This window comes from Hyperoodon ampullatus (genome assembly GCF_949752795.1).
Source record: "Hyperoodon ampullatus genome assembly, chromosome: 15".
NCBI lineage: Eukaryota > Metazoa > Chordata > Mammalia > Artiodactyla > Ziphiidae > Hyperoodon > Hyperoodon ampullatus.
Genome location: NC_136928.1, coordinates 1,626,613 through 1,746,471, shown reverse-complemented (window position 1 = coordinate 1,746,471; position 119,859 = coordinate 1,626,613). Strand labels below are relative to the sequence as shown.

At 48.1% G+C, this 119,859-nt stretch overlaps 1 protein-coding gene across 2 annotated transcripts; it reads left to right on the top strand.

Moving 5' to 3' along the window:
- Nucleotides 1-12,318: 12,318 nt before the first annotated feature.
- On the top strand, nucleotides 12,319-115,464 carry TET3 (tet methylcytosine dioxygenase 3; the record flags this gene model as incomplete). 2 transcript variants are annotated; one of them, XM_079721260.1, is made up of 11 exons in its annotated part: nucleotides 12,319-12,621; nucleotides 27,189-27,245; nucleotides 64,473-66,597; nucleotides 88,328-88,418; nucleotides 95,688-95,781; nucleotides 103,854-104,062; nucleotides 105,251-105,401; nucleotides 107,956-108,045; nucleotides 109,012-109,149; nucleotides 112,720-113,056; nucleotides 113,660-115,464. In XM_079721260.1, 11 exons carry the CDS (start codon nucleotides 12,319-12,321, stop codon nucleotides 115,462-115,464), a joined length of 5,400 nt encoding a protein of 1,799 aa, XP_079577386.1. The 2 variants fall into 2 exon arrangements, with proteins under 2 accessions (XP_079577386.1, XP_079577387.1); XM_079721261.1 differs by lacking the exon at nucleotides 12,319-12,621 and adding an exon at nucleotides 26,852-26,875.
- Nucleotides 115,465-119,859: the final 4,395 nt, after the last annotated feature.

The window sequence follows — 119,859 nt, the reverse complement described above, 5'->3', positions numbered from 1 at the left end:
CTCTTCAAAGGATGGAGAATGAATTCACTGATTGAAAATACTCAGAAAATAATGTAGCTTAGACAAAGGCAATCTCAAAAGAGGAATTACTAAGACATTTTAAGCAATGACCACATAATCTCCCAAGGAGATGATTTAGATAAGAACATCTATTTAGAGGTAGACACTCTGGGGACTTCCCTGGTGGTCCGGTGGTTAAGACTCCACACTCGCAATGCAGGGGGCCTGGGTTCGATCCCTGGTCAGGGAAATAGATCCTACGTGCCACAACTAAGACCCAGCGCAGCCAAATAAATAAATAATTTTTGTTGTTGTTGTTGTTTTCATTTTTTAAAAAAAAGAAAAAGTAGACATTCTGGGGTGTTTGTGTAGCATGCAAAGGCACATTTTCATGAGAACAGAGTTTTGGCTTCCAGAGGCCAGACACCTTTCAAAGCAAGATGACCTAGTGGTCTGAACCAACTCAGATCTATTGGCTGCTGTCCACTGCCCATGAGCCCTCAGGCTAGGACTGCCCCAGGCATCCACATTGGACAGCACCTGCCTACAGGATCTCCGAATCAAATCAAATTACAAGACTGACACAGCTTAGAAACAAACCTGTTTATTTGCATGGGTTCCCAAGTTGCCAAGGATATTTCATTGATCAAAGACAGTTGTTATCATCTAAGTTTCCAGGTTCTCAAAAACAGCACATTCTATATGCTTTCTATTTCACACAGCACTTTCTCATTCATCCTCTCCTTGAAGCCACGTCCCAAATCTTGCATTACATATTCCCATTTTGCAGATAGACTAAGGTGCAGTTAAATGACTCACCTAAAGCACACAGCTAGAGAGGCCACTTGGGGCTTGAAATCAGGTCCTGCAGTTCCTCCTCTGCCAGACCACAGTGGCCTAGACTCCTGGGGAAACTTGTGATGGCTCGTATAAACACATCCCAGCCTAGCTGCACATTATACCCCCACCCAAGAGTGACTAGATATTGCCAAGGGCATAACGCCCTGGCCCCTGTTCAGCACGAATCTCCGAGGGTGGGGCCCAGGCAATGGCTTCTTTAAGTTCTCTAGGGTGGCTCCAATGTGCAAAGTCAAAACCATTCTGTTAATCATTATTACTTGCTTCCTGCTCTCTCGAGAACCTGCTTTAAGGCATAAATGTTCCACTTGCATTTTCAATAATAATTTTCTATTTCTCAATTATAGGAATTATATCCATTTATTGTAGAAATTTTAGAAGAAAGGTATAAAGAACAAAAATCATCCAGAGACCCGTTATTAATATTTGTATGTATTCCCTTCCAATCTTTGTGCATATTGACTTACAAATTCTTGATAATACAATATATACTGATTATTTTCTTTTGACTTCATATGGTAAATATTTTCCAATATTACCAAATATTTTTCAAAAGCACTATTTTAATATTAAGACATAAAAGATTTTTAAAGGTTTGGTCCACAACATTAATAGTGATTAACACTGGACTGCAGATTCTTTTCAGATTTTTCTTTTTGCTCATCTGTATACTCATTTTTCTATAATTAACTTGTGTTTGTTTAATTTTTAAATTAATGAAATTATTATAATGGCTGCATCATGTTCTGCTGTGCTTACATCTTATGAATTAATCATTCTTTAATGTTGGACATTTAGGTTGTTTCTAATTTTGCTGTTATACATAAGCCTTCCACGAAGACCCTTGTACCTGGATTTTTGTGCACCGCTTTCCTAGAAGTGAGATTATTGAGAGGGTATAAACATTTTGAAGGTATTGACAAGCATGTGAAATTGCTTGCCAAAAGGGTATGTGGGTTTATGGTCTCATCAGTGGCATATCTTGGCAAAGAAAACCGTTAACAGTATTTGCAACACTGAGTACAGTTGATCTTTGAACAACACGGGGGTTAGGGCACTGACACTCTGGGAAGTCCAAAATCCCAGGATAATGTAGTCAGCCCTATGTATCCCTCGTTCTGCATCCTCAGATTCGACCAACTGCAGGTGGTGTAATACTGTAGTGTTTACTATTGAAAAAAATCCAGGTTCAGTGGACCTGTATTATTCAAGAGGCAACTGTATTTTCATTTTGTGATCTGTCAGCTCGCTATGATTATGAATGAGGTTGGACTTTTTATATGTTTTTTGGTCATTTGTATTTCTTCTTTGTGAGTGTTCACATTCTTTGCCTTTTTGTCCCCTTGTGGGTGATTTTTTCTTACATATCAACTACATAACACTTTTCCTTTTCATTTGTTTTGCAAATATTTTCCCTGAATTTATAATTTAATTTGGGCTGTTGACATGCAGAAGGATGTAGTGATTTTATGCTTAGAAATACTTTTTGATTGCTTGATTAGGTAAATAGTTACCATTTTTCTTCTACAGGTCTCAATGAATAAATGCCTGCTTAAGTGAGAAAAAATTTTCTGGTTAAGCAGGATTTTAATGGTCTGAACTAAGAAACAGTCCATCTCCTATAGGAACCAGACTTGGAATTATCAAAACTATGATACTTTTATTGTATACGTTCCTTGAACTACCCCACCCGATACATATAAAAAAACATGTTGGTAGTTCCCACCTTTGTAGGGAAAAACGTTTAAAAAGCAAACTAGATGACATAGTCTCTCACAAAAGACTGCCCACCCTCAAACTAACAAAAGCCCATTTCCACTCTGTATTCAAAAACAGGGTGGGTCTGGGCTTCCCTGGTGGTGCAGTGGTTGAGAGTCCGCCTGCTGATGCAGGGGACATGGGTTCGTGCCCCAGTCCAGGAAGATCCCACATGCCGCAGAGCGGCTGGGCCCGTGAGCCATGGCTGCTGAGCCTGTGCGTCTGGAGCCTGTTAAAAAACAGGGTGGGTCTTAGGATGGTACTACTGGGCCTCAGGTAGAAACTTCCTCTCAGGTCAACCCCCACACCCCCTCCGCCCACCGCCCTGGTCCCATGCCTTGGGTACAGACTCTAATCCTGAGTAGGGTTGCTCTGGCAGGTAATATATGGGACATATGGACACTAAAAAATTATTTGTTGTTTCTCTGACTTTTGAATTTAACTGGACGCTCTGTATTTTTATTTGCTAAATCTGGCAACCTTAATCCTGAGGTTTTCTTTCAGTGTTGATGTTGGAGCCCACGTCCCAGGAGTGCCCATAGACAACAGTAGGTAGACCTGGCACCTCTGGCATACCACATGAAGGCATTTACCTGCCTTCCTCCAAAGAAGGCTTCCACAGCCAAGAGGCCCCAGAGATATTTTCAAAAAACCCTACTCACTGACTTTTCTACAGAGATCAGCATGTGCTTGCAAACCTGAGCTCTTCTCCAGGTCTCTCGGTGTGTGTGGGGGGGGTGCTTCCAGACTTCCTGTACTTCATTGTTCTTCTTCCTTCTTTTTCCAGCAGCTGTGAGGCTCCTCTTGGGCCTGTGGACCTGGGCAGGCCCTGCTGAGTGCTCACCACTGCTTCACTCAGGTGCCCTTAGCCCACGCACATCCCTGTTTTTTGTTTTGTTTTGTTTTTTTATAAATTTATTTATTTATTTTTGGCTGCATTGGGTCTTTGTTGCTGTGCGCGGGCTTTCTCTAGCTGCGGCGAGCGGGGGCTACTCTTCGTTGTGGTGCGTGGGCTTCTCACTGCAGTGGCTTCTCTTGTTACAGAGCATGGGCTCCAGGAGCACGGGCTTCAGTAGCTGTGGCTCACAGGCCCTAGAGCGCAGGCTCAGTAGTTGTGGCACACAGGATTAGTTGCTCCGCGGCATGTGGGATCTTCCCGGACCAGGGCTCGAACCCGTGTCCCCTGCATTGGCAGGCGGATTCTTAACCACTGTGCCACCAGGGAAATCCCTATATCCCTGTTTGAATGGCCAGTCTTTTTGTTCACTGTGGCCTCTTTCTGCCTGAACGCCCATTTTCTATCTTACAGGCTTTTGATTCACTATAAATAATTAGATTGTTTCCCGAGGGCTCGATGTTCAAATTCAAGTTTTACTGTGGTTTGAGATGGCTGAATATCAGGTGGATGTGGGTGATGGCCTAGTCATGCCACCATTAGGACCATCCTAGAGATTGGTGGGTAGACTGAGACATAAGCTGATAATCCCCTCCCTGGTTTAGCAGATAAATAGTACAATGTTGGGAACACAGAATACCTCCCCAGGAACGAGGCTGGAGTGACCTTGAATGCCTGGATCCATCAGTGCAGGTATTTCCAAGAACCTCTCTCCCAGGTCCATGGGGGACACCTGTGTCCTTTTCATCTCTAGCCTTCTTATCCCTAGCCCCTGTAGACTTCTAAAGCAGAGCTTCTCAACCTTCAGGGCGCCTCTGTATCACAATGGCTGAGTGGGAAGAAAGGGGCCTCTGGTAGGGCTTCTGAAGATATGTCCCCCTGCACTGCACTGTTCCTGCGAATGGGACTTGACCCTCACCCATAAAAGGATATGGGGAAGGGGACCCTCAAGGACGAAAGGGGTTGATATCAAGTTCAGGTCCCAGGTGGGACAAGTAGGCCCCTGCTCAGCAGGGGATGGGATGGAAACAACATACGGAAATAAGTTATTGAGACAAACTGGTTGAAGTCGAACCGATCTTGTAGGGAGGCTCAGCTCTTTCCATGAAGCCTTTGCACTCCTCTAACTGGATTCTCAGGAATTTCACAATTTTTATTTTCACGTATTTTCTGTGGCTTCCTCCCACTAACTCCCCACTTTTTTTCTTGTTTTTTTTTTTTTAAAGTTCCTTTTAAAAATGATGACCTCGTGTGAGGATTTGATGTTGAAGTTTAACCAAGAGGTAGATCTAGGATCTGAGTGCAGCCACTTTCCCCTCCTGAACCCCAGGCCCTTCTACGCGCTGCTTCCTGGGTCTCTCTGTGGGCCGGTCCCACAGGAGCCTCAAATGGAACATGTCCTTGCTGACCTCATTTAGCAAGCTGCTCCTCCTCTAGGCCCCTTGGTGCTACCGTCCACCCTGCTGCTCTTCCAGAAATCTCCTCCCCACCCCTCATCCAATCAGCCCCTTCCTGTTATTTGATTCCCTAAATCTCTCCAATACATACTTCTCTTTATCCCCACCACCACTGCCCTAATGGAGGCCATCATTTTTTTGTCACCTGGGTTCCTGCAACAGCCTTCCAACTGGTTTCTCTGCCTCTGTTCCAAGACCCCAGACTGAAGCTGGCACTGGACGAGATATGGTCCCCATCCACTACACAGTGGATGGGACGGACTGACTCATTCTTATGATATGATTGGTGGGCCCAGTCACGAGAGATCATCAAAGGCTTCCCAGAGTGTCACCTGAGTTTAGCCAGGAAGGATGAGTGGGAGTGAGTGGCAAGAAGGCAGGAAATGCTTCTGCCACAGCTGTGCTCTTCTAGTAGTTTCTGTACTAGGAAGGCCCCTGGTGACATATACACTGAGTCCCTTCCTTTTCTGGATTCTTTTTTTATTTACACATTACTTTCTACTGAGTTTGCTCCACTGTCACTCTCCTCTCCCACCATGCTTCCCTCAACTCAGGTTTCTTTCTACTAATCTAAATCTCTGAACATGCATAGTGGGAGGAATGACACCCATTAGAGTGGAAGTCTCAAATATATGTCCCCAGGAGGGAGAAATGCTCTTGAAATGGGCAGAACTGATTGCATTAACACATGCCTCAAACACACACACACACACATCCACCTCACACATATGCACACATACTATTCCCTGTGTATTAATTATTAGTGCTGTTAACCAAATAATTTTGCTTCTCCTTCCAGGCACATGGGAGCATGGCACCTATGGCATTCCCCTGCTCCCTTATGACTTGCTCTGGCCAATGAAGTCAGAACAAAAGTGATGTGTGTTACTTCCAGGTAAATGCTTTAAGAGTTAGTGCTCTATTGGCCCCACCCTCATTTCCTGCCTTCAGGGTTGAGGAGGCAACATGTCTAGTTGCCGCAGCCTGAGTCCCTAAGTGGCTATGGAAAACAGAGCTCCTGTTGGTCCCCAGTGGACATATTTCATGATGGAAAATTAAGTTTTGTCAAACCACTGAGACCTGGGGATTGCTTCTTACTCTAGCACAACTTAACTGATCCTGACTGATACACCCAGTCAAATCAAGGTTTGGGGGCACCAAGGCCTTTATTCCTGTTGGGTATTCAGCATCTTGAGTCTCCGAGTCAATCAAAGTTCCCATCCTCCTGCCCAACCCCCTTAGGTTGGAAGATTTCCAGGTTATTTAATCTCTTTCCCGTTATGAAGGGGACACTTGCATGCTCCTTGTAAGTTATGTACCTATTTGATTGAACCTAAATTCAAAATGAAGTCACAGAAATAGCTATAAAACATGAAAGCATTTGCTGAGTTATCCAAAAACATAATCTAGATACCCTACACATGTCGCACTAACCAGGGCATGTCCAAAAGCAATGCACTAACGAATCTCCCTTTCACCAAGAGCAAAATGCCCATTTCTTCCCCCAGAACAGCCCTGGCACTGGTAGGCTAATTTCAGAGGTCCTGGATTGCAGGCCTGATTCTGACACTTAGTAGTGAATGACCTTGGAAAAATTACCCCTCTGAGTCCCAGTTCCCTTATCTGTAAAACGGTTATAATAACAATAATAACTATGTCATAGAAAGAAAAGGAAAGTAACATTTGCACATTTGGTGTACAAGCCACTCTGCAGACAAAACTGGACAGGGTGTGGCAGTGCTTTGCAGAGGGAAAGCTCTATGCAAATGTAAGGTGATAATATTTTTAACCAACACGTGACCTAAGAAGAACACAACAAAAATCAAATGAGCTTCCCAATGCCTCCAGTCTTTAAAACGAAGCTCAGGTGTGGACACTGGAGTATATTTACATTTCTGCAAAAGGTCCCGTAACACAAAGCTCATTCTTCAAATAGGACAAGTTGCTTATTAGCTAAAGGGAAGGAGTGGTGCCAAGGGCCTCAGAGGAGGTCAGTCACGTTCAGTCATTTGCAGGTTGGGCAAACACCCAGCAGTGGCGGCTCCACGCAGTGGCTTCCTGAAGAACCACACGCGCGCACATCCAGTTACACTTCTTGCGCCCTTTGCCCAGTGCGGAATGAACTTCAGTTCATCAATGGAAGCCCTGCTTATTCCCCAGCCCCACCTCCGTCCCCATCCAGCGAAACGCCCCCTGCCAATTCTGTAGCGCCTGCAGTCCCTCGGGCTCTTCCTTCTCGAGACGGGATTTCCCTTTCTAGTCCTTGGGGCAGCAGCGCAGCCAGGTCCTAACCTCACCGGAGCAATTGACTAAAAGGCTCTGCCCTCGGCCGCTGGGGGTGGGGCCCGCCAAGCCGATTTATAAAAGGAGCCTCCCTGGGTCCGCCTTCTCTAAGCGCCTCCGGCGTGATCTTGGCCGGCGCCTAGGTGCTGAACTTGCTTCTCGCCGGCTTCTCAAACTTGAGGGTGCAACGCCTGAAGGGCTTGTTAAAACAGAACGCTGGGCCCCACCCCCAGAGTTTCTGCTTGAGTAGGTTTAGGGTGGGGCCCGAGAGCTTGCATTTCTAACAAGTTCCCAGGTGTTGGTGACGCTGCGGACCTGGGACCACCACACTTAGTGAACCACTCACTGCCTCTGGTTTCCGGCTGCTTTCAGATAGAGAGGCTCGCTCGCCACCTCCACGCCGGTCCCAGCTGTTCTCCTGCCCTGAGCGCTGGTCCAGTAGGAATAACCCGGCAGCACAGGAGGCTGCAGACCTAGGAAGGCAGGGCCTGAGGAGTTTGGAGTTTATTTTGAGGGCCCCTGAAGGGTTCGGGCAGGTAGGAAAGCAAGCAGGAATAAACCTTGGAAGCCTGTGGGCGCTTGGTGTTACTGGGATATTTCATTTATCAGGCTCTACTGACCTCGTTTCTGCATTGATCACATATTGATTGGGTGCTTAGCTTTAGAGTTAGAAAGGTGAAAAGACAGGGTCCCGGCCTTCCAAGCGCTCATAGTAACTGGGAGGGAAATGTGCAAATGATTACGGTACTGATAAGATTTTCCTAGGGAGGCAACGTCAAGCTTCTGGGGAGGGAGAGTGTGTGGGACTCTGGAATCTGTCTGAAGAGCTGGAAGAGGTTTCATGGAAGAACTGGCATTTATGCCAAGCCTTGCGGGATGAACGGGAATTTGGCGGTGGAAGGAGGAACTGGGAAGGGGTTTCCCTGGGCAGAAGGAACAGTGACAAGACTGCTGGAATACAAGGCTCCCGAGGGAGACTGACAGCACATCTCAGGCCTGGGGCTGCTTTCCCCTCCTACCTCTCTGGCAGCTCCTTCTGTCTCCTTTGCTGGCCCCTTGTCAGCTGCTGTCCCTCATGAGCTGGTGTTGGCCAGGACTCTGGCCTGGCTTCCTTTTCTTCTCACTCTCCACGTCCGCTCCTAGTGAGGTCCTCCACACCTGAGCCCTCACAAGCTGCTCCCTGATGGGGCCCACAGCCCAAGCCTCACCTCCTCAGCTCCACACTCAGTTCCACGCAGATGTCCCCAGGCATCTTTCCTCCTGTACTCTGTCTTGGTCAATAGCACCAGCATCCATCTTGTTACCTAAGCCAGAGGATTTTGTGAAATGACCCTTTCATAGATAGCTGGTGAAGAGTAAACTGGCACAGTAAATTGCTGGTGCCATTCACCAAGACAGAAAACAGGAGGAAAGATGCTGGGCTCAAATTCTGAGTCTACAGTTCACTAGCTGAGTGACCTTGGGCAAATTACTTAATCTACTTCCTTATCTGTAAAGTGGGTTTAAAGATAGTATGTATCTCAAAGGGTTTTTATGTGGATTAAACAATAATTGTTACTTATTAAGCACTATGTTAAGGACTTTACTTGGATTCCTTCCGAGATGATGAGTACCTTGTCCAAGGTCACTCTGCTACCAAGCGGCAGAGCCAGGCCTGGAACCTACAGTTCCCTGACTCCTAAGCCACCCTCTTCCTTGTCACACTATCTGGAGATTGTCTATCAAATAGGGAAATACTTACAATATAATGTTAAGTAAAAAGTGGACAGCAAGCTGCATAACCAGTGTGAATACAGCCATGTTATTATTTTAAAAAAGGAAATAATCTACAATAGAAAAGGCTAGAAGGAAATACAGCCAAAGGTTAAATGTTGTATTGGGGTTATTTTTGTCTTCTAATTTTCTATTGCCTTTGTTTTCTTTAATATACATAATCTTTACTAAAAATAAAATACTTAAAAGGTTAAACATTCATTACATAAAAAACAAAGTCCACAAACTGTTCTCATGTTTGACTGAAAACTGCGCTCTATTGGTATCTCTTCTCAGTTCTAGTCTTACTTCCCTGAACAGAAATTCTTTCCTACTCTCAAAGGCCAGAGTAGGAAGTAGGTATTGCAGCCATGTTCACCGCCCTCCCACAGCTGACAACCTGGCCACTGGAGCAGGCTGTCAAAATCAGGCCTGTGGGGAGGGAAGTTCCAGACGGAACCCGGGCTTCTCCTACCGCCTAGGGCTTTCTGGACAGCGCTACTTGAGATCAATTACTTTTTTTTCTTCTTCTTTTAAATAACCGGCCGAATGCTCTTTTTCCAGTTTTGGCTGAGTTGTTAGCTTCATCCCGGTGGCGACGCCTGCCAGATACCTGGTTCCTTGAACACCGCCCAAACTGGTCAGGCCAGTCCGCCCGTGGTTGTTTCTGCCAGGACTTGCCCGTGTTTGTGTTTGTGTGTGTGTGTGTGTGTGTGTGTGTGTGTGTTAGAGACCCACCCTTCTCCCCAGCAACCCAGGTAGGTGGAAGGAAGCTTCGGGGACCAGCCTGGCAGTCAGGCCCGATGGGTGGAGCTGAATTAATCTAACCTGGAATTTCAACTTGGCCTGAACAACAGGTGAGGGGAAAAAAAGCAGCAGAGAGAACCGGCAGTTTGGCAACTGGGAAATATTCTTACGCCTTGCCCCTTGGCTGGAAAATAGCCCGGGGTGACTTTTCAAAGTGTCTGCGCTGGGTTACAGGGCTCGGTCGCGCCACGGCCCCCTCGGCGGCTGTCCGAGCCCCTCCTGAACGCTGTCCTCCTCGGTGACCCTCCGCGACGCGCCCGTTTCCCCTCCTCTGGGAGGCAGGGCGGGGGTATCGGATTAGTCTTTGTTTTCGAAGCGAAAGAGCCGAGAGCGGCGCGGGGGAGGCTCGCGATGGTACGGGCCCGGGGTCCGCCTGGGTAGGGCGCTCGGCCGTCACCCCTGCGAGGGTGCCTCCCGGCTGGCCCTCGGCCTCTGCTCGCGGGTATCCCCGCCTAGCCGGCCAGGCTGACTCGGTACGCAAACGCGCGATGTACCCCATTGTCCTGCCTCGGAATGAGCGAGCGAGCGGCTGCCAGGAGAGGGGGGTCAGTCGGGCCCGGAGCTCAGGACTCCCGGGGGCGCCGGGGCCGTCCCAGGCCGCTCGGCCCGCAGGGAGTGGCAGGAAGTGGGGACACCGAGGCCAGCTCCGCCGAGGGCCTAGACTGGGAGGTCCGCGTGCCCCACCCCGCGCCGCCCGCCGCGCCCGCCCGGGCTGCAGAAGCGCCGGAGGGCGGTGGCGGCCAACCGGAGGAGGGCGGCCGGGTCCCGGGAGGACCGACCGCTGGGGAGGGGAAGTACTGCAGGTGCAAAGGCGCGGCGTCCGGGCCGGGCCCTGCCCCCACCCGCTCGAGGACGGCCCGCGCCGTCCCCTCCCCCTCCGCGGAACTCCCCCCTCGCGTAGCCCCGAGCCCGGCGGAGAAGGCGGCGGCGGGGCCGGCGGGGCTCGGCGGGGCCGCACGTGCGCGCCCTCCCGGGCGGGGGAGTCCCCGGGCGAGCACGTGCCGCGGCGCGCGGGGGGCGGGGAGTCCCGCGGACGCCTTCATTGCTGCTGCTGCTGCCGCCGCGGCCGCCGCTGCCTCTTCCTTCCTCCTGCGCCGTCCCCTCCTCGGCCCGGGCGGGGGGCTCCGTGCGCCGATCTCGGCCGGGCCAGGCGCTCCAGGAGGCGGGCGCCCCAGGCGGCGGCGGCGGCCGCGACGGTGGTGGCGGCGGCGCGGGCCGGGAAACTTTGCCCCTTTGTGCGCTCCGCCCCGGAGGCGGCGGGCAGGTCGGTGCAGTCGGTGCCTTTCCGGCTCCGGGGTGGGGGAGGGGAGGCGTGGGGGGGGCCCGGCCCGCGGGGGAGGGGACGGCCCGGGGGCCGGCCGGGGGGCCGCTACTTTGTTGCGGGAGACGAGGCGGGGGTGCTGCGGATCACAGTGTAGCGGAGCCGGGCGGGGGCGGCGGGGCGGGGCGGGGCGGGGGCTGCGGAGCCGCCGGAGCCGAGCGGCCGAGGCCCCAGAACAAAGGAGCCCGAGAGGCTGCGCGCGCGCGCCGGGCCTGAGCCGGAGCGCGCCCCCCTCCTAGCGCCCCCTTGTCGGAGCGGGCCGCCCTCATGGGTCCGGCCGTCGGGCGGGGAGCGCGGCTGGGCGGCCGGCGCGGGCTACCCCGGGCGCGCCCCTCTCCAGGCCGCTTCCGTGCAGGGGGCGCCCGGGCAGCCCCGCCGAGTGAAGCTCTCTGCAAACTTTATTTTGAAAGCTGTGCTCCCTTGGGGAGGGCCTAGCGACCTCCAGTTAGGGGTGTGTGGGAATTTTGGCAAAACTCTCCCAAGCCCATGGGGGTGGGGCGAAGGACAACTTTCTAAGAAATCTCACCTTGCCCACCCCGTTAAATTCGCCGTCCAGGTTTCCTTACCACCCCGTCAGGCCCTAGGCCTCCTCCCTCAGGGAGCGGGTGCTAGTGTGCCCTGCCAGAGGTTCTGGGTGGAACTTCATGAGATCAAGCCCATTCTCTTCCCCCATCTTCCCTTTTCCCAGAAGCAGGAAGAGGTAACATGTGAAAGTTGTCCCCGAGCCCCGAGTGATGCGCTTCCCCTTTCTGTCTCTTTTTCAGGCAGCGCTGCCTTCTCCATCATCCTGACCCGGGAGAAGAAATAACGGAGGAGAAACTCCTCACCCTGCCCTGCCCCCGTCACACACCTACTGGCACACCTCATGCCTGGGTCCAGAGTGGGTGAGGGTGAAGAACCCACCCATCCAAGATGATCTCTTGTCTGGGGACTGCCGCTGGTGTCCTCCCCCAGATCCCGGGCCCCAGCAGGTGGGAGAGTGGCCCCCAGCTGAGTCCTATCAGACTGCTGCAGAGGAGGTGAAGAGGGGTTGAGAAGAGGCAGCCATCCCGGAGCCTGGAGCTACTTGCCTTCACCCTGTAGATTTTGACTGCTTTAGGAGAGGAGGACCTGCTGGTGGCCTCTGGAGGCAGGAAGCTGGACTGTGGCTCTGTTCCAGCACCTATGCCCCCACCTCTGGCAGCGTCATGAGTCAGTTTCAGGTGCCCCTGGCAGTCCAGCCAGACCTGCCAGGCCTTTATGACTTCCCTCAGGGCCAGGTGATGGTAGGGGGCTTCCAGGGGCCTGGGCTCCCAATGGCTGGGAGTGAGCCCCAACTCCGAGGGGGTGGAGATGGGCGGAAGAAACGGAAACGGTGTGGTACTTGCGAGCCCTGCCGGCGGCTAGAAAACTGCGGGGCTTGCACCAGCTGTACCAACCGCCGCACGCATCAGATCTGCAAACTGCGCAAGTGTGAGGTGCTGAAGAAAAAAGTGGGGCTTCTCAAGGAGGTAAGCTGGACCTCGCGTGGCTGCTCCGTCCTTTCCTTGAGGGTGCTGTGTTCACAGGGGTCTTGCTGAAGCCAGTTAAGCCCATTCTCCCGTTTTGATTCTCCTGGTCCAACTTTGAGTGGCTCCATAAATAGGAGTGTTGCTGTCTTTGGAAGCTGTTTTAGGCTCCTTTGCCGGGCCGACAACTGATAGGAGAGGAACCGGGCTGTAGAGGGCTCTGAGCTAGCAGTCTCGTCTCTGATGTTTGCATTTGATGCAGGACAGTGATATCCAGCTTTATCTCTAGAAGTTTCTTGTCCTGCTTGAAGCCTCAGATGTGCTTCAAGGCCACACCAATGCTTGGGTGATGTGGGGAGCGATGGTGTCAGGTAAGGGTTGGAGGCTGATGGGTTTGGAAATAAACATTTGGAGCGACAGGGTGTTTTTTATGCTGCCCTGATGGAGTGGGGTGATTCTTTCCCTAAATCTTTTTGGGTACCATCATTTTGGGGATGATACCTAAAAGTGTTTGGGAATTTAATGAGACACCCGTGATTTGGGTTCGCCTACTAGGCAGTACTTCTTGAGGTCAAGGGCCATTTATCTCTGTGTTCTCAGGGCCTGGCTCAGTTCCTTGGTGTGTAGTAAGCACTCAGATACTAATTGAATGAATGAATGATGTGGTTTTGAGACACTGTCAACCCCAGGAAGGAGTACTTCCTTAATTAGGAGTCGGGAGGCAGAGAGAGGGACGGAGCTGGGAGGACAGCAGGGGAGGAGGTGGAGGGGCAGGGACCCTGCCCTGGCCACCTTCCCTTGCAGTTCTGGCGGTGGGCTGCCAGCATGAGCTTGGTGGCAGCTGTAACGGCGGAGAGTTGGCAGAGGTAGGGACGGGTGAAGCCGAGCAGCTTTGAAGGGGCGGCGCAGCGGCCGAGGTCGCTCCAGGCAGCGGAACTGGCGCTGGACAGAGACGGAGGCCTGCACCGTCTGCGGGACTCGCTCGCTCGGGCCACTCAGGTCCCCTCTCTGGGTCTGTCTTCTGCCTGGGGAGACGCAGGGGTTGTGCCTGATGGCCTTTGAAGCCCTCTCTAGCTGGGCTGGGAACCGCTGTACTTCTGAGAGCCGGGGTACCTGTGGCTTCCACGGGCTGGCGGCTTGCACTCGGGATTTCCCTGACTGCTGAGTTCAGAGCTGCGCCGCCAGCTTGGTGGGGCTGTGGTCCCGTGGCTGGGAAGAAAGAGCCAAGTGTTTTGGTCAGGAAAGTGGGCGTCGCTGGGGTGTTTCTGGCCCGTCTCACCTTGTCTTGCCCACTCCCTGTGGAAGCTGCATATCACGGTCCAGGGACGGCGGACGGATGCTGTATTTCCCCGGTCTCAGGTTAAAGCAGACATCTGGATCACATCTGCAGCTCCCCACCCCAGCCTGGGCGACTGTGTCCAGCTCCTTTATGTTGCTGGTGTTTGGGGGAGTTGGCATCCTGCTGGCCCAGTGCTCTGTGAGTCATTTCTGAAAGAGGGGTGGGATGGGGTAGGCTTCACTCCTGGGCACGAGATCTCGTGTTTTGGTATAAGTAGGACCTGCCTCGTCTCCCTTGTAAAGCTGGATTCCTTTGCTTGCTTCCCGGTAGGGTTTACCTCCTTCTCTTCCACCTTTCTCTCCCTCCATTCCTCTCAAACCCTGGGGGACGAAGGGGGCTGAGCTTTCTGGGCCGGAACGCGTGGCTCTCGTGAACTGTGTTTAAGCTCTTCTTTCGGTAACAATGAGGCATACCTGAGTGAAAGGGGCTGGGAGTGAAGCCAGGGGCCTGTCATCCTTGTGTGTAGGCTGCTGGCCTGGGCCTCCGGTGGTCGTGGTTAAGAGACCGGGGATCTGGCTTGGCTGAGGCTTAGAGACAACCCCGCAGAGAGATGTCTGCATCCCTGTGGACCTTGCCATGGCTGGCTGCCCCTCTGGGCCCCCAGGGTCAGGAAAATGTGGCTGGTGTCCTGTGATCCCCCCTGGACAGAGGGTGCACGTGCTGATCTGTGCACCTGTGCTGTCCCGTGACAGAGTTCTCCCAGTTTCCGGAGAAACAATGGAAAGGGGACAACGGCGTGAGCTTTGTCTTAAAGTTACCTTTCTTTGACTTGAAGAGCAGTACGTTGTTTTAAGGATGGGTACTTTCTACTTCTGGATGTTTAAAAGTGTGCTTCTTTTTTAATGAAATGGAGGTGTTGATAAAAATTAGATCTATTTTTTTTAAAGTCTTTACTTGGCAAAATACAAAATGGTAACTAGTGTCTGTCTCCACAATTTTTTGAAATTGGTCCTTGAAGGCTGAAGGTGTCGGAACCACTGTCCAGGCTACACTGCATTTGACGAATGTATCTCTGGCAGAGTTGACAGGCCCAAGAGGCTGTGCCTGAGTGAGGGAGACCAGGGAACCAGCCCAGCGTTTACAGCCCCAAGGGGACTGCTGAGACCTTCACTAGGTCCGAGCAGCCATGTAGCAGAGGGGACCTGTCCCAGGATTTGGGAGGTCAGGAAAGCAGGAGACCCGTAGAACTTTATTTTTTTTCAAGCTGTACCTGCTGTTTATTTTTTTACTTTTTTTAATTTTTGAATTTTATTTATTTTTTTATACAGCTGGTTCTTATTAGTTATCCATTTTATACATGTTAGTGTATACATGTCAATCCCAATCTCCCAATTCATCCTCCCCCCTCCACCCCCGCCCCAGCAGCCACTTTCCCTCCTTGGTGTCTATGTGTCCATATGTTTGTTCTCTACATCTATGAGACCCATAGAACTTTAGAACTTGGCCCCTGCTCTTCAGGTGGGACAAGACACAGCATCCCAGGAGCCTCCTGGGAATCAGACCCTCTCTTTGCACCCGTGCTTCTCAGCATCTCCTCTTCTGGGCACCTTTCTTTACTTCCATCCTGTCTCTACCTCCTCCAGCTTCCTTTGGGGCTTCCTCTGAGCTATCTGCTGACAGCTGCTTTGTGTCACCCTGTAAGAGGGGGAACATTATCTTGACTTTCTTGTCTTCCTTCCCTGATCCTCACTTTCTTACCCAGTGCGGGTCGGTGGTGCTGCAGAGCCCATCTACTCAGAAAAGTTCAGCATTTTAGTACTAGAGGCAGCTCCCAGGGCTGGTCCTGTCCACCACAGAGGTAGGAGACTACTTACTCCTCTAGGCCCTAAAGAGAGGTAACACACCTGAAGGGGTTCATTCTTGTAACTGAGGTCTTCCTTCCTAGTTCCAGGGAGGATTTAGATCCTAGGCTGATGTCAGAGGCTGTTTGACTTCCACATTCCTTTTACCTGAGTGGTGGCTTGTAGCGCAACGAATACGGCTGATTAGAAAAGCAGGATTTGGTGAGTGTGAAGATACAGAACCCGAAGTAAGGGCTGTGCCGCTGACTCTCTTGAGCACTGGTTTTCTTCGTATGTCAGATGGGTTAACCCTTCTTTGTGAGGATTAATTGAGATAAAATATGCAGAATGTCTAGCACGTGGTAGGTAATCAGCGCACGGTGACAACACATTCCTAGAACATCTGGAAAAGAATTAATCTTTAGGCATAAAAATTGTGTTTGTTAGTCTCTGAGTTTTAATTGTTTGTTAAATGTTTGTTTCAAGACATCCCTGCTTGCTCATAGGACTGTGGGGCCAGGCAAAGGGAGGGAGACATTTGCCGGCCTCTTTGCTGGGGGAGGAGGCTGGACACCCAGGAGCAAGGAGCCGCTGGGGGCCAGGGCCTGACTGAAAAGTTGCTCATGGTGAGGGACGTATACGTCTGATAAACAGGGTAGGAGAAAACCCCTTAGTGAGAAAAACTTCCCCAGAAGTATGTATACATAAGGCTGGAAGCATGACCGAGAATGTTGCCTGCGAGAAATGAAGAGAAATAGAAATATATATGGTGTGTCTAGCCCTCAGCCAGTTGGATTTAGTGGCTGAAACAAAGCTCTGTGCCAGTTTTGAGACAGGATACCTTGGAATTGGGGATCTCTCCATATCAGAACCTGACCACTTCTTGCCTCATCTGCTAGTAGCTCTGTCTTCCTGAGATGGAGGCTCTGAGGAGGGGTGCTGTCAGGCTGGCACCCGTTCCCACCAGCAAAGGAAGAATTGATCGGTAAAGTAGAAGTGATGAGACTCTTTAGAGAGCGGGACCCCATCTCAGCATTTGTGAATGCAGTGAGCAGCCTGGGCGAGGAGGGGTGTTTACCACAGACTTTAGAAAATTGTTTTCCGTTGTAAACAGGTTTAACCCCATGGCTGCAGACTCTAAAAGGGAAGTTAGCCGGAGGGGTAAGATTGCTTTTGAAAAAGGAAATGCTGACTTAACCGTCCTAAATGGTGCCCTAAGGAGGAAGGTGGTGGGACTGGGGAAGATCTGAACCATCTCTGTGGCTGCTGGGGCTGCTGTCTATGAGTGCAGATAGTAAAAGCCCATGCCTTTTACATGGAAAGGGGTGCGGTTCAAGTGTAGTCTGACGCTTTAAGAGGAACCTAAGAGAGTCCAGTGGCCAGAGTGTGCTGAGGTGGTGGAAAATGCTCAAAACAATAAAAGTCTTTTATATATTCCCAGCAAGAACATAGAAGGAAGAGACAGTCTTACAACTTTGGAGCAGAACTAGTGACAGAGAGAGAGAAGCCACTAGATCCCTGTCATGTCAGGGAGTATAAACTGGGGAGAGACCACAGCATGTGTGGATAGGAAAGGGAGCCAGCTACCCTACCTGAGTCTGAGTTATTCACTCCCTACTGCACACTTTCAGATATACTCATGGAACGATATCGTTATGGAATTCTGATGATTGGAAGAGGGCCAAAAGACCAGAGACAGGCAGAAAGTTCCATTTTTCAAAGAGATTTTGGAAAATGTAAACCAGTGTCAGTTTTTGACAGTTCTAGAGCAGATTTTTTAAAAGGTGGTTCGTGAGATTTCGAAAGACAGTGGTGAGCTTTGAGGGTCCCTGTGGTTCTTTACAAAGAAACTCAGTCAAACCAATGGGCCTGGATTTCTGCAGATAAATGATGGTATTTCCTGCCAGCTTCGTGGACAGACCAGAGGACCAGTTTTAATTTAAAGTCCTCCTGAAGAGGGCACAGGTATAACTGCCTTGTTCAAACTTTTTATCAACCAGTGTGGATCAGGGATTCCATGTTGGGATCACCTGGATCCCACCCCCAGGGATTCTAGTTTCATGGGTCTTGGGTGGATCTCTACTGGGCTGGGGCTCCCCAGGTGTATCTAATGTGTAGTTAAAGTGGACCTCCTCTGACACAGGTGAGAGCTGAATGATGGGCACCCACCTGGACTCTTTACTGCAAACGGCTCAGCTGAGTCTTAGGGCACCTGAATGGTTTACAGCCATAGTTCCACCTTGCTGATCAGTGGACCAGCAGCATCGGCATCACCTGGGAGGTTGTTAGAAATGCAGAATCTCAGGCCTTACATCAGAATTACTGAATGAGAATCTGCACGTTAACCGCATTCCCAGGTGATTTGTATGTCCATGAGAGTTTGCGGAGCCGGGCTGCGGCACTTCTGTGAGTAGAGAAGGGGATGGGGCGTGGAGAAGGGAACAGAAGTAAGTCTTGATGAACAGAGGTAAAGAGCTCCAGTTGCAGGGACTTCCCTGGCGGTCCAGTGCTTACGACCTCACCTTCCAGTGCAGGGGGTGCGGGTTCGATCCCTGGTCGGGGAGCTAAGATCCCACATGCCTCGTGACCAAAAACTCAAAACATAAAACAGAAGCAATATTGTAACAAATTCAATAAAGACTTTAAAAATGGTCCATATCAAAAAAATCTTAAAAAAAAAAGACGTAATGGGAATAATAATTTGATATATTACACTTAAAAAGAAAAAAGAACTCCAGCTGCCAGCAAGGGTAAGGAGGGTGATCCAACCCATTTACCTGTACGCCAGGGAGGCAAGAACATCTTGAGATTTACTTCATGTTTATTCTTGTTTTTCTGGAGTCCATTTCTTTCTAGTCTAGTGAGTTATCAATAAAATAAGCCCTTTAAGAACTTGTGTGTGTGTTCTGAGAACAGTTGGGAAAGGGTTCTCAGAAGATGTTTGCTGCTCAGCAGTCTGACTTGGGACATGGGAGCCCCACGAGAGAGTAGTAGCTGGTGGTCGTTGTGAACAGGAGGAGCCACCCATAGACCCCAGGATCTCATGGAAGGGTCTGGAGGCTTAGGAGCTCAAGGGATGTGTGCCCTCTCTTCATAAGATGTAGGCAGGAGCAGGTGTGATCAGTGGGTAGGTGGGTCGTGGCGGCGGTAGTAGTGGTGATGCAGACATTTAAGTTGAATGATAGAACAAGGGGGTAAGAAGATTGGGGGCAGTCTGGAGCAATGGGCCTCAGCCAAACTCAGTGGAATTTAATCAGGGTAAATCCAAAATTCTGCACTTGTTTTTAAACAAAGAAAGAAATAGCAGGTAGGAATAGCTGAAACTCTAAAAGGTGTGTTGACAGCCTGTCTCTAGGAGCTCTGTCAGAGTAGTCACATGCAGGACAACTGAAAAAGATGAGTTGTTCAGCTTGGAACTGAGTAGAGGAACGCAGGCTAAGGCGAGTCCTGTGTGGAAGAGGGAGTCAGTTCCTTTGTGTAGGGGAATGTGTGGAACTTTTATTAGAGGCTAGAAGTTAGCAGGTAGACTGAATCCATGTTTGTCTGTTTGTTTGTTTAACACCTTTATTGGAGTATAATTGCTTTACAATGTTAGTTTCTGCTGTATAACAAAGTGAATCAGCTATATGTATACATATATCCCCATATCCCCTCCCTCTTGCATCTCCCTTCCACCCTCCCTATCCCACCCCTCTAGGTCGTCAGAAAGCACTGAGCTCATCTCCCTGAATCCATGTTTGAAAAAAGAATTTTCTAACGTTTATAGCTGTTCCAAGACTGAAGAGCCAGCCCTGTGCCTGCATGGGTCTGAGTAGAGGCTGGATGTTCTGGCTGGGATGTTACAAGGACGTCCTCTGTCAGGTGGGGTCTTCCACACGTGGTGGTCTCTTGCTCAAACTGTGTAAAGTGTAACATATTCCTTAGACAACTACATTGCAGAAGAAACATCGCTCTTAGGCCGTAACGTTTTTGGTCAATTTCTGGACCTGATCTCAGACCTGGGTTGGAATATGGTCTGTAAACTCTCTGAAAATTTCAGCCAGGTGTGTGAATGTGCAGGGGTATATTTTCTCAGGGGAGAGGGACTGTGGTTTTCAGCAAATTCTCAAGAGTATTCATGACCTCCCAAATTTAAGAAGCATGCTCTATCTGAGCTGTCCAATATGATAGCCATTAGCCATGTGTGGCTACAAAAATTAAAATTAATTAAAATTAAATTCAGAAACTCAGGCACACTAGCTGCTTTTCAAGTGGCTTGTCTGTTAGATCTTTTATCAATAGTAGTTCTACTGGACATGGAATTTCCCTGCGTGGTCTCTGAACCCTCACTGAAGACTGTTTCTGGGTTGGGGAAATAGCTGTCCCAGTTGGTTATTCCTGGAAGGATTCTTTGGGTTAGGATTCCTGTTCCCTCCCCAAGGTCAGTGGTGAGGGGTATGGAAGGGGCAGTGCTTTCCTGGGTTCTAACCCGCGGCAAAGCTTATCGCGTCGTCTTTTTCTTTCTTTCTTTCTTTCTTTCTTTTTTTTTTTACTGAGCATGCTCTCTTTATTTATTGCTTCCCTTGAAGGCATGGGCCATGTTTTAATTATCTGCTGTGGGGAAAAACAATAGGAATGCGGTGTGGCTCCCCATCTGAAGGCACTCTCTGAAGCTGCCTGGGGGAAAGTGGCTTCTCCCACCCTCACTGGTGCCCAGCAGCCCTGGTGATCCTTGCCTGAGGGTTCTTACTCGGGCACATGCCCCATCCCATGTCAGCAGTCGCCTCTGTGCCTTGGGCCTCTCATCCTGGAGAAGGCAGTGTGGTGACAGGGTGAGTTGAAAGACCACATCAGGGGTCTCAGGAGTTGTCACTAATTCCCCCTCCCTTTCCCATCACTTTATAGTTCCCTTGTGGATTGAGGGCAGGATGCTCAGGAAGAGAGAAGGTGTTGGAAAGGAATACGACCCCTTTATCTACCTTGAGCCCTGCTGCACTTTGGCTGGGAGAGTCCTTTAGGGTTGCTTTGGGCCTCTGCCTGAGTGTGTCTGTGCAGGGCCCAGGCTGCTGGCACACCTGGAGTGGACACACCCCTCTGTGGTCTTGTCTCCTGTCCTTTGCTTAAGAAATCTGATAACCTAAGTTTTTATTAGTCACTGAGGGAGGGAAAAAAAAAGCCGTCGCCCAGTGTGGGGTAACTGGCCAGCCTTCCGGTGACCACAGCGGGTTGCTTGCTTGCTTCAGGTCGCACAAGCTCTGTTCCTGCACTGCTGGCTCTGACCTGTACATGTTCTAATTCCCTTGTGCCCTGTTTCCCCACACCCAGCCAGGGAGTTTGTGGACAGAATGCTGCACCTCCCACTGCTAGTAGAGCAGCAATTCTAGATGCTGCAAATGGAAAGGGAGCTGCATTAGGTAGAGTCATTTGGGAGCATTTGCCGGAATGCCTGTGCCCCATAGTCCCCCACCCCATTTAATTACTGCCAGAGGAAGCCTCAGGAAGGGGTGTGGAGACGCTGGGTCAAAAACAAGTAGCAAGGTACCGGACCATAGAGTCTGTTCCCTTCTGAGCCTTGCTTGTGGGAAGGACACTGGGTGGCTTTCTCTGGTCTCATTTTGTTCTGTCTTTTTATTGATTTCTCTGCCCTTTAAGAGTAAGCTCTGGGTACCCCAGTTCCCTGGTTGATGCTGGGAATGATCCTGGAGCCCTAGAAGAGAGAGGGAATGGCATCCTCTCACCACGAGCCTGGGTCCTGACTGGATGGTTGATGCTGCAGGATGGGGTGGGGGCGTTGGGAGCCAGTGAGAGGAGAAGAGCTGGTGCTAGGAGGATACGGAGGAGAGGCACCTTCCTGGAATGCCTCCTCGGTCCTGGGACCTCCAGTGTCCCCCGTGCCGGGGGAGGGCAGCTTCTCTCTCTGGCGTCGCTTCAGTTTCCAGAGACAGGACGTCATCTGCTTTGACTGATAAACCTGCGAGTTGCCTTCCCAGCCTCCTTCAGCACATCTCGCCTGGGACTGGCTGTGTGCGGGGCGCTGCGCTGAGCCTGAGCCGTTGGTAAAGGGGGGGCAGCATTTGCTCTGTCCTTAATGAGCTCACGGGCTGGGGAGGGAGGCACGTGTGGCAACAAACTGTTACAGTCTGGTAGGGCTACAAGGGAGGGATGCCTTGAGAGCAGAGGCCAGCCTTAGTCACTGTTAGGTGAAGAGGGACCATCGTGGAAGGGAAGGGACCTGTTGTGAGAGTTTCAGCGTAGTGATACGTGAAAGATGAGGGGGGGTGCTTCTAGGAGGAGGGAGGCATCTCCCCTGAAACTGAGCTGTGCAGAGATGCTACTCGAGTGCTCACGGCTGGTGGCAGTGGTGTGGAAGGACGCAGACAGACCACAGGGCACCAGCTGAGGGTGTTCATGGATCCTCAAGGTGGAAGGTAAGATGCTTTGTGTTAATTATTCTTGGAAGTCTTCCCCTGGGGCTGCCCCCAGGTTTCTAAACCACTCAGTATTCCTGTCTCACCTTCTCAATGAAGGTTCTGTGTTATTTGCTTGGATCCTGGAACACTTGGTGGTCCAAGACCATTGAATTTGGGGTGGGGAGACCGTGATGAGGTTCATGGAATCTAAGACCTTCTTACAAGCATTTAGGATGTCTTGTGGGCTGTGGGCAGAGCCACCGCTGCTGCTTGTCAGCCTGGGGGGGCGTCCGGGTGCGTTCTGTTGGTGTGGAAGTAAGCAGGTGGAGTTGCTGGCCGGCTCCGTTTTCCCTCTGACATCCCTGGGTGCCTGAGTTCAGTCTGGCTCTGTTGCATCTCCGGGGAGGGGAGGGGAAGGGGGAGCACCTTTTCTTCCTTCGCTGCTCTTCTTTCACCTCCTTGTCTTTCTCCTCCCCGAGGTTGCCGTCGATACAGACTTCCGCTGCCAAAGCTAATTGTGAGGCCTGATCTGTGAATGAAGGCAAAGGCAGTTCCCATGACAACTGCAAAGAGTTTGAAATATAGGGGATGATGTGTGTGTGATGGGCTGCAATTACTTGGGTGGAAATTGATGTGTGGACACCGGTGACTTCAAACATAGGCTCTGAAGGTGGCGGGGATGTTGGGTTTCTTTGGCAGATCCTTTGTGTGACGGAGAGGGAAGGGAAGGTCACAGATTTCCCCCACAGTCGATTCCAAGTGCCTTCAGTGTGTGGAATGCTGGGCAAACAAAACAAAACAAAACAAAAAAACCCCCGGGGCTTTGAAGAGGCACGATTCTAGCCATTCTGGTCGGAGAGGCAGGACACACAGAGAGACGGATAGCAGTACCAAGTGTCAAATGAGAAACATTGGAAGTGCTGTCAGCTGGCAGAGGTCTAGGGTAACCTGAGAAGGCTTCCTGGAGGAAGTGGGGCTTGAACTGAGCTTTGGAGTCAAGCCCTGTGGGGAGTGACCTCCTTTAGGACACAGCCATGGCAAGAGAGGAGAAGTTGTCGTCTACCCCCTGCCAACTCTAGAAGAGGTAGGTCGATAAGAAAATCATAGAGCTACACAGAGCAGCACCAGCTGTATTGCTACGAGTGGGGGGGGGAGGCGAGAGCCCTGCTCAGTCTCCCAATTTTTCCATCTGTGGAATGGGCATTAATAATTCCTGTCTCATTGGTTTGGTTTGAGGGTTAAGTAAGATACAATACATCATGGTCCAATTATGGGGCTTGGCATGGGGTTGCTGCTTGGTTGATCCTCCTATAAACCCCCCCGAATCTATCTCTGGATGTATCCCCATTTCCTAGTCTTTATATATCTGTGTGGGTTCTGGCCTGTAGGTAACTGTGTTTCTTTCTTTTTTTTTTTTTTTGCGGTACACGGGCCTCTCACTGCCGTGGCCTCTCCCGCTGCGGAGCACAGGCTTCAGACGCGTAGGCTCAGCGGCCATGGCTCAAGGGCCCAGCCGCTCCGCGGCATGTGGGATCCTCCCGGACCGGGGCACGAACCCGCGTCCCCTGCATCGGCAGGCGGACTCCCAACCACTGCGCCACCAGGGAAGCCCGGTAACTGTGTTTCTGAGGTTCTCTGTGTTGGGGTATTTTGTGGGTTCTGAGAGTGAGTTAATCCATTCACCTCTCCCTAGTGTGGAGGGCCGTGGCCCCATTCCTCCTGCTGGGAGTGCAGTGGGGTCTAGGGGTCATGATGGAAGGTGGGGAGGGACCTCCAGCTCCTATGCAGAGGGGTCCCAGGCACCTCTGGGTTGGTCACTGTGAAGCCCCAAGTGTAGAAAGAGGAGCAGATAGGGGAGGGGGTCAGGTGTGAGGTGTGGAGAATGTCCCCGCTGGAGGCAGAGTGGCCCCGGCACGCGCCTCTGTGTCTCCTTGGAGCTGTAGCATTCCAGGTGCTTCAGAAAAGGGCAGGAGGCCAGGATGGGATAGAGGTGGTTGCAGGTGCCCTGCCTTGGGGACCACGGGCTCTGCTAGGGTGTCTGCAGGCTGCGGGGGGTGAGCCGGGACCTGTGGTTCAAGCAGAGTCAGGGTGGCTCTTGCAGCCTTGTGAGGAAGACGTGTGCTGGCCGAACAAGGCTCGGCCTCGGCTGTAGTTCAGATGGCAGGTCGTGTCCTCCCAGGAGAGCAGGTATCCCTCTGATCCCTGGGGACCTCGGAGAACAGGCCGACCAGGAGAGTGTCCTCTACATCTCAGTGCCCAGCCCCCTGCCTCTCCACCCTCCTTGTGTAGAAACTCAGCTCAGCACATTCCAGCTCTGTGCAGAGCCTAGTGAGTGGGGAAGACGGGGCCCCTGCCCACGTGGGGAAGACGGCCGTGTAAATAAATAACTGCACTTGGTAGTGACGGCTCTAGAAGAGGCCCCAGGAGGAGTGGGTGAAGCTCCTGAGGGCTAGATGAGCTGGGAAGGCAGCAGTGGCAGGTGACATTTGGATGAAGCCTTGTACCATATTAGCTTGCCAGGTGGGGGAGAGGGAAGGGAACCTAGGCAAGGAGCAGCGTCGCCAGGTCTCTGGGGCATGAAAATATTACTGTTCTCAGACCCATAGCGTAAAGGGAAGTGGTCTGGTTCAGGAGACCCTATCCCTCTTCAAGTTTCCCTGAGGTTGGCTGGGAGGGAGGGCTTAAAGAACGGGAATGAGAAACACCTGGGCTGGAATCCTAGCTCACCACTCACCAGCTGCATGTTGATGGGCAAGTAACGCAACATCTCTAAGCCCATTTCCCCATAAGGTTGTGTGTGGACTAAGTCAAATGAGATGCTCCCACAGCATGGTTGGCACCGGGCCTGGTACCTAGCAGGGGCTTGATAAACTGTGGCAGCCACAGCAGCAACAGTATTGATTGTTACTATCCAAGCAGTGTTAGTTGCTCTTATCCAGCAGCAGACTGTATGAGGGAGGGTGGGGCGGGGGTTTTGGGGACTAGGATAAAGGAGGGACTTCACTTGGCCTGGCCAGGGTAAGAGCCAAGGGGTGCAGAAGCCCGTGGCTCGGGACAATGCTCCTTGCCCTGCCTTGTCGCCTGCCTTTCTCCCTGCCCTAGGGAGGAGCCCAGTAGGGCTGCTCTGTGCCCCCAGAGGTGAGGCAGGTGTGTGTCCTGGTGCCCTCGGGAGTCTCCTCACCGGAGCCCAGCTTTGCTGTCTCTCATGAGGCAGCTCGTCCCATTCCGAGTACCCCCTTGGAGCTTCAGGGAGGGGGCGGTCGTTGGGCAGGTGTGGTGGAGTTGGTCGCAGAGCACATCACTGACATGAGCTCTCCCACATCCTAACGGGTCCGGCAGGTCACATCTGGGAGTTGAGAAGTAGCACACAGGGAGCTCCCTCAGAAACTGAGTGGTAGCTAGCAGCACCTGCAGTGTGGCAGGCACTGTGTTGCATGTTTCACAGAATCCTCACGCCTTTGTCTGAGGTAGCTGCTTCTGTAAAATAGAACTGCAAAGTAGGCTGAGGGAGGTAAGGTACCACCACCAAGGTCCTGCAGCTAGATAGTGGAGCCAGGAAGTGAACCAGATACATGAGTACCAGAGACCATATAAGGGTCCCCCTCCTGGAAGACAGAAGCTCTGGGGTGTTCAGCTACAGGGAGGGGATGGGGTGAAGCAGGATGTCTCCTGGGTTGCCTAGGAACTGCAGGGCTTTCCTCTCCCTGTTCTGTTCTTTCTCCTTCGGTCTCCTGGGTGTTGCAGCCTTCAAAGGCTCAGAGGCTGGGCTGCCTTCCCTCCTCAGCCTTTCCAGGGGATGGGAAGCCCTGAAGTCTGGAGGCGCCACCTCCTGTGGCCTTTCTAAAAGAGGAGGAAACGCTGAGGGTGGGGGTGGTGGTGAGGCTGTCTGGAGGGGGTGGCCTCTGTTCAGACACTAGGGATGAGTGATCCTAGGTGAGGTGTTGGCGTTCGTGTGCAAGGGAGGGCGAGTCTGACTCGGCGAGGCTTTGAGCCACAGGCAGTGTCGGCTTCAAGAGGAAACCTGCTGGAGGGAGGGAGGAGCAGGACTGCGTGATGGTGGGGAGTCTGGTCTGTAGAGCCGGATAGACCTGCCTGGGAGTCCCCGTGCTGCTGTTATCTAGCCGTGTCACCTTGGGTAAGTTACTTCCCTTGTCTTGCCTTGTTTCCTCATCTGCAAAATGGGGTAATGGTTCATACTGCCACGGCTTTATTTTTGTCTTCTGAGATTGCAGGGGCTATTGCTTTTATAGCGCCTAGCACTGTCCTAGCTGCTGCTAGGAGGAGGCAGTTTGCTGGTGTCCTAGGGCTAGACAGTGGCCGGAGGGGGAAGCCTGCCAGCATCTGCTCGACCCCGACGCAGTCTGTCTTTGACCCTGGAGATGCAGAGGATGCCTTGGGTATTACCTTCTGGTCCCCGACTCGGGAGTTGTTGAGGGTGTCCCGGGATCCCCAGCCTGTCGGGGAGCGGCGGCGGGCCTGGGCCACAGCCAGCTAGGCTCCGGCACCCTCGGCTGTGCCCCCGCCTCCCGGCTGGGCAGGTCCAACCCCCGGCGGCCCTGCCCCCGCTCGGCCGGCGGCGGGGATTGGCTGGCGAGCGCGCCGCCCCCTCCACACCAGCCTCGCCGGCGGCGGGGAGGGGAGCCAAGCCGGCAGCTGGCCGCCGCCGCCTCTGCAGTGCCTCCCTCCGTGCGCTCCGGCGGGGATAATGGGAGGCCCGCCGGCCGATGCACCAGAGGAGGCCGGCCGAGGTAGAGCGGGCAGGGCGGGGAGGGACGAGGCTAGACCGGACGCAGGAGGAGGGGCAGAGCCCTCCTGGATCCTGGGAGGGTGGAAAACGGAGACAGGAAAACAAAAACACTCTGGACGGCGAATGAGCCCCTCCACCGCGCGTCTGGGCGGCAGCTGGAGGCAGGAAGATGGTCCCTGCCGTCCTTTCTCTCCGAGGCCCCCTGCCTCCCCGGCTCCCTCTCTCCCTGCAGCGGAGCTGGGGCTGCAGCGGAAGGACTTTGCCGCTTTCCTGGTGTCAGCCTGGCTCATCAGTCTCTCCGGCTTCTTTTGCAGGTGGAAATAAAGGCTGGTGAAGGAGCCGGGCCGTGGAGGCAAGGGGCTGCTGTCAAGGTACCGTGTGTGTGTGTGTGTGTGTGTGTGTGTGTGTGCGTGTGCGTGTGTGTGCGTGTGTGTGTGTGTGTGTGTGTGGTAGAGGTGAAGTGTTTGATGGGATTGGATACACATAAAGGGTCTCCTCTGGTGATCCCTTAATCTCCCACTGTGTGTGTAGCAGCCGCTGAGGGGGAGGGGCGGCGGGGGTGTGGGCGGCCAATGAATTCTCGGGCCTGTGTGGGTTTTGTTTGGATTCTTTTTGCTTTCTCAGCTGGATGGTTTGGGTGCCGTTGGGATTGGGTTTGTTGAACTGGTTTTTTTTTTTTTTTTTTTTTTTTAAGACATGCAACCCACTCCCACCCTTGCCTCTGGAAATCTCTCGAGACTGTCCCTGCCACTGTTGGTTTGCATCCAATCTGCAGAAATCCCGGGCGGGGGCTGGTGGGGGGAGAGGTTAAGGGGGAGGGGGAATTGTGCTCCTGAGTCTGAAGCTGATAGGGTGTCATTAGTCATGCTGCTGTCACCATGGAGATGGCTGGAGGAGAGGAGGTGGTGGGGGTGAGGATATTTTGGGTAGGGTGGGGGCTGATGCAACATCATGACTGGGAATCCTGCAGGCGGTCCGCTGCTGTTACTCTGTGCAGCTTGGTGTCCGGGGGGCTGGAAGGGAATGTTACCAGGTGCGTGGGAAGTGCAGAAGGGGGCACTGAGCTTCTCCGTGTGGTTGTCTCAGGGCCAGGGCTGGGGTATTTGGGGCAGGGCAGAGTCTGTGGAATATAAGCCATTACGAGGAAACACAGATGTTCCTCCCTGGTTGGCAGGGACCAGGATCAGTAGGTTTCCTTGGGCTTTGCCCTGTTTTCAGGGCTGGGGATCCGCCGTGAGTTTGGGATTACTCAGCAGTATCCTCTGCTGGCCCAGGGTGGAGAAAACAGAGCAAGAGGCAGCTCAGCGTGGCTGCCTCTCACGTCAAGAGAAGAGAGGCTGGGGAAGGAGTGTAGGGACAGGTAGGCGGGGCAGGACTGCATGAGACTTCTCGGAGGAGGGAGCCCGTTCCTGCCCTTGCCTCAGCTCATCCTCTCCGTCAGCCCCTGGAGCCTGTGAGGAGCTGGGGAATCTGGTTGCTTGGGTAGCAGGTGGGTGAGCTGCTCATGTCCCCAGATGCTCTGAGATCTTTCTCCCTGGAAGTCCTCCTCTAGCTTCCTGGGAAAACTGCGGGAAGCTCCCTGGAGGCGCTGGAAGTGCCACCCTCACTGCCTGGGTGGGGACGCTGTCAGGGAGGGGCTCTGCTTTCCCAGAGGGGATGGGGGCTACTGGGTGAGGCTGCGGGGTGCATCAGGAGCTGGGGTGGTTCCCTGGCTTCCTCCCAAAGGAACTTACAGCAAGGAAGTACTTGGGGGAGGGCAAGAATTTTGCTTCTGGGAGAAGGACAAGAGCCGGGTGGCAGTGGCTCCCCTGGGGAGCTGGGCAAGCCGTGCTGAGGATGCTAGTGGTGGGTGACCACCTGGGACAAGTCCGCGGTAGGCCCCTGAGGCAAGTAGAGGGGGTTGATCCTGGCGATGCTGTGCGTGGGAAGGAGAGAGCTGTGAGCTCACTCCACACGCCGTCTCCGGTGAAACCCCCAGGTGTCACCTCCACTTCCGCCTCTGGCGGCCCACTGCTGTAATCACCTGTGTGCTGTTGAGGGCTGTGGACACGGAGATCATGGAGTACACCTGTTCTGCCCCCCACCCTGGGGAAAGCAGGACGAGGGGACGAGGACGGATAGGCTCAGGGAAGCGGCAGCTCCCTCCCTCCCTCTGTGTCTTTGGCCTGTGTCTGTGTCTGTCAGCCAGAGCTTCTCTCTCTGCTGGGAGGAAGCACTGCTGGCAGGTTTGTTTGCTCCGGAAAGCACCCCCTCCTGCCTAACGGTGGCTTCTCCTCAGGTCTTTCCACGTGTGTTCTCCATTCCTCCCTGCCTGCGTTCCGCTGTCCCTGCCGTCCTGCTGGAAGCTCCCAGCTTAACACCACCACCCTCAGTGTTGTGGGCACAGAGCAGGGCTGCCTGGAAAAACAGAGGACACCCTTCACACATATCTTCCTCCTTCCCCCTTCTCAGAGTGGGGCCTGAGCTGGCAGCTTTTTAAAATTATTTATTTATTTATTTTAAAAAATGTATTTATTTTGGCTGTGTCAGGTCTTAGTTGCGGCACGCGGGATCTTCGTTGTGGCATGTGGGATCTTTCGTCGCCGTGCGCGGGCTCTCTAGTTGTGACATGCAGGCCCTAGAGCTCACGGGCCCTAGAGCGCGGGCTTAGTTGCCCTGCAGCATGTGGGTTCACAGTTCCTGTGTCCCCTGCATTGGAAGGTGGATTGTTGACCGCTGGACCACCAGGGAAGTCCCTGGCGGCGTTTTTAAAGCTCTGAGGTGTTTGTGCTCGTTGTCACTGTTAAGTTGTCTGTTGGAAAAGCCTCTCTTCCTCTCGGTCCGGCTTGCCACTGCCAGCAGGCACTTGGATCTGAGCCCCTGTTTCTGGTGCCACCTTCCCCCCAGATAGTTTTCTTAGGCGGCCAGTTGAGTGTGGTGTCCCACATACCCTGGTGGAGCAGTTTTGCTAGATCCTCTTCCGTCAGGAGGTGGTGGTGTAGGAAGATGTGTGTGGCGTGTGAGCTCCTTCAGATCAGGCAAAGACTCTGGGACACAGGACAAAGGGGTCTCCCAGTCTGTGTTCCCACAGGATGGGCACAGGGTCACAGGATGGGTAAGGCCCCTGGGTGAAGGGTATCCAGCAACCAGTGGCACCGTGCTCATCTACTGTGTGCTGCGTCCTGCCAGGGTTTCAAGAATATTCATGATGTCGGGTGTGCGTCGTGCCTAGCACAGGCATAGAGTTGAGCTTGATGAACGCACGTGGTCACTTACTGTCTAGTGTGTTACGTGTCTACCCACGATACCCCAAGGAACATGCCATAGCGTACGCTGTTGCCACTGCCTCCCTCTTCGCAGCCTGGACAGGAGTGCGTGCCCAGTGCCGGCAGCCCCAGGCTGCCCCGCTCTCGGGCTCCACACTGCTGCCATGCTCTGCCCCGTGGGAACCCTCCACTGGCTGAGGGTGTGTGGAAGCGATTCGGGAGCTGTGCCCAGGATCTCTGCCTCCTGTCTCTCCTGTGGACCCCCGCGCCTTTTGTCACGGATCTGTGCCCCTCGACGTTCCGCACACCGTGGGTCGCTCCTACGAGTTCTTTCTCGCCTGCTCTTCCCACTCTCCAGCCCTCTGTGTGGGCCCAGCGGGAAGTCTTTGCTCTCTGAGGTACGTTTACGAGCAGTAGTGAACTTGGGGAGATACGGAAGCAGGTGGGCGTATTAAACGACGGTAGGAAAGGAACCAACCAAGAGGATTTCAGAGTTGAGTTTGAGGATGGAAAGAGAGGGCTTCACCACGCACAGTAAGCGGTAGAGTTAGAGTCCCGGAGCTCAGCTCCACCTCCTTGGTGACCCCAGCCATTTTTTACTGTTGTGGGACAGCGGGAAGAGTTTGTAGTACAGATAGGTGAGTGAGCCCAAGGGACAGCCTTCCTGCCCACCACGGTGCAGGCCCCGGAGCTACCTGCAGGGGTCACTGTGATGGCTCCTTAGCCCCCTTGCTGGGCTGGCTGAGGAGGGACCTAGGTGCTGGGCTCCCTCCAGCTGTAGATGGACATTTCTGCTAGAAACCATCATTGTGGTCTTGCCAAGTCCCTTCCCATGCCCCCGAGGCTGTAGCACATAGTTTGGCTGGCTGGGGATGGGGCCAGGGAGTATAGGGAGGCCTTGGTCAGGCTCAGCTTTTGGGTATCTTGTCTTTCCCACCCTGACCTCCTGGGCTTTTGGCCTCGTTTTCTCTCCTACTCTGGCATCTGGCAGTCAGCTGAGGACTCCCCCTTGTTACCAGCCTGTCTGGAGCTTCTGAGGAGGAGATAGCTTCCTTATGGATTAGTTTAGGAAGCCGCTGGGCAAATAGAGATGGGGTGGCTGAGACAATTAAAATCCACAGATTATCATGCTATCCAGAACTGTGATCCTATTCCCATTCACTTTATCTCCCTTTCTTCCTCCCTTTGTCTTTCTGCATTTACTGAGTGCTTACCATGTTCCAGGTATAGTACTAGGTCCTGAAAAATAAGAGAAATCATTATGATTTGATATTCACAATATCACTAGAAGTAAGAGACATTGACCAAATTGCCTAAAACTGTAACACTGAGTGCGAAAGCCATCACTGGCAACTGTTGTTGTTGTTGTTTTTAAATACAGTAAATGCTTCTGATCTTTGTGTTGGGGTTGTGAACTAGCACGTGGCAGACCAAGCCTCTCACCCCCGGCCAGCCCTGCTCTTTACATCTGCTTTCATCATTGACTTAGTGGACCTCAAAGGACTTTGAAGGAAGATCAACATGCCAACCGTGTATTCAATAAGTTAGTGTTTCCAGGATCTGGCGATTACAGATTAGGGTAGTGGGGTCAGAAATGGACCAGCGGAGACGATAGCTTAATATTTTTTTTTTTTTTTTTTTTTTTTGCGGTACGCGGGCCTCTCACTGTTACGGCCTCTCCCGTTGCGGAGCACAGGCTCCAGACGCGCAGGCTCAGTGGCCATGGCTCACGGGCTCCGCGGCATGTGGGATCTTCCCGGACCGGGGCACGAACCTGCGTCCCCTGCATCGGCAGGCGGACTCTCAACCACTGTGCCACCAGGGAAGCCCCTGTTTGTTTTTTATTTTTAAAATTTACTTTTATTTTTTTGGCTGCATTGGGTCTTCATTGCTGCACGCGGGCTTCCTCTAGTTGAGGCGAGCGGGGGCCACTCTTCGTTGCGGTGCGCGGGCTTCTCATTGCGGGGGCTTCTCTTTGTTGCAGAGCACAGGCTCTAGGCGGGTGGGCTTCAGTAGTAGTGGCTCATGGGCTCCAGAGCGCAGGCTCGGTAGTTGTGGCGCACGGGTTTAGTTGCTCTGCGGCATGTGGGATCCTCCAGGACCAGGGATCGAACCCGTGTCCCCTGCATTGGCAGGCGGATTCTTAACCATTGCACCACCAGGGAAGTCCTGATAGCTTAATTTTGAAAAGAAGGTGTTGGCTTTAGATGTGTTGGGTTTGAGATTCAGGAAAGGCTGGAAGAAAATACTGTGCCTGGGCAGTTTACCTTGAACCTGAAATTGTCTTCTACTCATTTGAAGTGTGTGGGTCCTGGAGCCCTTACTGCTTTAGGAGTGCCCACGAGGCCACTGGCTGGGAAGAGGAGGATGAGAAGTGCGTTGTCCAGTTTCTTTTCCTGTCTGATCCCAACTCTCCTACTCTTGGGTTCGTTCATTAGCCATGCGGCAGTCCCTGGACTTTAGTCTCCTCTGTAAAGTGAAGCGGTTGTCTCCACAGTTAGTTTTTCTCAAACTAAAAGGGGGGAAGGACCTTTTTCCTAATTTCCAAAATATTGCAGACCAAAACAGGTCCTACTTTGTACAATGAGTTGGCAGCTCTGGCCATGTGTGGCTCCCCTCAGGAGTTCAGCACCATCTAGACCAATCTGTTAGCCATCGGACGAGGTGGTCCAGCGAACATACACTTGGACGGAGCAGCAGGTTCAACTTGCAGTGCTGGTTTCTAAAGGCTTATTCTTGGTTCCTGTGTTTATATTGTGGTGAACTGGTGATAAACAGTTCATGGGCCGTTCCCTGAACAGCACTACTTTAGAACTTTGCTTCTGGGGCAGCAGAGGGTCTCTGCTTTGACCCCCGTCCTCCATAGTCTCAGTCTTGGGGACAGAGCCGCCACTTGGAAGAGTAGAGATCTTGCTGCCCGCGAATTCTCTTGGAATACCCCCAAAGATTGTACTTGCATCTCAGCCTCTGTAGATCAGGATGCCTCCTGTCTGCCCTTTTATATCTGCAAGTCTCAGGTTCTCATGGTGGATCGTCAGAACCCGTGGGGCAGGACTCTGTGTGTGTGTGTGTGTGTGTGTGTGTTTGTGTGCTGCATGACTTAGAGGAAGAGAACAGTTAAGGCTGAGGCCAGGCCCCTGTAGTTGCCAGAGTGAACTTGGGCCCTGCCAGACACTAAAGCTCCATTGCCTTGGGCAGGGTACCTTGACTTCTGAGCTTTCTCCATTTGGTGTCTTGAACAAGTTCAGGCTGGGTGAAGAGGGTGTTGCCTGACGGTACCAGGCTCTGCTGGACCCAGAGCCAGGAGACGGTGCCTTCCCAGTTGGGATCGTTGTTGCCCTGCACCAGAACTCTGGTGGGGAAATACAGAAATGGGTTTTCAGTGGAGTGCTGGAGGCTGTGCTCAAGAGATGCCTACCCTCTTTTTCCTGGCACTGCAGATTCCTTTCTCTTCTCCACCTGTGCTCTCCATCCTAACATGCTCTTCACGGCCTCAGCCCGTCCCCATTCTCACCCCTCGTGCTTTGAACTCAGCCCTAAGTAGACTGAGCAGAGTGAGGGCCTCCAAGCGCACTGCTTTGCAGGGCATGGGTCAGAGTTATCTAGGAGCTTGTAAAAATGCTGCAGGGCTGCCAGGCCGAGATAGCCATCTGTTGGGGTCACACCTGTGGGTTCCTGTCACATAACTAGGTAGAATGGATGCAGGATGACTGGGTGTGGGAGCCCCAGCGGTGAGTGTTGGAACCTCTCAGCAGGTGGGTTGCGTGGCGTCCCCTTTTCACTGCCCCTACCGCGTGTCCCTGAGCCAGGTCCTACCTGATGACTGAGCTATACACTGACCTCTGCCCTTTTTTCCACTGTTACTTCTCCTCGGTTCCTGTTTTCCAGCTGTGAGTTCCCAGTGGTGTCATTTGGACCCTGGGTAGTAGTTAGGGCTTAGTTCTGGGGTTGTGTGGTTGGAGTGGTATATGCCTTGGGGCTGTATTGACAAGTGATCTGGAGCAGTCTGAACACCCCGCTGGGTGCCAGAGCCCAGGGTTCAGTGTCCAAGCCCTGGGAAGCCCCTCCCCCTTACTTTCCAGAGGCTGCCTCGTCCATGTGCGGGGCATTGCTCCTCACTGGGTCTCTGCTGAGGTCTGGGGAAGCGGCGTGTGGAGGAAGACCCGGGCGGGTGGCAGCGCACTTCAGCCCTAAATACTTGGTCTCCTCCACAGCCTCCACCAGGACGTGCAGGGGCCACGCTTCAGCTTGCCTCCAGAGTTTCCAGCAGCCAGGCCCTCTGGTTCAACTAGTTCAGTGCGTATTAGAATCGTCTGTGGAGCTTTTGAAAAAGAAAATATCAATGTCTAGGCCTCAGACCCAGAGAATCTGATGTAATTGGTCTGGGGTGGAGCCCAGGCCCCAGCATTTTTCAAAGCTCCGCAGGTGATTTAAATGTGCACTCAGGGTTGAGAGCCACTGCTCTCATTCATTTTGGCTTTCCCCGTGTCTCCTATATCCCTGGCTTGTCCTGGAATTTTTTTTCTCATCTATTGATAATTATAGTGAAGATCTTCCCAGATGCTGTATTTATTAAGACGACGAGACATGTCAGGCAGAACACTGGATTGAATGTTCTGTTCCATGAAACTGATCCATAAGTTCATATTAAAACCAGAATTTAAGAGGGCAGTTCTGTAGCTGATGACGGAAACTCAGTGTCCTCCTCTCAGCTTTTAATTTTAAAAAACTTTTATTGAAGGATAGCACACCCACAATAAAAGCACATACCGTGTACAGCTTGGTGAGTTTTCACAAAGCAACTACACCTGTGTCACCAGCATCTGGATCCAGAAATGAGTACCCTCACCCCATGCCATTGTTCAGAATTTCTGAGGCATTTGGGCAAAGTAGGTGAAGCTATGCTTAGTATAGCAGTGTTTGCTTGCTTTGGGCCTGGAGGGCTTCAGCTGGGCCTCTCTCAGGAGCACCTTTGCATGCCCGTGTGGGTGTTCCTGACACGGAGTGGATTTCGAGGTGACAGGGCGCGAGGCAGAGGACTCCTGCAGGCCCCTCCCCGGTGCCACCCTCTCTTCTCTCTGCCCTTTGCTTCCTTTTCCACCTTGGCCTTTAGGCCTGCCAGTCCTCAATCTTGGCTAAATCCAGAAGTCTGTAACATTTTTTGGCTTTTTAATCTCTTTTTTGATTATATAGATACTGTTCCTTGGAAAAATTATAAAATAGAAATAAATAGAAGGGAAGAAATTTGTCCACAACCCACAACCGGTTTAACCATTTTTAACTGGAATATCCCTCTGCACTCGGTTCTGTGCACACTGGATGCTGTTCCGTGTTCTTTATAAAAATGGAGTCATGCTGCATTATAGCCCACTTTTCCCTACGTAATAACTTACTGCAGCGCTATCTGTTGAGCACCTACCATGTGTGTGTCTCATGGGGCAAAGTTTTCATAGTTCTCTCTCTCATAGTTCTCATGACAGCTCCAAGTCAGATGGTGGTAGCCCCACCTTTCAGATAAGAAAACTGGGATTCAGGACAGTAGTATGACCAAGGGCCCACGTTTCATAAGGGGGTGGAGCTGGAATCGAGGCCAGGGATGTCTTTTTAACAGGGTTTGAAGATAAAAGATATTTCTCCTTCACCTACTGATAAGGTGAACTGTGTTAATACGATTCTTAATACTGAACTATCTTTGAATTCCTTGAATGTACCATGGTGGGTAATGGGGAATTTTTTTAAACATGCTGTTTTGATTTGATTTATTAATGTGGGAGTTTAGCATCTATATTTGTGAGTGAGGTTGATCTATAATTTTCATTTTGTGTTTTTATTGTCAGATGTTGGTATTAGAGTAATGGTAACTCCATATAATGCATTGTGAAACTTTTATTCTTTCTTTATGCTCTGGAACAGTTTAAATAGTCATTTTATTCCTTAAGGATTTGGAAAAAAAAATCTGCTGATGAAACTTTCTGAGCCTGGTACCTTTTTTGATGGATGGGTCTTTGCAGCTTTCAGATGTTTTTCCCCCTGTGGCTGTTGGTACAAAACATTTACTTTGCCTTTTCCATGAGCTCTGTTTTCAGATTTATTATTGATAGCATAATGCATATATGGTTATTGGTTTTCAATTTCCTCAGTATCTGTGACTTTTTCACTTTCTTAATTTCTGATGTATATTAATTTTGTCTCTTTTCCTTCCTTAGCTTTGCCAGTTTTATGTGATATAAAAGCAGATTTGTCAGTTGTGCTTTCTGTTTTCTAAAGCATTAATTTCTGCTTTAGTCTTTATTAGTTGTCTTTTTCTTAGGTTTATTTGGTATGTACTTTTTCTTTTTCTTTCTTTAAAATATTTATTTATTTATTTGGTTGCACCGGGTCTTAGTTGCAGCTCGCCAGCTCCTTAGTTGCGGCACTTGGGCTCCTTAGTTGTGGCGTGCGATCTCTTAGTTGCAGCATGCATGTAGTATCTAGTTCCCTGACAAGGGATCAAACCCGGGCCCCCTGCATTGGGAGCACAGAGTCTTATCCACTGTGCCACCAGGGGAGTCCCCAGTATGTGCTTTTTCTAGATTCTCAGTTGGATCCTTAGGACACTCTATTTTTTCTATCTTTGTCTGCTTTTTTCTTCTTTGATCACAAACACATTTAAAAATATGACTTTTTCTCTAAGTTATACTGTGGCCTCCTTCTCCAGGTTTTGATATTTTATGTCTGTTGGAGTTCTTGGGGAGATGCCGATGACTTATCCAACCTGAAAATACCACGTCCTGATGTAGCCTGACTCCCTTCCTCCTAACACAGGCCTAGTAGAGAATCCCTGTATGTGGAAAAATGCCAAGGCCAGACAATGCAGTGCCTGCTTACTTTTGGGGGCTTTGTCTCCAAACCCCTAGGAAGGGACCTAGTAATAGCTTACCAGCTTAGCAGACGGGACCTGTGGAAAACTTTTTTTTAAAACCTAATAAGCAAAATCAATTTGAATTGCTAGGACCAGAGCATATCCTAAGCCCAAATTGAAGTTTTAATAGTATTTAGAAAAGCCTCACACATTAGCACGAGAGAAAATGAAGCTAGAAGCTAAGGATAGAGAGAAAGAAACGTTTGACCTAGAGCTCATGGCCTAGCTGAGCTGGCCTAGGCTGCAGGTTCAAGTCTTGCTCCCTGTTCTTTTATGCACCTCTAGGAGCTGTGGCCCAGTTGGTGTCCTTGAGGCTGTGAATAATGTCCTAAGATGGAGAGGACAGTAGAAGACAAGTGAGGGATCCATAGTGCTAGGAGAAACAGGGTGGGCATCTCTCTCCTCCTGTGCTCCGCTGAAAATCCATTTCTGTGTTCCCTCCTAGAACTCGGGGTGCTGGCAACAGTGGTTCCAATTAGGAAGACAGAGTCTCCCCTCTCTGGGTGCAGCAGGGCCTGGTGTGGTGGGGGGAGGCCTCTGTAGCCAGCCTGAACTTGTTCAAGCCAGCAGAGAAGGACTTGGCCCAGGGGTCACACTAAGGGGAGACAGTGCAGCACTTTGGTGGGTAGAGTTTCTCACCCTTTATCTTGACTCCCTAGAGGACACTAAAGGCCAGGGGGAGGGTATGGGCAGGGGACAGAGAAGGGATGAACTTCGAGTTCAACCTAGAGACCGATGACAAAATTATTATTATTCTTTCTTTTTCTTTTTTTCTCCAAAATGGAAAAGAAATTTTTGGACTTTAAATAAAAGTAGTACAAGCCCATTTAAAGAAATAAAATAATATCAAAGTATGTAAACTGAAAACTGAAAATCCCTGCATCTTCTCCATCCCAGTATAATCTCTATTAACAATCCAAAATGAGTACATGACCCCAAAATGAGCACATGAACGTAATGCCTTTCCTGCAGTAATGTGTTCGTACTATACCTTTTTGGGGGTACTCTTTTTTTTTTTTTTTTAAATACAGTATATTTTATTTGTTTTTAAAATTTTTATTGGAGGATAGTTGATTTAAAATGTTAGTTTCTGCTGTACAGCAAAGTGAATCAGTTATACTTATCGGGCAATCTTTTATTTGCTCATAATATGTTGAGGCTGTCTTTCAGTGTTGGTACACTTATCTTAGCCTTCTAAATGGCTGTGGAGTCTTTCATTTTATGGGTTAATTGTAATTAATTGTTTCCTATTGATGGACACTTACAGTTACAATTTCTTGCAATTATAAATGATGTAGTAGTTTACATATTTGTACAGATATTTGGGGGTTATTTGTTCAGGTGTTTGTATAGGACAAAATCATATGAATGGAGTTTTAATTGACACCACCAAATTACCCTCCAAAATGTAATTTGATAATATCTATCAAATTTGCTCTGCTACTAACACTGAACGAGGAATTACCAGTTTTTAGTTTTTGCCAATTTGGTAGGTGAAAAAAGATATATCATATTAGTTTATTTAATTAGTGAACTTGAGAATGTTTTATGTATTTATTTATTCTGGCTGCACTATGCGGCTTGCGGGATCTTACTTCCCTGACCAGGGATTGAACCCAGGCCACCACAGTGAAAGTGCCGAGCCTTAACCACTGGACCGCCAGGGAATTCCTGAGAGTGTTTTAAATGTTAACCATTTTGCACTTATTCTGTGTATTACCTGTTATATGCATTACCTACTTTAAATTAGATTGTCTTTTTATTGATCCATTAAAGTTCTTAATATATTATCAGCATTAACCTCTATTATATTTTGAAAAAAAATTTGGCTTCTCATTTGTCTTTCACTGTGTCTGTCAAATGGAATTTGATTTTTGTACAATTGGAATTCATCAGTATTTTGGCATCCAAGTTTTTACTTTTTTTTAGAAGAGAACCATGCAACTCTTTGTTTTTTAAGTTAATTAATTAATTAATTAATTTTTGTCCGCGGCGGGTCCTCATTGCTGTCCGTGGGCTTTCTCTAGTTGCGGCCAGCGGGGGCTACTCTTCGTTGCGGTGTGCGGGCTTCTCATTGCGGTGGCTTCTCTTGTTGTGGAGCACGGGCTTTAGGCGCGCGGGCTTAAGTAGTTGTGGTGCATGGGCTCAGTAGTTGTGGCGCACGGGCTCTAGAGCGCAGACTCAGTAGTTGTGGTGCACAGGCTTAGTTCTTCCACGGCATGTGGGATCTTCCTGGACCAGGGATCGAACCCATGTCCCTGCATTGGCAGGTGGATTCTTAACCACTGCACCACCAGGGAAGTCCCAAGTTTTTACTTTATAGTGTAGTCTTATTTTACATATTTAGATCTCTTTAAGCTGAGATTTATTTTTGTATATGGTATAAGATAAAGATTGATTTTTCCCAAATAGAAAGACTGTTATCTCCAGTCTGTTTATTAAATATTTATAGTTTCCCAAATGGTTTATAATTCTACCTTATTTATTTATTTTATAAATACCCATATATTCATGAGCCAATGTTTTAGGGCCTCTCTTCAGTTCCATTGAATTATTTGTCTGATTCTGTGTCCGTATTTCATTGTTTTAATTACTGCAATTTTTACGTAACAATTCGGTTTAAACAAAAACAAACTCATTTTTTTCCACAACATTTCTTTGGCTTTTCTTTTGCCAAATAATTTACTTTTCCAAATAGGCTTACAAACAATTTGTCAAGTTCTGTAAAAAATGTTGGGATTTTTCAGTTGGGATCACATGGAATTTATGGATTACTTGGGGGAGAATGGACAGCTTTGTAATGAGTCTTCCTCTCCAGGGAATAGGAAGTGTATCTGTTTATTCTAGTCTTTTTGTGCATCACAGTTTTTCAAAGTTTCCTTCATATGGTCTTACACATTTCTCACTAAGCTTATTCCTTGGATACTGTAGATTCTGTTGTTGTCTTTGCCTGTATACTTTCTAGCCAGCTATTGCAGGTGTATTAGAAATGCTCTGGTTTTTGTCGCCTCCTCTGGGATGGCCGAGCAGCCCCTTGTTCCCTCACTCCCCGAATGCACTGTCTGTACCAATGCAGTGATACTTCAGTGCCTGGTATGAATTCCTCGTGGTGAGGTGCTCATCTTGCTCAATTTCGTTCCCCAGTACCTGGCACAAAGCCTGGCATGCAGTAAATCCTTTTAATAAATGCTGTGGAATCAAATTGATGACAGAGACAATGAGCTTCACCACCTCAAAGTGTGACAGCCTAGGCCAACGTGAGGAGCAGAATCTAAAGCAGCCCTGGCAGCCAAGCCTGGGAGCTGTGAGGCGGGTAACAGAGATGGGGCACCTGCCCTGTCCCCACAGTGAAAAGAAGGTCCTGGGCCATTTTCCCACAGGCCGATACCAGGGAGGAGCCCTCTGAACCCATACCTCATAATTACCCGGGGGCTGACGCCCACTGGTCATTAACCCTCATTAGCACTAAGTAGTAGGGAGAGCTGCCCTCGTGGTTTCCGGACGCCTGAAGACAGCATAAAACAAACGTATCTGCAACTGCTCTTTGGGGGATGAGGATTCATCAAGGCTGGAAGCAGAGCTTGTAAGACCGCTGGTGAACTTGGCTCCGCGTCTGTGTGGCTGGTCTCCTTTCTCAAATGTAGTGTCTTCTCTCTACTGTTCTCCTCCAGAGTCTATGACCGCACCCCCCGCCCACCCCCAGGATTTCTAGGTGAAGTTTATTCCTATCAATGTGCTAATCCTTCTCATTGTGTTTTCATTTTAAGTCTTTACTTGTAATTGGGGAGCGGAAGGCACATTTTCTTGGTGGAGCTGTCCAGTGCAAGCCACTCTGCCTTGCTGCCCTGCTGGTCTTACCGTAGCCACAGGTCCCTGATTGCTGCTGCCTAGGAAGGCTGGACCCACCAGGACCCATGAATGAGGGACCCCTCATCCCTGGGGCATGGGGTCTACAGACCTGGAGACACGAGAATCCCCGCTGCCGTTAAGCAGAGGTTGGGATTTCTGCCTCTTGGCCTGTGTAAAAAGAAGGTGAGGCCAAGCCACGTGAGAGCCTTCCCGGCACCACCCTCTAACCTGTGCCTTGCACCAGGTAGAAAATAAACTCCAAGCAGCCAGCAAAAAAAAAAAAAAAAAAAAGGTGTGGGGGAGGGAATCACCTTGGCTCGTGCATGTAAAAGAAATAACGATTTCAGGTGGGCTGTGAGCCACTTCCCAGCCACTCTGTACCCTTGTGCATCTGGTTCAGTGTGTCACCGCCTTGCATTTGACTGCAGCAGTGAATGGTTCTCATTTAGCCTGTGGTCCGTTCTCGCTCTCTCCTTCAGTGCTCAGGGCGGCAGAGGAGAGATAGAAATTCTTTCTCTGGCTCTTCTGCTAGTTCATTTAAACCCCTGGAAACGGTGGAACCCAGGGCACACCCATGAGGCCAAGGAGGAGGCGGGGACACTGCTCTGGGCCGCCGCCCCCTCCGAGTTTTCCTCCTTATTCCAGTGCCCAGCTGGGGTGGAGGAGGTCGCCATGGGCCCTGCTGGGGCCATGGCGAGTCCTCCAGCTCCTTGTGGCAGCCCCAGCTGCATCTCTGCCAGCTCCGGAGGAGCTGCCTTCTCAGGGTGCTGAGCAGAAACTCTTGACAGATGGGCCTCCGTGAACCCATGGAGTTGGTCCAGGCGCTTCTCCCAGAGCAGAGTGCATTCTGGCAGTTACGCTGCAACGTGGGGCTGCTCAGGGCTTTGGCTCACCTGTTGGAGAAAGCCTTTTCCTAGCCCCGACCCATACCTGCTTGTCGCCCTCTTCCACGAGCAGAGGCACTGACCCCTGACAGGTGGAGCCTGCGTGTGCACGTGGTGGGTGGAAAGAGACTGATGTTCCCTGCCAACCAGTAAGACCCTCAGTTCACCCAGTTCCTGAACTAGCTGGGACTTCCTGCTTTTCTGCACTCAGCCTCACTCCCATAGGGTTATTGGAGGGGGATTCTCAAAGGGTAGTTTGAGGACCACTGTGTCTGAATCCCCTCCATAGACACACAGGGTTGCTATCTGGGGGTGGGACCTGGGAATCTGCATCTGCGGCCAGCTTCCTACAGGTGATTCCTCTGTCCACAGGAGTTTGAAAACCTGCCAGCCTGTGGAGGAATGTAAAAGGGGCTCTGCTTATTTGGGGCTGCCAGTGCTTGGTGAGGACAGAAAAGACGTGCCTTTAAGTGCTCTGATGGCTTGTGGAAAGGCATTATGAAAACACTTGTGAAAAACCAAGAGACACAAAGTGTAAAAGTTATTACATTTCAGATAAGATCAAACTCTAGGAAATAGTTAACTTTTTTGTTGCTTATTACAAAGAATGCAAGTTCATTGTAGAAAAATCAGGAAGTTCAAGTATGCAAATAGAGAAAATAAAACATCTGTGACTTTACCACTCAGAACTCCTGTTAATATTTTTATAGCTTTTAAAATTTTATAATCTTTTTATAACAGTCATATTTTTTAAAATTTAAAAGTCTTTATTGATTTTTACCCCCGATTATAAAAATAATGCATGTTTATTATAAGCTGTTTTTAAAAATAAATTTATTTATTTTTGGCTGCGTTGGGTCTTTGTTGCTGTGCACGGGCTTTCTCTAGTTGCGTCGAGCGGGGGCTACTCTTCGTTGCAGTGCGTGGGCTTCTCATTGCGGTGGCTTCTCTTGTTGCGGGGCAGGGGCTCTAGGTGCTCAGGTTTCAGTAGTTGTGGCATGTGGGCTCAGTAGTTGTGGCTCGTGGGCTCTAAAGTGCAAGCTCAGTAGTTGTGGCGCTCGGGCTTAGTTGCTCCTCGGCATGTGGTATCTTCCTAGACCACGGGTCGAACTCGGGTCCCCTGCCTTGGCAGGTAGATTCTTAAACACTGCACCACCAGAGGAGCCCTAAGCTATTTTTAATTGGTATAAAAATTGGTGTAAAATGTTTTGATTTGCAAAATTTTTGTTGCTATATTTAGTTGTGATCTGCACTTCTTTGCGATTATATTCTGTTTTGCTTTGCCTGTTTTTCTTTTGTGTGATTTTTCTTATGAATTCACAAGAGAGCTTTATATGTGTGTTAGTGGTATAAATGCTTTGTTGTACCTTGGCAAATATTACAAATGTCTTTTAATTTTTTAATGTTTTTGTTTTACTTTGCCAAACTTTTTTTTTTACATGTTTGTATGATTAAATCTAGTTCTAGTAGTTTATCAGGTTTTTTTGTTTTTTGTTTTTGGTTTTTCCAAAAAGAACAGGCACTGCTTTTGCATATTTTAAGAGGAATTGGACAAGATCAGACAGATATAGGCCAGACCTGTGCTTCTCACATTTTAATGTTCATCCAAATCACCTGGAAATTTCTGTACAATACATTTTCTGCTTCAGCAGGTCTGGAGTGGGGCCTGAGATTCTGCATTTCTAACAGGCTCTCAGTGATGTTGCTGCTGATGTTCATTGAACCACACTTTATTAATTATTTATTTGGCCCTGCTGCGAGGTTTGTAGGATCTTAGTTCCCCGACCAGGGACTGAACCCAGGCCTCGGCAGTGAAAGCGCAGAGTCCTAACCCCTGGACCGCCAGGGAATTCCCTGGACCACACTTTAAGTAGTAAGGGCCAGAAGCTTCCAAAGCTGGCTGATCACAGAGGTACTTAAGGAGCATTTTAAAACACTGCGTCTTCTGGGCCTTCTCCTGGAGATGTCGGGCTGTGGCCACATCTGGCTGGGTGATTTAGAGACAGTGCCTTGACCCTTCTGAGCCCTTGGAGTTCTTGTCTATAAAATAGATAGCGCTTACCTCACAGGGATGTGGGATAATTAAAGAATAAGAAAGATCAAAGAGGGAGGAGGTAGGGGGTATATGTATATGTACAGCTGATTCACTTTGTTATAAAGCAGAAACTAACACATCATTGGAAAGCAATTATACTCCAATAAAGATGTTTAAAAAAGAAAAAAGAATAAGAAAGATCAGCATTTTTTATGAGCTAGAAAAATAATGTAATAAACAACTACCGGGCCTGATACCTTCTTTCGAGGGTAGCTCTCTGACAAATTTCTACTTGTTTCCTGATTAGTATTTTTAATATTCCCACCTCTTTCCTAGAAAATCATTCTTTCATCCATGTTTTCAAACTTTTTAGTAAAGTACTTCATGTCTTAATCACTGATGATGGTTATATTCTTTTTACATTTCTAATGTAAATTTTTATGTTTTCTTTTAAAAATGATCAACAGAAGTTTGCTTATTTTATTGGCCTTTTGGTGAAACATCTATTAGATTCATTTATAAATACCACTACATTTTGTTTTCTAATCAGCTGTTTCTGTCTTTACTGATTTCTCTTTCCTGCCTTTTATTTAGTTCTTGTTTTCTAGCTTCTTGGATTGAAACCTTTGTTTTCCTTCTTACTTAACAAAAGTATTATAGAAGCATGAATTTTTCTCTGTTAATAACTGTTGTTTTCATTGGTATTAATTAATCTTCAAATCTGTAATTGTGCCCTTTTTCCCAGAGAAACAACTCTATTTTTATATTCATATCAGATTATATATTAATGATGTTTAAAGTACATGCTCACCATAACAAGTACAACTAGCATAAACAGATTGGAAATAAATGTAACTGTGATTTTGATTTTTCTTTTTCCTCTTGACCCTGGAGTTATTTAGGAGACTTAAGATTTCCAGATGTTGTGTTCTTTTTGGTCAGAGAGGGCCAAAGGCCGCCCTCCCGGGGCTGTACTGCTTGTCAGCTCAGGCTGTGATTCTGTGCTCCACATGAGCCTGTGTGTTCTCTTGGAGCTTGTGTGTGTTGTGTGTGTTGCTAAAGCTTCAGGTTAGCCCTCTGGGGTGTGCTCTTTGCATGTGGGGAGTGGAGTAGCCCGCATCCTGAGGCTCTCCGATCCTCCCGACAGCCAGCCTGACACCGCCCAGGTGTCCTCTTCCTTACTTGCCTTCTGCTCTGCAGTTCTCATCCAGTGCCTGGGGTAGCGTGTGGGGCTCACTGTCCTTCAGCGGTGGGGAGAACTTGGGGTCTGGTGGCGGGGCAGGACTTGATCAGAGACCCTGAGTTCTAGAGCCTTCCTCCTACTGCCGAGAAGCCGTGCTCACCCTGTTTCCTCTTCCTCGTCTGTAAGATGCAGATAATGTTACCTTTTCACAGAAACTGGAAGAGTCTTAGAGATCATCTAGTAACATAACTCTTCTAAAAAATATTTCGGGGCTTCCCTGGTGGTGCAGTGGTTAAGAATCCGCCTGCCAATGCAAGGGACACGGGTTTGAGCCCTGGTCCAGGAAGATCCCACATGCCCCGGAGCAACTAAGCCTATGTGCCACAACTACTGAGCCTGTGTTCTAGAGCCCGCAAGCCACCACTAGTGAGCCCATGTGCCACAACTGCTGAAGCCCGTGCACCTAGAGCGCATGCTCCACAAGAGAAGCCGCCACAATGAGAAGCCCACGCACCGCGACAAAGAGTAACCCTCTCTCACCGCAACTAGAGAAAGCCCGCGCTCAGCAATGAAGACCCAACGCAGCCAAAAATAAGTTAAAAAAAAAAATTCGATTTTGGCACAATTTCAGAGTTTTAGAAAAGTTGCAAGAATAGTACAAAGAATTCTCTTCACTCAGATTCCCAAATGTTAACATTTTGCTACATTTGCCGTATTCTTTTCTATCTCTTGCTCTATAATTTTTATTTGAACGATTTGAAAGTAAGTAGCAAATGCGACACGCTTTACTTCTAAGTACCTGAGTGTGGATTTTCTAAAATCACATAACTAACCAAAGTGCAATGATCAAAATCAGGAAATTAACATAGGTGCAACACCAATGTAGACTTAATCTTGTGAACACTAATAACACTAATCTGCAGACCTCATTCAAATTTTGCCAATCGTCACTACCTCTTTTGTAGGGGGAAATAACCCAGATCACACATATTCACTGGTCAGGTTTTTTTAGTCTCCTTTTATCTGGAGCAGAATCTCAGTTTTTCCTGACTTTTTTTTTTTTTTTTTTTTTTTTTTTAAAGCAAGTGAGAAATCTTTGATGCCCAAATAGATAAAATGACTTGTCCAGGACTTACCGTCAGGCAGCCTTAGAAGAGCTGGGGCTAGGAATCTGGTCTCTCTGCTCAAGTGCTCCTGGTCACATGCCCCTCCAGCTCAGGTTATCACTTAACTCCTAGGACTTTCTCATTTGCCATCTCCCCAGGCAGAGAGGTGGCACGGGGCCCAGTTCTCCAGGGAACTGCCTTCTGCACTTCCCTTTGCCCCTCTATCTGCAATGCCAGACCACAGCACCCCTCTCCACCCCTTCCCTAGCTGGTTTGGTGTTGGCCAGGGATCATGGCCAGAGGTGGTGAGAGAGAGGCACTTTAAAACTGGTCCAGCCAGCATTACCTGAGGACAAGTTACTTAACCTCCTATGCGTCAGTTTTCTCTTGTGTAAAATAAGGGATTATGAGGATGAAAAAGGTAAAGCTCTTAGAACATACCTGGAAAGTAGAAAGTGTTATATATATGTTAGCATTTGTCCAGCCTCTGAGTCAAATAGAAAAAAATCCCCAAATATCTGAATAATTCACACTAAAATGCTCTGATAACTGAAGCCAAATAAAAATATGCGTCTCATTTTATACAAACAGAAAAACTGGTCCAGCCACTGCCACTGCCACTCCCTTTTGAGAAAAGGGCTGAAGAGCAAGGATCTCCCTGCCTTGGGTGGGGCATGGCTGCTTTCTGAGGAGTGACACCTGGGCTGGAGGTGTGGGATTAACCCCCTTGGCAATTTTGGGGTTAGTGGCCAGACAGCCAAAAGTGGGAGCCTTGGATACGTCCCAAGGCTTGGCCAGAGCTAGCAGGTCACCAGGCCCCAGGTCCTTCTGTGGAGGTTCTGGAGTGGTCATTTGCGTTACAAGGGGGACATGGAACAGATAGTTATCTTGCAGTGGCAGCACCCTCTTGTATTGTGGGTATTAAAAACATGATTCATGGGCTTCCCTGGTGGCACAGTGGTTGGGAGTCCGCCTGCCGATGCAGGGGACACGGGTTCGTGCCCCGGTCCAGGAAGATCCCACATGCCGCGGAGCGGCTGGGCCCGTGAGCCATGGCCGCTGAGCCTGCTGAGCCTGCGCGTCCGGAGCCTGTGCTCCGCATGGGGAGAGGCCGCAACAGTGAGAGGCCCGCATACCGCAAAACAAAACAAAACAAAAACTTAGCTTTTTAAGGGCATGCTAATTGCTTAATACATATTCTCTCTCTTATTATAATTTTACTGAATCTCTTGCAAACTTCTCCCCCGCCCTTTTTAAAAATAATAAGGACCTTTTGAACCATCCTACATTTCTTGTCTGACTTATCTTTGACTCTGTTCAGCTGCTCAGCAGGTTTTATGTCAATGGTTCTTGGTTTGGGGGACCTTGGCCTATGCATTTTCAGAGCTCATCTCTTCCTCAACCCAGAGCTCATGGCCACACCAGCTTGCTTGCCGTTCCTCTCAGAAGTTATAACCCTGCTGTCCTAAGGGGTCTTTCCCTTCAAACCTTGGCAGTGGAGTGGGAGGTGGTCTCCCCATCTTGACCACCACCATTTTCCCTGAGATAAGGCCTCTTGTTTTCACTTTCATTTGTAACCCAGTGGGGAAATAAGAGGAGTGATGAATGCTCATGTGAGGGAGGTACTAAGAAGAGATTTTTACAAGATTCCTGTCATTCCTCCATCCTTTTCCCTCCACCTTGGGGGTGGGCTCACCAGCTCAGCTCTCCCCTCCTGGAGCAAGTATTCATTTTCTGCTTTTGTCTTAAAGCTGCTTACCGAGATAGAAATGAAGGTTTTCTCTAAAGGTTTTTTTAAATTTCTGTTTTATTGAGATTTAATTCACATAACATACAATTTCTCCATTTAAAGTGTACAATTCAGTGGTTTTAGTATATTCATATATTCACAGAGTTGTTCAACTGTCAGCACTACCTACTTAAGAACATTTCTGTCATCCCCAAAAGAAACTTTACGCACTAGCATTCATGCCCTTTTGTTTCCCCCAATCACCACAGTCTTAGGCAACCACTAATGTTTTTGTCTCTATGAATTTGACGTATTTGGACATTGTTTTTTTTTTTTTTTTTTTAATTTTGGCTATGCTGGGTCTTCGTTGCAGTGTGCAGGCTCTTCGTTGAGGGCTACTCTCTAGTTGTGGCGCGCAGGCTTCTCTAGTTGTGGCGCACAGGCTCTAGAGCACGTGGGCTCAGCAGTTGTGGTGTGCAGGCTTCTTTCTAGTTGTGGCACACGGGTTTAGTTGCCCCGCGGCATGTGCGATCTTAGTTCCCCGACCAGGGATTGAACCTGTGTCCCCTGCATTGGAAGGCGGATTCTTAACCACTGGGCCACCAGGGAAGTCCCTAGACATTTCATGTAAGTGGAATCATATAATATGTGGCCTTTTGTGTCTGGCTTCTTTCCTTTAACATAATGTTTTCAGGGTTCGTCCATGTTGTGCCATGTATCAGTACTTCATTCCTTCTAATGACTGCATAATATTCCTCCCCACGGGCAGACTAGAGACATACCTTCTAAGTTGTCACCCAAACGAGATGAAACCCTTGTGCTAATGTGAGTGAAATCCTACCGTTCTTATCAAGGTTGTTACATATACAGCCTTTGGGGCTGTTAGAATCCATCCATTTAGCGGACCAGAGCCCTGACTTAGTGCCCAGTATTCCATCCCTGTCCTCAGAGGAATCACAAGCCCAAATAGAGGTGGGAGGAGGAGGAAAGAAACTACCCTGACAGTATGTGTCATGGGAACGTAGCAAAATGTGAGAGAACTAGATATTCAACATCAGGGGCTGTACATGTGCTATATATGTACCAGGGAAAGCAGTAAAATTATTAGGAATGAAATTCTGGAAGAAGAGTTAACGCTATGGGAAAATACTTAGGATACAGTAGGGAAGAAGTTGTCATTTAAAAAGACCCAAATATACTCAGTGACCCCAATTTTGTGCACGTTGCATAGGAGAAAAAAGGTGCCAGATGTAAACTATGGTCATCTCTGGGAAGTAGGAGTTTCTTGTTTTGTTTTGAATTTCTTGTTTTTATCTCTTCGTTTAAAAAAAATAAATTTATTTATTTATTTTTGGCTGCGCTGGGTCTTCATTGCTGTGCGCGGGCTTTCTCTAGTTGCGGCAAGCAGGGGCTACTCTTCGTTGTGGTGTGCGGGCTTCTCATTGTGGTGGCTTCTCGTTGCGGAGCACAGGCTCTAGGCATGCGGCCTTCAGCAGTTGTGGCACATGGGCCCTGTAGTTGTGGCTCGTGGGCTCAGTAGTTGTGGCTCACGGGCTCTAGAGCACAGGCTCAATAGTTGTGGTGCATGGGCTTAGTTGCTCCACAGCATGTGGGATCTTCCTGGACCAGGGATGGAACCCATGTTCCCTGCCTTGGCAGGCAGATTCTTAACCACTGTGTCACCAGGGAGGTCCCTCCCTCTTCCTTTTTCACTTTGCAGTGACAGAAGTTTCTTTTCTTCCATCTCTCTCAGTATCTTCTACAGCTGTTCTTTACTGTCCTTATCATTCTATTATGATCTTTCTGTATTCTCTTGGGTCATCTACCAGGGTTTTCCCTGGCTCTGTAATGAGTTGTAGTGTGCCTTTGATATTCTATCAGTAATTACACAAAGGGCAGCTTCACTTAGAGATAAGCTTACAGTTAATATCAGTTTTCATTGCTTTCATCACATACTCAGAGTCACAGAGTACATGACAGATTTATACCGCTACACACATTTTAGAGATAGTGGTGCATGTTCTGCCCTGAAGGAACTTACCTTTGAATGGAACCCAAGACAAATCCAAACATCTAAAAACTCTGTCCATGAGACAGGGACTGCTCGGTCACTGCTGTATCCCCAGTGCCTAAAACTGACACTCAGAGAGTTAAGTGCTCAGTACATATTTGGAGGAATAAATAAATGAATGCATAACTTTATATATTCATATATGAAATGTATGATTGTTAAAATGTGCTGATAGCATCTGCAGGTGAAATTTCATAATTCTTTGGGGCTACTATAGCTATTTTCACTTTAAAAACCCTACTTTCCCTCTTTTATCATTTGCATGCATGGTTTTACATAGTTCATACAGTATGGTGTTTACTTCCCACTTTACCCAATATTTTCCTTGGTGTTCATAATTTTTGGGTTTTCATGAGTGTATAATATTCCACCGAGTTGTATCATAACTCATGTATTTACTAAACTGTTCCCCTCATCCTGAGTTTTCAATTTTCACTAAAGTGTAGAAAATATTTTTTGAAGTGCAAATTTATAAACTTAGGTTCCCAGGGCAGCACTATGAGATGCAAAGATCTTTATTGCCCTTGATACATTTATCTGTCTATATATTTGCTTATGTACTCGTTTATTTCTGTCATTTATGTCAAAAGAGAAGATTGAATTAGTGAATTAGTGGGCACCCTGGCCTGGGAGTTGGGGGATGTGGACTCAAGGCTCAGTGGATTGAATATGATTCTGAGGGTGGTGTGCTGGGGCAAAAGCAGAGGTGGGTTGGCCAGTCAAGGAGCCTCCTACGATTGATTGTCCCTGTGAGAGATAAGTAAGGAGAGAACTGAAAGAAGGCAGATCTGGAATACTGTCCAGAGGAGCAGTTGACAGGACCAGGGTCTGCTTGCATAGGGAAACAAAGAGGAGGACCTCAAAGGTGACCGAAGGTTTGAGCCAGGATACCCAAGAGGATGACTCTTTACATGAATTTTAAGAAAGGAAAGTCCAGAGGAAGAGTTGCTGGAAAAGGGGAACAGGTGCTGAATTAGGTTTTAAGTGTGTTGGACTTAAGTTGTACCCGAGTGGAAACATGTGCTGGTTGGAGAGGAGGTCAGGAGCTTGAGGAGCAGCCCAGGAGAAAGGAAGCTTTTGGGTTATTGGTGCAGGCTGAGCAGTGGAACCTCGGGTGTAGGTGAGGTTTCCAGGAGGGCTGAGAGGGTGAGGGCGGAAGGGTGGAGAGCGGCTCTGTGGAGGGGACAAAGGAGGACCAGGATCCAGCAGCATCACAGAAACCTAGGGAGGGAGGTGTGGGGGTGGGTGGGCGAATGGGGTCTGCCGCAGAGAGGGAGGGGGATTCCTACCGACTTCCTCATCACCCCTGACCTCAGGGAGGAGAAAATGGATGAGGAAAGGCTGGGGTTCCTGTTTCCCTTTTTCCCCAACATTGAAGACGGGACTTGCAGATGAACATGTACAAGAACCCAGGTTACTGGCATCCTTCCGTTATCTGGGCTGACAGACCAGCAGTGACTGCAGATAACAAGACTTTACACTGAGATGTATTGTGTGATTTTTTTCCAGGGGTTTAGGATAAATAGAACTTGTTTGCAACTCTCCAATTTCCTGCCTTCTGGCTTCCCTAAATGTCAGCTTCCCCCTTTTTCCATTTCCTAGCCCACTATGTGAAGACCGTCTTAGGACTGGCCTCCACCAGCCTCCTCTGTCAAAAGTTACTTTTCCTACAGATTTTTGGGTGTTGGCTTAAAGGTTCATTTCTTTGAATGAGAAAAACGTAAGTCCTCTTGAGTCTTTGAGAAAGGAATGGATGGGGGCTAACTCACCCGGCAGGGGTTCACACAGGAGGCTGAAGTCCCGTAGTTGCTGAGACTCTCCTGCAAATGCGGGAGCTCATTCTCTGAAAGACCAGAACCCTGGCAGCTAGGAGGCCATGGGCATCCACTGTCGGCCCCATGTTAGATTGAGCCTTTGCCGCTCACCCATTTCCAGCCTTTGGAGTGTGTGAGTTAACCTCTCCATGCCTCAGTTGCTCCTCCACTAAAATGGGGGTTGGGTTGTTGGAAGACTTGAAAAGGTTCTGTTTAAACATGAAAATGCTTTCTTAAGGCAGAGGATGGTACCCAGCACCCAGAACTGTTAGCTGCTCTGTCATCATTGTCCTCTAGCGCTGGTCCTTTTGACACACCAGAACTGCCAGTAGGTTTTATGGGGTTTGGGGCACCTTTAGGGAGAGTGCATGGAGCTGTTAGTCAAGGATTGGCTCTCTGTCAGTGGACTGTGATGTTGGCAAAGTTTCTCACTTCCTTAGCTTTTCAGACTTTGGGGGTAGGAGGTGGGTGGTAAGAACTGAGTACGAGCAGCTGGGTGGGTGGAGCCGGGGGCTTGTGCGGCCTGGGTGGGGACTGGTGGGGGCTTTTCTGGCTGTGGGACACGCACTGCGTGGCTTGGGCGATGGTCTCGGTGGCTGTGGCGCTGTGTGTGGGGGTGTGTGTGTGCTAGGGAAGACGGGCCGTCTCGCTGTCTGGCTGAGGGGCCGCCTCTGCATCCTGACCTGGTTCTCCGGTTCTCTGGTTCTCACGCGCTGGCGGCCTCCGAGGCAGCTGCCGCTCCTTTCGCCAGGCCTCAGATGTGGTCAGCTCCATTTCCTCCCGCTGGCCTCGGGCTGGGCTGCTGCTTGAGGCAGGGGCTTCCGTCTGGAGAGCCGGCTGGGCTCGGCTTCACCCCGCCCCTGCCGGGGTCGGCCTGGTAGGGCTGTGCTGGGCACAGTGACTTACCGAGGACTTCTGATGGGTGGGGAATCTCAGGCTTGGCACGCCGCCTCAGCCAGACCCAGTCTCCCTCCCAGAGGGCTGCTCCACTGTGTGTGTGTGTGTGTGTGTGTGTGTAACAGAAATAGCAAGAAGAAAATGCACCCACGGATTCCTCTCCGTGAGGCTCCCCTCCGGTCTTTGTTCAGAGGCCCGCATAGTTTGTGCAGGGTTTTCAGGTGTGTTGGAGGTACTCTATTCTTAAGCTTTCCCCGCTAAGTAAAAATGTAATACCTACAATAAATTCTGGAGACTGTGAACACGAGAATATACCCATTCTCTGCTACCCGGAGATGAGCACTGTTAACATTTCTGCATAATTCCTCTTGTTGTTTTGTTTGTGTGCACAGACATGCATTGTTAACAGAATTGGATTCTTAAATTGGGCAATAATTCAAATCCTGTTTTTTTCCACTTCAAGTAGTGTAAACACTTCCCCTGTCCTAAAAACCCTCAGAAAGCATCTATTTATAAGTACATTCTTGAGTTTCTCTTTTTTATTGAAGACATTTCCCTGTGTTTTTATTCTTTATCATTTTAAGTAGCCATATATCTACTGATGGAATATTATATATTATAATTTTTCTTATGTATTATTTGAAACATATACTTGACGTAGTGTTTCATATATGTTAAACATACTGCAATATAAAGCATAATAATAAACAGATGTAAACTCCCTACCTACATTCACAGCTAGGATGTTGCTAACGTCACTGAACCTCCCTGGTGTTTCCCCAACCCGGTCCCCCTTCCGCACCTCCAGAGGCAACCACTACCTTGACTTCTGTGTTTATCATTCCCTTGCTTTTTAAAAAAGGTTTAATTACATATGTTTGTATTCTTACACAATACTTTTATATATGCTTTTTTTTTTGAGCTTTTTAGAATTGGTCAACTATATATAGTCTTTTGAGGCTTGCTTTTTTTTTTTACTCAGTGTAGTTTCTGAGATTCATTCATGTTCCTATGGTTCATTCATTTGCACTGCTGTATAATATTCCATTGTCCATCCTGTGGTTGGTAAGCACTTAGAATATTTCCACAATTTGGTTTTTATGAGTAATGCTGCTGTGAACATTTGTGTACACATTTCCTGATGCACATATGCAACATGTCTCCAGGACTAGAATCATAGGGTATGTGCATGTTTACCATTAAAAGAGCACCACAGACCTTTCCAAAATGGTTGTTTTGCCCTCTGCCAGTGGTTCATAAGAAAAAGTTCCTGCTAAATCCCACTAGCACTTGGTATCAAACTAAAATACCCTTTCTTGGTGCTTGTACCTGGTACTGTTGTAAGTGTTCTTCATATATTAATTTGTTTAAGCCTCATGACCACCTGTGAAGTTAGGTACTGTTATTAATCCTCGATTTACAGATGAGGAAACAGAGGCATAGAGAGGTCAACTTTTAACCCTAGATATACAGATTAAAAAATGAAGAACAGAGAGGTTAATTAACTTGTTCAAGGTCACACAGCTAGTAAGTAAGTGGTGGCGGCAAGGTTTGCACTAAACATACTTGCTCTTAAATTCTCTGTAATGGATATAAAATGGACTCTCACAGCTGTCTTATTTTATATTTCTGTTTACTAATGAAGTTGAGTGTTTTTTTTACTTATGTGTATTCCGCATTCTCTTTTCATGAAGAGAAACATTTTAAAACCATTCACCTATTGTTCGGGCACTTAGGTTATTTGTAATTCTTTACTACGAATGCTTCAGGGAAAATGCTTGGCACATATAATTTTAACATTTCCTCTGTTGTCTTATTTATTTTGTTTGCATTTCCTTAAGTGAGATTAAGAGCGGTTAAAAATGTCTGCTCTCTTGGATTGCTGTTAGATACTGTGTCCTCATCTGTGGAGGCAAGCCTCCATCTTCTAGGAGTCTGTGATGACTGGGGGAGGTTAATGAGTATGCAGTGATGAGCATGATATTCGGCCTCTCATAGGAATACTGCATCATAGTTGCGCAGAGACTTTTCCGAGTCACTTCTCTTCTTTTCCTTTCTTCCCCGAAACCACATTACTTACTCTTAGATCCAGGGCGTGAACAGTCACAGTCCTGTGCTTCTGCTGGACGTGACCACCTCAGGGAATTAGGCCTTGCTTCAGCTTCTACCTGAGCCTCACCCCAACCACTGAGAGATCTGCTGTATCTGTTCATTTTGTAGTAGGAAAAAAGTTAGATTTTAAAATATGTTATTGGTGTGTACCTAGTAACCACATGAAACAGTACCTCCCGCCACCTCACACAAGGACACCCACTGCTACACATGACAGTCTCTAGAAGTTAGGTATAGCTTTCTGAGATTTGCCATCTACAGAGGGAGCTCAGATGTGGAGAGTGTAGACAAGGGACTGGGTTAGCCAACGTGTGTACACACACACACACACACACACACACACACTCTCTCTCTCTCTCTCTCACATTCACTCCTGCAAAAATAAGCAGATGTGTACATCCTCTGAAAGGGTTCCCCTAAAAAGGTCTCTTTCCCAACTTATAGATTTGCATCATCAATAAATCCCAGGAGGGGAGAATTCTCTAAAGAGATGAATAATTGATCAACTCTAGACAGAAAATGCCATAAATACAACCCCTGTGCTACTGGGGGGCGGGGTGGGGCCATCCATTTGGGGGAGGGAAGGAAGGAATTGGTTTTATGCGGAGGTGGCGGCTGAACTCCAGGGCTGGGGAAAAGGATGGAGCTGGAAAGCAGCCGCTGAACAGCTGCTGGAGTAGCGGAGGAGCTGAGGTGGTGGTGCGGGCAGCGGGGAAAGTGCGGGGTTGGGGTTTGCTGGCCAGCTGGCTGGGGAGCAGCCACTCTTATCCTGGAGTCCCATGAGAATTCATTCTTGGAGATTCCTCTGTAGAGGATGTGCCGCAGCCCGGCCCTGCCTCCTGGCCACTGGCCTTTGTGGAGCCTGCCTGCAGGCTTATTCATCCTGGCTAGAAACGCCTTCTTGGACATGTTTCTTCCAACACGGTGTATAAGTGCTGAACAGCAGGACAGACCCTGGGACCCTGCCTCTTATAATAGCCCCTTTCCCAGAGGCCCTAAGCAGGGTGGTGAATGAGGACTTTGATCTCTCACTGTAGTAGCCTTTATCTTCCGCCTTCCTTCCATTTCCCTTTCGTAGAGGACTGCTGATCTGGTTTCATGTGTTGGCATTCTGCGAGTCAGGAAGGACTCGGAAAACCTGGTGTCAGTTCCACGCCTCTCATTGTGTTATGGATAAAATGAGGTGTTTCGGGGTGGAGTTCCACACTTCTGCAGCCTTGCCTGACATCCAGGGGGCTCTGGAGCCCCTGGGGTGGGAGGCAGGCTGTTGCTGTCGTTGGATATCTGAGGGACCAGCCGTGGGGGTGGGGAGCATAGAAAGGAGCAGCCTATAGAGGAGGAGGCATGTGGGGCCTTGGGAGTCCTGACCAAGCAGGCTACAGGGACGAATCCCAGAAGGGCTCCTGGGCCCCTGGAGGAAGACCTGGAGTCTTCTGCAGGTGGCGCTGCTGTACGTACATGCCAACCCCTCCTGAAGTAGCTGAGGGGTCAGGTCTCTTGGCTGTAGGAGGGCACCTCCTCGGCCTGTCTTCCAGTGACAAACCCCTGCTGCCCACCGCTTGGTAAGGGGAGCATAGCCCCAGCCTGTCCACACCAAGCCTGGGACGGGCTGGAGCTTTCCTAGTGAAAGCAGAGAAGAGACCTGGTAAGACTGGGTGTGCGAGTCCCAGTGAGGGCAGGGCGGGGTTCTGTGCCTGGAAGGGGGCTCTGAGAACGGGCAGCACCGACCCCTGTGGTGGGCCTCTCTGTGGAGGCAGAGGGGGTGCAGGCCGTCCACGATCAGTTGCTGATGGCACTGGCAGCTTTGCAGACCTCTGCATGTGTGCACTGTGACAGGCGCCTTAGCAGAGGAGGACTACGAACTCTGCCCGGAGCTCCAGCTGGCCGCCTCCCCCAGTCCAGGGGTGGAGAGGCTTGTACCAGCTAGGTCCCAGGAGGAAGAAGCAGCCGACCGTTCTGAACACATCCTGAGCCCTCTGCCAGGTTCTGAAGATGTGGTGGAAGCCTTGTGCCTTAGGAGTTTTTATAGTGTAACTGGTCATCCTCTCTTAGAAAAGGATCCCCAGCAGAAGGTGGCTGTATGTGGTGGCTGTGTAGGATCTGGTTTAGACCTGTGGTGAGCAGGACTGGTCCAGGAGGACTTTATCAGGAGGGGGTTGATTTTGTTCCTTGTCTCGCCCCCTACATCTAATTGTTTGCTTCCATAATCACACTTCATTCCCATCTCTCTGCTGTTGCCTTAGTTCAGGCCCTTATGATCACTGGCCTGGACAGCGGCCTTAGTCTCCTAACTGGTCTTCACGCCACCAGCCTTGAATTCTGCAGTCCGTGCTCTGAGAAGTCATTTGAGCGTCCCTCGTGAAACGTGAATTTGTTCCTGTGTGTTCACACTACGAGCCACACGTCTGCCCTCCCCACGCTTCACGCTCGGGATGTGCCCAGCAGCTCACCCTTCCCCTGGCCTGCCAGGCCGTCTCATGATTCTGTGCCTTTGCCTCTGCGAGACCCTCCATCTAGAATTCCTCCTCCTTCCCCTCCCCCAACATACCTACCCGTCTTCCAAGGCTCGTCCTGAAGGTCTCTTCAAGGTGAACTAAGGGACCTTCCCAGAGAGAAGTGGCCCCTGTGCCCCAGGCCCTGGATGGACTGCTCTCATGGCACCAGTATGCTCCAGGGCATTTGTTTGTTTATGGGTCTGTCTCTTGCCTTTTGCTTTATAAACTTCTTGATGCTCATGAAATATACAGTCTGGTCTGTTGTAGGGTAAGAAACCACCACAAAATTTAGTGGCGTGAAACAGCTATCATTTTATTACGTTCATTGAGCCTTTGGCCCTAGAAGTCAGGAAGGAAATAGTGTGGGTAGCTGGTGTCAGCTTCTTGATGTGTAGGGCCTCAGCTGGGAAGTCTCAAAAGCTAGAGGTAACTTGACAGCTGGGCTGGAATCCTTGCAGAGCTCCTTCACTCACTTGTTTGGCAGGTTGATGCCCACTGTTGCCTGGCACCTCAGCTGAAAAGGTCCGCGGACACCTTCACGTGGCCTTTCCACATGGCCTGTGTTTCCTCACCGTGTGGTAGCTGGACGCCAAGAGTGGGTGTCCCCAAGAATCAGGCAGAAGCTGTATTATCTTTTATATCTAGCTTTGAAAATCACGACAATGGCACTTTGACCCTTGTGACAAGCTCACCCTGATTTAAAGGGAGGGAACGTAGACGCCCCCTCTCCATGGGAGAAGTGCATGGGGGTGGAGGGGTTGTGGTGTCCATCTTCGGAAAGTAAACTCTGCCACAGCTGCCAAGTGCTGGGTGCGTGCAGATGGCACTCTTATTACATTCTGAAGGCTGAGCAAGGGTGGCGTACGAGCAAGTGTTGTGAAGTTGGCGCTGGGAGTCTCGAGGGAGGGATGTGATCCACAGCAGATCGTAGGGTGGAGGAAAGCCTGTGGGGGGCTGGGGAGCTCCTGTCAAGTTGGACACTTAAAAAGTGTGTACGCACACCGAGGTCCCAATGAGGAGGGCAGGAAGGGAAAAGGGGGAGATGGAACAGAGAGGCGCTCACGTTTAGGACTGTTTGGACCTGGTGACTGGGCACATTGGAAGGACGTGGAGGATGTCGGGGTTGGGGACACGCGTGGGAATAGGAGTCAGGGACGGAGCTGTTGGAGGTGGGACGGGGAGTTCGGTCTGTTTGAGACAGGCTGCTCTCAGTGGGCCTGTAGCGTGTTCCAGGGGCTGGAGGCAGCTGGAGACCAAACTTCAAGGAGCACCCTCAGAGCGGTGCTTGCTGCAGCCCAGAGGGGAGTGAGAAGTAAGGGACATAAAGTGTGGAGGGCTTTGGGGTTGGGGCACGTCTGGCTGGGACTTTGCAAAAAGCGCCTGGACTAGCCTCCGTCCTCCGCCGGCTTTGTCCTACGCCTTGCCAGTAATCGTCAAATAACTGCTCCGGGGCTTCCCTGGTGGCGCAGTGGTTGAGAGTCCGCCTGCCGATGCAGGGGACGCGGGTTCGTGCCCCGGTCCGGGAGGATCCCACATGCTGCGGAGCGTCTGGGTCCGTGAGCCATGGCCGCTGAGCCTGCGCGTCCGGAGCCCGTGCTCCGCAACGGGAGAGGCCACAACAGTGAGGGGCCCGCGTAAAAGCAAAAAAAAAAAAAAAAAAAAAAAATAACTGCTCGGTTTCCTTTTCAACACCCCCTGCTTGTTAGGGGGACAGGATTTCAGTGTATTTTTTAGTATCTCTCAGTATTAAAACTTTTCTAAATTGAGCCTAAGTCTTCTCTTCTTCCACTTCTTGGGGCCACTTGAAACAAGTTTAATTTTTTTCCCAAATGATAGGCCCTCAGATGTTTAAAGATCTTCTTGAGTTTTGTCTTCTTCAGAACCGAAAGGGACCTGTTCCTCTTATGGTTTTGAACTGTCCTGCCTCCTTTTTCGCCAGAGGGAAGCCTGTGTTCAGGTAGGGACTGGCCAGGCAGAGCAGGGCTGTTGCTGTCTGTGCTGCAGGTCCTGTTCCGGTCAGTTCCTATCTGTGTGTGTCCAACTGCAAATGGGTTGGGACCTGTTAGTAGACTGTGAAATCAACTTAGATTGTTGCAACCTGCAAGAAAGAGGGAGGGAGGGATTTGTGTTATCTAGTAAGGGGAAATACTATTTTACAAACTTGTCACATATATAAGAATATAATGGATCACAGTGTAAAATGTATTTCTTACTGTGGTTTGTAGTAAAAAAAAGTTTGAAGAAACCTTGAGTAATACGACCTTTTGAAGCTGCCAAATCACATCATATTGAGCATACCATCAGTAAGTCGTTTTTTTTCCCTAATTTCTGGCTGTGTTGGGTCTTCGTTGCTACACATGGGCTTCTTCTAGTTCTGGTGAGCAGGGGCTACTCTTTGTCGCAGTGCGCGGACTTCTCACTGTGGTGGCTTCTCGTTGTGGAGCACGGGCTCTAGGCGCGCGGGCTTCAGTAGCTGTGGCACGCGGACTCCAGAGCACAGGCTCAGCAGTTGTGGTGCACGGGCTTAGGTGCTCCGCGGCATGTGGGATCTTCCCAGACCAGGGCTCGAACCCGTGTCCCCTGCATTGGCAGGCGGATTCTTAACCACCGTGCCACCAGGGAAGTCCCCCATCAGTAAGTCTTTTATCCCTCCTGATTTCTAAGACATTGTCATGTGCACTGCTGCCATTGTTATGTGCTTCGTCCATCTTTAATTTGCACAGATGTGGCTTAGGACCCTCTTTACCCTGTTAGATCTTTTTCTCTCCTGCCTATTGACCTTTTGGCACCTGGTCCTATCACTTAACATAGTTTTATCCCTCCTGTTTTCAGCATCTCTCTATTTAATAAGTGTGCCTTCACTATCATTATTAATAAAAATGTTGAACAGGACAGTTCCGAGGACAGAGCCCTGTGGCAGGCCACTACAGACCACCCCCCCCCGCAGTTGATATACCACTCTTACTTTGAGCGTGGCATGGCCATTCAGCCATTGGTGAGCCAGCCCATTCAGCCGGTCATTTTCCATAGCTGTCCCTCAAAGGGGTCACAGCCAGCCTTGTAGAACTTCAGTGTCTGCAACCTGATTCGCAAACACAGGGCCTTGGCAAGTAATACAAATGAATAAAGTGATAATTAATTCAGGCAATTAATAAATAATCCCTGACTCCTGGCCTTGGTTTCAAGAAGGCAGTGCAAATGATGTGGCTGGGGGTGAGCTGGAGCGGTAGTCAGTGCTCAGTTGTAGATGAAGTTGCCAGGCAGGAGTGTGGACCTTCAGGAAAATCTGGGTTTCATGTGAAATTTGATTTTTTTTTGACATTGGCAAAACAAACAAAAAAGCAAAAGAAACAGATTTGTTTTGTGGCAGATTTGACCTGCAGCCCTTGATTTTGTGACCGCCTTACCTGCTGGTCCAGTGACCACACAACACAAAGCACTACGATTAGTTGCGTGTTGATGGGTTGATGGCCTTCATTGAACCTGACTCCTTGAGGTCCCTTTAGTCACCCACTCAAGACTCTTACATGGACTGAACTCACCCAGTGTTCTGAAAGTTGGGGATGACACTTGCTCTTTTCTCACCTGTTGTTGGCACCTTCTCCTGATGGCAAGTTTCTTCCAGGATCACGGGCAGGTGTGAGGAATGTGTCAGTGGGATCCCTTGGCTGGGAAAACTGGAATTTAGAGTTTCTTAAAGTCTCCCACCCGGCTTGGTTTCACTTTCCTCTTATCTGTATCTACTCTTCCTTTTCTTTTCTCTTTGGTCTGAAGAGCATTTTCCTTCCCAAGGAATTCACAGGCACAAGAGCAGGCATAGCCCTTCCTTGTTCTTCTTATTCACACACCAAAAATAACTTTAAAAAATCCTTTTAGGGCTTCCCTGGTGGTGCAGTGGTTGAGAGTCCGCCTGCCGATGCAGGGGACACGGGTTCGTGCCCCGGTCCGGGAAGATCCCACATGCCGCGGAGCGGCTGGGCCCGTGAGCCATGGCCGCTGAGCCTGCGTGTCTGGAGCCTGTGCTCGGCAACGGGAGAGGCCACAGCAGTGAGAGGCCCGCTTACCGCAGGAAAAAAAAAAAAAAAGTCCTTTTAGTTGTCTTGACCATTTGGGGAAGCCTCAGCTCATGCAGCATTAGTCTTCCTGACACTGTTTTTGTAAATCCATGCTACTCTCTCATGTTTCTTCTTGTTTATGCGTGCGTCTTCTGTCTTTTATACATAAACATGTAAACATGTAAAATTTGATCACTTCAGATTTTGTAGCCTTTGCAGCCACGTTAGTTTAGGTTTTGAAGAAGGAAGGAAGGGAGAACTGGGTGATCAGCCACATTCCTGGAGGAAAGGTATTTGTTCCTAGTTTCTAGTTCTGAAAGGCAGTAGTCTTCCACCAGCGTCAGGGAGAGGCTGGCGTATTCCATGGCCTGTGGGGCAGACGAACAGTGGACTGGGCGGGAGGCACAGAAGTCATTACGACGGGGCTCTTGTCTTGAAGGAACTACCATCTGGTGGGGGGAGGCAGCTGCTTGGCAGGTGATAAGTGCTAACAGAGGCATGTTTAAGGTGCCGTGGGAGCCTAGGGGAAGGAGCATCGGTCAGTCTGCGAACCAGGTCTGAGAGGAGGTGACATTGAGCTGATGCTTGAGGGATAAGCCAAAGAGACCTCACAGAGGCTGGGAAGGGCATTCCAGGCGATGAGAACTGCATGTGCAAAGCTCAGAAAAGCATGTTGGAAAAGCATGAGGGTCCTTAGTGGCCAGAATTGGGTCAGTGATGAGAATGAGATGGGAACCACAGGCTGGGGCCTCTGCTCATCTCCCAGAGGCCTGTCCTAAATCCCAGCTCCCCGCCACCGCTTTGGAGCCCATGATGGCCATGTTTGACAATCTGGGGACTAGTATCATTTAACCATCTGTTTAATATACTGTATGTTCTACCTGAGGGACTAATTTATTTTTTACAGGTCTCTTTAAAAAATTTATTTGTTTTGTTTATTTATTTTTGGCTGCATTGGGTCTTTGTTGCTGCACGCGGGCTTTCTCTAGTTGTGGCCAGGGGGGCTACTCTTTGTTGTGGTGCGCGGGCTTCTCATCGCTGTGGCTTTTCTTGTTGCGGAGCCTGGGCTCTAGGCGCGCGGGTTTCAGTAGATGTGGCTCGCGGGCTCTAGAGCGCAGGCTCAGTAGTTGTGGCGCACGGGCTTAGTTGCTCCGCGGCATGTGGGATCTTTCCAGACCAGGGATCGAACCCACGTCTGCTGCATTGGCAAGTGTATTCTTAACCACTGCGCCACCAGAGAAGTCCCCTAATTTCTCTTTTAACTTTTTATTTTGATAGAATTTAAAAACTTATAGAAAAGATTAAAGAAGAGTACCTGGGACTCCCGTATACCCAAATTGTTTACATTTTGCCATATTTGCTTTATCATTTTCTCTATGTGTATATATTTTTATATATGCATATACTTTTTTTCTGAACCATTTGAGATTAAGTTGGAGATACCCTTTATCCTTAAATACTTCAGTGTGTATGTGTGCTAAGGACAAGGACATTCTTGTACATAACCGGAGTATAGTCATCCACATCCAGAACACAGAGATCGATATGATATGATCTTATCCACATCCATATTCAAGTTTCATCAGTTGTCTCAATGATGTACTTTATAGCTATTTCCCCCCACTCCAAGATCTAACCCATGAGCATGCATTTTGCTGTCTCTTTAGTCTTGTGTCAGCTGGGAGAGACGTTTGTTTTTCTTGTCTTTGAAATTTTTGGAGAGAACAATCCAGATGTTTTCTAGCATACCCTTTAGTTTCAGTTTATCTGACGTTTCCTATGATTAGATTTAAGGTTATATGTTCTGGCAGCACGTCTGTGTGAGTGATGTTATAGCCTCCTTCTCAATGTTATCATATCAAGAGACACATGATGTTGGTTTTATCCCAATATTGGTGATGATGATAACTTTGATCATTTGGTAAAGGTGGTGTCAGCCAGATTTATTTCTCCACTATAAAGTTGCTATTGTATTTAAGTAATTTTTGAAGAGATTTTTTTTGTTTTGTTGTTTTGTTTTTTTGCGGTGCGCGGGCCTCTCACTGTTGTGGCCTCTCCCGTTGCGGAGCACAGGCTCCGGATGTGCAGGCTCAGCGGCCATGGCTCACGGGCCCAGCCGCTCCGTGGCATGTGGGATCTTCCCGGACTGGGGCACGAACCCATGTCCCCTGCATTGGCAGGCGGACTCTCAACCACTGCGCCACCAGGGAAGCCCTGAAGAGATGTTTTGAGGCCATGTATATATCCTGTGCTTCATCAAGCTTTCACCTGCTATTCATAGCATCCACTGATGAGTTTCTAAATCCTTCTATATCCTTCTATATTTTTCATTGGCATTCTGCTGTAAGGAAGAGCTTTCCTTTCCGGTGGGATGAATTCTTGCAAACTCAGGTCTGCCTCGTATTACCTTTTAACTTGCTGGACTGGACTCTGGTCCCACTTCCTCTTGTGCTCTCCCCCGTCCGTGTGCTTTGGGTGGACATCAGATGAATAATGGTGGTTCCTGGGAAGCTTGGATCTTCTTCCAAGCAGCACCTCACTTGTCATTGGCGTGACTGGCTTGGCGTGGGGCTAAACACATGCTGTATTGGATGATCAGCGTTTCCTCAGGCCTGGGGCTGGGATGGGAATGTTGTCTTGTCAGCTCTCTGAGTCCAGCCTGAGCTTAAGCAAGGACAGTAATGGGCAGAGAAAAGAAGTGTGGGTTCCTTCCCCTGAGCAGCCATGACTGATTCCTTGTCCAGGCTGAATTCGTTAGTCAGAGCTGCTCGTTCCCCGCCCGTTCACACACGGACTTCGCACTTCTGGTGCATTGTTACATGGATGCTTAGTTAGCTTTCTTCTTCTCCTGACAAAAAACAAAGGTTCTGGTGTCACTTTGGTCGTTGTGAGTTAAAGACCTCTTTGTGTGTCCTCAACAAATGCTTGGTTTCAGGGGAGTTTCACGGTGTGATCAATGTGAGGCTCCAAAAGGGTCTGAGCAGCATTCAGAATTCTGCGTCAGGATCTCTTAAAGACCTGCTTTCTGTTTCTGCGGAGCAGCCAGCTGAGAAATGAGGTGTCAGGAGAGGAGCTGAGGTTCAGGCTCTGTCAGAGACAGGGAGGGTTTGCAAGGAAAGCAGGGCTAGTTGTGCCTCTCCGTGGTGTGGCGCAGGCCAGTGCTTTTCAAATACTGTGGCTCATCTTGTCCCCTTTTGTTCCTCCTCCTCTCTCTCTCTTCAGACAGGCTCAGAGCTCAGCCCAGTTGATGGACCTGTTCCAGGTCAGATGGACTCAGGGCCAGTGTACGATGGGGACTCACGGCAGCTAAGCGCCTCAGGGGCGCCAGTCAATGGTGCTAGAGAACCTGCTGGACCCAGTTTGCTGGGCACTGGGGGTCCTTGGCGAGCAGAGCAGAAGCCCGACTGGGACGTGACCCCAGGACCAGCTCACACTGCTCGCCTGGAAGATGCCCACGATCTGGTGGCCTTTTCGGCTGTGGCCGAAGCTGTGTCCTCTTATGGAGCCCTCAGCACCCGGCTCTATGAAACCTTCAACCGTGAGATGAGTCGCGAAGCTGGGAACAACAGCAGGGGACCCCGGTCAGGGCCCGAGAGCTGCTCTGCTGGCAGCGAAGACCTTGACACGCTGCAGGCGGCCCTGACCCTTGCCCGGCATGGCATGAAACCACCCAACTGCAACTGCGATGGCCCGGAGTGCCCTGACTACCTCGAGTGGCTGGAGGGGAAGATCAAGTCTGTGGTTGTGGAGGGAGGGCAGGAGCGGCCCAGGCTCCCAGGGGCTCTGCCTTCCGGTGAGGCTGGTCTTCTGGCGCCAGTCACCAGGCCACTCCTCAGCTCCGAGGCCCCTCATATACCCCCTCCCCCGGAGGGCCTGCCCCTGTCCCAGAGCGCCCTGAGCATCGCCAAGGAGAAGAACATCAGCCTGCAGACCGCCATCGCCATCGAGGCGCTCACACAGCTCTCCTCTGCCCTCCCCCAGCCGCCTCACGCCACCTCCCAGGCTTCCTGCCCCCTTCCTGAGGCCTTGTCTCCTCCTCCTGCCCCTTTCAGATCTCCCCAGGCCTACCTCCGGGCTCCCTCGTGGCCTGTGGCCCCTCCTGAAGAGCACCCACCCTTTGCTCCTGATAGCCCTGCCTTCCCTGCAGCAACTCCTAGGACAGAGTTTCCCGAAGCCTGGGGCACGGACACCCCACCAGCAACTCCCCGGAGCTCTTGGCCCATGCCCCGCCCAAGCCCTGATCCCATGGCTGAACTGGAGCAGCTGTTGGGCAGCGCCAGTGATTACATCCAGTCAGTATTCAAGCGGCCCGAGGCCCTGCCCAGCAAGCCCAAGGTCAAGGTTGAGGTACCCTCTTCCTCCCCATCCCCCATTCTCCAAAGGGAGGCCCCCACACCGTCCTCAGAGCCCGATTCCCACCAGAAGGCCCAGACGGCCCTGCAGCAGCACCTCCACCATAAGCGCGGTCTCTTCCTGGAACAGGCCCACGACGCCTCCCTCCCCCCTCCCTCGGAGCCTCCTCCCGGCTGGTGGGCACCACCCAGCTCACCTGCCTCACGGCCATCCGACAGACCACCCAAGGAGAAGAAAAGGAAGCCCCTGGCACCAGCTGGAGGTCTCGTGGGCACAGACAAAGCTGGCCCTGGGATCAAGCCCAGTGTCCGGAAGTCCATGCACATAAAGAAGTCCAGGCCACGGGAAGCACAGCCCCTCTTCCCACCTGTGCGGCAGATCATCCTGGAAGGGCTGAGGTCCCCAGCCTCTGAGGACGTGCAGGCACATCCACCCGCCCCCGTTCCTGCCTCACAGGGCTCCGCTGTCCCCCTGCCCCCAGAACCTTCTCTTGCGCTATTTGCACCTAGTCCCTCCGGGGACAGCCTGCTGGCCCCTACTCAGGAAATGAGGTCTCCCAGCCCCATGGCAGCCCTGCAGCCAGGCTCCGCTGGCCCTCTTCCCCCTGCCGATGACAAGCTGGAAGAGCTCATCCGGCAGTTTGAGGCTGAATTTGGGGATAACTTTGGGCTTCCTGGCCCCCAGTCTGTGCCCATTCAGGACCCCGAGAACCAGCCAACCTGTCTCCCAGCCCCCGAGAGCCCTTTTGCTACCCGCTCTCCCAAGCAAATCAAGATCGAATCTTCAGGGGCTGTGACTGTGCTCTCAACCACCTGCTTCCATTCAGAGGAGGGAGGCCAGGAGGCCACACCCACCAAGGCCGAGAACCCACTCACACCCACCCTCAGTGGCTTCCTGGAGTCACCTCTTAAGTACCTGGACACACCCACCAAGAGTCTGCTGGACACACCTGCCAAGAGAGCCCAGGCCGAGTTCCCCACCTGTGATTGCGTAGGTAAGTCCTCCTGGGTGTCAGGGAAGGGCAAGGGGTTGTGGCCTGGCGGGCTTGGACCTCTAGGCACTGTCTTCTATCTGGACACCACACCGGGGCCTGTGGACACAGAAGTGAGCTCCAGCCTAGTGGAGAAGACACTGAAGGAAGCTGATGGTGATGCCGTGTGGTGTATTGTGTGTCAGTGGAGGTGCTTTGTCGTACAGATTGAGGTGAAGGCATCGTGGAAGCCTTCCTGTGGGAGGTGGTGCTTGTGCTGAGGCCGGTAGGGCTGTCGGGTAGAAAGAAGACATGCTGGGAAGAGAGGATAGCCTGGGCAACAGCTTGGTGGCTGTGACGGGGTAGTGCTTACTTAGGGGGCTTTTGCTCTGGGTGAGCGAAAGGGGAGGAGTCTGTGTGGGGTTGAGCAAAAGGTGGCTAGAGAGGCAGGCAGGGGCCAGACCTCGTGGGGCCCAGCGAGCCACAGTCGGGAGTTTGACTTGATCTCTGGTAATACATCGTGAGCTCCTGAGGGTTTTAAAGCAAGTGACAACCAGTCGTCACCCTGTGCTTCTGAAAGACTGTTCCGGCTTGTGGTGGGGAGGAAAGGTTGGCGGGGGAGCCTGTACGAAAGGTACTGTTGTGAGCCAGGCAAGAAATAACAGGGGCCTGTACTGAAAGAGGAGGTGGGCAGAGGCTGCAGAGTGAGTGGCCTCTGAGGAGGGGGGCTGTGGGGATGCAGACCGCTCAGGTCTCCGCCTCGGTGGGAGGGGGGACCCTGAGAACACGCATGTGGAGAAGTGGTGAGTTCTGTTCGGACCGACTGAGAGATTGGAGATCGGGCTCTGAGTTACGGGGTTGGATGTAGTTAGCATTCAGGTGATGGTTGAAGCCGTGGTGTGGGTAAGAGCACTGAGGAATTGGGTCTGTTTCTGAGCCTTGACTTCTGGAATAGACGTAGAGCGCCGGGCCTCCGAGGACTGCTCCAGGGGATGTCGGCCGTCTCCAGGGAGGTCATGGAAGCCTCAGGAAACTCCAGGTCCACTCTCAGCTGTGGTCCTCTGCTGCTTACCAGGCATTCCATAAAAGATGTGTGTGTTTCAGATGTGGGCAAAAAACACGTTGATGCTGATGATGAGCATGTTGAATTCTTGTGATTTATACGCAAATAGGTCTTATGAAAAGCCTGTCTTCTCTGCTTGTTTAAATACACTAATATCTGGTCAGTTGTGTGATTTGTTGGGATGTTGTATCCCAGTTAGTAAGGAGAAGCTGGGCTGTCGTCTCCACTCCAGCTACCCCAGAATCCTGGGGTACAAGACAGTGGGGCCAATGACAACGGATCACTTGGGGAACAAGGAAAAGTTGGCCCCAGCGCTTCTATCTGGGGGGGAGGAGATGTGCAGCATCCTGCCAAAGGCTCACAGACGTGCTCTGAGATTGTGGTTTCCACGGAGGGCTGACCCTGTTCATTACCGGGTTTAATAATGACGTGACTTTGAGTGCCCCTTACTTCCCACCATTTGGGAGAGACTTGTTCTGATCATAGGAATTGGGGCCCCACTTTCTCTCTTTGGGTTTTTATGTGTCTGGCCTATCTTCCTGTGTTTAGGGCCTCATTTGCTCTTTCTCCCCCTCTGGGGTAGGAAATATTCTTTTATAGGGCTGAGGACATAGTTGATCCATACTAAATATTTTAATTGTGGAATTCAATTATATAGATATTATGTTTGGTCAAGCTAGTTTTTTTTTTATTTGAATTTTAATCCCATCACTTCCTCATGCCTAAAATGAAAGTGCTAATAGTACCCTTTCACCAGGGTTCATCTGAGGATTAAATTAGTTAATATGTATAAAGCCCTTAGGACTGTTACTGGCATGTAGGAAGAACTATAAGAGTGCTTAGCTGTTACCAAGCCTGTCACGTGCAAAAAAGCAAGAAAAAGGTGTAAAAACGTATGTATTATGAAGGAAGAAAAGTGTCGGCTGTTACTTTATTCATCAGTCATTTATTGTTTACCTAGCCCAGTCCTAGTGACCAATAAGATAAAAATTAAGAGAAACAGTTCATCTTTGAAGGACTTTGTGGTTTGCTTGAAGAGGCAACACAAACGATGAAATACCCAGTCACCCAATCAGCAGGTATCTGCCAAGTGTCTGTGCTGTCATAAGGAAGTGGTTGAACTGTCAGAGTGCTCTGAAATACCAGGCTTGGTTGTCATCATGGAGGGTAATGCTTTACTTAGGAAGCTATTCAGAGCTGGGTTTTGAAAACTGTAATGAACACAGATGGGCAGAGGTGAGTAGGTAGCCACTCCAGACTGAGGAATTTATGAGCACCGTGTAGGAGCAGACATGAGCAAGCTCGCAGGAGGTAAGGCCACTAGCACACAGTGGACCCAAACCCTCAGTGTTCTCCTGCATTCCTTAGGCCAGAAGAGCCCCCTAGCAGAGGGGACAAGTCTCAGCTAGTGAGCAAAAGAACAGGCAGTAGACTGTCAGCATCAGAGAAACCCAGTGTGGCAATGCTGGCAACCTGTTGCCTTGGCAGGCAGGTGGATGGCAGGAGCAGTGGGCAAGAGGTGAGGGCAGCCACCACCACCAACCACTTGTTGCTCCCATTTGTATTTTATTTATATGTAATACAGATAAAGTATTTGTATGCTATCTAATGCTAAACAAAGAATTAGAAGCAAACCCACCTTGTATTGTTAAATGTTAAATTATGGGAAAACGCTGAAGTGAAAACAGCAGACACAGAGAATTTAAGTGATCAGCTCACCTAGGTTAAAAAAAATAGAGAGGGCTTCCCTGGTGGTGCAGTGGTTGAGAGTCCGCCTTCCGATGCAGGGGACGCGGGTTCGTGCCCCAGTCCGGGAAGATCCCACATGCCGCGGAGCGGCTGGGCCCGTGAGCCATGGCCACTGGGCCTGCACGTCCGGAGCCTGTGCTCCACAACGGGAGAGGCCACAGCAGTGAGAGGCCCATGTACCACAAAAAACAAACAAACAAAAAAAATAGAGAAAAGACTAGAAGGAAATATATCACCAGTGGCTGTATCACTGTTCAGACTGTGGGTGACTTTTCCCTCATTACGTTTTCTGAATTTTCTCTAATGTAATATGTATTTTATAATCAAGAAATGTTTTTGAAAGTACCTCCTCCTAGAAGTAGCACAGAAGAGTGAAGAGTGATAATCTTGTGGCAGGAGATCACTTAGGAAGCTATTGAGAATAACAATAACAACCACAACAATAGTAATAGTAGTAGAATATGAAACACTTGCCCTATTCCAGGCACTGTACCAAGTGCTTTGTACTCACTACCTCATTTAATCCTCTATAACATCTATATGAGGCAGGTACTGTCAGTAGTTCCATGTGAATGATGAAGAAAGCAAAATTAGATTCAGTGATTTACCCAAGTCATAGAGCTAGCGGATGGTAGAAGTGAGATTTGAACCTAGGCAGCTGGACCACCATGTCATACTGTGATTAAAATTGTTTAGCTGAGAAATGAGTCCAACTAAAACAGCGGTATCAGGAGTGAAGAGGGCCAAAGAAGAAAGCTTTCACTTGGAAGCAGTTTCTGGAGGCGTTGAGGTTGTGTTAGGGAAAGCCTCCACGTCTGGACAAGTGCTTTCATCAGCTGGTTTAGTGAACTTGTCTTTGTGAACTCAGGCGGGACAAGGGTTAGGAAAGAAGCTTGTTCACTCTGGGATTAATGTTAGCTGGGAACCATCTCATATTCCAGAAACTCAGCCCCTCAACAGTGGCAGATAGAAAGGTGCAGATTGTAGGTCACTATAATGAAGAATTTTCCGTAGAGGCGACAATGAAATTTGGAGATGCCATTAAGCACTCATAACAGGCGATTTAAGTATGGAAACAACTTTATAAAAACATGGAAAGGTCTTATAGCAAAAGAAACCTAATATTCAAGCTCCATGGTGATTTTTGGCAAATAAGCAATTTTGGCCAATGTGGGCATCACCAGGTAACCAAAAACTGCCAAACACTAAGAGCACTGTCTTACACTTGTATGAAGATTACAGGTTTTCTGAAGGTATGGATGGAATTCATATCTACTTGTTCTCTGAATCTTGAAATACTAGAATTAAAGGTACGCCTTGAGGCTTCAAAGAAATAAATTTAAAAGACATGAAAGGAAATGCTATACTCCAAAAGGTAGTATGATACGTACAGGCTTGAGAAAACATAGCACAAGTTGAAGTTGTGCATTGAATTTATTGGGAGAAGAGAATATTGATGCATTCCTAATATGTAGGGGCACACATTGGAGATTCCCCTAACCACCACTTAACCTTCCTGTAACACTCCTGTCAGACGCAGGATGATGAACTGCAATGCCTGTTGGCTAAGTCCTTTATGTACTTTATCTGTTCTCAGAAATGGGGACATTCACAGGGAGAGCCAGCTTAGGACAGGGAGAGTCCAGATGATGTTTTAGTGGGAAGAGCATCCTTTGAGATCATCTGCTCATCATTTTATAGATAAGGAAACTGGTCTGTGTTAACTTTCAAGTCTTGTCCTGATGTCTCTGAGGAGCAGTCCACAGGTAGCTAGAGACATTTAACCACAGCAAAAGCAAGAAACTGAGACAGATTTTAGAGGTCGTTTTCATAGGAATGCTGTATTTTTATCCAGTTGATCATCCTGCCCTAAAGAAGTAGCCAAAGGTGAATACAAGAAAAACATCTCCTTTGCCTGAAGCATGGTAAAAGTTTGGGTGAGGGAGGGATGTTGCCCAGCAGACGTGGCTGATAGCAGCACCCACTGGGTGACTTCAGTATGAGCCACAGTTCTGAATAGGGAGACGCAGAGACTGACCTCTGTTTACAGTAAAGTCTGTTTCCTATAGTTTTTATGAGAATGTATTTCCCCCCTTTGTATGCAGTTTGAGATGAATAGGAACTTCATGTCTTTTAAATATTTTTTTGGCAGTAGAGTATTTGTATACCAGTATAAAGTGGGGAATAAGACTCTGGGTAGGAGGGTATCAGAAAGAACCTCCTGGATGAAGCGATGTCTTATGTGAGTTTTAAAGGATAAGCAGAAGTTTAATAGATTAATAGGGAGAAAGTAGAGTGTTCTAGGCAAAGGGACATGAAGATTATAGAGATGAAAAATACATGAAAAACCACATGAAGATGTGTAGATGAGAAAACATGGAGAAATACAAGTAGTTCTGGTATGACTGGTGTGTTAGATGAAAGATTGGGAGTGGCTGGAGAGTTTCAGGGGATGAGAGGATGATACCAAAGGCAGAGAGTTTGCAAGCACAGGCAAGAAAGTATGTGTGCCTGAAGTAAGAATGGCATTAAGTAGGAGGAAGGAGAGGAGGAGTGGATAAAAGAAAGAATGAGAGAAAGAATTAACTGGTTCAGTGACCCGTTGAATGTAGGAGTAAAGAAGAAGCAGTCACAGATGACTCCCGAGGTTCCAGGTGGGACGATTGGGTGGATGGTGGTGCCATTCACCAAGATTTGAAATACTGGCAGGGAGGCAAGTTTGGGTATGTGACTTAGAGACGTCTGGGGGGCCAGCAGGTGTGCATCCCGTTGGATCTGTGAATCGGAGGTTCTTCAGCAAACCGATGGTAGTTGAAGTCTCAGTTATAGACATTTCACCAGGCTGACTATGTAGATCAAGAATGGAGGATACTATCTTTTAGGGTAGAGAATCTCACACAGGAGGCCATGAGGGAAGCATGGAAGAGATGGGGGAAGGAACTGAGGAGAGGATAGGTTAGAACAAAGAGAGAGCTTGGGAGAGCCAACAACACCACTACTGAAGAGTCAATATTCCATGCCGTACGTGATTTGTTAGTATATGCATACGCGTCTTTTCAGTTGAATCCCAGGGTCCTTAAGAACAGGGACTCAGTGTTGTGTTTCTAAAGCATCTAAACTGGTGCTGATCATCTGGTGGTACTCTACATATGTTTTGGTCAACTGGTCAGCCTTATTCTACCTCCATATTAAATTCTACAAAGACGTCAGATAGGTTTGGGCATGATCTCCTTACCTTTCATCTTTGTCATCAGTGAGTGTGCCCATTGTTTTTTAATTAATTTATTTATTTATTTATTTTTGTCTGCGTTGGGACTTCGTTGCTGCTTGCGGGCTTTCTCTAGTTGCGGCGAGTGGGGGCCACTCTTCATTGCAGTGGGCAGGCTTCTCATTGTGGTGGTTTCTCTTGTTGCAGAGCACAGGCTCTAGGCACGCGGGCTTCAGTAGATGTGGTGTGCGGGCTCAGTAGTTGTGGCTCACGGGCTCTAGAGCACAGGCTCAGTAGTTGTGGCACACGGGCTTAGTTGCTCAGCGGCATGTGGGATCTTCCTGGACCAGGGCTTGAACCTGTGTCCCCTGCATTGGCAGGCGGATTCTTAACCACTATGCTACCGGGGAAGCCTGAGTGTGCCCATTGTTATGAATGTCTTTCTTCTACCAGCAGACCCAGCATGCTGCCCATGAACTCACAGGCAGATGACCTGAGATTTTAGTTTTAAAAAAGTTCACGTGGCACACCTGATCCAGGGTGGGGCCCAACCATCTACCTGCCCACGGTGTGGATTTGTCATTGCCAGGAGGCAAAGTTCTAGCAGTCAGTTATTGACTTTCATGCGAGTGGAATTAGTTATATAAACTTAAGGTGTTTGGCTTTACGTCCACTAAAATTACATCAGGAAACTGGAGCATTATATAGGAAAAAGAAGATGGGTACAGTACAACCTTTGTGTGATTTTGACATCTACGCATTAATTGTACACCAGTTATCAACCGTCTCTTTTTATCAATGTCATAAAGAAAAGAAATGCCTCAGCCTGTATCTATACCTGGCTGTGAGCTTCCCCACTGGGAAAGTGTGGGTGCCCTGGTCTCTGTGTAGAGAGGTGGTAGAGAAGGTGGACCCCTCTTTCTGCTAGGTAGTAATGAGTAGCTTCTTGTGTTTAATATCTCTTGCTGATAGAGCACAAAGGATACACTTCATTCTCTCACCAGCCTAGTGCAAAAGTGGAACAGATCATATTTTTCTATTTTGAGTATAAAATTAAGTGCACAGGGGAAAAAAAAAAAAAAAAAAGCACCTAGAGCCACATAACCAGCATTTCCTCAAAAATTGGATCTTGTTCTCCCAAGGTCTACCCCGGAGCTTTCTACTATGTATTTTAGGAAAAAAACGTCACTTCCCTCACTGCTCGAAGAGAGACATAAAAGAGATTTTACTTTAGGAAGAGTTGAGCCATTTCCTTGCCCTGTCACTTAACCTCTATGGAAAAGGAAGAAATAGTATACTGGGGACTAAAAGGAAAAATGATGACTTAACAGTAAGATAGCAAAACACTCCTGTTCTGAAACCTGGTGAAAGGGACCAAGACAAACGAAAATGTAAGAGGAAATTTCATCAACTGAAATTTGAAAATGGCCCCAGTCTTAAACTATGAATTCCAAGTGCTGTCTGCCAGCTAAAGATCAATTTGAATTGAAAAAAATGATGACATGAGGTATATACAACTCCCAGGGTTAGGAAAAACAATAGTGGAGGCTCAAAAGGACTCCCCGACTTGGAGAGATGGGCTGGAGACCACCCATCTAGAAAGCATGCACTTTGGAAAGTCTCCTTTTCCTGCTCTTCTCCAAGTTCTGATGGGGTTAAGGCCTGGGGTGAGGATGGTTGGCTGGGGAAGGTGAGAAGCCATCTTAGGAGCCAGCTTTGTAGCCAAGGGCCAACAGCACCAAACAAAGGCCATTGTGTAGAGAAAAATATTTGCTGAACCACCAAACAAAAATTCTGCAAACCATGGGGCTTTATTTTTAACTTGATGTCTTGTCAGAGTGACCAGCCCACTCCCATATGAGGAAATAAACCAAAATCTTAGCATCAGGACAGAGCACAGCCCAAGCCTCCACACACAAACATACATACAGATCGAGAGGCATTGGCCCCAAAAAACAGAGGGCATAGAGATGACATTTCCCAGCTGCACCTGTCCACAGCCAGCCCCAGATCCTCGTAGGCCGCTGAACTTTTGAACTAATCATTGAAACCTCTACAACATCTAATTCTCTAAGCTTAATTTCTAAGGGAAGAATCTGAGTAGTATCCAGGTAAATACAGAAGAATAGGGAGATTCTACGCATTCTGCTTTTGGACAAATGAGTCTAGACCAGTGGCTTTCAACTGAGTGCCGTTTGACCCCTCTTCACCCCAGGAGACATTTGGCAATGTCTGAGGACATTTTTAGTTATCACACCAGTGTGGTTCTACTGGCATCTAGTGGACAGAGGCCAGGGATGCTGTTAAACGTTCTACAATGCACAGGACGCCCCCCCTGCCCCAATAAAGAATTATCTAGTCCAAAGTGTCAATAGTGCCAAGGAGGAGAAAGCCAGGAGATAAACTCCATTGAAAGACCAGTTCACAAGCAAACAAACAAAAAATTCAACGTGCAACCCATTCAGTTTCTGTGGGGAAAGTAGAGGGATTAAATATAATATTCAAGTGAAGACTTACATTAGGAAATACAAGAAGAGTTTGAACAACTAATTTATACCTTCAAGAAAGTTGACTAAAATGTTCATTGTGAAACCAGAAATGAAAGATGAGGTCTTAGATTAAAGTGACAAAGAAGTCACAAGAGGTATGGATTAAACTGCAGAAGTGTGCCATTTCACAAAGCACTTACAGTGTACTAGAAGCTGCAAAAAGCAGAATCGGAGTTACAGAAAAAGCCAATCAGTGAGGAAGAAAGACCGGCTTGAAAGTCCGCTCCAAAGTAGAAGAAGAAAGTAGAAATCAACATAATCAGAGTGGAGACAAGGGACACAGAAGAGAGGCAGGAGGATCCTCCACAGATTCATCCTGTCGGGAAAGTTGGGAACATTTGCTGGTGTTTCCAGCAAAGATCATGAAACAAATTGAACACAGGCAAGAGTCAAAGATAAAATAGAAAATGTTTTTTAAATGAAAGTAAATGAATAAAAATGGACAAATAATGATCTGGATGAACTTCAAGATGAATTCCAAGGATGAAGAATTCCCTACAAATAAATTAACCAAAAATTAAGTTGGCCGTACATACTTGGTTTTTTAAACTTTTTTTTTTTTTTTTTTTACCATTTAAGGTATACTTTTCAAAAACATTCTCTTAGGGACTTCCCTGGTGGTCCAGTGGGTAAGACTCCGAGCTCCCACTGCAAGGGCCCGGGTTCAGTCCCTGGTTGAGAAGCTGGATCTCGCATGCATGCCGCAACGAAGATCCCACATGTTGCTGCAGCTAAGACCTGGTGCAGCCTAAATAAATAAATAAAACTTTAAAAAAATTTTTTTTAACTTTTTTTTTTTTTTTTTTTGCGGTACGCGGGCCTCTCACTGCCGCGGCCTACCCCATTGCGGAGCACAGGCTCCGGACCCGCAGGCTCAGCGGCCATGGCTCACGGGCCCAGCCGCTCCGCGGCATGTGGGATCCTCCCGGACCGGGGCACAAACCCGTATCCCCTGCATCGGCAGGCGGACTCCCAACCACTGCGCCTCCAGGGAAGCCCTAAAAAACATTTTTAATGTTTAATTTTTTAAAAACATTCTCTTAATTGAAACACATATAGGAAGGTATATAAATTGTAAGCATACCTCGGATATTGTGGGTTCGGTTCCAGACCACTGCAATAAAGTGAATATCACATTAAAGCGAGTCCCATGGAATTTTTGGTTTCCCAGTGCTTGTAAAATTTATGTTTGCACTATACTGTAGTCTGTTAGGGGTATAATAGCACTATATCTAAAAAAAAAAAACACATACCTTAATTTAAATACTTTATTGCTAAAAAATGCTATCATCTGAGCCTTCAGTGAGTTGTAGTCTTTTTTGCAATAGTAACATCAAAGATCGCAGATTACCATAACAAATATAATAATAATGAAAAAGTTTGAAATATTGTGAGAATTACCAAACCTGACACAGAGACACAAAGGGAAGCAAATGCTGTTGGAAATGTTGCACTGATAGACTTGCTTAGCGCAGCTTTGTCAGAAACCTTCAATTTGTAAAAAACACAGTATCTGCAAAGCACAATAAAATGAGGTATGCCTGTACAGTTTTACAAAAAGCATGTACTTGTGTAACCACATCTAGATCAAGAAACAGAACTTTACCATCACATCAGAAACCTCCCTGTGCCCCCACCCAGTCACTTACACCTGACTCCCTAAAGCAAAGTATGGCCTGCAGACCAAGTCTGGCTAACATCTGTGAGCTAAAAACAAGTTTTTTATGTTTTTAAATTGTTTTTAAAAATCAAAAGAAGAATAGTATTTCATGACTCATGAAAATTATATGATGTTCAGATTTCAACGTCCATGAAGTTTTAGTGAAACACAATCACCCTCGTTTGTTTATGTACTGTCTATGGCTGCTTTTGCTCTACATTAGCAAAGATGAATAGTTGCCACAGACACTGCATTCCCTGCAAAGCCTTAAATGTTTGTCGTCTGGCCCTTAACATAAAAAGTCTACTGACTCCTGTCCTAAGGTAAGTACTGTTCTACTTTCTAACCACATTGATCAGTTTTGGCTGTTCTTGAACTTCACATGTATGTATTTTATATTCTGGCTTCTTCTGTTTAGTGTTGTATTTGTGAGGTTCATCTGTGTTGTGTAGCAATATTTGTAACTCATGCATTCTCACTGCTATATAGTATTCCATTTTATAATACGAATATACCACCATTTATCCATTAGATTGTCGATGGTCTTTTGGATTGTTTCCAATTTGGGGTTATTATGAATCATGCTGCTATAAGACAGTCTTATATACATCCCTTGGTACATGTATGTACACACTTATATACTTCTATTGGGTATATACCTAGGACTGAAATTGTATGTGTTCAGCTTTCAGTAGGTACTGCCCGTTTTCCAAAGTGGTTGTAGCTGTTTAAACTCCCACCAGCAGTACTCCACATCTAAACCAGCAAATGGTATCAAAAGGCTTTCTGCCATTGTGGTAGGTATATCATCACCTCTCATTGTGGCTTTAATTTACCTTTCCCTGATGACTAATATATGTCCTCTTTTGTAGAGTTCAAGCCATTTGCCCATTTCTCTGTTATGTTTCTGTCTTTTCCTTATTGATCAGTAATGTGAGTTCTTTGTTGGATGTATGAATTGCAGTTCTCGGGATATTGAGATTAAATGTTTGGCTGAAGAATTCTGTGCCCAGTAAAGTTGCCATTTATGTGTAAAGTCTTCATAAAAACATTTCTAAATATATTAGAACTCAAATTTTCTGGAGATGAATCAAATAAGTAACAGATCGGGGAAGCTGTACTGTGAAGGGGCTGGCAGTGAACGCTAAATGTATTATTTTTCTGAAACAAAAGGTAATGTATTTATTTATACTAGAACTTTGTTTTATATTAAATATCTCTTTTATAATGGGGGGGTGAAATATGTTCACAAGGATACCAACAAAAAGCAGGAGGTAAAGTGAAGGAAGAGGTGTGAGAAATTGGATAAGGGTGCTGACTTCTTTCTTTCCCACAGTACCATTAGCATTACTAAAAGCATACTATGGATCGGTGAGGCAGGGGGAAGTGAAAGAAAACACAAAATCTATTTAAAAAGATAGGAAAGAAAACAGGGAAACATAAACATGGAAAATGTAAAATGACAGAAGACGATGTATGTGTTACAGCAATAAGTATAAATAGGGTAAACTCATCTACTGGATTTGATTAATAGCACTAAGAATGTTAATAAACCTCATTTTCCTTTGGGAAAACAGAAGCATATATTTGTCACTGATTCAGAGCATATACTATATTCTATAGAACCTTACCCCAACCTTGCAAAGTATTGTCACCTGTCTGGCACTGTAACTAACTACAAGCCCATTGCCACACTAAAGATATATATATATAAAAAGGGGATATATATATATATATATATATATATATAATGATATATATCCTCATATATATGTAAATATATATACAAATTAGGAGAATTAAATTTGGGAATGTCTACTAGCTTTATAACTAAGCATATTAGGCTGTAAGTCCAGTTTCTTCCCATAGAGTATCTTCTCCCCCATACAGACATCTAATCGAGGAAAGGGAAATGCGTGTATATATATGTGTTATATATATATAATCAGGGAAAGGGATGTAATTAAGAAAAACAAGACTTCTAAACAACTACTTGGGATGCCTTGTAAACTGCAAAAGGGAGAGAATGACTTTGGTATTGCTCGGCACTTGGAGCTGTGTCTGCCCTTTGTGTGTTAGTGGCCTTCCCGGAGGAACTTGACCATCTATTACAATTTTCAGGTTAGCTTGGTTTTGGAGCTTCATATCTTTTCCCCTAGCTGCTAGGATAGAGTCGCCAAGATTTTCTTCTGAAAAGCTCCTTTCTCTGCCTTTAACTGTAAATTTTGAGTTTTTCTGATTTGGGACGGAAGGTAATCCCCCAAAACTACATTAGATTCTAGTTCCAGTGTGACACCCTACAGCCAATCCATTCCTGTGACTTTTCTCCAGACAGTAGAAGCTAGAAAAGAGCTCAGAAGTTCTGGCATATTCCTATGTTCTATTTTCCATATAGGCTGTAGTATTCTAGCACCTGTAAAGAGCTTTCAGACCACTACTTCCAACACCCATATTCTTACATTCTCTCTCCCTACCCAAACCTTGGTCTCTTTCCCTCCCCCACTTCACATACATCCTTCTATAATCCTCTCTGTCTTATGGTTCAAAATAGTGCATATTTGGAGCAAGGATTTGGAAAAGGATGAAAACATTTAAGCATGGATAGGTTGAGGACTGTGCTAGGTACCTTACGTATCATCTAATCCTCAACAGATCTAAAATAGAGAAACATTACTTTCACTGCTCTAAAGCTCATAAGGGCTGTGTAACTTGGTCACAATCATACAATTTGTTTGGCAGAGCCTAGACAGCAGCTACATACTGAGTTCATATTATACGCCAAATACTGCACTTGGCCCTTTATGTATTTTACACAAGAAGGTCTGAGGATTAGAGAGGCTGGGAAGATAACTCATCACAGTTGCCCAGGTCTCTGTAAAATCTGTGTTCATTCTCCTGTGACATGGTAACAATAAAAATGTGATACATGCTCTGATATTTTTGTTGTATGAAAGGTGCTCTGGGTCCCGTCCAGAGGGAAAAGGAGAAGTCCAGTAGGGTTTCACAGAAAAGGTGGCATTTAAACTAGGCCTTATGACATGAGTTTTTCCAAAGAAGGAAAGAAATGAAGGCACTGTGGTCAATGAGAAAACGTGTTTCAAGACACAGGAGTATTGCATGACTGTGTAAAAGGAGCTGTGGTAGCTGTCGCAGGATGCAAGGCTGGGCAGTGTGCAGAGATGGCTCCTCGGGGGCCTTATGGACTGTGTTCTGGAGTTTGGGTTCTGTCTTCTGTCTAGCATGGAGTCATCAGTGGGAACTGGTCTGATCAGATTTCTGTTTTGGAAGTATAACTGGTGGTATTAGGTAGGATGACCTCAGAGGGCTGAGACCAGTTAGGAGACCATGACAGTAATACAAGGGGGATGAAGAATCTCCATGAGAAGAAACCATAAGTGATAGACAACTTGCATCAGTGCATCTACTGGGCTGCACATACCACTGCCAACCTTTTGTTTGTTTGTTTTAAACCAGGAATACAACTGAACTCATTCTCACAACATTGGTCTTACTCTTAGCCTTATTCTTAGTGTGGGTAATGACATATACACCTTTATGCTTGCATATATGTATGTGTATATACTAATGTATATGTGATTGTGTGTGTATACTAACTATAGCATATTACACATGCTATACTGAAATTTGCTTGTTTCCCCACTTAAAATATCTTGGAGGTTATTTTTTGGTCAGTAAATCTGAAGCTGCCTAACTCCTTTTGATAGCTGCTTAGTATTCCATTATATGGATGTGCTATAATGTATTTATAATACATAATGTATTATGGACATTTAAGTTTCTGATATTTTGCCATTAAAAATGATGCAGTGAGGGACTTCCCTGGTGGCGCAGTGGTTAAGAATCCGCCTGCCGATGCAGGGGACACGGGTTTGAGCCCTGGTCCAGGAAGATCCCACGTGCCGAGGAGCAACTAAGCCCACGCGCCACAACTACTGAGCCCGCGTGCCACAACTACTGAAGCCCGCGCGCCTAGTGCCCGTGCTCTGCAACAAAGAGAAGCCACCGCAATGAGAAGCCTGCACACCGTAACAAAGAGTAGCCCCCGCTCGATGCAACTAGAGAAAGCCCGTGCACAGCAAGGAAGACCTAACACAGCCAAAAATAAATAAATAAATTTATTTTTAAAAAGATGCAGTGAGTATTCTTGTATATACAATATCACTTTGTACATATGCAAGTATATCCAAATTCCTAAAAATAAATTCTTAGAAGAATTTGACATTCTTTGAAATTACTGAGTCAAACAGATTGGGCATTTGTAATTTTAGTATATTGCTAAATTACTTTCCATACTGCCTGTTTTCCTGTACCCTCACCAACAGGAGGAGTTATCAGACTTTGATAGTGACTCATCTGAAAGGTAAAACTGGTACTTTATTGTACCTTTACATATGTTTGACCCATTTTCATTCCCTTTCAAAGAACCAATTTTATCTTCTTTTCATTTATCTTTTGTATTATTGACCTTATTTAGCTGTAGGAGTTCTTGATCTGTTAAAGAAAGCAGTGTTTGTCTGGTGTGAGTTCCAGATATTTCTCCCCAGTATTTGTCTTTTGGCTTGACTTTTGGTAGTTATTACTATAAATTTTTCTTTAGGTATATTTATGAGAGTTTTTGGTGTGTGTGTGTGTTGGCTTCAGAATTTCATGTTATACTTAGAGAAGACCTTCCCACTTCTATGATTATTTTTAAAAACTCACCCATTGTTTTTCTTCTAGAACTTGTACAGTTTAATTTTTTGTATTTAAATCTTTCAACCACTTGGAATATATTTTGGGGTAAGTTATTAAGTGTGGAGCAAATTTTTTCCTCAGTTGTTCCAACACCATGCATTGAAAAATTAATCTTTCCCCATTGACTGGAAATGCTATAAGGTGTCTTCTTATATATGGGTCTTACCTACCCAACTAGACCATACACTTTTTAAAGCCCCAATTAGTTTTGTCCTTTCTCGCTTTCCCCATAAAACTGAGCATGATGTTCTGCATAGAACAGGTATGACATTAATTTTTTACCTTTTAAAAATTGTGAACTCTGTATATAGGCAAGTACACAAAGCATTCATATACAGTTTAATGAAAATTTATAAAATGAACACCTGTGTAACCATCACCTAAATCAAAAAGTAGGCCCTTTCCAGTTCCCCAGAAGTCCCCTGTATACCTTTCCCAATCGCATTCCTCTCCCGTCCCCCAGAGGCGACCACTCTCTTGACTTGTGACAATGATTTCCTTGTATTTCTTTAAGATTGAGCTGTATGAAATTGCCATTTTTTGTAGGCAAAAAATCTTTTTTTATATATTTTATATTTCAATTTAATATTTTTATCACCTATGTATGGATCTCTAAACAGTATAGTTTGGTCGAACCTGGTTTTGAATATTATTTAGATATAATCTCTACTGTATTCTGTGCTGTGCTTCTTTCACTAACTATGGTGGTGTAGTATTGAACCATGTTGTTGCAGTTTGTCAATTCTCATTGCTGGATAAATGCCATTATATGATTCTACTGTGTTTTATTTGTCCATTCCACTGTTGCTGGATTATGGGTTGTTTCCCATTTTGACTACTGCAAATATGTTGCTCTGAAAATCCTTGTACATTTTTTGATGCATGTGGCCAAGATTTCCTCTAGGACAGGATCAGCAAATTAGGGCCCCCTGCATAGTTTCTTGTTTTTGCTTGTTTGTTTTATTAACTTTTTATTTTTTACTATGAAATAATTTTACATTTATAGAGGAGTTGCAGAGGTGGCACAGAGAGTCCCTGTATGCCCTTTATCCAGCATCCCATAATATAAACGTCTTACATAATTATGGTGCATTTAAAACAAAGACATTAATGTTGGCACAGTACTATTAACTATGGACTCTTTGGATTTCATCAGTTTTTCCACTAAGGTCCTTTTTCTGTTATAGGACCCATTGCAGGATAACACATCGCATTTAGTTGTATGTCTCCCTAGACATGAAACAAATTTACCCACTGTAGTACAGTATTTGTGTAAAGTTCTTTTTGTTTATAGCCTTATACTATCCAGTCAATATAGTATTTTCCAGACTTACTATTACATAGTCTTTTGAGTCTCATTTCTTTCACTTAGAAAAATTCATTTAAAAATCATCCATGTTGTTGTGTGAATCAATAGTTTTTTTTAATTGTGGTGAACTTCACATAGCATAAAATTTATTTATTTTTAACATCTTTATTGGAGTATAATTGCTTTACAATGTTGTTTTAGTTTCTGCTCTGTAACAAAGTGAATCAGCTATATATATAGCTGTATACAGCTATATATCCCCATATCTCCTCCCTCTTGCGTCTCCCTCCCACCCTCCCTATCCCTTCCCTCTAGGTGGTCACAAAGTACTGAGCTGATCTCACTGTGCTATGTGGCTGCTTCCCACTAGCTAGCTATTTTACATTTGGTAGTGTATATATGTCCATGCCATTCTCTCACTTCGTCCCAGCTTACCCTTCCCCCTCCCTGTGTTCTCAAGTCCATTCTGTAGTAGGTCTGCATCTTTATTCCTGTCCTACCCCTGGGTTCTTCAGAACCTTTTTTTTTTAGATTCCGTATATATGTGTTAGCATATGGTACTTGTTTTTCTGAGTCGTCGTGTTTTTATTGCCATTTTTTTCTAGGTATTTTTTAATTTCCTCTTTGATTTCTTCAGTGATCTCTTGGTTATTTAGTAGTGTATTGTTTAGCCTCCACGTGTTTTTATTTTTTACAGTTTTTTTTCCTGTAAGTGATATCTAGTGTCATAGTGTTGTGGTCGGAAAAGATACTTGATACAATTTCAATTTTCTTAAATTTACTGAGGCTTGATTGTGACCCAAGATATGATCTATCCTGGAGAATGTTCCATGAGCACTTGAGAAGAAAGTGTATTCTGTTGTTTTTGGATGGAATGTCCTATAAATATCAGATAAATCCATCTCGTCTAATGTGTCATTTAAAGCTTGTGTTTCCTTATTCATTTTCATTTTGGATGATCTGTCCATTGGTGAAAGTGGGGTGTTAAAGTCCCATACTATTATTGTGTTACTGTCGATTTCCCCTTTTATGGCTGTTAGCATTTGCCTTATGTATTGAGGTGCTCCTATGCTGGGTGCATAAATACTTACAATTATTATATCTTCTTCTTGGATTGGTCCCTTGATCATTATGTAGTGTCCTTCTTTGTCTCTTGTAATAGTCTTTATTTTAAAGTCTATTTTGTCTGATATGAGAATTGCTACTCCAGCTTTCTTTTGGTTTTCATTTACATGGAGTATCTTTTTCCATCCCCTCACTTTCAGTCTGTATGTGTCCCTAGGTCTGAAGTGGGTCTCTTGTGGACAGCATATATATGGGTCTTGTTTTTGTATCCATTCAGCCAGTCTGTGTCTTTTGTTGGAGCATTTAATCCATTTACATTTAAGGTAATTCTTGATATATATGTTCCTATTACCATTTTCTTAATTGGTTTGTTTTGTTTTTGTAGGTCTTTTCCTTCTCTTGTGTTTCCTGCCTAGAGAAGTTCCTTTAGCGTTTGTTGGAAAGCTGGTTTGGTGGTGCTGAATTCTCTTAACTTTTGCTTGTCTGCAAGGGTTTTACTTTCTCTGTCAAATCTGAATGAGATCCTTACTGGCTAGAGTAATCTTGGTTGTAGGTTTTTCCCTTTCATCACTTTAAATATGTCCTGCCACTCCCTTCTGGCTTGCAGAGTTTCTGCTGAAAGATCAGCTGTTAACCTTACGGGGATTCCCTTGCATGTTATTTGTTGCTTTTAATATTTTTGCTGGTTTTAATATTTTTCTTTGTATTTAATTTTTGTTAAATTAAATAACTTTGTTTTTAGTTTTTGATTAATATGTGTCTTGGTGTGTTTCTCCTTGGATTTATCCTGTATGGGACTCTCTGTGCTTCTTGGACTTGATTGACTATTTCCTTTCCCCTATTAGGGAAGTTTTCAACTATAATCTCTTCAAATATTTTCTCAGTCCCTTTCTTTTTCTCTTCTTCTTCTGGGACCCCTATAATTCGAATGTTGGTGCATTTAATGTTGCCCCAGAGGTCTCATAGACGGTCCTCAATTCTTTTTTCCTTATTTTGCTCTGTGGTAGTTATTTCCACTATTTTATCTTCCAGGTCACTTACCTGTTTTTCTGCCTCAGTTATTCTGCTATTGATTCCTTCTAGAGAATTTTAAATTTCATTTATTGTGTTGTTCATCATTGTTTGTTTGCTTTTTAGTTCTCCTAGCTCCTTGTTAAATGTTTCTTGTATTTTCTCCATTCTATTTCCAAGATTTTGGATCATCTTTACTATCATTACTCTGAATTCTTTCAGGTAGACTGCCTATTCCTCTTCATTTGTTTGGTCTGGTGGGTTTTTACCTTGCTCCTTGACCTGCATATTTCTCTGTCTTCTCATTTTTTTTAACTTACTGTGTTTGGGGTCTCCTCTTCGCAGGCTGAAAGTTTGTAGTTCCCGTTGTTTTTGGTGTCTGCCCCTAGTGAGTGAGGTTTGGTCAGTGGTTTGTGTAGGCTTCCTGGTAGTGGGGACTGGTGCCTGTGTTCTGGTGGGTGGGGCTATGTCCGGTGGTGCGTTTTGGGGTGTCTGTGACGTTAGTATGATTTTAGGCAGCCTCTCTGCTAATGGGTGGGGTTGTGTTCCTGTGTTGCTGGTTGTTAGGTATGGGGCGTCCAGCACTGGAGCTTGCTGGCCGTTGGGTGGAGCTGGGTCTTAGTGTTGAGATGGGATCTCTGGGAGAGCTCTCACCAATTGATGTTACTTGGGGCCGGGAGGTCTCTGGTGGACCAATGTCCTAGACTCGGCTCTCCCACCTCGGCGGCTCAGGCCTGGCACCCAGCTGGAGCACCAAGACCCTGTCAGCCACACGGCTCAGAAGAAAAGGAAGAAGAAAAAAGGAAGAAAAATAAATTAATAAAATGATAAAACGAAAAAATAAATAATGAAAATAAAAGAAGAGAGCAACCAAACTAATAAATCCACCAATGATAACAAGCACTAAAAACTAAACTAAAATAAATATAAAAATCAGAAACAAATCAGTTGCAAACAGCAATCCCCAAGTCTACTGTTGCTCCCAAAGTCCGCTGCCTCAATTTTGGGAACATTCGTTGTCTGTTCACGTATTCCACAGATGCAGGGTTCATCAAGTTGATTGCGGAGATTTAATCCGCTGCTCCTTGGGCTGCTGGGAGAGATTTCCCTTTCTCTTCTTTGTTCACATAGCTTCCGGGGTTCAGCTTTGGTTTTGGCCCACCTCTGTGTGTAGGTCACCCTCAGGCATCTGTTCCCGGCCAGACAGGACGGGGTTAAAGTAGCGGCTGATTAGCGCACTCTTGCTCACTCAGCTCAGGGGGAGGGAGGGGTACAGTAGTCATAACTGAAATGCAGGGCGAGCCTCCAGCGGCAGAGACCAGCGTGACATTGCAACGGCCTGAGGTGCACCGTCTGTTCTCCCAGGGAAGCTGTCCCTGTATCTCGGGACCCTGGCAGTGGCGGGCTGCACAGGCTCCCGGGAGGGGAGGCGTGGAGAGTGACCTGCACTCGCACACAGGCCTCTTGTTGGCGGCGGCAGCAGCCCCAGCGTCCCACGCCCGTCTCTGGGGTCCGCGCTTTCAGCCGCGCCTCGCGCCCGTCTCTGGAGCTCCTTTAAGCAGCGCTCTAATCCCCTCTCCTCACGCACCAGGAAACAAAGAGGGAAGGAGAAGTCTCTTGCCTCTTCGGCAGCTCCAGACTTTTCCCCGGACTCCCTCCCGGCCGGCCGTGGCTCACTAACTCCCTTCAGGCTGTGTTCACGCCGCCAGCGCGCTCTGACTGAAGCCCGAGCCTCAGCTCCCAGCCCCGCCCGCCCCGGCGGGTGAGGAGACGAGCCTCTCGGGCTGGTGAGTGGCGGTCGGCACCGCTCCTCTGTGCGGGAATCTCTCCGCTTTGCCCTCCGCACCCCTGTGGCTGCGGTCTCCTCCGCGGCTCCGAAGCTTTCCCCCTCCGCCACCCGCAGTCTCCACCCGCGAAGGGGCTCCTAGTGTGTGGAAACCGTTTCTCCTTCACGGCTCCCTCCCACTGGTGCAGGTCCCGGCCCTATCCTTTTGTCTCTGTTTATTCTGTTTTCTTTTACCCTACCCAGGTACGTGGGGAGTTTCTTGCCTTTTGGGAGGTCTGAGGTCTTCTGCCAGCGTTCAGTAGGTGTTCTGTAGGGGTTGTTCCACGTGTAGATGTATTTCTGATGTTTTTGTCGGGAGGAAAGTGATCTCCATGTCTTACTCCTCTGCCATCTTGAAGGTCCCCCCCCACAAATTAATCATTTTAAAGTGTACAATTCACTGACATTTAGTACATTCACAGTATTGTGAAATAATCACCTCTATCTAGTTCCAAAACGCTTTCATCCTTCTAAAATAAAATCCTGTACCCATTAAGTAGTAACTCTCCATATTCCTCCCTCCTCCCAGCCTCTGGCAACCATCATTCTGCTTTCTGTTTCTGTGGCTTTACCTATCCTGGATTATTTCGTATGAATGGAATCACGCAATATACGTGATATTTTGTGTCTGACTTTTTCACTTCTTGTAATGTTTTGAAGGTTCGTCCACTTTGTAGCAGGTATCAGTACTTCATTCCTTTCTCTTTTTTTAATTGTGGTAAAACATACTTAATATAAAATTTGCCATTTTAACCATTATTTAGTGTATAGTTTAGTGGCATTAATTACATTCACAATATTGTGCAACCATCACCACTATGTATTTCTAAAACTGTTTCAACACTAAACAGAAATTCTACCTATTAAGTAATAAGTCCCCATTCCCCACTCCTCCCAGCTGTTGGTAACCTCTAATCTAATTTTTACCTCTATGAATTTACCTATTCTAGATATATCCTGTAAGTGGAATCATACAATATTTGTCCTCTTGTGTCTGGCTTATTTCACTTAGCCTAACATTTTCCAGGTTCATCCATGTTATAGCACATATCAGAATAAATCCTTTTTATGGTTGAATAATATTCTGCTGTATGGATATACCACATTTTGTTCATCTGTTGATGGACACTTGTGTTGTTTTCGCCGTTTGGCTCTTGTAATAATGCTGCAATGAACACTGCATACAGGTGTTGTTTGAGTCCTTGTATTCAGCTTGTTTGGGTCTGTACCTAGGAGTGGAGTGATTTGCCGACCTCTGGTCTAGATTATGTATAATGATAAACTAAATTCCAGAGTGGTTAAGCCTCAGTCTTGATAGTGCATAGTTTTATCAGATTTTTAGATTTTTGCCAATTTCATCTGTGTGTAATGGTGTTTCATTGTGATTTTAATTTGTATTTCCTGATTTCTAATGGGGGTGAACATGTTTCCACATGTTTATAAGCCATTGAATTTCCTGTTTTGTACTATGCCATTAATTTTCCTATTGATGATTTGCCTCCCTAAATTAATATTGATGAATTGATATCTCCAAATAATGTTTACTTTGTATTTCTGCAGAACAAATAGTGGAGAAAGATGAAGGTCCATATTATACTCATCTGGGATCTGGCCCCACGGTAGCCTCCATCCGGGAACTCATGGAGGAGCGGTGAGTGATGCACAGATGTCCAAGGAGAAATGAGCAAGTTGTTAATAGAATATGGATTTTAAGCACCTCTCGTTTTCATTGCCTTATACTAGACAGCCTACAGAAAGGAATCCCTGATACACAGACTGAAAAGCTGAATGTGGGATTTTCACCCCCAGTGCCCCAGGTTTCTTTCTGTCTATAGGTCTGCCCTTTACAGATCCCCATAACCCCCTTTTATCTCACTCTTTCTTGAAATATTTTTGATTAAAGAAATGGGGTTAAATGGTTGTATGTCCTGTAGAGTTTCCCATGGTCTGAAGTTTGCTGCTACCTTTCCTGTGGTATTGTTTAACAGGTTCTTCTGCCCTGTGTCGGGTAAATCGGTTAGATCTAAAGGCTTGATCAGAATCAGATTGTTTCTTTCTTTCAAAACTACTTCCTAGGTGGTGTTTTGTACCACCAGTAGGAGAAATGTATGCCTTGTCTTTGGCCAGTGGGCACCTGTTCACATTGTCTCCTGAATCCTTTTGACATGATCCTAGGAGTTCTTGATTTCTCATATTTTTATTGGGGGAAGAAATATTTAGAAAACAGACTCTGGGTGCTGGGGGTGCTCAGTTTTCTAGGCCATTTCAGTAGAAAGAGCCAAGATGTATGTGTAGGTTTTTTATTTTTGCTATTGTTTAGTGGTTAAATACATACACTGAGTTTATATACACTTCCAATTCGAACTCAAGACTATAGGGCTTTTACAGAACAGCTCTGTTTTGCTTTTTTAAGCAGTTTTGTACAGATAGAAACTTTAAAATCTATGTACGTGTCCACAGTAGATAGTAAATACTGAGTTCCAGTGTGTAGAGAGGTAAAAATTGCTTGGTGATTGAGAGCATATGGACACTGGAGCTGGACTAAGGTCCAGTCCTGGCCCTTCCACTTACTGATGAGTTCTTTGGTAAGTTGCTTTAACTTCTCTGTGACTCGGTTTTCTTATCTGCAAAATGGAGAAAATAAAAGTACCTACATTGGAGGAGAGTTATGAGGATAAACTGAATTGATGTCTGGGAAGCACTTACTGCTTACTAGTAAATATTACATACAGGGTGTCTACATCATATCTGCATTTACTGACTGCATTTTTACAACAAACATTAGTATTTTAATAGTAAAGGCGTAAATTATGTAAGACATAAACATGTTTGCTCATACGTATATATAGACATACAGATGTGTGGAAGGCTGGGGGCTGAGAATTGTAGCTTAGAATTTCTACAAATTTGGGGACCAGGTTTTGTCTGACCAGGGTAACTAATATTGTCATTAATATAGCAGGGAACATGATTTTGAACTAAATAACTGTAGTGATATCCCCGAATGAATAAAAGGTAACATGGATGGGGCACAGTGATCTGCTGTAAACACTCTTAATTATCATGTACCATCTGGAAACATTTATGTTCATAGTAGCCCATCAGAAAAGCATTTGATCCAAGACCCAATCTGTAAATTCAAGACTGATTGAAAGAGCACCTCTGAGTCCATAAGAATCATCAAAAAGTCTGCAAATAACAAATGTTGGCAAGGATGTAGAGGAAAGGGAGCCCTAGTTGTTGGTGAGAATGAAACATTTAAAACAGTGTGTGGGTTATTCATGCACGCCTGCATGTGCCCCATGTGTATGTGTTACAGCTTTGAGATTGGAGCGGGCATTATTTTGGCCAGCGATTTTTTTTTTAACATCTTTATTGGAGTATAATTGCTTTACAGTGGTGTGTTAGTTTCTGCTGTATAACAAAGTGAATCAGTTATACATATACATATGTCCCCATATCTCCTTCCTCTTGCGTCTCCCTCCCTCCCACCCTCCCTATCCCACCCCTCTAGGTGGTCACAAAGCACCGAGCTGATCTCCTTGTGCTATGCGGCTGCTTCCCACTAGCTATCTATTTTACATTTGGTAGTGTATATATGTCCATGCCACTCTCTCACTTTGTTCCAGCTTACCCTTCCCCCTCCCCGTGTCCTTAAGTCCATTCTCTAGTAGGTCTGCATCTTTATTCCCATCCTGCCCCTAGGTTCTTCATGGCCTTTTTTTTTTTTTTTTTTAGATTCCATATAGATGTGTTAGCATATGGTATTTGTTTTTCTCTTTCTGACTTACTTCACTCTGTATGACAGACTCTAGGTCCATCCACCTCACTACAAATAACTCAATTTTGTTTCTTTTTATGGCTGAGTAATATTCCATTGTATATATGTGCCACATCTTCTTTATCCATTCATCTGTGGATGGACGCTTAGGTTGCTTCCATGTCCTGGCTATTGTAAATAGAGCTGTAATGAACATTGTGGTACATGACTCTTTGAATTATGGGTTTCTCAGGGTATATGCCCAGTAGTGGGATTGCTGGCTCATATGGTCATTCTATTTGTAGTTTTTTAAGGAATCTCCATACTGTTCTCCATAGAGGCTGTATCAATTTACATTCCCACCAACAGTGCAAGAGGGTGGGTTCCCTTTTCTCCACACCCTCTCCAGCATTTATGGTTTGTAGATTTTTTGATGATGGCCGTTCTGACTAGTGTGAGGTGATACCTCATTGTAGTTTTGGTTTGCATTTCTCTAATGATTAGTGATGTTGAGCATTCTTTTTGGCCAGCGATTTTTGTGAGGAGTCTTGACATGATTGTTTACGGGTTGAGGGCTGCAGGGGAGTCAGATGTCCAAGTTTGATCTGGGACAGTTTTTATGTGTGTTTGTGTTTTGGTAACGATTTTGCAAGATTGCTAGACAGCTCTCTCAATAACTTTTAGTTATAGAAGAGTATGTTTTGAAACAAGGATTAAGAGATAATGATAAAGTTGAGATTTGTCCTTTTTTTTTTTTTGTCATTGCTTTAAAAATAACAGCCAAGTGTAGATTCTTCAGAAACTGATCCAAGGGAGGAATTCCTCTCAAGACCAGGAATACTTGTGTTTTTCCTCAGCAACTGGTTTATTTTTATCTTAAGGGCCTTGTAAATCATGGAACAGATTGTGTTTCCATCTTTATGTTGGCTGCTAGTAAGCTTAGAGCCAGATTTGTGTATCCTCATTAGGAGGAACGTAATTTCTCATCTTTGGCCCGTGGGAGCCTATTCAGGTTCACTCCTGAGTCCTTCTGACATGACCCTAAGGAGTCTTCATTAGCTTCCTTGATTTCTCATGTGATGAAATGTTCTAGGCTCATCTCTTAAAAATATGCACAAGATCCCACCGTTTGCATTTTGCATAACAACATCATGTCTGTCTGTTTCCCCCTTTACTCTGATTTCATCACCTGTTATTTTTATCACATAGACATCTTTTTAAGCTCCTTCTGGAACAGGAGGGGAATGAATGATTGCTGAAAATCACCTGGAAGGGGGTCTAGTTTGTGAATGATCCAGGCCGTCTCTTTCTCTAGACTTCCCGCCCAACCCTTACTCTGCAGGACCACTCCGCTGCCAGGAGTTGGCCAAGGCAAGGAGGGAAGAAAACTGAAATCCAGGGGATGTTGGTGCTTTTAGTTTATCTGGGAAAGACTGTGAAAGGAGGAGGCTGAAAGCAAGTCCTAAAATATTATCAGATTTGTTAATGGGTTCCATACCTCCTGGGTACCCAGGTCCTTGTTGTCATAGATAATTGGAGTCAGGTGTTCAAACCCATATCTGAGAATGGCCTGCTGCACAGGGCCACATGTCCTCGAACTGGAAAGGGGATTCTCTGCAGCCTAGGAGTTCATTAAATGTTCATTCTAGGAATGAAAGCACCAGCACCATGCCAGCAAATCCTCTGAGTTTGGGGGAACTGGTCTCATTAATGTGTGATAGAGGTAACCCTGAAGAATCACAACTTTAGATCAGCGGTTATCAAGCTTGAGCATGCTTCAGGTCTCTGGAGGACTTGTGAAAGCACAGATCGCTGGGCCCCACCCCAGGGTTTCTGACCCAGCAGGTCTGGGATGGGACCTGAGAGTCTGCATTCCTCCCAAGTTTCCAGGGGATGCTGGTCCCAGCACCACCTTTGAGAATCACTGGCTAAGACGATCAAGTTACCCTTTAGAATAAGGTTTCAGCCTACCCTTCCAGGCTTAGTTTAGGGTCTAGGAGTTCACCTATATGAACGCCTCTTAATGATAGGCCAGAAAGTAAGATATTTAAGAAAAAAGAACTAAATCCAGAGTTGGTTGGTTGTCTTTAAACACAGAGACAGTTCTGGTTAAAAAAAAAAAAATTCTAACTGATCAGACAGTGCTTGGCCCTTTTATTTGCTCTCAAATGTGAAGTTCACTACAGGAAGCATTTCTCACAAGGATGGGACGGTGGGGAAGGTCTTGGTCAGAAAGCCTAGTCTGTGTCCTCAGCTCACCCTCCTGTGGGGAACACGATATCCTGTCCGTTCCAGTGAGAACAGTATGGTCACCTCAGGTTGTTCTTCCCACAGCGACCCCAGGACACACTGAGTGTCCAGACTCTGCGCTCCTGATAGATGCTTGTGGAGCTGAAAGTTTTCCAGGAACCAAACAAAAGCAGCACTATCTGGTCTTTTCCTCTTGAGCCAGACCACGCTATATAAACTCCCCAGAGTCCTGTCTCCAAACACATTCTATAAGGGACTAACATAGCCTTAGAATTTTAATGTGGCAGTTATCAGCTTTTCACCTCATTCCTGAGGTCTTGAGTGAAATAGAGAACATTGAACTCAGAGAAACCTTAGATCAGCATTTTTTTTGTTTTTGTTTTGTTTTTTGGGTTTTTTTTTTTTTTTTTCGGTACGCGGGCCTCTCACTGTTGTGGCCTCTCCTGTTGCGGAGCACAGGCTCCAGACGCACAGGCTCAGCGGCCATGGCTCACGGGCCCAGCCACTCCACGGCATGTGGGATCTTCCCGGACCGGGGCACAAACCCGTGTCCCCTGCGTCGGCAGGCGGACTCTCAACCACTGTGCCACCAGGGAAGCCCAGAAGCATTTTTTTAATATTTGTTTTCTTTTCCAATTACAAAAATAAAACATGTCTATAAAAGGCTGTTTTTAAAAAGTCTAGAGTGAATAAAGCTCTCATAATTATCCTTCTTAGAAGACAATTTTTTTTAAAGTTTGACGCTTACGTTACTATTTTTTCTAAGCATTTACGAAGATACACATATGTATAGAGAGAAATTTTGAACAAAACGGGATCAAGCATACTATCCCCATGTTTGTAGCTATTACCCCTCACCCCACTTAATTTCTTTCGTGTCAGTACATACAATTCTGTAGAATCCTTTTTGACAACTATGTGGTTTTCCATTGCATGGACATTTATTTTATTATGTTTTATTTAGCCAGTCCTATACTGGATATTTAAGTTCTTTCTAAATTTTCTCTTGTTGATGCAACAATGAATATCTTGTTCCTAAATCTTGGTGTATTTGTACAGTTATGTCTGAGGTAGAGATTCCTAGAAGCAGAGTGGATGAGATAAAGAATTATGTGTAACTATATATGTATTTATATAAAGAATATGTAAAACAAAATATGTAGTAGCTATGATAACATTATCCTCTATTAAATAGTATATTAAAATAATATGCTATGACCAAATTGGATTTATTACAGAAATATAAGGATTGTTTGCTCTAGACAGTCTGTTAAAATAGCATACCTTGTTAATTGACCAAAGGAGAAAAACCATTCAATCATCCATGTCCTTAGTTGCTAAAAATGTATTTGATAAAATTGATCGATTCTTGATTAAAAATCCTTAGGACAAGGACTTCCCTGGTGGTGCAGTGGTTAAGAATCCGCCTGCCATTGCAGGGGACATGGGTTCTAGCCCTGGTCCGGGAAGATCCCACATGCCGCGGAGTAACTAAGCCCGTGCACGACTACTGAGCCACGTGCCACAACTACTGAAGCCCGCATGCCTAGAGCCCGTGCTCCGCAACAAGAGAAGCCACCGCAGCGAGAAGCCCGTGCACCGCAACAAAGAGTAGTTCCCGCTCACCGCAACTAGAGAAAGCCCGCGCGCAGCAACGAAGACCCAATGCAGCAAAAAAAAAAAAAAAAAAAAAAAAAAAAATTCCTTAGAACAGGAAACCCTTAGCAGAGCCCTTCAAAGTAAGGGAGTCTCTATCTCTGTCCCAAAGTCAGCGAGCTTCATGCCCAGGGATGAGTAGTTAGAAACATTTCCAGTAAAGTCAAGAAATAAGCAAAGATGCCTGCTAGTGCTTTGGAAGGGGCTGGCGAGTACAGACAGACACGAGATGGAAGTAGAGGCATGGAAAGTGGAAAGGAGGAGGTGGCCAATAACCAGTACTTGCAGATGATACAATATTGTACTTGAAACTACAAAGCTATTAAAAATAAGACAATTCAGCAAGATGGATGTTTACAGTATTAAGAATAATTAATATTTATCGGGCTCTTCCCTCATGCCAGGAACTTCAGAGTACTTTAATGCACTCCCTGTGGATTATCTCATTTGATCTTTTCCCAAGCCTAGGAGACGGGAACCATTTTTATATCCATGTTACAGATGAGGAAACTGAGGCTTAGGTTCAGTCATTTGGGCATGGTCCTGTAACAAGAAAGGGCTGTGCTGGCACTCAAGCCCCAGCTCTCTGACCTCCAAGGCTGCACTTTAACCGCCATTGCCCCCAGGTAGCTGTGTGGCCTTGGGCAGGTCAGTTCAGCTCTGGGGGCCACAGTTTCATCACCTCTGAATGTGGTGAATCCCTGAGTGTGTGCACACATGTATGGGCCAGGGCAGGGGTGTGTGCAGGAACCAGACGTGTTTACTGTCCAAGGGAATCTCAGAGCTGGGTTTGTACTGGGTAGGGTCGCTTCCCCCGGCCTCAGCTAGCCGTCCTCATCTGTTCAAATGTCAGTTGGGGATTTTGTTGAAAGAGAATAATAAGGGTTTCCCCATTTGTTTTCTTTTGTCTATTGCACTTTACTGAATTTATAAATAACTAACTCTGCTAACAGGGCTGGATACAAATGCCTGTGTTGAGCCTTGGGTTTGAGTGCTCAGAGGTAATAATCAGAGACCTTCTGCCCTGGAACAGAGCGGAGCCAGGTGGACCAGAGGCCCTGGGAGTCTGTAAGTGGAGCTGTGTCCCCAGAGGCTTTCACACGGAATAAACATTTAAATCTTTCTCCTTCTTCTCTATTGCCCCACAGTAACTAGAAACCCTAGCTGAAACACACCGAGGCTTGCCTTCCTACCGAGACGTGCTCTCCTTGGGGCTTCAGCTGTGCTGATGGTGCCTTCTGTCTCCCTCTCCAGGTACGGAGAGAAGGGGAAAGCCATCCGGATCGAGAAGGTCATCTACACGGGCAAGGAAGGGAAGAGCTCACGTGGCTGTCCCATCGCAAAGTGGGTACGTGTCGAAGCCCCACAGCCCAAGCTGGGCCGGGGAGTGGAGGGTAGATGCGTGCGCCGTCCGGGGAGCTGTGAGCCAGCATGTGGTGCTGGTTAGGGGCATCTTCCCCCCGCCTTGGCTGTTCGTCCTCACTCTGTTTAAATGCCAGCCTCTGAGGTCCACGGCTGGCCTTGGAACGGCTCTGGTCATACTCTCAGCTCATACTGCCCCTGTGGTTCAGGGCTGCAGAGGGAGGGAGGAGAAGCGGAAGCTGGAGACGTCATCTTGCTCAAGGCTGAGCCCCACCACAGTCCCTGTGACTCCTCTGCCCGCTTTGTGTGCCCTGGAGCTGCAGGTGTTCCTGTCTCCTGTCCACAAGAACCAAGCCTCTGACTTAGCCTCTGACAAGAACTGACCCTCTCAGGGTCAGGGACAGCACTGCATCTGTCTTACTTCTGAGCCACTGTTTCCTATAAGGCAGCCTGTGTGTCCCGGCAGAGGGGATGTCAATGGCTCAGACCCCAGTTTCACCCAAAGTTTTCTGACCTTGCCCTTCCAGGCCTCATAGAGCACTTTATTTTATTTTTATTTTTATATTTTTTTAACATCTTTATTGGAGTATAATTGCTTTACAATGGTGTGTCAGTTTCTGCTGTATAACAAAGTGAATCAGTTATACATATAAATATGTCCCCATATCTCTTCCCTCTTGCGTCTCCCTCCCTCCCACCCTCCCTATCCCACCCCTCTAGGTGGTCACAAAGCACCAAGCTGATCTCCCTGTGCTACGCGGCTGCTTCCCACTAGCTATCTAATTTACGTTTGGTAGTGTATCTATGTCCATGCCACTCTCTCACTTTGTCACAGCTTACCCTTCCCCCTCCCCATATCCTCAAGTCCATGCTGTAGTAGGTCTGTGTCTTTATTCCCATCTTACCCCTAGGTTCTTCATGACATTTTTTTTCTTAAATTCCATATATATGAGTTAGCATATGGTATTTGTCTTTCTCTTTCTGACTTACTTCACTCTGTATGACAGACTCTAGATCCATCCACCTCACTACAAATAACTCAATTTCGTTTCTTTTTATGGCTGAGTAATATTCCATTGTATATATGTGCCACATCTTCTTTATCCATAGAGCACTTTAGAACCACTGTGGAACCAGTGCCCAGAGCAGCAGCAAGGTTATCAGGTAGCTGTTTACTCAGTGCTTGGTAGGGAGAATATACATGGAAAATAGAAGGCTCCATCCCTGTGTTCAAGCTGCTTATGATGTAGAGACACAGGAAGTAAGATCATGGAGACTTGAATATTCGAGCTTTAACACTGAGAGGCAGACTTGGTGCTGTAGAGTTCAGGGGCAAAAGGGACATGACTGGCAGGAGGAGTGTTCAGGCTGGGTTTCCCAGAGAAGGTGGATATGCGTGGGGCCATATTAAATGGGCCAGGAGAAGGTAACAGCATTCCTGGTGAGGACAGTCATGTTGGCAAAGGCAAAAAGGCTGGGTGAACATACACACGGCTCACTTAGAGTGAGGGATGGTGGTAAGATGACCTTTGTCATCGTCTGTCCATCTGCGCACATGCCTGTTTTTATCTGATCTGTACCCCATGCCTTTGCACCTTTATGTTTAACGAAAATAAAAGGTGTCTGAACCTGAACTACCGCATATCTATTTGTAGCAGTTTTCAGACATTAGTGAAGAATTATCTGGAGAAATCTGGAATACTTAAGAGTATTCACAGGTATGTAGAAGCATGTTGTCCCCACCCTTGTGAAAGATGGTCATTACAGTGGGAGGTTGACTATGTCTGCGGCTGATCAGGGCGGGGTGTTATCCCCCCAGAGAACCTATTAGAGAAATGGCATTGTCCCTCTCTCCTGCTAATTCAGGCAGTTGTTGAGGAATTCCAAAGTCTTGGGCAAGAAACTGAAGATCCTTGGGGCGTAGGTAGAGATAGGGACTTCTCAGCTTCAGAAACAGCACCTTAAAGAAAGGAAACACCTGGCTGTGTGGGTGGTGTTGAGGATGAGAACATGCATTTCCAGTCCCCGGACACCCATGGTCAAGCTTTAGCTCTTGACCAGCTCTTGTATGTCTCTGCTGAGGGCTGGAGAGGGAGTTGCCCAGGTAAAGCGTGAGACCAGTTTCTGGGGCTGTGAGAGGAGAGCAGAATGATGGGTCCGGGGGAGGAGCTTGGTCCTCCAGGGTCTGTGGACAGATGCCCAGAGCAGGACACATGTAGCACAAGTGCTTTGTCCAAAGGTTGGAATAACTGTGGGTATCACCAAGTCTGGTGGGGGATGCCAGCTTTGAAAGAAAAGCTCAGATAGAAGGGAATACATAGTGACAGAGAGGTGAGGAAATTCTGTATCTGATGAGTGCAGATAAAAGGAGAGAGGAAAAATTTTTTTATGAGAAGAGTGGTAGATCATAGAACTGTTACAGCGGCAAGAGAAAGGCCGTGCTGAGTTGTGGGGTTTTTTTCCCTCTTTTATAACCGTCTCTCATAGTGTGGTGGACTTCTCTTACTTTTTGCCTACACAGCCACCAAATGCCCTATGTATTTTGGTTGTAGGGCTCATCTAGAGTTCCACCTCCTTGGAAGTTAGAGAAGAGGCAGGTGTTCCCTTTCTCTGCCCCCCACCCCCGAGCAAGTGACCCACAAATGCTAAGAAGGACAGATTACCCTTGGTGGCAGCATGGCATCAAGAGCTCAGGAAGTGGTCCATGGCCCCGGGGGAGTGGCAGCATCCAGCTGCCTGTGGTGGACAGTGCCTTCTGTGGCTCTCCCCACTTCCCCTGTCCCATGTCTAGAGCCTGGGTTTTCTTTCCAACTGGGGTTCATGTCTGTGTTTGCAGCCTGAACCCCCAACCAATACCTTCATTACAAGCAGTGTACCTGACAAGTTCTAGACTTAACCGGCTAGGATCTTGGGGGACAAAGCTGAGGTGCATCATGGATGCCCAGCAAATGTGTGTTGAGAGAATGATCTAAGAAAGCAATGGGGACTACCCAGAGAGCCTGCTGGTAGTCTCTGATTTTAAGGTGGCCTGTACAAAGTATGGAAGTCACCAAGCATGGGAGTAAGGGAGTGACCCATGGAGCATTCCAAAGGCTCAGAATAAACAGAGGCATGCCAGAAGCAAACACTGCAGACGGGAAAAACGGGCTTTTGGTAGAAGAACCATGGAGATTCTGCTTTGCTAGCCTGTAAAGGTAACAGGTCAGAAGGCAGATATTTGAAGACCCTTTAGGGATATGGTAGAGTAGACTTACTGGGGAACCCCAGTGGTTGGAACTAAGTACCAAGGGTGAGAGTTATGGGGGAATAGATTTGAGTTTCTGCCTGGTGCTGTTCTAGGTTCAGTGCTCAGGGAATTCCTGCCCAGAATCTAAGTGATTTGTTTACAACCCTGTGATGGCATGTGAACAGTCTGTGTTGCCGTGCTCGAGTGTTGGTTTGTTCACACCTTACGTTGGCCTTTGACTTTTGCACTTTGTGTATTTCACCCTGCTGGGTTCCTTCATAGAGTGTGGATAGGGAGCTCCGCCTTGTTATAGCTTTTTTGAGTGTACCCCAAGGCCTGTGAGGGTGCCACAGGGCTGTCTGCTCATGCCTAGTCACCTTTATGTGTTTGTCACTTGGGAAACCCAAAGGGCATGACCTCAATCTCAACTCTGACAGGTCGGGTGTCTCTGTGTGCTCTGAACGTGTGTTGCACATGAGTGCAATTAGTCAATGCACTGCCCGGGCAACGAGCGGAGGTTGACAATAGTGTCTCGGAAACCCTAGTACCTACGATGTGTGCAGATACGCATGAAATGCCCGGCTCAGTCTGCAGTAGGCCAATCACACAGGGATATGATTAATGGCATGTTCATATATTTACTGAGCCACAAAAAACAATTTTATAAATAATGATGTAATTGATGCTTCCACAAAGGGTAAGGGTGGTGGGCACCATTATTGCTGTGGCTCAAAACAGGAACTCTTGGCCCAGTTATATGTTTTGTTTAGCATACAAGGTGTCCTTTAAATTTGTGAAGCAAATTCTGATACATGCTGCATCATGGATGAAACTTAAGGACATTATGCTAAGCGAAATAAAGCCAGTTATTAAAGGACAAATGCTGTATGATTCCACTTCTATGAGGCACCCAGAGTAGTCAGGTTAATAGAGTCAGAAAGCTAGATGGTTGTTACCATGGGCTGTGGGCAGGGCAGAATGGAGAGTTAGTGTTAAATGGGTGTAGAGTTTCTGTCTGGGAAAATAAAAAGTTCTGGAGATGGAAAAAGTTCTGGTGATAGTTTGCACAACAACCTGAATATACTTAATGCTACTGAACTGTACACTTAAAATGCTGAATTTTAAGTTACGTATATTTTACTACAATTTTAAAAATTGAATTTGGGGGCTTCCCTGGTGGCGCAGTGGTTGAGAGTCCGCCTGCCGATGCAGGGGACATGGGTTCGCGCCCCGGTCCGGGAAGATCCCACATGCCGCTGAGCGCCTGAGCCCGTGAGCCATGGCCACTGAGCCTGTGTGTCCACAGCCTGTGCTCCGCAGCGGCAGAGGCCACAACAGTGAGAGGCCCGCGTACCACACACACACACACACACACACACACACACACAAATTGAATTTGGTGTTCCTGTGTTTAAAAGGAGAGATTTCGTGTGAAAATCTGGATTTCTGTTTTCTTCTTGCAAAACTGGAAGAGGTAGGTACGCTCGGCTGGAGTTCCCACCAGGCAGTGGTCGATGCAGAGAGGTCTGGCTTCCCCCCCTCCCCCGCAGCTCTTTAGCTGTACATCCCGCCTGCTTTCCTTATTGGCATTTCCTGCCCGGTGCCTCTCTCAGCGTCTCCCTGCACTGACGTACTCATGACCAAGTCTGTCTCCAGCCCAGACATCTCCTGACCTCCACACCCATTCTGTTGGGGCTGCTAGAATAGCCACTCCAGTGTTCCAGAGTGCCTCTGGCCTCAGCATGCTCCCTGCTAACCTGCCAGGAAACACCGCCCACACTCACCCACTTTTCTGCACCACAAAACGTGGAAGTGATTTAAGACTTTTCCCTGTCCCTCAGCTCCTATAGTCAGGTGGTCCCAAAGTCCCCTTTCTCCTAAAGGTCTCTAGAATCCATGCCTTTTCCTGTTTCATTCCCCATTGTTCTAGTTCCGACTTCATCTCTTTTGCTTGTGTTACGTCAGTGGTCTCCCCATTTCACCCTTCTCCCGACTGTCTACGCCCCTTTCTGAAGCATGTAGCTATGTCTATAAGTGGGCCCCCTGCTATAGTCCTTTGTAGAAGCCCCGCCTCGAGTCCTTGTCCCTCCTCCTGCCACTCAGAGCCCTTCCCAGTCTCCCCTCTTCACAGGTCCCCACATCTTATCTAGTCACAGAATTCCCTGGGATTGTGGGGGGAGATTCAGCCACCTCATCCCCCACTCCTGGACCCTTTGCCTTGACACATCTTTGTGTGAGCCAGGACGGTGTGTAGGGAATGAGTGAGGAGGAGAGCGGTGCCCAAGGCCCGTGCTTTTTTTTTTTAAACAGCCTTATTGAGATATAATTCACATACCATACAATTCACTCATCTAAAGTATATAGTTCAGTGGGTTTTGGTATTATTAATTTTTAAAAATTGTGTTAAAATATACATAACATAAAATTTGGCATTTAACCATTTTTAAGTGTACAATTCAGTGGCATCAATTACATTCACATTGTTATGCAACCATCACCACAGTCTATTTCCAAAACGTTTTCATCATCCCATGCTGAAACTCTATACCCATTAAACAATAACTCCCCAAACCCTCTCTCTCCGCCATCCCAGCCCATGGTAACCAGCATTCTACTTTCTGTCTCTATGAATTTAACACGTACAGGTACCTCATGTAAGTGGAATCATACAGTATTTGTCCTTTTGTGTCTGGCTTGCTTCACTTAGCATAGTGTTCTCAGGGTTCACTCATGTTGTAGCATGAGTCAGACCTTTGTTCCTGTTTAAGGTTGAGTAATATTCCATTGAATGGATGTGCCACATTTTGTTCATCCATTCGTCAGTTGACGGACATTTGGGCTGTTTCCGCCTTTTGGCTATTGCTAGGTAATGCTGCTCTGGCCATGGGGGTACAAGTACCTGTCCAAATCCCTACTCTTAGTTCCCTTGGGTGTATTCTTAGTTGTGCCTGGTTATATTTGTTTAAACTTTTGAGGAACTACCAAAAACTGTTTTCCCCAGCATCAAGGCCCTTGCTTTTTAACTAAAAACATATAGATATGCACCATTTTCTCTGCAGATGTTTTAGGACAACATAAAAATCTCTGAACATATTTTGGCTTATAATTTTATCTGTGTTTTGGGTTGGCCAAAAGGTTCGTTTGGCTTTTTCTGTCAGTTGGCTCTAGTAGCGTTTAGTTGTCTTTAACTTCATTCAAAACAACTGGATTGTGTTGTGACAGCTGTCATATCAGAGTGCATTAAAAAAAATACTTATCAAAATTGGTGAATTTTTTTTATAACAAATTTAATCAGTTATACATATGTTCCCATATCCCCTCCCTTTTGCGTCTCCCTCCCACCCTCCCTATCCCACCCCTCCAGGCGGTCACAAAGCACCGAGCTGATCTCCCTGTGCTATGCGGCTGCTTCCCACTAGCTATCTACAAAATTGGTGAATTTTTGTGTAGACATTTTAATATTGAAGATGGAAGGGAAAAAAGCAACATTTTTGGCATATTATGCTTTACTATTTCAAGAAAGGTAAAAACGCAAAAAAAGATTTGTGCAGTGTATGGAGAAGGTGGTGTGACTGATCAAATGTGTCAAAAGTGGCTTGTGAAGTTTCGTGCAGGAGATTTCTTGATGGACAATGCTCCACGGTCGGGTAGACCTGTTGAAGTTGATAGCAAATCAAATTGAGATATTAATTGAGGACAGTCAACATTACACCACGTGGGAGATCGCCGACTTACTCAGAATATCCAAATCAAGCGTTGAAAATCATTTGCACCAGCTTTGTTATGTGCATCACTTTGATGTTTGGATCCCACATAAGTTAAGTGAAAAACACCTTCTTGACCGTATCCACGTGTGATTCTCTACTCAAACTTAATGAAAACATTCTGTTTTTAAAACAAATTGTGACGGGCGATGAAAAGTGGATACTGTACAATAATGTGGAATGGAAGAGGTCGTGGGGCAAGCAAAATGAACCACCACCAACCACACCAAAGGCCAGTCTTCATCCAAGGAAGGTGATGTTGTGTATGTGGTGGGATTGGAAGGGAGTCCTCTATTATGAGCTCCTTCCAGAAAACCAAAGGATTAGTTCCAACAAGTAGTGCTCCCAATTAGACCGACTGAAAGCAGCACTTGATGAAAAGCGTCCAGAATTAGTTAACAAAAAATGCATAATCTTCCATCAGCGTAATGAAAGACCGCATGTTTCTTTGATGACCAGGCAAAAACTGTTACAGCTTGGCTGGGAAGTTCTGACTCATCTGCCATATTCACCAGACATTGCACCTTTGGATTTCCATTTATTTAGGTCTTTACAAAATTCTCTTAATGGAAACAATTTCAATTCCCTGGAAGACTGTAAGAGGCACCTGGAACAGTTCTTTGCTCAAAAAGAAAAAGTTTCAGCAAGATGGAATTATGAAGTTGCCTGAAAAATGGCAGAAGGTAGTGGAACAAAAGGGTGAATACGTGGTTCAGTAAAGTTCTTGGTGAAAATAAAAAATGTATTTAATTTTTACTTAAAACCCGAAGGAACTTTTTGGCCAACTCGATATTCTTATCCCTAAGTCTATATACATCACCAATGACTCAGGTTTTGTAGTAATTGGTTTTTTTTATTTTGCTATTTAATGTTTTTCTTTCCCTAATTATAATGGTCCTTTAGCCTGTGTGGTTGCTGTCGCCAAGGTGTGACGCCCCTGGTACACTGCCCTAAAGATCTGCACCCCCAGGTCTGTTGGGCAGAGGTGAGGGTGTGTGGCATCCATGCAGAGGAGCATGGGTGCCCGGCTCCTGTGACTCACAGCACCCCCGCCCCACCTCCCTGCAGGTGATCCGCAGGCACACGCTGGAAGAGAAGCTGCTCTGCCTGGTGCGGCACCGGGCGGGCCACCACTGCCAGAATGCCGTGATCGTCATCCTCATCCTGGCCTGGGAGGGCATCCCCCGAAGCCTCGGAGACACCCTGTACCAGGAGCTCACCGATACCCTCCGGAAGTACGGGAACCCCACCAGCAGGAGATGTGGCCTCAACGATGAGTATGTGGGAGGTCCCAGTGGGCGGTCCCAGTGGGCAGGGCTGGGGCAGTGGGGTCAGGGCCCCGTGTGTCCTGCAGAGTTAGGACTGTGGTGGAAAGAATGCTTACCTACGGATCTGGCCTGGGGCCTGGCCCTGGCTGGGGAGGGTCTCGTGACTCAGCTTAGCTTTGCTTTCCGCCCCAGATTGACTCTGAGGCTCTAATAGTGGTAGCAAGTGTGGAAAAGTGTGAGTGTCCCGCTGATATAAGGCATCAGTGGTACTCACAAGACCTACCCTGATAGGGTCCCCTCCCCCATTTTTTAAATTAAGATATTTTTACTTACAATAAAATTCATCCTTTGAGGTGTACAGTTTGAAGAATTTGACAGATGTTTACAGTCATGTAGCCACTGCCACAATCAAGATATAGAAGAGTTCCATCACCCCCCAGACCCCGCCGTGCCCCTTTATAGCCAGGCGCTTCTCCCCACCCCTGGAAAACACAAGTCCTGTTTCCTGTCCCTGGAGGGTTGCCTTTACAAGAATGTCATATGAATGGAACCATACAGCATGTAGCCTCCTGAGTCTTGCTTCTTTCCCTGAGCACAGTGTTTCTGAGTTTCATCTATGGATGTGTGTATCAGTAGCTCATTACTTTTCACCACTGAGCAGTATTCCACTGTGTGGGTGTGTCACAATTTGTTTATTCATGCCCCAGCTGGAGGGCATTTGGGTTGTTTCTGGATTTTATTAAGTGTTGAATGGTAAAGTCAGTGTTCATTTGTTTAAAGGCCTGTCAGCCCCTGGGCCTGCAAGAAGCAGGCATGTTCAAACTCTGTGGTTCACATTCCCGTTTGTGTGGTCTGTGTTGGAGCTGGTCAAGGTAGTAGAGTTAAGGCAAAGTGTAAGCGTTATTGGGTTTTTGATTAGATCCTTCCCAGCCATCTCAAGCAACCCGTGTGCTTCTCCCCGCAGCAGACTCTCAGACTTCAGGCTCAGGGGTGGGAGCCAAACAGCCTGCTCGGAGCTGATTCTCTGCCCACAAGGGTGGAGATTTGGGAAAGGAGTTGAGCGCAGGGAAGGATGTCATGGCTGTCACTGGGAGGCCAGTGGAGGCCAGGCCTCAACAGGGCCTCCCCCCGAGGGAGGGGGAAAATTCCAAAACTAAAAATGTGCCTCGTATGCCTAACGTGTGATATATGTTGCAGCCGTACCTGCGCTTGCCAAGGCAAAGACCCAAATACCTGTGGTGCCTCCTTCTCCTTCGGTTGCTCCTGGAGCATGTACTTCAACGGCTGCAAATATGCTCGGAGCAAGACTCCTCGCAAGTTCCGCCTCGCGGGGGACAACCCCAAAGAGGTGAGCACAGCCCCGCAGGGAGCATGGGACCCTCCCACTCACCCTGTGCCACCTACTGCCTTTAATAGTCCCGGTGGGACTTAGGATTAGCACACTGTGACTCAGATCTGTAGAAAATGGAACTTCCTTTCTTTTGTTTAAACTGACCTTATCTTGCAGTGAAATAAGGTATGTGGGGTGGAGTGTGGAGGGATACGATGAGTGAAAAATTAGACTCACCAATTACGGGTACCTCAGACTTGCAGTTTAGACAAGTCTCTTGAAGATAAATGTTCAGATTCCTCACTAGAACTTGACCCTCGTAGAGGGTTATTTCTCCCCTCCATTCTTCTCAAGACATCTTTCTGGGTGTGAGGTGTGGCACCTTCTGGCCGCTGCTGGATGTCCCGAGGTGTCCCTCCTCCTGCCTGGCTGCTGGGCCCACATCTCTGTGCACTTGTCCAGTTGTCCAGGCCCTTGGTGTCTCCTTGCTGGGGGCCTGGCACGGTCCTCGGGCACTGGACTGGCATCCACCTGCTATGGCCACTAGGCCTGAGGCCTCCTCCCGCCCACCAGAGCTCCTCCCCAACCCCGTGACAGCAGGACAAGGGGCCTCAGGGTCTCCTCTGCAGGCCGAGCTTAGGCTGGGAACCAGAAGCGTCAGGTCAGGTCACCTCCCACTCGGCCACTTCTCTGTTGCCCTGGTTGTGAGGGCCATCCCGAGGGGGTCTCCACTTGGAGTCCAAATGCAAAGCAGGCATAGGCCCGAGTGGTCTCTCTGTCATGTCTCCTCCAGCCTCCCTGCCTTCTGCCCCTGCTAGTGTGAGCCGGGTGCTGGATCCAGGCAATACCTTGATCCCAGCCTCTACCTTCCAAACCTCTCCAAGCTCCTTTCACCAGAAGGGCTTCCCCATTTTCCAGGGGACAGGGACTCTCCTGGGGTACATTATTTTTATACCACATGTAAATGTCTATGCTCAGACTTCCAAGCTTTGCTTTTCAGAAATAAAAGGAAGCATGTCCAAATTTAGAACCCCTTTTTTCCCCTCAAAGCCCAGCTTTCTATTACACGACCTAGTCTAAGAGTCTGATTTGACACTAGACTTTTACTTATGGCAGTGCCTGGCCTCCCCCAGAAGCAGCAAATGCAGTTGCTTCAATGAATGGAGGAGTCCCAGTGCCACCAGGAACTAGGAATTACCATGAATGGAAATAATTGCTTTAATTTCTCACAAATACTTTCCCTGTTCCGTCAGCTACCATTTCCTGTGCACTTACTAAGTGCGGAGTACTCTGCCCAGCACCTCCCAGCTGTCTCAGTTAATCTCATGACAGCCTGAGGATCTAGGCCCTGTTACTGCTCCCTTTACACGTGAGGCACGTGGCTTGCCCAGGGCCATGTGACAGTGATGACGAAGTCAGCATTTAAACCCTGGCCTGTGTTTCCCCAGAGCTCACAAGCCTCACCCCCGTGTTGTGCTGGCTTCAGGCCCACTGTGCTGGTGGCAGCATCTGGAAGGCAGCCAGGGAGTGCAGTGAGTCTGGCTGGCAGCTCCGGCCACCCTGCTGGACAGACAGCTGAGCCACTGGTCCCACCCTTCCATTTCTAATCCTGTGAGTTTGGTACCTTCTTTCTTCCCTCCTCCTCTTCTTTCTTCTCCATAAACTCTTCATGCCTGTGCTCAAGGCTGGCTAGGAGCCCCCATAGCCCAACTTGTTACCCTCAGAGAGCCAGAGAGAGGCTGCAGACACCTTAAACTCTCTGCCAGTCTGGGGACGGCTGCTTTGCCGAGGGCAGCACTATCCAGTGGAACTTCCTGTGATGATGGAAATGTTCTCTGTAGAAAACACAGCCATGGGAGCCACATGTAGCCACTGAACATTTGAAATGTGGCTAGTGCAGTGGAGGGGCTGAATTTTTTTTAATTTTTAAATTAAAAAAAATTAAACTTTTTAATTTAAAAAAAAATTTTATTTAATTTTCATTAAAATGAATTTATAGTTCAGTAGCCACACGTGGCTTGTGACTAAACACACGAGATGGTGCGGGTCTAAAGGCCAGCACGTTGCGGTCTGGCCGTGGACCTGGCTGGTGATGGGCGCTGGGCCTGGCTGGCTGTGGGGTTTCTAGCACGGGCCTCACCCCCCCTCCCTGCTTTTATTTACCTGTCTGGACCACTGCGAGGAGCACCCACGCCTGCCGTTCGTGCTTGTACATGCCTGCCACCCCGCACCTCTGCCCTAGGGTGTTGAGCGAGTGCTTAGCAGGAGCAGGAACCTGTTCTAGGTGTTCTGAGCAGCACCGGGGCGGGAGCCTGGCAGAGCAGGTGCTTAGTAGTCAGGGCGGCCAGACCCTCAGGCAGTGTCTTCCCTGGTGCGCTTCAGCATCTCCAGCATTAAAACAGACCTGGCACCCCTCCCAGAGGGAACACCGTAAAGGTACCTGATGGCACCTTACTCCCTACCTTCCCACTGGCAACCCGGCAGTGGTTCTAGAATGGAGGTCAGTTTCCAGTGTGCAGAGTTTGCCAGGCAGGGCTGCTCGGGAGGTGTGTGACTGTTCTCCTGTCCACAGGAAGAAGTGCTCCGGAACAGTTTCCAGGACCTGGCCACCGAAGTTGCTCCCCTGTATAAGCGTCTGGCCCCCCAGGCCTACCAGAACCAGGTACTGGGTCTTGGGCTGTTCCGTGCCCACATGTCACCCACATCTCTGCCCAGGCTCCCTGAAGTGGGGGGACAGCGGAGTGGGCTCCTTACGGGAAAAGCCCAGCCAGAGCTAGAGCAGTGATCTTTGTTAAGGTCTTTGTTAAGACTCCTTGTTTACACCAAGCTAACCACATGCCAGGCTGTCTCTCCTGTATCCTTGGTCTTTGTCTCTCTCCCCTTAATAATCCTCCCCCTGCTCTGCTCTGGTTTCTACCGGGGAGGCTTGAGTTTCTCTCACCTGTCACTTCTGCACCCCATAGACGAGGTGAGAGGGGCTTCAGCCAGAAAACCTCCCTCCTACAGCCCAAGTACAGGATGGCTGTGGTCCTTAACCCCTTAGAGGGACTTCAGCCAGAAAACCTCCCTCCTACAGCCCAAGTACAGGATGGCTGTGGTCCTTAACCCCTTAGAGGGGCTTCAGCCAGAAAACCTCCCTCCTACAGCCCAAGTACAGGATGGCTGTGGTCCTTAACCTCTTAGAGGGGCTTCAGCCAGAAAACCTCCCTCCTACAGCCCAAGTACAGGATGGCTATGGTCCTTAACCCCTTAGAGGGGCTTCAGCCAGAAAACCTCCCTCCTACAGCCCAAGTACAGGATGGCTGTGGTCCTTAACCCCTTAGAGGGGCTTCAGCCAGAAAACCTCCCTCCTACAGCCCAAGTACAGGATGGCTGTGGTCCTTAACCCCTTAGAGGGGCTTCAGCCAGAAAACCTCCCTCCTACAGCCCAAGTACAGGATGGCTGTGGTCCTTAACCCCTTAGAGGGGCTTCAGCCAGAAAACCTCCCTCCTACAGCCCAAGTACAGGATGGCTGTGGTCCTTAACCTCCTTCCTCCCTCCTTCCCTCTAAGACCTGGCCTCCCCCATGCCGAATCAGGGCCACTCACCTCAGGTCACTCGAGCAGCTGTCCTTGGCCATCCACACAGGTGACCAATGAGGAAATAGCGATTGACTGCCGCCTGGGGCTGAAGGAAGGACGGCCCTTCTCCGGGGTCACGGCCTGCATGGACTTCTGTGCCCACGCCCACAAGGACCAGCATAACCTCTACAACGGGTGCACGGTGGTAAGGAAGCCCGCGGCCTGTCACAGCCCCACCTGAGAGACGGTCCTGGGAGGGCGCACACCTGTTCTCCGCAGATAGGTGGGCTCAAGGCAGGGAGGGACCCTGCCAGACGACCTGCTCCTGCCCACTTGTCTGGGAAATGCAGGGGCGAGGCTGGCTTGGGTGCTGCAGAATGCAGCCTCTTGGGCACCCAGTGTCTCCCAGTTCTCTAAAGTGTGGCTCCAGGTCTCCCTCAGCACTAGGATTTAAATCCAAACAGCCTTTTGATTCATTCATTGAGCGAATGTTTATTGTGCCTCAGGTACAGCTCTAGATGCCGGGGAATAAACTGGACAGGGTGCTGCCCCCAAATGTGATAGAACGTCCAGTAGCGAGGAGGGCTGTGAGCAGCAGGTGAAGTAGGCGAAGGGCTGAACCGACTGCAGAGGCTGTGTCACACGGCACGGAGAGAGGCCTGTGTGAGGAGAGGCACCTGAGCACAGACGAGGAAGGAACGGGCCGACTGCGTGAGGCGGGGGTGCTCCAGGCAGAGGCTCAGAGGAGTGAGATGAGAGGCGCAGGGGCAGGGGTGAGGTCGCAGGGAGCGCGGGAGGCCGGGAGGGCTGCGGCTTGTGCTCTAAGTGTGATGGGAAGCCCTAAGGTCTCATTGATAAAGTCAGAGGCACTCTCTTGCTCCTGCAGATGGAGAATAAAGTATGTTGGGGTAAGGGTGGGTGGGCGAGAATCAGAGCAAGCAGGCCAGGTAGGAGGCTGGGACACGTGTCCAGGCCAGAGGTGACAGGGCTTGGGCAGGAGTGAGGGTGGGGCGTGCGGAGTAATTGGACAGGCTGTGGGTTGATGTTGAAGACGTAGGTGAGAGTAGTTGCTGATGGGGCGGACCTAGGATGTGCGAGTTGCTTGAGCAACGAGGCAAGTGTTGGTGTTGACTGAGATGTAGCATATCAGGAGAGACCAGTTTTGGGGTGAAACTCAATAATTCTCTTTTGAGATGCCTGCTAGATGTCCAGGTGGAGATGTAGAGTAGGCAGGGGAGAGGGAGGGTCTGGAGAAGTGAATTGGAGACTGGAGAGCACTGAGTTCATACTTAGGGCCACGAGCCCGGGTGCAGGCGCCCGAAGAGTGAGTGCAGACGGAAAAGAGAGGAGATGTGGGCTTGGCGGGGGGCACCCTGGAAGGGGTGATGTGGCTGTCTTCTCTGCTTTTTAACTAGGTCCTAGGAGACAGGGCTCCCAGGGGGGCTGTGGAAGAGGCAAGGGAACGGGCATATTCAACTGAAAGGGGGCTCCCAGAGTCGGTATAGCTTGTGTCCCCAAGGGGATGAACGGCCCAACCCGAGGATTTCATTTCTCCACCTTGTCCTCCTTCCCCAGGTCCAAGACTGAGAAGCAAGATGGGGCGGGCTTCTGTCTACACTGTGCTGTGAGGGTCTCCAGCTGAAATACAGAGAGAGAAGGGGGTGCCTCCAGGATTAGGAGAGGGGCAGGGAGGGGACGGGGACGGGGCACCGAGAGACAGGAGCACAGGGAGGCTACTTGGGTCCCAGAGCTTCCGGAGTTTGCAGTGAAGAATAAGTGTTTTCCAAAACTGAATAATATTTTTTGTTCTAATTAAACAGTTATCTGTTGTAAAAAATGATTTTAATAATACGAGAAAGTATAAAGTAAAAATGCCTGAAATCTCATAGCTAACCTGTGTTAGCATCGTGATGACCATCCATTTCAGACACCTGAATGTATGTGTGTGTGCACAGTTGTATACATTTTACACATTATGTGTGTGTGCACAGTTGTATACATTTTACACATTATGTGTATGTGCTGTTCCATGATCTTGCTTTTCTTAACTCAAGAATATGTGGTGGACAACTTGCTGGTCAGTGGATACAGGCAGCGTGTTCTAAGGCTGTGTGTGTGGCTGTGCCACCACTTATCAACCAGTCTCCTATGGATGGCAGTCAGTGCTTTCGTACTCCTCTGTAAACCACAGGGAGGGCGTCCTCAGCACAGCTTTGTGCAGTGGCCCCAGGATAAGGACACTTACAGCCTTGGAGTGCCCATTTGGCAGCTCACTGGGCAGCAGTAGGGTTTATCAGGAGGCAGAGAGGGGAGAGAATAGCCCAGAGCTTTACTGGGGATTTCGTAGAACGGAATGGGCAAGGTAGGATAAGTAAGCTGAATAAGTTGAGGATGGATAGTTTGAATAATTTCTGCAGGCTCTGGGCTATGGAGGTGGCCCCTAGTTGTCAATACCTAGCCCTGGGGTGATTTAAGGCAGAGAGAATATCTGCTTGGTGTGTGAGAGTTTTATAAAGGAGATGGTTGGGGGCGGGGACTCTGGGTTGGTTGGTTTGTGTATCAGAGTTGCACTGGCAGGGGATCATTTGCTATCTATAGGAATTAGCTAGTCTTAGGGGAGGGACAGTCCCTCCAGGATCAAGGTCCCAAATGCCAAAACATCAGGAATACAGAAAATAAAATATAGTCAATATAAGAGCAAAACGTAAATGAGAAAAAAATCAAACCTTATTAGTAATCAGAGAAACACATACCAACGACGAGATACATTCTAATAACAGGCAAAAGTTTTAAAGAAATTAATAGCAAAAGTGTCAGCAAAAGTGTAGGAAAATTGAAACTCACTCTGCTAGTGTAAGTGAAACACTGACGATAATCATTTTGGAGCGCAGTTTGGCAATATGTGGCAGTTCTGCCTTACGGTGTTTATTCTAAGGAATTAAGTATCTTAGAAAATTCAGTGAAAAGGATAAAAGTATTATTTATGATAGGGAAACAGATTTAAATGGTCATGAGGGATGAGTTAAATTAACACATTGATACAGTGGAAAAATATTGTGTGGCTCTTAAATCATATTGGGGAAGCATATTTAACATGTAAGAAAATATACTGTGTTAAGAAAAAAAGTTATTCTAAAACTGTATGCATAATATAAATGATCCTATTTAATTATTAAAAAGTGAGTGTATTCTTAATAACATTAAAGTCTAAAAAAAAAAAAAAGTGAGTGTGTATATGACCAAGTATATACAAGGGTTATTTCTACTTGGTGGGATTATGGAGATAATTTTTATGTCCTTTGTGTTGGCCTAAATCTTCTACAACCAGCACATATAATTTTCAACTTTAAGGGCCAAAAGCGGCTGAGTGTTGAAGGCAGGGAGGATCGTGGTGGGAGGTCCGAGGTCTGTGTGACGACACGTAACGGCAGTGACGGCAGTGGAGGGCAGGGCACAGCCCCCGGTCGTGACCTGGCCCCTTTCTGGCCGTGTGACCCTGAGCCGGTCATCTTATCCGCCCCCCCAGAGCCTTGTTAGACAAAGTGGACGGATGTGCTTTGAAAACTGTCGAGCAGACTCTAAACGCTGGTGATACCGTTACTCTATAAAGCAAGACAGATGCGCTTTTTAGATGCTCCGGAAAGTGATAGTGGGTAGCTGGGGCTGGGCCGGTGTGGGGAGGGGACGGCCTTGTGTGCGGGATGCTCAGCCCCTCCCGCTCGGCGTCTGGCTACCCCAGCCCCAGGCACCCTCCCCGTCTCTCTGTTTGGGGCAGGTCTGCACCCTGACCAAGGAAGACAATCGCTGCGTGGGCAAGATCCCCGAGGACGAGCAGCTGCACGTACTGCCCTTGTACAAGATGGCCAGCACGGACGAGTTCGGCAGTGAGGAGAACCAGAGCGCCAAGGTGGGCAGCGGGGCCATCCAGGTGCTCACCGCCTTTCCCCGCGAGGTCCGGCGCCTGCCCGAGCCCGCCAAGTCCTGCCGCCAGCGGCAGCTGGAAGCCCGGAAGGCGGCAGCCGAGAAGAAGAAGGTTCAGAAGGAGAAACTGAGCACCCCTGAGAAGATCAAGCAGGAGGCCCTGGAGCTGGCTGGCATCCCCACCGACCCAGGTGTGTGGGGACAGGGTGCCCGGCGGGGGTGGCGCGGGCACTGTTGGGTGGGGGGCCCTGGACGGCTCCCTTACCGCCGCCCTACCTGCTTTGAGGTAGGATTCCATACAGAAAAGTCCTGGGGTCTCTCAGCCACTGGACCATCAATTATCTTAATGTTGTCAGTCAGCGCCGTAGCTGCAGCAGCCCCGGGAATCCAGGCCAGATGGGAGGCCCCCGGGAGCCGAACGAAGGAGGTCTCCCTGTCCTCCCAGCGGGCAGCCGGGCGTCCCCCCGGCTCACCCGCTCTCCTCGCTGCGGAAGGTACCGAGGCGGCGGGCGTGTGGTCTGCAGCAGGGTTTTCGGGTGTGGGGCGGCCCTCGGCCCTGCAGTGAGGCCGGGTGGAGTTCGCTAGAGTCGGGAGGAATGACAACGCCGGAGCCCTGGGCTCTGCCGGCTGCTCTTCTGGGGCTTCGAGGGGCCGGGCCGCGCTGCGCCGCACCGGGAGCAAGTCCAGCCTCGCTCGTGTCGCCCGCCCAGCAGAGGAAACCTCTTGGCAACAGGGAGCGTCCGTCTCTGTGCGTCTCCGTGCTTCTTCTCTGTCTTGCCTCCTGTCTTCCTCAGGCCTGTCTCTGAAGGGCGGATTGTCCCGGCAAAGCCTGAAGCCCTCCCTCAAGGTGGAGCCCCAGAACCACTTCAGCTCCTTCAAGTACAGCGGCAACGCGGTGGTGGAGAGCTACTCGGTGCTGGGCAGCTGCCGGCCCTCCGACCCGTACAGCGTGAACAGCGTGTACTCCTACCACTCCTACTATGCACAGCCCGGCCTGGCCTCCGTCAACGGCTTCCACTCCAAGTACGCGCTTCCGTCACTGGGCTACTATGGCTTTCCATCCACTAACCCCGTCTTCCCCTCGCAGTTCCTGGGTCCTGGCACCTGGGGGCACAGTGGCAGCAACAGCAGTTTTGAGAAGAAGCCAGACCTCCACGCTCTGCACAACAGCCTGAGCCCAGCCTACGGTGGTGCTGAGTTTGCCGAGCTGCCTGGCCAGGCTGTTCCCACAGACACCCACCACCCCGCTCCACACCACCAGCAGCCTGCTTACCCAGGCCCCGAGGAGTATCTGCTTCCCAGGGTCCCCCAGATCCACCCAGTGTCCAGGGACCTCTCTCCCTTTGTACAGAGCTCCGGTTGCTACAACAGATCCATCAAGCAAGAGCCAGTAGATCCGCTGGTCCACGCCGAATCTGGACCCAGAGAGCCTGGCAAGTTGGGCAAAATGCCTTTGCCCGAGGCGTCTCAGAACGGGGGACCCAATCACCTGTGGGGACAGTACTCAGGAGGCCCAAGCGTGTCCCCCAAGAGGACTAACAGCGTGGGTGGCAGCTGGGGTGTGTTCCCTCCTGCGGAGAGCCCTGCCGTCGTCCCCGATAAGCTCGGGTCTTTCGGGGCTGGCTGCCTGACCCCTTCCCACTTCCCAGATGGCCAGCATCAGTGGGGGTTATTCCCTGGCGAGGGACAGCAGCCAGCCCCGCAGCCTGGAGGACGGCTGCGGGGCAAGCCGTGGAGCCACTGCAAGTTTGGGAACGGCACCTCGGCCTTGGCTGGGCCCAGCCTAACTGAGAAGCCATGGGCGGTAGGAGCCGGGGATTTCAACTCTGCCCTGAAAGGTGGTCCCAGATTCCAAGACAAGCTGTGGAGCCCCCTGAAAGGGGAGGAGGGAAGGATTCCAACCCCGGGGGTGAGCCAGCTGGACAAAGCCTGGCAGTCCTTTGGCATGCCCCTGGGCCCCACTGAGAAGCTGTTTGGGGCCCTGAAGACCGAGGAGAAGCTGTGGGATCCCTTCCGCCTGGAGGAGGGGACGGTGGAGGAGCCCCCCGGCAAGGGCACGGCCAAGGAGGAGGGGGGCGGCGGGGGCGGCGGCGCTGCCGGGGCCGAGGAGGCAGAGGAGGAGCTGTGGTCCGACAGTGAGCACAACTTCCTGGACGAGAACATCGGCGGCGTGGCCGTGGCCCCCGCTCACGGCTCCATACTCATCGAGTGTGCCCGGCGGGAGCTGCACGCCACCACGCCCCTCAAGAAGCCCAACCGCTGCCACCCCACCCGCATTTCGCTGGTCTTCTACCAGCACAAGAACCTCAACCAGCCCAATCACGGGCTGGCCCTCTGGGAGGCCAAGATGAAGCAGCTGGCCGAGAGGGCGCGGGCGAGACAGGAGGAGGCCGCCCGGCTGGGCCTGGGCCAGCAGGAGGCCAAGCTGTATGGGCGGAAGCGCAAGTGGGGGGGTGCCGTGGTCCCCGAGCCCCAGCATAAGGAAAAGAAGGGGCTTGTCCCCACCCGGCAGGCGCTGGCCGTGCCCACGGACTCAGCAGTCACCGTGTCCTCGTACGCCTACACGAAGGTCACGGGCCCCTACAGCCGCTGGATCTAGGTGCCAGGGTGCCAGGGAGCCAGCGTACCTCAGCGTCGGGCCAGGCCCGAGCTGCCTCTGTGGTGCTTTCGCCCTCACACCTGGGGGCGGGTTGGGGGTGCAGAAGTCTTTTTATCTATATATACATATATAGATACGCATATATATGTATTTATGGTCCAAACCTCAGAACTGACCCGCCCCGCCCTTCCCCCCAATTCCCCAGCACTTTGAAGAAGAAACTACGGCTGTCGGGTGATTTTTTCGTGATCTTAATATTTATATCTCCACGTTGGTTTTTTTCCTCCCTTGTTTGGGGGGGCCTTTTATTTTCTCTTGTTTTTAAAACTCTATCCTTGTATATCACATAATGGAAAGAAAGTTTATAGTGTCCTTTCACAAAGGAGTAGTTTTAAATTCCATTTAAAATGTGTATTTATTGGATTTTTTTAAAAGTGACAATTGTAATGGTAAAGGATCGGCAGGAAAGGCCAGAAGTGCTCATTCCTGCCCAGTCGTGCTGGGCCTGGTGAGCCTGGCCCTCTTGGGAGCTGACAAGGTTCTCTCAGCCATCGGCCCCTCATGAGCCAAGTGCAGGTTGTAGCCACCCACTGCATCCCTCCTGACAGACATGCCTTCCCTTCCGGGGGGGGGAGCCCTCAGGACAGCTTCTGTCCTCTCCGGTAGGATGGGGGAATCTGTAGAAAAACAGCTGGGGTCCCTTGTCCAGTCGCCGGCTTGGAGTCGGGGATGGGTGCAGGTGCACCTCAGGCCAGGCACCTGAGATGCCGGCATAGATTTTCCCAGAAACCAGGTTGGAAGTAGACAGCTTCAAGCTTGCTAGTCTCCACACTGAATCCTCTCTGTCCCTTAGCTATCAAGTCACGTGATACCGTGGTCCCCTCGGCAGCACCTCGGGATGGAGCTGGAATCGAGAGGTTCTCAGGAGCCTTTTCCACCGAGCTGACTAGCCAACGAATACTGGCTGAAGGAATTTGTCTTAGTGGCAGTTTAAAAAAAAAAAAAAAAAAATGCCCCAAAGTCTGTGCTGATACCGAAAAGGGCTACTGTATCTTTAAAAACAGGAAGTTGAACCCAAGCTGTGAAAAGCCAGTGGTGCTGTAGTGTTGTGCTGGGACTTCTTGACTCGGGCAGGCTGCGTCTGCAGGAGCTCCACACAGCAGTGTGACAGCAGTAACGCATCTCCTTATCCCTGGATTTCACATTGGACAATGGTGCATGCCTCATACCTGAGCCCACCCCCTCCATGCTATCACTTGGGGAGTGGGCCTACACTTAATGATTTTAAAATGCAAGAGTCAGACATTTTCAGCAGGTAGCTATGATTTTCCTCCCTGATTGGTGCCATTTCTCTATTTGGTCATTTTCTCCTTTCCTTCCTCCCCTCTCCACCCACTTGAACATGCCCGTTCTAAAATTCTGGTGCATTCATTCACTTCTTTGAAATGAGAATGTGGTGCTTAATTTTTTCAACATTGTCGAGAGAGGTTGGGCCTGACAGGCAGAAGCAACATGCGTTGACAGCAAGTCAGACTTCTTGGAGTGTCTGTTTTTCCTGTGGTATTAGCAGAAATTATATCCAGCTACCCATGTGGATGTGTGTGGTGAGTGGGAGGCTTCCTAAGGACACAGAGGGGACTGTGGCCCCACAGTGAGTGACAGCCAAGCCCTGAGATAGACATCGGATATTTATGGAGCAGTTTTATTCAGATGTGGGTCTTCATAAAATGAATTTAACAATCAGATGATTATGCTAAAGGCAAGTTCCTGAGCTTCCAGGTGCCTTGTGTAAGAGCTGAGAACTGACCCGCTGGGTGTTTACTGTAACTGTTCCAGAAGCACTGGCGGAGAGTCGCTGTGAGATGTCCTGAGCATTTATGTGGTCTGGTTTTAACTGTAAATAGTGAAAAAAAAAATTTTTTTAAGCACTTTTGCCTAGATTTAAACAGCAACTTGAAAAAAAAAGTATGTTTTAACATGTAATTGTGGGAGAAATTGTAAATAGTAGCTGAATATTTAACGTGCTTTGTCTATCCTTCACTTTTACCATATTCTGTAAAGTTGCATTTATTTTACAGGACAAAAATGAAATATTATTGCTTTTGAAATAAATACCCAAGAGCTTATCAGGATTTCGAATTATTCAGAACTCAGATTTATAGGAAAACCTCTGACCTTCAGTTTGACAAGCTAAAGGAAGCAGAGTCTTTAATGAGCATGCTGATTTTCTAGTTTTGAGGAAAAGTTGGGTCCTTTAAACGCTATTTTGCTTATCGCGTCAGTACTTTTATGCAGGTCTCATTTGACTCCGTGCTTAGGTAGATGCGGGGGTGCCTTGAAAACTTCATTTTAAATTATCTTAAGCAAGAAATACAATATTTTACAAAACATTTGGAGAATGTGACCGTCTGTATGACCCGGGAAAGCCCCAGGTTGGCTGTTGGTTTGGAAGGTCCTGAGTGTAACCCAGGTGATTCTGATGCTTGGCGTGTATGAATCTCCTCGATGTGTGTTAAATAGACTCTTCCCCTCATCCCCCTTTGGTAGCAAAGCCATTAGATGAAAGAAGAAACCAATACAAGCTCCAAGCATGTGATGTCTGTCCCCCCAGCCCAAACAGCCTTCGGTTCATAAATTCTAGATCAGCAAATAGGCTGCTGAGAAGTGAGTCAAGAGGCAGTCTCCATTGGACGTCCCCATGCCCTTCAGAACGGCGTTTCAGAAATTAGGTGGTGCTGTTGCCATGCTTAAGCCCATGCTGATTTTTACACACTACATGTATAACCTACCTCAAATCTCAGTCATTAAATTAGCATGCTTTAGACGTATGTTTAAAAAGTAACTATGCACAGCTCTTTATCCCCACCCCCTTGCTGCTGAAGGTTTCTTAAAGAGAAAAATCAAATTTTTATTTTTTACTGGCACTATCATTTTTTAAGTCCTAAAGATGATTAACAGACATTTTTATCGTGAGAAGAAAAATAAAGCCATTGCAACTAAAGAACCTAACAGCATGATCAAGTTTTAATAATAGTATAGCAGCGGAAATGATGGAGTCTTAAGAGTCATCCCCCAGTGTGCCCTGTCCACAGACGCCATCCACATGCAGTGCAGACATTTGGTTCTTCTTTTGTTTTGTTTTCCCTGCCTTGTGCTTGCGAGGAAAGTACTTGCAAAGTTTTGTGCTAAGAGGTCTTTAAAATAAAAATCGCTTTGCGGCAGGTTCTCGCAAAATAACTGGTGCTAGCTCAAGAAACCGTTATCTAACCATCAGAAATCTTGAGTAAGGTGTTTCATGGATCTTGAGGTTTCTTGTTTTTGTTGTTGTTTGGTGTGTTTTTTGGCAGGGCCTAGGTTTCCCACACTCTGGCTTCGTGGGTACTGCTTTGCTGTCTCACTGAGATAACAGGTATGCATGGGAAGAGATCATACCCACCCCTCTTGGTCCTTTCACCAGCCTCTTTTGGAAACAGTAGTTTGCAGAACAAGGGACTTTTAAAGTGCTAAAGTAAGGAAAGAAAGAGCAGATCTTAGTTGCTTTGTGCCCGACAGCAGTGGGTGTGTGAGGACGGGTGACAGTGAGTAAGTTGATGGTAACCTGATTCCATTGAGAGAACCCGGCCAGGCTTCATGAAGTTAACCACCGCCAGATCTCACACCAAGGCAGTGCTGTGGAAAATTAAAATGATAGCCCTGACGTGCCTCAACCAATCTCGCTTTCCTTTTGTTACTGAAATGTGTTTTATGGACTAGGAAGCATTTTTATGAATTGAAATAGTATAAATAAAATGGTGCTATGGTGTTTTAATGTGACTGTCCCTGATCCTGTCCTGCTGAGGTGCTATCAAGGTTCTGAAACCACAACCAACCAAAAACAAGGTGGGCTCCAGTCTCTCTTGGCTTCTCCCCGCCCCCCCCCTTTTGGTGCTGTCTCCTTAGACCTCTGTTTACGTGCTAGAACCTGCTCTGAGCAGTTTTTCTGTTTTGTTTTATTCTTCCCTTGCTGGCCAAATAGAAAGGCAAGTCTCGAAGGCAGCCAGCCCCCTTTCTACGTCGGGGGATGGGCCTTCCTGGCTTGGAGGTGGCGGGCGCTCTCGTCTCACATCTGTCCTCTTAGGCCTGATAAGAAAGGAGGTGTGAAGGGCTTTTTTCTTTTTTTTTTTTTTTTTTTTTGGAGGAAGGGGCGTTGGGTACTCCTGCCTCTTCTAACGTGGCAGGCACTCTCATCGCCGACACACAGTTTCCTCCTGCAGCCCGGGGTGCCAAGTAGACGTCTCTGGGGGCCCCAACGGTGCTCTGCATGCCAAGGTGGGCCAGATGGGCCTCCTTCCTCACCGAGCGCTGGCCAGGACCGTGGTGGGCAGGGGTCTCATTCCTTAGCTCCCCACAGCCTTC